Source organism: Papio anubis, chromosome 20, assembly GCF_008728515.1.
Source record: "Papio anubis isolate 15944 chromosome 20, Panubis1.0, whole genome shotgun sequence".
Classification (NCBI taxonomy): Eukaryota; Metazoa; Chordata; class Mammalia; order Primates; family Cercopithecidae; genus Papio; species Papio anubis.
In genome coordinates this window covers 32,372,476-32,488,266 of record NC_044995.1, presented here as the reverse complement: position 1 = coordinate 32,488,266, position 115,791 = coordinate 32,372,476, and the positions used below count along the sequence as shown (strand labels likewise).

At 53.3% G+C, this 115,791-nt stretch overlaps 4 protein-coding genes and 1 pseudogene across 21 annotated transcripts; all 5 read right to left on the bottom strand.

Annotated features, from left to right (window-relative positions):
* Positions 1–11,523: 11,523 nt before the first annotated feature.
* On the bottom strand, positions 11,524–68,710 carry PBX4 (PBX homeobox 4). Of its 9 annotated transcripts, none has more exons than XM_009193968.4 (8): positions 67,497–68,710; positions 47,855–47,928; positions 19,966–20,213; positions 19,489–19,679; positions 18,819–18,954; positions 14,646–14,802; positions 13,498–13,604; positions 11,524–11,923 (listed from the first exon to the last, which is right to left on the bottom strand). In XM_009193968.4, exons 1-8 carry the CDS (start codon positions 67,622–67,624, stop codon positions 11,831–11,833), a joined length of 1,134 nt encoding a protein of 377 aa, XP_009192232.1. In that variant the 5' UTR covers positions 67,625–68,710; the 3' UTR covers positions 11,524–11,830. The 9 variants fall into 9 exon arrangements, 7 of the variants coding, with proteins under 7 accessions (XP_009192232.1, XP_009192233.1, XP_009192237.1 ...); XM_009193969.4 differs by lacking the exon at positions 67,497–68,710 and adding an exon at positions 67,278–67,468; XM_009193973.4 differs by lacking the exon at positions 67,497–68,710 and adding an exon at positions 63,155–63,179.
* LOC103879995 lies at positions 36,223–37,757 on the bottom strand (annotated as a pseudogene). Its single transcript, XR_640831.4, has one exon. The product of XR_640831.4 is annotated as a PHD finger-like domain-containing protein 5A pseudogene (transcript).
* A 4,854-nt stretch (positions 68,711–73,564) lies between the features above and the next one.
* Positions 73,565–77,671, bottom strand: LPAR2 (lysophosphatidic acid receptor 2). The gene is given in 3 exon segments (XM_031659722.1): positions 73,565–74,468; positions 76,893–76,951; positions 76,953–77,671. Coding segments are annotated over 3 exon segments (1,062 nt in total). The 5' UTR covers positions 77,642–77,671; the 3' UTR covers positions 73,565–74,154.
* On the bottom strand, positions 73,565–94,558 carry GMIP (GEM interacting protein). 3 transcript variants are annotated; one of them, XM_003915232.5, is made up of 23 exons: positions 94,410–94,558; positions 93,439–93,523; positions 92,881–92,956; positions 92,715–92,772; positions 91,673–91,798; positions 91,523–91,587; positions 91,312–91,419; positions 89,632–89,712; positions 89,382–89,552; positions 89,143–89,280; positions 88,608–88,804; positions 88,159–88,271; positions 87,949–88,038; positions 86,335–86,412; positions 86,097–86,251; positions 85,711–85,899; positions 85,477–85,614; positions 85,192–85,388; positions 84,476–84,875; positions 80,800–80,866; positions 78,443–80,663; positions 76,893–78,320; positions 73,565–74,468 (listed from the first exon to the last, which is right to left on the bottom strand). In XM_003915232.5, exons 1-21 carry the CDS (start codon positions 94,426–94,428, stop codon positions 80,290–80,292), a joined length of 2,925 nt encoding a protein of 974 aa, XP_003915281.3. In that variant the 5' UTR covers positions 94,429–94,558; the 3' UTR covers positions 73,565–74,468; positions 76,893–78,320; positions 78,443–80,289. The 3 variants fall into 3 exon arrangements, with proteins under 3 accessions (XP_003915281.3, XP_003915282.3, XP_009192245.3); XM_003915233.5 differs by lacking the exon at positions 86,335–86,412; XM_009193981.4 differs by lacking the exon at positions 86,335–86,412 and having other exon boundaries at positions 87,949–88,029.
* Positions 94,559–95,803: 1,245 nt separating this feature from the next.
* Positions 95,804–114,042, bottom strand: ATP13A1 (ATPase 13A1). Of its 7 annotated transcripts, none has more exons than XM_021930938.2 (26): positions 113,237–114,042; positions 109,900–109,989; positions 109,603–109,826; positions 107,337–107,409; positions 106,991–107,146; positions 106,842–106,911; positions 106,655–106,761; positions 106,049–106,178; positions 105,873–105,928; positions 105,523–105,649; positions 105,311–105,448; positions 105,116–105,236; positions 104,543–104,700; positions 103,968–104,143; positions 103,784–103,894; positions 102,597–102,722; positions 101,686–101,794; positions 99,758–99,957; positions 99,585–99,681; positions 98,210–98,370; positions 98,025–98,139; positions 97,740–97,936; positions 96,811–96,953; positions 96,480–96,591; positions 96,253–96,396; positions 95,804–96,138 (listed from the first exon to the last, which is right to left on the bottom strand). In XM_021930938.2, the coding sequence occupies exons 1-26, from the start codon at positions 113,630–113,632 to the stop codon at positions 96,028–96,030; spliced, it is 3,648 nt and encodes a 1,215-aa protein (XP_021786630.1). In that variant the 5' UTR covers positions 113,633–114,042; the 3' UTR covers positions 95,804–96,027. The 7 variants fall into 7 exon arrangements, 6 of the variants coding, with proteins under 6 accessions (XP_021786630.1, XP_003915283.1, XP_021786628.1 ...); XM_003915234.4 differs by having other exon boundaries at positions 109,603–109,793; XM_021930936.2 differs by having other exon boundaries at positions 96,253–96,591.
* Between the last annotated feature and the right edge of the window lie 1,749 nt (positions 114,043–115,791).

Here is a 115,791-nt window from a genome sequence, read left to right as displayed (position 1 = left end):
TGGAAGTACATACATTTATCCAGAATTTACTGTCTCTACACCCCCAGCTGACAGGCTCAGAGGTGCAGGCCCCCTGCCCAAGGCAAACTAGGTTCCCAACCTGCCTGCCGCAGAGCCCTGCTCAGGGCTGCCTGGTGGGGTCCCGGGGAGGGGCAGGAATGGGGGTGCTCCCATTTGCCGCGGGCAAAGCTGGCTGCAGCTTCCAGGCAGAGGGTGATGAGGTGTCAGGCTCCACAGCCAAATACCTTTCATTGAGAAAGTGTTGGGGCCTCTGACGCTGCCAGGCTAGGGTGGCCAGCCAAGTGTGGGGCAGGCAGCTGGCCCAGACCTGTCCCCTTCCCTAGGGTGGGGCAGGGGTGGGTGGGCATCCTCCTGAAGTCCCCTCCCCAGCCGCCATGGCTGGGCCAGGAGGGGCATTTCAGGAGGAGGACATGGCTGAAGCAAAAACTGGGCAGGGCATGGGGGCTACAGTCCAGCTCTTTCCCATCCCTGCTGATAACTCTGCAAGAGGGCAGCGTTTGGCCACAATTTCCAGATGAGGAAACTGAGGCTCCAAGAGAAGGAAGCCATCGCCCTGAGTCAACAGCCATGTGCCTCTTGACGCTGCCTGTCTCCCCCAGCTGCAGCCCTCGAGCCAGGAATCCCACCCCCTCCCTCCTGGAACCTGGGCTACCGTTCGCCTCCTGGTAAATCCATTGTCCACCCCCCTCAACCGAACTGGGGTTGCCAGATCACACCCCCTCAGTCTGGGGGGAGTGGGGGGCAGGGGACCCCCCCAAAGAGACCCCCAGCTTCAGCCAACCTGGGTCAGCTCAGGCCACAAAGAGGCCCTTGGTCCCGCCCACGACATTTTAGACTTTTATAATTTTAGAACCAGGGGTTCTTAAAATTCCTAGCACCATGATGGGGAAAAAATCTTGGAACAGTAAAATGTTTAAAACAAGAGTCTTAAAACCACAGAATCCAAGAGGAGGGAGATAAAAATGAACACATACTGAGCACTGACTGAATGTAAGCCCTCCTAGCCAGCCCCTGCAAAGCCTAATTCACTTTAAGGGCATTTAGTGTAAATCTGTTGCCTTGGGATCCCCAAAATACGCTTTTAGAGAGGATGATACCCCTATTCCACAGCTGAAGGAATCTGCTCAGGGTCACACAGCAAATGGGGACACTGTGGGCTGGAGGAAGGGCAATGTTGCCTGGAAAAGGGGACATAAGCACTGGGTCTTGAAGGATGTGTAGGAGTTTGCTGGGTGGCCAAGGCAAGAAGGGCATTCCAGGGTGCTGGAAAGGTGAATGTGAAGGCTGGAGGAGGGAGACCCATGGAGGGCAGCAGTAGAAGGGAGACACAAAGGGAAGGTGAGGAGGGGCTCGAATGCTGAGCGAGGAGCCTGAGTTCTCTGGTGAGCAATAGGGAGCTATGGGAGGTGCTGAAGCAGGAGAGGGTTACACAATATCTCGTGACAAAGACTCCCCTGGAGCTGGTGCAGGACTCAGCTTTTTAAAACATGCTTCTTTCATGGAACTGGGATCTGCTCCCTCCCACTTGGGGGCCCCTCCAGGGTCCAAACCCTGCAGCCCAGCGCCCTCTCTCCCCCAGCTGCCTCCCATCCTGGCTGAACATCCCTGGCTCCTCCACTGGGGCCTCGTGGACCTGGCGTGGCAACCCACCACTTCCCCGGCCCCGTCTGTCTCTCTCATCAGCCCTCGGAGTTGGGTCTGACCCAGCCTTAGACCCCAAAGACTGGAGCCAGCCTGGCGGGGAGACCTGGCTTTGGTCAGGTGGGGGAAGCGCTTGTGCTTTAATGGTGGAAACGAAGGCAGGATGCCACAGGGTGAGAGCAGACCAGGCGAATGCCATGTCCCGATGCCTCAGGGCAGTAGCTGAGGCTAGACCCCTGGGCCTAGGGTGGAGGGGGTCAGGGCAGGCAGGAGGGAGGAGTCCCCAGCCGTCAGGGAATCAGCAGACCCTGATGTTTGGAAACAAACACTACCCGAGGCAGGGCGAGTGTCACACAGAACCAGACACGCCTGTCATCAGTCTCGAGGTCACACTGCCCTCATCACGCCCCATCCCTGTCCCCTGTAGTCAGGGGCATGACTCCTTCCTTCTCATACTTCCTAGCCATCTTCTTGTCACCTGATTGGTGACACTGTCACCCTCAGGACAGCAACATAGGCAGTTGCACTCGAAAAGAGCAGGAGGCCAGACACACCACACCCATGGGACACGCTGGACACTGTCCCCCCTCATCACCGCCACAAGGGCAGACAGATGCACCCTCAACACAGAGAAAGGCCCACCCTTCAGGGTCAGGTAGCGGTGCCTGCAGCTGCACCTGTGCATACCTGTGCGCACCTGTGCGCACCCACCCATCATCACCCCACACATCGGGACACACCTGACCCCCAGACTCCCAGCTGGCCCGAGTCAGGGCCAATCTCAACCCCCCACGACCCTCCACAGTTCAGCCCCACCGGGCACACGAAGCCATGCCGAGCGCAGGCAGCACCTCCCACTCTCTCGGGGCCCTGGGGAGTCGCTCGGCCCTGGGGCTGGGGACTTGGCGGGAGGCCTCAAGGTCCCAGCCACTTCTCCAGGGAAGTCCTGAATCCCTTCCTGCTGACTCAGCCCAGGGGGCTGGCTAGGCCAGGGGCTGCCAAACCTCAGGTATGTCCTTGACGGCTGCCTGGCGGGGCCGCTGAGGCGGGGGCGGGGGCTCCCACTCGGGACTCAGTCCTTCCCCGGGCCCCAGCCTCCCCCCTTGCCCCAGATGGAGCTGCAGCTTTAACTGTGGTGTTCAGGGCATGGGGCCAGCACGATGGAGCCTGAGGCCGGCTGCTCCCACCCCAGTTCCTCCCGGCTGAGGGTTGGTGGAAGCATAAGCTCCCAGCCGAGCCAGAGTATCCCAGCCTGACTGTGGCCTCATAAAGACAGCACTGTCTGGTGGGAGGTGGCCCTGGCTGCCCATCCTGAGGCCCGGCACAGGGACCCATGCACACACAGTGGGCACACACATGCACCTATGTGATGGCTACATGCAGACCTGTGGATACAGATGTGCATCATCAGACACAAACTCAGCCCCAGGACTGACCCCCACAGAGACCCAGTCAGAATGGGGAGGCAGCACTGGTCACAGATACCCCAGCCTGCAGGGTCAAGTTTGGCCCAGCCCAAAGGCCGGGCTGGGAAAATCCAGAGGAGGGCCTGGGGAAGGCTTTCTGGAGGAGAGGGCATTTTGACTTGGGCTTTGAAGGGTGAATAGGAGTTTACCAAACCAAGCTCAGATGTCCAAAAGTCTTGAATGCTGGTTTTGGAGTTTACCTTTTGCCTGTGAGGATGTTGAGCAGAGGAGGGAGACAGACAAACCCCAATTCACTACCTCCTTTTAAGGACCCAGCCTCTGCCCTCAGGGAGCTTCCAGTCAGATGGGGGAGGCAGCACTGACTCAGCCAGGAGAGATAGAAGATACCTCAGCTTTGTGAAGCACCTGTCATGTGTTGGGTTGGATCCTGTCAAAAACCCATAGGGCAAATTATATTATGATCCCCATTTTACAGCTGAGAAAACTGAGGGTGAGAGAGGGACACTTGCTCAGGGCCCACAGGGAAGCAGAGCTGTTCACACACAGCCCTGGTCACTGACGTGCAACTGTGGCTGCTGACCTGGTCCCAAACTGACTCGAAAGTTTGCAGGCCAGGATAGTGCAGCTCAAAGAAGTCTGCCTTGGCAAAAGTTGCATCTTTGCACCTGAAGTCCTGGCCAGGCCGGAAGGCCCCTCCTTCCGGGACTACAAGATCCCCCTGGGATTTTTCAGCAAGATCATCCCCTGTCCTTTGTTATCTGGCTGCTGAGTGGCTTTCATGGGGCGGGGGCTTCTAGGCAGAGGAATGCTGGAGTGAGCGCCTGGGGGTGCTTCGCCAGGCCTTCTGGGAGGCCTGGGTCCCCGGCCTCAGCCCCGCCTGCCATCTGGCCCAGCTGAACACAAACACTTGGAAATGGCCGACCCAACGGAATCTGGGTTGTGGTCAGGCCGTGGCTGAAGAAGCCACTGGAAAAACACGCAGCCCACGGGGCCAGGCCCAGCTTACGTTTCACCAGGCAGGAGTGGCCTGCTGGGCGCCCAGAGCCGAGGAATGTCCGTTCTCTAATGCTTTGGAACATGTTGTCTGACTGGGGAATCCAGCAGCTGGGCGGTGCCATCCTCAGTGCCCTCTGGTCAGGCTGTGACTTACCTCCTGCTGAGTCCTTGGAGAATCAGGCCTCTTGGCGTGGCCCCCTGGCCCAGTGCCTGGCCAGCCACTGCTGAAGACCCCTTGTCGACTTGCACACCCCTGAAGACGTAGGGCTCGCTCCCTTCCAGCTGTCATGCCAGGCAGCCGGAAGCCTGTAACTAGGCTGATTTTTTATGGGAAGTTCTGGCTTCCTTGGCCACACAGAGGGGAGGTCAGTGCAGCCTGGGCGCTCCCTCCTTTCCCCCGGGGTCCCACCTCCTTCTGGATCTCCAGATGTCCCCTCAGTCCCCTAGGATTCAGCATGTCCCAGATGGACCTGAGTATCTCACCCCAAAATGTGTTCCTCACCTTGTAGCCATGTCTCAGGGTTATCCATCTGTCCGTCTGCCCTGCGCCGCAGGCAGGGCTGGTGGCCCACACATCCACTGAGCGCCTGCTGGGTGCAGAGCACCTCACTTGCATCTCTTCACTGACCTCTCCCGGTCAGGCTAATCCCGTTAATGCCCCACTTTGCAGGGGGTGGGGAACAGAAGCTCAGGGGGTTTCTTTCACGTCCTGAAGATGTGGTGGCAGATTCTGGAAGTAGGAGCCAGTTCCCCACTGGCTTCAGGACAAGGGCCTGGGAAACCTCGTTTGTCAGGCGGGGACGACACCTGGTGGCCACAGGGAGAGCTGCAGCCTGGGCCATGGTGGGGCCTGCTGCAGTGTCCCTAGCTTAAGGCTGGCTTTGGTTACTTCCCTGCTCACACACCCTCCATGGCTCCTCGGAGGGCACAGGGATGCTAGATGAGGCCCTCCTGTGTCATTACAGAGACTCCTGACTGCAAAACCTAGTCTCTTGCGTCAGACCTAAGCCCTGTCCTCACTCAACCTCACAGCCTGTTTCCCAGCTGGGGAATAAACCAACAATGGCCTCTTCAGGGATTGGCGACTGCAAGGCTGGCATGGATTAGGTGCTCTGTAACTGCAATCGTCACCCTCAGTAACACACAGGAGAGGGGCAGGGACTTGAGCTGGGGTGTCCCAGGCAGCCTCAACTCCCCTCCCTCAGCAATCACTACCCGCCCCACCCAGGACAAGGCATCCGAATCAGGGCCTCAATTTCCTCCCCAGAGTGTGGGCGCCTCCAAACTTTATCAAAGGGCCTAGTCTGTTGAGTCTTGAAACGCCCCCCCTGGAGTCCTAGGGGAACAGAAACGTTCACGAGGGAGTGGGTATAGGGCTTTGCCAAGCACTGATGAAGGGACCCCAGAAACTTCCTTTTTTTTTTTTTTTTTTTGAGACAGACTCTGGCTCTGGTGCAATCTCGGCTCACTGCAACCTCCACCTCCCGGGTTCAAGTGATTCTTCTGCCTCAGCCTCTTGAGTAGCTGGGATTACAGGCAGGCACCACTATGTCCAGCTATTTTTTGTATTTTTAGTAGGGACAGGGCTTCACCATGATGGCCAGGCTGGTCTTGAACTCCTGACCTCAATTGATCTGCCCGCCTCGGCCTCCCAAAGTGCTGGGATTACAGGTGTGAGACACTGCACCCTGCCAAAACTTTCATCTTGAAACTATATGAGGGAGACCTTGAAACTGTATGTGGGGGACATTGAAACTGCATATGGGGGCCTTGAAGCGGCCATTGCACACCTCACTTGGCCTGAGCATACCTCCATGACCTGGGTTTGGGGCCCTCTAAATCTTCCCAATGCATGGTCCAGGGGATCTGGAAATGTCTACTAGGGTTCGGGTATGGAAAGTCTTTGAATGCCCATGTGAGGGGCCTCGGAACTCCTATTTTCTTTTTCCTTTTTTTCTCTTTTCTTTCTTCTTTCTTTTCTTTCTTTCTTTCTTTTTTTTTTTTTTGAGACACAGTCTTGCTCTGTCACCTAGACTGTAGAGCAATGGCACAATCTTGGCTCACTGCAACCTCCACCTCCCGGGTTCAAGCAATTCTCCTGCCTCAGCCTCCCAATTAGCTGGGATTACAGGTGCCTGACACCATGCCTGGCTAATTTTCGTATTTTTAGTAGAGGTGGGGTTTCACCGTGTTGCCCAAGCTGGTCTCGAACTCCTGACCTGCCTGGGTCTCCCAAAGTGCTGGGGCTACAGGGGTGAGCCACCACGCCCAGCCCTGAACTCCTATTTTCAAGGTCCTACGCTTCTTGGCGGCCCTGGGAGTGTGTGTGGTTGTGCCCATTCTTTGAGGTTGGAGGGGAACCTGAAAGGGTTTTGGAACTAAGCCCCACTGGCCCAGGGCCTGGGGAGGCGGTCTAGGGATTGGGGATAGCAGCCAATCCTCCCCCCAGGACCAGAACCCCAGTTTCTGACCCGCCCTCTGTCCCAGGTAACCCTGATGGCTTCCCTTGAGGTGGAGAAGGCTCAGAGCCAGAGCAGGGGGCTAGAGTGGAGGAGCGGGGCAGGGGAGGGGCCGCGGCGGGGGGTGGGGGGATGAGGGGGCAGGGCCAGGATACGTTGGGGCCAGAGCGCCAGTGGGATGTAGCCATATGCAGGGCAGGGCCAGAGTCAGGATCTAGAATCAAAGGATCTAGAATCAAAGGCAGAGGTCCCAGAGAAGGCGGGGACAGGTGAGGGGCGGAGTCCTGGTGGACCGAGGCCACTTGCCCGCCCAGTCGTCTGATTCTTCCCCTCTCCCAGGAGAGATCGGAAAGTAAACCGAACGCTGCAGGTTACTTCGACCTGTGACCCAAGTGGGGTGACTGATGCCAGAGACCTCCTCCCCACACACCATGCCTCTCCTCATCCCTCAACCGTCTTCGGGATCCGCTTCTGTCCAAAAACCCCCATGGGCCAGGCAGGCGCAAGGTTGCGGCCCAGGGAGGGGCAGCACCGTCCCTAGGGTCACACGGCCCAGGCCATTACCCCGTTACTTGGGGCAGGGGGCGATTCCGGGCCGAGGGTCGGCGCGACGGACCGAGAGTGACTGGAGCTACGCCCGCGGCTGCCTGAGTTGCCCACCTCTATCCCAGGAGAGGGAACCAGCGCCAGGAGGAAGACAAGCGCCCGCCCCTGCGGACGCCCCTAGCCCCTTGGCTGAGGTCGCAGGACGCCGGCTGGCGGTGAGGAGGGGCAGCTCAGGAAAAAGAAAGCTAGGGAGGGCTGGGAGGGGTTCGGGGGCTCTGAGGGGTCTTAGGGAGGGGTACAGCAGTTAGCCAGGAGGAGGGAATGCCAGTGCAGAGGCCCTCCCTGCGGTGGGAATGGGCTTATTCAGGGACAGTGAGGGGTCAGCGAAGAGGGAGATGCCCGGATCCTGTTCCGTTGTAAGATCGCCCCCTGGCGGCCCAGTAGAGAAGGGGCGGGGAGATGGGGCCGGTCCACCCTCCCGTCTACCCTCCAGCTCTCCCAGCCTGGCAGATGAGCGGCCCCCTTCTCCCAGCCTGGGTGTCCCCACAGACAAGAAGGAACAACAGAATCCCAGACCTTTCGAGAGTACCCCTGCATGGACACAGCCGTCAGCACCTTTCTGTGCTCATGGGATTGCCACCAAGCCCTTTGGGCAGGAACTCCCACTGTGCCCATTTTACAGAGGGGCAAATGGGCTCAGGGAGACAGGGCAGCACGCAGGGTGCAGAGGCAGGACTCCAACCCAGGACTTCTGCCTTGTCTGGGGCTCTGGCAGGTTGGGCTGGACCAGGTTGAGGGTGTCCGGTGGAAGCTGGAGGAGCCACTATGGGCCCGTGAGGGTCCCAGGTAGGTGGGCAAGGTGGGAGGCTGGGGAATCTACAATGCGGGGGCAGGGGACTGCACACATCACCAGGGTTCCCTCTCTGTGCCTCGGTTTCCCTAGCACTTAGTTGAGGAAGGTGAGGACATCACTGACTCCCTCCTCAAATGGTCCCCCACTGGTTTTGGGATCTGCTGGGGATTCTTGCTTGAATCCACATGCCCACGGGCCACCGGGAGTCCCTACAATGCTGCCAGTGGCCCCATTTAACATGCAGGTCCCAGGTCAGGCGTGGTGGCTCACACCTGTAATCCTAGCACTTTGGGAGGCTGAGGCAGGTACATCACCTGAGGTCAGGAGTTCAAGACCAGCCTGGCCAACATGGCAAAACCCCATCTCTACAAAAATACAAAAATTAGCTGGGCATGAGGGCAGGCGCCTGTAATCCCAGCTACTTGGGAGGCTGAGGTAGGAGAATCGCTTGAACCCAGGAGGGGGAGGTTGCGGTGCGTGTCTGTAGTCCCAGATACTCAGGAGGCTGAGGTGAGAGGATCGCTTAAGCTCAGGAGTTCAAGGCTGCAGTGAGGTATGTCACTGTACTCCTGCCTGGGTGACAGAGCAAGACCCTATGTCTAAATAAATAAGTAGGCCGGCATGGCGACTCAGTCCTGTAATCCTAGCACTTTGGGAGGCTGAGGCAGGCGGATCACTTGAGGTCAGGAGTTCAAGACCAGCCTGGCCAACATGGCAAAACTCCATCTCTACTAAAAATATAAAAATTAGCTGGCCCTGGTAGTGGGTGCCTGTATTCCCAGCTACTTAGGAGGCTGAGGCAGGATAATTGCTTGAACCTGGGTGGTGGAGGTTGCAGTGATCTGAGATTCACGCCACTGCACTCCAGACTGGGTGACAGAGCAAGCCTCCATCTCAAAAAATAATAATAAAAATAAATAGGCTGGGTGCAGTGGCTCATGCCTGTAATCCCAGTACTCTGGGAGGCTGAGGCGGGCAGATCACCTGAGGTCAGGAGTTTGAGATCAGCCTAGCCAACATGGTGAAACCCTGTCTGTACTAAAAATACAAAAATTAGCCAGGCATGGTGGTACATGCCTGTAATCCCAGCTGCTCAGGAGGCTGAGGCAGGAGAATCACTTGAACCTGGGAGGCAGAGGTTGCAGTGAGCTGAGATCGTAGCACTGTACTTCAGCCTGGGCAACAGAGCAAGACTCTGTCTCAAAATAAATAAATTAATTAAAATAAAATAAAAAGAAACACAAAAATTAGCCAAACTATATGCTTATAGTTCCAGCTACTCAGGAGGCTGAGGTGTAAGGATTGCTTGAGCCAAGGAGGTCAAGGCTGCAGTAAGCCATGATTACACCAATGCACTCCAGCCTGGGTGACAGAGCGAGACCTCATCTCAAAAAAAAAAAAAAAAAAAAAAAGCCGGGTGCAGTGTCTCATGCCTGTAATCCCAGCACTTTGAGAGGCCGAGGCGGGCGGATCACTTGAGGTCAGAAGTTCAAGACCAGCCTGGCCAACATGGCAAAACCTCATCTCTACTAAAAGTACAAAAATTAGCCAGGTGTGGTGCATGCCTGTAATCCCACCTACTTGGGAGGCTGAGGCACAAGAATCGCTTGAACCCAGGAAATGGAGGCTGCAGTGAGCCGAGATCGTGCCACTGCACTCCAGCCTGGGTGACAGAGCGAGACTCTGTCTTAAAAAAAATTGCATTCCAGCCTGGGTGACAGAGCGAGACTCTCTGCGCCCAGCTGGTTTCTGTTTTCAGTTGAAATGTCATTAAAGATGATAAACTTCCCGAGCGCTTTTCCTGCACGCTGTGCCTGATGTCCTGTTGGCCCACTGCTGTGCACGGCTTGGAGCTTGGCATCCCCCAATTCCTGTTTGGGTGCTGGGTGGCGCCAAGAACCAGGGCCCTGGGTTCTATGCAGCCTGGGGTGTTGTGGGGCCCAAGGCATGACTGGGTGGGAAAGAGCACCCAGGGACTGGAGGTCTGGAGTCGGGGTGCCTCTGCCCACACCCTGCTCATAACCAAGTTAGCCCTGACATGGGATTCCCTCCCCACAGTGGTGTGGCTGGGCTTTCTACCATCTGCAATCGGGAGATGAAAGCAACTCCCGTCCCTGCCCTAAGTTCCTGTTGTCACATCCAGTCTGCCTGCCTCATGGCCCCCTGCAGCCCAAGACTCACAGACAGAAAGCGTGTCCCTGCTCTTGTGAACTACGTTCCGGACAGAAGTTATCAGAAACACACGCAAAAGTTGTGGGGGGTGGGTTCAGGGCCAGTTTCCAAGAGAAGGTCTTTTTATCTTTTATCTTTTTTTTTTTTAAATCTTTTTTCTTTTAAATTGTGGTAAAATATACATAATATAAAGCTTACCCTTTAAAAAATTTTTTTGGCCGGGCGTGGTGGCTCACGCCTGTAATCCCAGCACTTTAGAAGGCTGAGGCGGGCGGATCACGAGGTCAGGAGATCGAGACCATCCTGGCTAACATGGTGAAACTCCATCTCTACTAAAAAATAGAAAAAATTAGCCAGGCATGGTGGTGGGCGCCTGTAGTCCCAGCTATTCCAGAGGCTGAGGCAGGAGAATGGCGTGAACCCGGAAGGCGGAGCTTGCAGTGAGCCGAGATTGTGCCACTGCACTCCAGCCTGGGCGACAGAGCAAAACTCTGTCTCAAAAAAACAAAACAAAACAAAACAAAACAAAAAACCCCAGCAAAACAGCAAATAGAACAAAACCCGAAAAAAGTGCAAAACTAATTCCCTGTAAAATTCTGAGTTCTGAACATATAAATAAATATGTATAATTGAGACAGGGTCTCATTCTGTTACCCAGGCTGGAGTGCAGTGGCATGATCTCAGCTCACTGCAGCCTCAACATTCCGAGCTCAAGTGATTCTCCTGCCTCAGCCTCTTGAGTAGCAGGGACTAGAGGCATGTGCCACCATGCTAATTAAAAAAATTTGGGGGCGGGGGTCGGGCGCGGTGGCTCACGCCTATAATCCCAGCACTTTGGGAGGCTGGGGCAGGCGGATCACTTGAGCTCAGGAGTTCGAGACCAGCCTGGCTAACATTGTGAAACCCTGTCTCTACCAAAAACACAAAAAATTAGCTGGGCATAGTGGCAGGCACCTGTAATCCCAGCTACTTGGGAGGCTGAGGCGGGAGAATTGCTTGAACCTGGGAGGCAGAGGTTGTGGTGAGCCAAGATGACACCACTGCACTCCAGCATGGGCGACAGCGAGAATCTGTCTCAAAAAAAAAAAAAAAAAAAAAATTCTGAAAGCAGAATTTTTTTTTGTAGAGACGAGGTCTCACTACGTTGCCCAGACTGGTCTCAAACTCCTGTGCCCAAGCATTCCTCCTACCTCGACCTCTCAAAGTGCTGGGATTACAGGCATGAGCCACTGCGCCCAGTCAGGACATTTTAAAATCAGAACAGAATGATACGATTCCACAGAAGATAGTGTTGGGAGTTGGTGCCTGAGCGGCGCAGATGAGTGACAGAATCACAGCACACATGACACTGCAGCTGTGACCGGTGTCAACTACCACCCAAAACAAATCTGGTGAACAGACATCGGAATTAAAATAAGTCAAAAATTTTAATGGGAAAATCTGTGCCAAGTCCTAGAACAGACAATTCATAGCGTTACCATAAAATTACTATCAAAAAAACAAACTGAGGTGGGAGAATGAGTAGCGTTTCAGGCCATCTCGAGTCCCAGCAGACACATGAGCCAGCGCCATGGGCCCGGCTGAGGAGGAGGGGCTCATGGGCACCACCACCCATCTGGGTTTTCTGAGGTCATTGGCGGCACGTTCAATAACAACGCAGGGGCTGGCTACACATGGCAGCTCACGCGGTGCTCTTTCCTGCTTATCCCCAAAACTTAATTAGACACACTGGAGTTGATGCTGCCAGGGTCTCCAGCAGGTGACGCAGTTGCAGGTCGGGGGGTGGCACCCCGCCAGCTACCCTGGGTCTGAAACGACAGAGATCAAGCATCAGAGGGGTGGCCATGAGGCTGGTGACTACCTGGCTCTCGTGCCGCAGGTGGAGCCTCCAGGGGTCCCTGGGGAAGCTTGGAAAAGATCCACAGATGACCTCCAACCCAGTGGAGGAGGGAAGGGATGGAGGGGTCAGCCCTGGGTCACAGCTGGCCTTGCCACCTGATATGGGACATGGACGAGCTTCCCTGGCAGGAAAACTGGCCTCTAGTGGCTTCCCTGGGGCTTGGGCAAAGGACTGACTGGCATCAGGTATAGCAAGGGCTCCTGCCCGGCAAGGGACAGGGAGACAATGTCAGGCCTGGAGCCCACGGCGACACCTGGAGTGTCATGGTGAGACTCGGTGGGAAAAAGGGGCTCTGAAACCTGGCCCAACACTGGTCTGACTGGGCAGCAAGGAGGACGGGAGGCATCCACTTGTCATGAGGGGTGGGGGCTCTGTCTGCAGTGCAGAGATGGCGTCAGGTCCAAGGGTGCTAAGACGTTTGTCCACAGGACCCACCCCCACTACAGTGGGCACCGTACAGGCTAAGGAAGTGGCTGGGACTGCTCTGCCCGTGAGTGTGGGAGCACCACCCGGGGGGCACTCTGCACTGGGGTGGACACTCTACACTCTGCTGGCGTGTAGTCAGGTCCCAGGGGTGCAAAGGGCAAGGTGAGGCCCCTCGCGTGTGTCCCTGGCTGGGGGCTGCATGGTGATGGGGGGCAGCTGCCACAGTAGGGCAGTGTGGGACATGAGCTTCCCAGGACCAGGCGGGACCCCACAGATGGCACAAGGGGCATCCATTCTCTGAGCCCCTGGGAGAGAGTGGTGAGTTGGGAGGGGCACCCGGCTCTGCAGGGCCCTGGCACACGCTGCACAGCCTTGCGCCTGTGCTGGGCATGTCACACCCGGGCCTCTGCAGTGTCTTCGAGACGGTCCCCACTTATGGCCTCCCCTGCCGCTGGGGTCAGGCCCCTGTGGCCACCAAGGGGGAGTGGGAGGCCATGGGGCCTGGGTGGGGTGGGTGTGTCAGCTGCCTCAGACCCCTGGCTCCTTTTCTTCACGGTCGCCAAAACAAATCCTCACTGTGGTCAAGCAGGGCGCCCTCAGTTCCCCATCAGAGCAGCAGGAGAGGAGGTGCTGGCACAAGACCTGCCTTCCCGGCCAAGCTGTGGCACTGAGGGCGCCAGGTCTGAGCCCAAGGGAAGGTCCTGTCTCTCCTCTGCTTGCTGCCTGCCCCTCCCTCTCGAGGGAAGGACACCATGTCCTTCCACACTCCTTTAGGAGGCGCCCGTCCCCTCCACAGCCACAGCCCTCATCTTGGGGCTCATTCCCACTGACTGTTCCCAGCGGCTGCAGTGGTGACAGGTGGAGGTGGGGGAGGGCGCAGTCATTACAGAGTGGGGCCCTGCAGAGCTGTGCCCTGGTGGTGGCCACACAGCATGGCCTGTGTGACTGCTGGGACCTTTGGGGGAGCTGCCCCAAGGCTGAGGGCTGACTGACAAGATGGCCTTTCTGAGGACCTGCCACCCATCTGGGTGCTGTGGGACGGTGCCTGAGACTCACCTGGGACTGCAGGCAGCCTCCCCCAGGAGGAGGCTGGAGAGAGGTCAGCGTCCGCAGGGTGAGGAAGGCCTCCCCAGCACTGGGCAGCGGGAAGGGTCCAGAGGAGCCTGGAAGAGGTGGGAGCTGGGGTGGGCACAGTCGTGGCACCTCCTGGGGTGGGACCCACCCAGCCCCTCAGCCGACAGGAGGCCTCGAATGTGGCTCCTGCTCCTCCTCAGCATCTGGCCTCTGCTCCTCAGCCCCCCATCCCAGGGAGGCCAGCAGGGTCCTCCCCACCACACTACTAATGTCCTTTCATGTCTTGTTTTTTTTTTTTTTTTGAGACAGTCTTGCTCTATCACTCAGACTGGAGTGCAATGGCATGATCTCGGCCCACTGCAACCTCTGCCTCCTGGGTTCAAGTGATTCTCCTGCCTCAGCCTCCCGAGCAGTTGGGACCACAGGCACTCGCCACCATGTCCTGCTAATTTTTTTTTTTTTTTTTGAGACGTTGTCTTGCTCTGTCACCCAGGCTTGAGTGCAGTGGCACAATCTTGGCTCACTGCAAGCTCTGCATCCCAGGTTCACGTCATTCTCCTGCTTCAGCCTCCCAAGTAGCTGGGACTATAGGTGCCCGCCACCACCATGCCCAGATAATTTTTTGTATTTTTATTGGAGACGGGGTTTCACCATGTTAGCCAGGATGATCTCGATCTCCTGACCTCGTGATCCGCCCGCCTCGGCCTCCCAAAGTGCTGGGATTACAGGCGTGAACCACTGCACCCAGCCCATGCCCGGCTAATTTTTTTTTGTATTTTCAGTAGAGACAGGGTTTCACCATGTTGGCCAGGCTGGTCTTAAACTCCTGACCTCAGGTGATCCACTCACCTCGGCCTCCCAAAGTGCTGGGATTACAGGCGTGAGCCACCGTGCCCAGCCCTTTCATGTCTTTTCTTATCAGTATCACCATTCTGTCCCCAAAGCACAGGTATCTGTTAGTTGGGATCATGGCCAAGAGGAACAGAACTCTCACAGTTGAAACAGAGCAGAGTTACACAGAGTTGACCACTGGGGGAAGGGCGATATCGTCCCACTGCGGCCTCCCCAGATGCAGCTCAGTGGCCGTCCACGTGGGTACAGATGACTGTCCCTGGGCCAGCCTCACTCACCGGAGCTGGGTGTTGACAGGCAGCTGGCATGGTTCCCTGGGACCCCAACTTCGGTGGTATCCGCAGCTGTTTTACCCATGTAAATGGTAGCTTCTTCTTGAAACTTCCCCATGTTCTTTTTATACCGGATTCTTTTGTTGCCAAACCAGTTGGAGACCTGTGGACACACAGGAGTCACTGGAGCAGCTGACCCGGCAACTTCTGAGACACAGTCTGTGGGTTCCCTGCGGTGCCCATTGCTCCCACTGCCTTACAAGACAACACTGCACCCTGGGGCTGTGAAAAGACCGGGACTGAGAAGGTGGCGCCCGCTGGACCACGGACCCAGGGAGATGTCCACGTGGGTTGAGGACACCCTGGAGCCGGCATGTCTTAGAACTCTGCTGCCTAAAACCTGGTGTTGCTGGAACTTGGACCTGGGATGGGGCTGGAAGGAAAACGAGACTGAGATGGGCGGGGAGGGACAGCGCCTCTGGCTGCCATTGCAGCAAGGCAGCAGGTTACTTTCCGTGTTCGCTTCAGGAAAAGTGAGAGCCAGGGAGACCTGGGGATCCAGTAACTGTGATCAAATCCCAAACTTATCAAATGAAAACAAGGTGAACTCTGAAGGGGTAGTTGGAATGTACCAGGTGCTAGGCTAAGCACTCCTCATATATTCATATATTTTTCTTAATTTTAATTAAAAAATTGTTTCTTGGCCAGGTGTGGTGGCTCACGCCTATAATCCCAGCACTTTGGGAGGCTGAGGTGGGGGGATTATCTGAGGTCAGGAGTTTGAGACCAGCCTGGACAACATGGAGAAACTCCGTCTCTACTAATAATACAAATATTAGCTGGACATGGTCATGCACACCTGTAATCCCAGCTACTCAGGAGGCTGAGGCAGGAGAATCCCTTGAACCTGGGAGGCAGAGGTTGCAGTGAGCCAAGATCGCATCACTGCAATCTAACCTGGGCAACAGAGCGAGACTGTCTCAAAAAAAAAAAAAAAAGAATTTTTTTTAGAGATAGGGTCTCGCTCTGTTGCCCAGGCTGGTCTCAAACTCCTGGGCTCTAGAGCTCCTCCCGCTCTGGCCTCCCAAAATGCTGGGATTCCAGGCCCAGCCTCATATATCGTTCTGCCTCATTCTCATGAGGACCTGGGAGGCAGCTGTTATCGTCCCTGTTGTATGAAAGCAGAGGCAGGAGAAAAAGGAGCTGGTCCACCACCAAGGTGGAATCAGCCCAACTCTGACTGCAAACTGGCACTGCAGTCCCCCAGGGAGGGGCTTGTCACCTTTGGAGGCACTGCTGATGTTTGGGGTCTATCTGCTCTGTGGGGGCCGTCCTGGGCACTGCAGCGTGCTGAGCGGCATCCCTGGCCTCCACCCACTGGGTGCCAGGAGCACTTCCCTCCTCCAGTTGTGACAACAAAAATGTCCCCTGGGTAGATTCACATGGGTGAGCACCCCAAGGCTAGCGCCTTCCTACAGGCATGGAGACATCCTCAGATGCCCACCCAGGGCCACATTTCAGTATCCCAAAGCAAGTAAAATAAACACATAGTGTAATAACAAACAGAAATGAAACAGCCAAGGGACAGAGAAGGATTGTGGATGACCTTTGCTACTTCAAACTTTTTTTTTTTTTTTTTGAGACGGAGTCTCGCTCTTTCGCTCAGGCTGGAGTGCAGCGGCGCGATCCCAGCTCACTGCAACCTCTGCCTCCCAGGTTCAAGTTTTGCCTCAGCCTCCCCAGTAGCTGGGACTACAGGCACGTGCTACCAAGCCTGGCTAATTTTTGTACTTTTTTTTTTTTTTTTTGGAGACAGAGTCTCACTCTGTTACCCAGGCTGGAGTGTGGAGTGCAGTGGCATGGTCTTAACTCACTGCAACCTCCGCCTCCCAGGTTCAAGTGATTCTCCTGCCTCAGCCTCCTCAGTAGCTGGGATTACAGGCATGTGCCACCAAGCCTGGCTAATTTTTGTATTTCCAGTAGGCACGGGGTTTCACCATGTTGGCCAGGCTGGTCTCGAACTCCTGACCTCAGGTGATTCGTCTGCCTTGGCCTCCAAAGTGCTGGGATTTCAGGCATGAGCCACCATGCCTGGCCAACATTTTTTTCTTTGGTGTACTTACATTATCCTTGCAATGTTAACTGTAAAAAGAAGGATCCCTGTCTGTGTGCTCTCTGTTCTAAAAATAGTGTCTGCCTACCCCTGGGGTGTGAGCAGCCTTCTCTGGATCCATATGGGAGGCCCCAGAGGCTCCATCCTGGTTGAAGCGGCCCTGGTTGTCCTCCAGACAATTGTTCCTTGGGGGCCAAATGTCTCACGCTTCTCCAAGGGCCTTGAAGACCCAGAGGTGCGGCCCCTTGTTCCAGCTCTGGCCTTTTTTCTGACACCACAGCAGATCCCGATGAGCAGAGTGAGATGTGACTATGACCTCAGGATGTTTTGCTGCCTGCGTGACCCCAAGGGGTTCCAATTGCTCTCTGTCACAGAGACTTGACTGGACTTAGCCTGAATTGGGGCAGAGCGTGATGGTGAAGGACTAGAAACTCAGCCCCTCCAACTACAAAGTAGGGAGGGCTGTGGTGACATGCAGCAAGCCATGCTGTGGGTCAGCGCCTGCCATTACTGCTGCCAGAGGCTGTGGGGCTGTGCCTGTCCGGGTGGGAGGGCGGCACCCAGGCTCTGTTCCATACACTCATGCTGCCGCGGCGGTATGGCCTGGACCTGGCTTGCTGCTGTAGGCTGTCTGGACTTACTGTTCCCATGCTAAAACCTTCAGAAATGTTTCTTAGCCTCTTGGTCTTAGTGTCTCCCTCCTTCATCCCCAGTTCCACAGAGGACACTGGTGGCTGCCTACCAGGCTATAGAGTCAGGGATTGTGAGCTCAGGGGGTTCATACTCCCTACCACATCACCTTAGGGACCTCACACTCCACAGCATCCCCCAGGGAACTCACACTCCACCTCAATCACCTCAGGGAGCTCACACTCCATCTGGATCCCTCAGGGAGCTCACACCCCCCTGTATCCCTCAGGGAGTTTACACTCCACCTCAATCACCTCAGGGAGCTCACACTCCATCTGTATCCCTCAGAGAGCTCACACTCTATCTGTATCCCTCAGGGAGCTCACATCCCATCTGTAACCCCCAGGGAGCTCACACTCCATCTGTATCCCTCAGAGAGCTCACACTCCATCTGTATCCCTCAGGGAGCTCACACCCCGTCTGTATCCCTCAGAGAGCTCACACTCCGTCTGTATCCCTCAGGGAGCTCACACTCCGTCTGTATCCCTCAGAGAGCTCACACTCCATCTGTAACCCCCAGGGAGCTCACACTCCATCTGTATAGTTCAGGGAGCTCACACTCCATCTGTATCACTCAGGGAGCTCACACTCCATCTGTATCCCTTAGGGAGCTCATACCCTGTCTGTATCCCTCAGAGAGCTCACACTCCATCTATATCCCTCAGGGAGCTCACACTCCATCTGTATCCCTCAGGGAGCTCACACTCCATCTGTAACCCCCAGGCAGCTCACACTCCATCTGTATCCCTCAGGGAGTTCACACTCTGTCTGTAACCCTCAGGGAGCTCACACTCCACAGCATCACCTCTGGGACCTCGCATTCCATCTGCATCCCTCAGGAAGTTCCCAGGTCTCTCTGTGGGTGCACTTGCACCCCTGCCTCACAGATGAAGGGGGAGAGTGCTAGAGTCCCACATTTGTAATGCAGAGCCTGAATCTGAGCCAGTCTGGCTGACTCACAGTAGGGAGACTTGGCTCCTGTTCCACACGTTTTTTGTTTTTCAGAGATAGGGTCTTACTCTGTCATCCAGGGTAGAATGTAGTGACGCCATCATAGCTCACGGCAGCCTCACCCTCCTGGGCTCAAGTGATCCCCTCACCTCAGCATCCCAAGTTGCTGAGACCATAGGTACACATCACCAAGCCCAGCTAATTTTTTAAATTTTTTGTAGAGACAGTGTCTCACTATGTTGCCCAGGCTGGTCTTGAACTCCTGGACTCAAGCAGCCCTCCTACCTCATCCTCCCAAAGCACTGGGATTCCAGCAGCCGTGCCTGGCCTCTGCACACATTTAGCGAACTTCCCTGGGTGTCCCCATGGGACCTAATCATCCACTCCTCCCAGGCGTGGGGAGGCATGGCAGGAGAGAACGTCACCTGGGAGACAGTGATGCCGCCCTTCCTGGCCAGCTCTTCTTTGGCTTCTTCGCTGGGGTAAGGGTTGTTCAAATGGGAGTAAAAATACTCATTCAGCACTTCCGTCGCCTGCTTGCTGAAATTCCGCCGCTTGCGCCTGCAAAAACAGCCAGCCTTCGTCGGCGTTAATATGCTAGGACTCTAGTACCACCCCCACCTCTAGTTCTGAGTATGATTTTCCAGTAGTTCTGAAAACAGCAATCACTTGAGGTTAGGAGTTCGAGACCAGTCTGGTCAATATAGTGAAACCCCCTCTACTAAAAACACAAAAATTAGCCGGGCATGGTGGCGGGTGCCTGTAATCCCAGCTACTTGGGAGGCTGAAGCAGGAGAATCGCTTGAACCCAAGAGGCAGAGCTTACAGTGAGCCGAGATCGCGCCACTGCACTCCAGCCTGGGCACCAGCATGAGACTCAGTCTCAAATAAATAAATAAATAAAACCAAAACAAAATAAAAATAAATAAAAATGAAAACAGCAATACTTCGGGCCTTCCTCCCAAGACGCTGTGTGAGGCCTCCAACCGTGACTGCGGACACAGCCTCCAGGGCTGTCTTCAACCCAAGCCAGCACTACTTCCCTCCAGTCCCTCAGAGCCAGCGCTTGAGGTCTCGGGTGCATGCGGCCCTGACCTGGCATCAAGCAGCCGCGAGCGCAGGGTCATCACCGCCTCACAGGTGCTCTGCTTCAATTGCATCTGGATGGCGCTGAACTTGCCGTGAATGGCGCCGACCATGCGCTCAATCTCCTTAGGGGAGACGGGCCTCATCCTGCTCTGCTCCTGGAGGAGGTTGGTGACGTGTGTGGTGAACTCACGGCATGCCTGGGGTGGGAGCACAGACACGCCGGCCTGTGACAAGGCAGCAGGGTGGCACGGGGCAGCAGGTTCCACAGCGGAGCGGCCGCCTGCCACCCCCTGTGGCTCACACACCGGCGGGTGACTGTTAAGTAAATGGAAAGGGCTTTCAGTAAAAATCGGCCACCTCTGCAGTGACCAACTGCATGGACTCCCTGTTCTGCACCACGAAAGAAAGGTGGTTAGCGTTCCGTGTTTCGCTTTGACAAATGCGCATTCACATGACAGAAACTCTTCCATGCAGAAAGATCACCTGTTCATATTTCTCTAGCTCAGAGTGGTAAATCTGTCGGATCTGGGACAGCTTGGCCCTGTAGTCAGAGTGCTCAATGCTATTGTCATTTGGACAGCCACCTGGTGTTGCTGTGCTGGCCCCGGCCACCGCTCCTCCTCTTTCTCTCTTCTCGGGCCTGCACACGCCCTCGGCCAGCAGCATGTTATCCAGCCTCAGGAGCTGGGCGTCAGGGGGATCTTCGTCCTGAATGCCACGGATGCTTACCACTAGATAAGAGAGACGGGGACAAATCACAATTCATTTTCTGGAGAGAAAACAAACCATGAGAACATGTGAGCACTGGCGTTATGTCTGAAGATTTTTGCATAGAACCCTTTGGGAGAAAGGAATACTCCACTTTATCACCAAATTAGATGATGGACACTGAGCACCCCGCTAAGACATGGGTCCAAGTGCCATCCTCAGAGCGCAGTCTGGGGAGGAATGGGGAGAGACAGGTCGCAGTTTGGCGTGGCCCATGAGGGCAAACCTTGGCCACAGCTGTGTGCACGCAGCAGGGCCAGGCAGGCGCCTGTTGCTGGGGACACCTGAACCCCTGAACCGAGTCTCCAGAAGTGCTGGGGAAGAGGGGGCACCCGAGATGCTGCACACTGATAAAGGTAAGTGGCAGGCTGGCACCGGCAGCGTGGCTGGCCTGGGCCCAGGACTGTGCAGTTGTAGGCCTGTTGTGGCTGGTGGGTGGGGGGGGTGTGTGTTGGGTGGGGGTGCTGTTATAAAGCTAGAGAGGAAAAGCCTGATGAAGAAAGTGCCAGAAAAGATAAAATAACCCACTGAAAGATTTTAAGCAGAGAAACAAGATAATTACTGGACCCTACAATTTGGAAAAGCCATTGCAGCTCTGCAGAGAGGGGACCTGCACAGGGGCAGGGCTGGACTGCAGGGGAAGCAGTCAAGGGGCAGCCACCATCAAGGTATACACAGCTATGGGGTCTGCAGGTCAGCTATGGGGCAGTCAGAGAACCCCCAGGATTCGAGCCCTGAGACACAGGTGTCAGAGAAGAGTCCAGGGTCATTCCCAGATTCTGCCATGGGCAGCACAGCCAATGGCGCCCCATTCTCCCAAGTAAAAAGCCTGGAGCTGCAGCTTGCGCAGGTGGGGCTGGGTGAAAAGGTGGCTTCAAGGCCAGGCACAGCGGCTCACGCCTGTAATCCTAGCACTTTGGGAGTTGAGGCGGGCAGATCACTTGAGGTCAGGAGTTTGAGACCAGCATGGCCAACATAGTGAAACCCTGTCTCTACTAAAAATACAAAAATTAGCCAGACGTGGTGATGTGCGTCTGTAATCCCAGCTACTCAAGAGACTGAGGCAGGATAATTGCTTGAACCCGGGAGGCAGAGGATGCAGTGAGCTGAGATCTTGCCACTGCACTCTGGCCTGGGGGACAGAGAGAGACCCGGTCCCCTCCCAAAAAAAAGAAAAAAAAAAAGGTTTATCTTAGAATCAGGCTTTTTTTTTTTTTTTTTTTTTTTTTTTGACATGGAATCTCACTCTGTCACCCAGGCTGGAGTGCAATGGTGTGATCTCCGCTCACTGCAACCTCCGCCTCCCAGGTTCAAGCGATTCTCCTGCCTCAGCCTCCTGAGTAGCTGGGACTACAGGTGCATGCTACCACGCCCGGCTAATTTTTGTATTTTTAGTAGAGACAAGGTTTCACTATGTTGGCCAGGCTGGTCTCGAACTCCTGACCTCATGATCCGCCTGCCTTGGCCTCCCAAAGTGCTGGGATTACAAGCGTGAGCCACTGCACCTGGCCTGTTTCTAAAATTTCTATCACCATGTCTATGAAAAATCATTACCAGGAATGAGGGCATCAGGATACATCCCCTTGGGAGGCTGAACTGTATCGGAGTGGATATTCCTCAAACTGCTTTTGTGAATATCACTCAAGCTTGGCTCTCTCTCTTCATAGACACCCTCCTCTGCCTCCACGTACTTATTTAAGCAGACACTTCAGGCTATACTTGGTGCTGGCTCCCTGCAGCCTGTGGCCACTGTGGCCCTTGGCCTCAGAGCTTCAGAAAATACCCCCTTCTCCCCGAGTGCCAGGCTGAACTGCAGGTTCCCGCCACCTCATACTCAAGGCCCCTCACCACCAGCTCACTCAGTCTCTTTGGGCTACACCGAGGCTCTTTCTGAAATGGCTAAAGGAAAAGTGTCCCTTTTATCGGCTGGCAGTCAGCCTTCCAGTTTGGAGGCCCAATTTCCGTCCCCCCCCCCCTTTTTTTTTTTTTAAGACAGAGTCGGCCGGGCGCGGTGGCTCAAGCCTGTAATCCCAGCACTTTGGGAGGCCGAGACAGGCGGATCACGAGGTCAGGAGATCAAGACCATCCTGGCTAACACGGTGAAACCCCGTCTCTACTAAAACATACAAAAAAACTAGCCAGGCGAGGTGGCGGGCGCCTGTAGTCCCAGCTACTCGGGAGGCTGAGGCAGGAGAATGGCGTAAACCCGGGAGGTGGAGCTTACAGTGAGCCGAGATCTGGCCACTGCACTCCAGCCTGGGCGACGGAGCGAGACTCCATCTCAACAAAAAAAAGACAGAGTCGCTCTCTGTTGCCCAGGCTCGGGGGCAGTGGTGCGATCTCAGCTCACTGCAGTCTCCACCTCCTGGGCTCAAGCAATTCTCCTACCGCAGCCTCCCAAGTAGCTGGGATTACAAGCATGCACCACCACACCTGGCTAATTTTTGGGTTTTTTTGTTTTTTCTTTCAAGAGAATTAAATCGTTTATTGATTACAACTTTTATATTTTTAGTAGAGATGGGATTTCACCATGTTGAACAGGCTGGTCTCGAACTCCTGACTTCAGGTGATCCGCCCACCTCGGCCTCCCAAAGTGCTGGGATTACAGGCGTGAGCCCCCACACCCAGCCTGGAGACCCAGTTTTCTTTCTTTTTTTTTTTTTTTGAGACGGAGTCTGGCTCTGTCGCCCAGGCTGGAGTGCAGTGGCCGGATCTCAGCTCACTGCAAGCTCCGCCTCCTGGGTTCACGCCATTCTCCCGCCTCAGCCTCCCGAGTAGCTGGGACCACAGGCGCCCGCCACCTCGCCCGGCTAATTTTTTGTATTTTTTAGTAGAGACGGGGTTTCACCGTGTTAGCCAGCATGGTCTTGATCTCCTGACCTCGTGATCCGCCCATCTCGGCCTCCCAAAGTGCTGGGATTACAGGCTTGAGCCACCGCGCCCGGCGAGACCCAGTTTTCTAACAATCTTACTTCATCTTCAAGAAGCTCCACCATCTTGGCTAACACGGTGAAACCCCATCTCTACCAAAAATACAAAAAAAAATTAGCCAGGCGTGGTGGCGGGCACCTGTAGTCCCAGCTACTTGGGAAGCTGAGGCAGGAGAATGGCGTGAACCCGGGAGTGGAGCTTACAGTGAGCCAAGATTGCGTCACTGCACTCCAGCCTGGGCGACAGAGCGAGACTGTCTCAAAAAAAAATAAAAAAGCTCCAGCTGTCTGTTTTAGTTCCTCCCACCGCCAGCACCCATGAGCAAGGACAGCCCACTTGAAATGATGCTCATGGGGTGCTGTGCCCACAATCTGGGTCTTACAGATATGGGTGACAGTCACAGTAAGTGGACACCCTCGGAGAGCCAGGTAAAGGCTGCTCCCAGAATTAGCCTGTGTTTGCCTATACCTTGTAATGACGCTCCCCTCTCCTCCTAATCTCTCCTGGCTCAAAACAGACAATGGCTGTCCTCTCGGTTTTCCCTTTGTTTTCAAATCCTATTGATTCCGCCTCAACAATCAACTTTCCACTTACCCCTCCCTGGGCCCCTACTATGCTAACCCTCTCCTGCCCTTTGTGACCTGTGGAGGAAAGTCTCTCCCCTCCCATCCCTCATGCACACCTGCAGGCCGACCCTCTTCAAACACATCATGCCGCTCTTTTGTTCAAAAGAAACCCAGTCTCTAACATTCTTCTGGACCTGCCTTTGGAACTGTTTCCTCGCGGAGCCTTGCACGGCCTCTGACAAGCACAGATGTCCCACATGCCCCTGAATCTTGTTCAGCAGCAACTTCCTGAGCACCCGTGGAGGTCCCGGCCAGGCGTCATTCGTGGGCGGAGGATACACAGGACCCAGTCCCTGCACACAGGAACCCCGGCATGCTCTGACAGCCGGGGCGAGGAAAGCCACCTCCACACCTTCCATTACAGGCCCAGTTGAAACAGGGAAAGGAGCACAGTCAATGTTGGCACATGCAGCTTAATGAGAGTGTGTGTTCATGTGGGTGTGAAATGCAGGGCTGCCGCAGAATATGTGGCATTCTTTCATTCATTCATTTATGTATTTAGGGGCCAGGCAAGGGGGCTTATGTCTATAATCCCAGCACTTTGGGAGGCTGAGGTGGTAGGATTGCTTGACCTCTGGAGTTTGAGACCAGCCTGGGCAACATGGTGAGATCCTGTCTCTAAAAAAATTTTTTTTTTTTCTTGAGACGAAGTCTCGCTCTGTTGCCAGGCTGGATGCCGTGGCACGATCTTGGCTCACTGCAACCTCTGACTCCCTGGTTCAAGTGATTCTCCTGCCTCAGCCTCACAAGTAGCTGGGATTACAGGCACGCGCCACCATGCCCAGCTAATTTTAGTATATTTAGTAGAGATGGGTTTTCACCACGTTGGCCAGGATGGTCTCGATCTCCTGACCTCGTGATCTGCGCACCTTGGCCTCCCAAAGTGCAGGCACCACACTAAATGTTGAGGATTTTTATTGTATTTATTATTTTGGGGGTCTGTCTTTGTTGCCTAGGGTGGAATATAGTAGCATCATCATAGCTTTCTGTAACCTCGACCTCCTGGGGTCAAGCAATCCCCTTGCCTCAGCTTCCTGAGTAGTTGGAACTATACACATGCCACCACACCTGGCTAATTTTTTATTTTTGTAGAGATGGGGTCTCACTATGTTACCCAGGCTGGTCTCAAACTCCTGGCCTCAAGCGAGCCTCCACCTTGGTCTCCCAAAGTGCTGGGATTATAGATGTGAGCCACCACAGCTGGCCTGAGGATTTTTAAAAAATATAACAAAACCCACAGGACTTACTGTCCTCCAGTTAAAACTCTCAAATTATAGTGAGAGGCTGAGGCGGGCGAATCACCTGAGGTCAAAAGTTCAAGACCAGCCTGGCCAACAGGGTGAAACCCCATCTCTACTAAAAATACAAAAATTAGCTGAGCATGGTGATACACGCCTGTAATCCCAGCTGCTCGGGAGACTGAGGTTGCAGTGGGCCAAGATCGCGCCACGACACTCCAACCTGGGCAACAGAGACTCTATGTTAAAGAACAAAAACAAGAACAAAAAAGCTCTCAAATTAAAGTGAGAACACCTGTGCCTTTCCAATTACTCTTCAAGGGGTATGCATTGTACAGCATTTCTGGAGAAGAGTTTTGAGATACTGGTTAACCTTGAAAAACTGCATAATCTTTAATCTCCAAATTCCCATTCTGTACCTAGAATTTATCCTATGGGGTACTGACACCTACAAAGATGTATTTACAGGAGGCACAGTGTTTGTAATCGTGGGGAACCAGAAGGGTGCAGATGTGCATGACTTTGGGCACAGACAGCATACCTGTCACCCTCGGGCCCTGTGATGTCACCTGTGAGTCTTTTGAGGGTGCCATTATGAGGCAATCAGATGTGATAAGGCTTTCTTTTTTTTTTTTTTTTTAGACAGAGTCTCACTCTGTCACCCAGGCTGAAGTGCAGTGGCGCAATCTCAGCTCACTGCAAGCTCCGCCTTCCGGGTTCACGCCATTCTCCTGCCTCAGCCTCCTGAGTAGCTGGGACTACAGGTACCTGCCACCACGCCCGGCAAAAACAAACAAACAAACAAAAAGATTATGCATTTTTGAGGCCAGGTGCGGTAGCTCACGCCTATAATTCCAGCACTTTGGGAGGCTGAGGCAGGCGCATCATTTGAGGCCAGGAGTTCGAGACTAGCCTGGCCAACACGGTGAAAACCCATCTCTACTAAAAAAAAAAAAAAAAAAAAAAAAATGCATTTTTGCTATATACGTATTATGAGCAGAAGCAAAACTTAAAAAGCTAAGTTACCAAGGAGAACCGCCGTGCCTTAGTCGCCACCATCAGTCTATGCTGGGGACATCTGCCCTGCCAGCTGCCACTTGGGTGGCGCCTACAACAGCTCCCTCAGCACCGTGCCTTTGTGCTCCCCGTACACTGCTGCTAGCCTAATTATGGTCATTAGACATGCGTTACCATCAATTACAGCAAGCTCAGTTCCGGTGACTGTTCCAGAGCTTCTCAGCTGTGCTCCTCAGCTCCCCCAGGGCCCTTCACTGGCAGGCAGGGAGGCTGGAGGTACCAGAAGCTCGGTTCAGGGATACCATCTGTTAGAGGCATTCACATGGGGAAACAGACCTGAAACAAAGGCATCCCCCTCCTCAAACTGCCAGGTTTCCTTCTGTTCCCAACTTACTGTGTGTGACAGAAACCCCAGTAAATCAAACAATGACATAAAATAAAATCGGGATTATGTTTTTCTAAGAAACAATATGGCAATGCTGTGAGCCGAATGTTTGTGTTACCTCCAAATTCACATGTTGAAGCCCTAAGTCTCAACATGACTATTTGGAGGTGGGGCTTTTAGGAGGTGATTAAGGTTAAATGAGGTCATAAGGATATAGCCCTGATCTGACAGGATTAATGTCCTGATGGGCAGAGACCCCAGAGAGCTCGCTTTCCCTCAGAGGTCATGTGAGCTCACAGCAAGATGGCGGCCGCCTACAAGCCAAGAGAAAAGGCCTCATAATGAACTTTACCTGGCCAGCACCTTCGTCTGGGACTTTCTAGGCCCCAGAACTGTGAGAAATAAGTTTCTACTTTGTAAATCACCCAGTCTGTGGCATTTTGTTAGGGCGGCCTGAGTAGATTAAGAAAGGAACATAACCCCACGTTGCTTTAATTTTTCTCCTCAGGAACAAAGATGTGAGGAAAAGCAGAAGGCTCAGAGGGGACCCTCCCTTGCCCTGACTTCCCCAAGCTGCTCACCTGCCCCCCTCACCCACTCAGCAGTGCTCTCACTTGGCAGCGGGCTATGCTCCTGCCTCCTTGCCACAGCAAGTGGGAACCATCTCTGGGACCCCAGCCCCCCAGGGAGAAGACTAACCCATGGATTAAATCAGGTGCCCTGACTGACCCCTTGGGTCTGCCACTTTTCAGTCATGTGGCTGTCAATGGTCACTGCTGGATGCAGGCCCCAGTTTTGAATGGAGCTGCTGCAGGCACCTGACTGGATGGAATTACATAGAACCACAGGCCCGGCACGGAGCGCATCAGGGTGTGGGACTAACCAAAACACTCACCTCACGCCCTCCCTGCTGTCTCAAATCAGCAAGAAGCTGGCCCCTCAAAAGCAGAGGCAGGGCCTCCTGTGCCAATCAATCGATCGTGGAGGCTGAGCCTCCTCCCCATCTCCCCCTACCATCCACAACCGGAATGAGCACTGGAGACGGATTAAACTGTGGAATCTGAAACAGAGGGTTGACGCCTGGTGAGAGGCAGCCAAACCTCTCTCTGAGGAGTCCTTTGGTGACAGAGAACCCAAGCCTAGTGTGCGACCTGAGTCGCAGTGGGCACCCATAGTCATAGCTTGCTCCGATCACACAGGCGCAGGCGCAGACACGCACATCCACCTGCCCTTGGGTCCACCCACCAAGTCTGGAAGTGACAGTGCCGGTGACTCTGCACAGGTGAAAACTGACATTAAGGAGAAAACATGGGGACTTCCTGCTTTCTAGAAACCTTTCGAGGCTTTTTCAGTCACTTCCTGAGCACCTACTGAGTGCTGGGCCTGAGCTTTGAGGATGACAAGTGGCTGCTGCTTGCCCTGGGGGGATAAGAACCAGGGTCTTGCTGCTGCTACCAGGATCTCCTACGCTACCGGCCTCCTGAGCAGTGGCCCTTGGAAAGAACGGGGCCACTGGCCACAGCTCTGCCAGTGGGATCCAGCGCGGTAACTGGGACCTGGGCTGAGGTTAACTTTCCTGTCCCGATTTTCAGAATGAGAGCTCAACTTCCATCAGCTCCAGCTTATCTTGTAGTCAAAGAGCCAAAGGTAATAAGGAAATAAGTTCTACAAGGAATTCTGGCAAGGAGTCACTCTCATGTTGTGAGGGTGCTTCCTCCCTAAACAAGGCCTCTGATATTGGAGGACAGGGATAGGGGAGGCAGGTGATAAATAACCTTCTGTACTTAGACCCCAACTGCTTAAAAGAGAAAACACCAGCTATTGGGAAGGTCACTCAGGCAGGAGTGCAGTGGCACAATCTCAGCTCACTGCAGCCTTGACTTCGTGGGCTCAAGTGATCCTCCCGGCTCAGCCTCCTGAGTAGCTGGGGCTACAGGCATGCGCCACCCTGCCCAGTTAATTTTTAAATTTTTTTGTGGAGATGAGGTTTTGCCATGTTGCCCAGGCTGGTCTTGAACTCCTGGATTCAAATGATCCTCCGGCCTTGGCCTCCCAAAGTGCTAGGATTACAGGCATAGACCACTACACCCAGCCGGATTTTACCTTGTTTAGGACTCCTAGAAAGGTGATCTGTCCTCTGGGCCAGCCCACACCGGTCACCTGTCTACAGCGAGGCCAGCATAGACACCAGCATCTGCACGTGGAAATGTATTGCAATTTGACAGAGTAATTTGACGTCTACTGAATTTAACACAACTTTTGGCCTTACTGACTTGTATGTCTGTTTTATTTTTCCTTTCTTTTCCCCAGTAGTTCATCTTGCTTCTGTTTTACATGGCCACCATGCTGGGGTGGCCAAAACCCTGCCTGAGGCTGGAGGGCCCTGAAGGCTGAGCCTGAGCGGCTGCTTGAAACTCCGATGAGCCTCTGAACCACCCCAGTCCCAGATCCAAACTCTCAGGGCCCATAAGAACTGGGGTGGAAGAGTCCAGAATTGAGAGTAAACCTATTTCCTCGCACACATCTGTAGGATGCCTGCTTCCCCTCTGCGTCATTACTGTCTTTCGGGTGGCAGTGGCATTGCCACCTGGAAAGAGCCAGAGTTCCGCGTTCCTGTGTCCAGGTGATGACACAGGGCAGAGCGCCTGCTCCAGCGCTTCCAGTGGAGAAAACGCCAGGACACCAAACAAGGAAGGGGAGACAAAGACCACGCTGCAGCAGGAGCGACCTACTCACTTTGGGAGACCTGTTCGGTGGGAAGCAGGCCTGTCTAACCCCAAGAATGCCAGCCCAGGGGTGTCAGGAAGGCTGTGGCAACCCAGGCCATGCAGTGCTGCCATTGGTTTTGGGAGCTGAGGGACTAGATGAGGTTACTGGCCAAGGAGAGTGTTCCTTGGCCCAGGAGAGTGCCCTGGGATGTGAAGAACATCATGGGGTAGCCCCAGCAGGAGGTTGGGGAGCCCAACACTGTGAAGGCAGAAGGCCAGCAGGACTCTTCCATGAGAACCCAAGGCCCCCTACCTTTGGGATCTGGCCTCATTTGCTCCTGGCACCTCCTCCCACCCCCCAAACCCTGCTGCTGCTGGCTCCTCTCACCTCTAAGCTCCAATCTAGCTTCCCAGTGATATGGGAGTGGGGCAGGGAAGTGCTGGGTAGAGAAGGGCGGGGTCCCTAGCAAGGGCTCCACCCTCGGACCTAAGTGAGAACAAGCATTTCTGTTCTCGTGGCCAAAAAGTTGCCTTTTGGCCTGCCACGCCCCCCATCTTGTGCCCAAATAAGCCTGAGACCTTAAGCAGACACACACAAGCAGCTGGACGTCGAGAGGAACACACTAGCAGAACACACCAATAGACGCTGGCGGGCCATTGAAGGCGGAACGATGTGGACGCCTCGGGAAGTCCAGGAGAGCCCAGTCGCTGAGCAGCCCAACTCCAGGGCAAGACCACCTTCCCAATCCAACCCCCTTTGGGCTCCCCATCCATCTGCTGAGAGCTACCTACACCACTCAACAAAACCTTGTACTCGTTCTCCAAGCCCACATGTGATCCGATTTTTCCAGTACACTAAGGCAAGAACCCCAGAATAGAGAAAGCCCTTTATCCTTGAGATAGGGCAGAGGGTCTAACTGAGCTGATTAACACAAGCCACCTGCGGACAGGGACAGCTAAGCTGAAAGAGCACACTGTAACGCACGCCCACTGGGGCTTTGGGAGCTGGAAACACAATGCTAAGCACTGAGCTGCTGCTATGGGGTTGGAGCTCACGCTTCCCCCACCTGCTCCCCCGCATGCTCCCCACTAGGGCTTTGAGCTGCCGGGCACCGAATAAGTGAGCCACACCCCTGTCGCACACCCCCTACAAGGGGGAGAAGGGAACACTCCTGTTTCACCAGGGCTCCAGGAACACCAAGCTCAGGCCCGAGTCATGAGCTCTTTCCCAGCAAGAAAGCGGAGGTGGACTGGGCACAGTAGCTCATGCCTGTAATCCCAGCACTTTAGGAGGCCGAAGCAGGTGGATCATGAGGTCAGGGGTTTGAGACCAGCCTGACCAACATGGTGAAACCCCTTCTCTACAAAAAATTAAAAAAAAAAAAAAGTTAGCCGGGCATGGTGGCGGGCACCTGTAGTCCCAGATACTCAGGAGGCTGAGGCAGGAGAATCGCTTGAACCCAGGAGGTGGAGATTGCAGTAAGCCGAGATCGTGCCATTGCATTCCAGGCTGGGTGAGAGTGAGACTCCGTCTCAAAAAAAAAGAAAGCAGATGTGTCCCATCAGTCAGGTCCTGGCTCACACATGTCCCCAGAAGCTGTCCCTCCCTTCTGCTGGCCCCATCTCTCTACTCTATGGCCCTGAGGGTGCATGGCTGTCTCTGCTACCTGAGTCTGGAACTGCCCTGCTCACCTGGAAACATCCCATGCCCGGCCTCACAGAATAATGCTCAGAAAACAGGAGCTTGTGCTAAGAAACCCTTCCCTGCCCACATATGAAGGACACTGGGCCATTTTATAGACAGGTGTTACCAGGCTCTCAAAGAAGGAAGGATCACTTTCTCCAACAAACTGCCTCAGAGAACAGAACTAGGAAAAGCCACCCAATCATTGTTTGGAGAACTTTGCTACCAACTTAAGACAGAGTTGAGGGAGAAAATCATAGTACAGTCTCGTTCATGTAATAGGACTGAAATGGCTAAACTGATGATCAAACTGAAGTCGGCCGCATCTGTGTATGTATAAATAAATCATATCCAAGAGGAATTATCTCTGCACACAGGTGCTTTCAAAGTCTACCAGTGTATATCATCAATGTAAATGAAAATGAATGTAAAGAAATGTACATGAAAATCAATGTAAATCACTGCAGTAAGTGAAAGGAGAAAAGCCATAGCTTCAAAGATACAGAAGGCTGGGCGTGGTGGCTCACGCCTGTAATCCCAGCATTTTGGGAGGCCAAGGCGGGTGGATCACGAAGTCAGGAGTTCGAGACCAGCCTGGCCAACATGGTGAAACCCCGTCTCTACTAAAAATAAAAAAATTAGCCAGGCATGGTGGTGGGCATCTGTAATGCCAGCTACTTGGGAGGCTTAGGCAGGAGAATTGCTTGAACCCGGGAGGCAGAGTTTGCAGTAAGCTGAGATCACGCTCCTGCACTCTAGCCTGGGCGACAGGGAGAGACTCTGTCTCAAAAAAAAAACAAAAAAACAAATCAAAACAAAAAAGCCAGGCGTGATGGCTCACGCCTGTAATCCCAACACTTTGGGAGGCTGAGGCAGGTGGATCACCTGAGGTCAGGAGTTGGAGACCAACCTGACCAACATGGTGAAACCCCATCTTTACTAAAAACAGAAAAATTAGCCGGGCGTGGTGGCGGGCGCCTGTGATCCCAGCTACTCGGGAGGCTGAGACATGAGAATAGCTTGAACCCGGAAGGTGGAGCTTGCAGTGAGCCGAGATCGCACCATTGCACTCCAGCCTGGGCAACATAGCAAGACTCCATCTCAAAAAAACAAAACCAAACCAAACAAAACAAAGATGCAGAAAGGCCAGGTGCAGTGGCTCACACCTGTAATCCCAGCATTTTGGGAGGCTGAGGTGGGAAGATCACTTCAGTTCAGGAGTTTGAGACCAACCTGGGCAACACAGCAAAATCCCATCTCTACAAAAAGTTTTTAAAAATGAGTCAGGTGTGGTGGCACACACCTGTAATCCCAGCTACTCAGGAAGCTGAGACAGGAAGATTGCTTGAGCCCTGGAGGTTGAAGCTGCAGTGAGCTGTGACTATGCCACTGTACTCCAGTCAGATCCACAAAGCAAGACCCCCTTCCCGGCCAATAAAAAGATACAGAAAATTAACAAAATCAATTAAAACCCTTGGGCAAACCTGGCCAGGCATGGTGGTTCATGCCCTAATCCCAGCACTTTAGGAGGCTGGGGTTGGGAGGGATCACCTGAGGTCAGGAGTTCCAGACCAGCCTGGCCAACATAGTGAAACCCCATCTCTACTAAAAATAGAAAAATTACCTGGGCGTGGTGGCTCACGCCTGTAAACCCACTACTTTGGAAGGTCAAGGCGGGCGGATCACCTCAGGTCAGGAGTTGGAGACCAGCCTGACCAACATGGAGAAACCCCATCTCTACTAAAAATACAAAATTAGCTGGGCGTGGTGGCACACGCCTGTAATCCCAGCTACTCGGGGGCCTGAGGCAGGAGAATCGCTTGAACCCAGGAGGTGGAGGTTGTGAGCCAAGATCATGGCATTGCACTACAACCTGGGCAACAAGAGTGAAACTTTGTCTCAAAAAAAAAAAAAGAAAGAAAAATTAGCTGGGTGTGGTGGCGCGCACCTGTAATCCCAGCTCCTCAGGAGGTAGAGGCTCGAGAATTGCTTGCACCCAAGAGGCGGAGGTTGCAGTGAGCCAAGATTGTGCCACTGCACTCCAGCCTGGGTGACAGAACGAGACTCTGATTCAAAAAAATAAAACCCTTAGGCAAATCAAAGAATAGAAAGAACCTTCCTTAACCTGATAATGGGCATGTCCTCAAACCCCACAGCAAACCCCAGTCTTCCTGGAGATATTTTAGAGCCACTGCTTCAAATCAGACACAGGTAGGCAGGGAGGTCCCTCCTTGGCTCAGACCAGCAGGGTCCAGTCAAGGAGACCAGAAACTCGGGAGTGGGACAGACCAGCAGGCAGCACGGCACCACGAAGATGTGACCCATTCATAGGCTGAAGGGTGTCCCTACAGCTGGAGCCACCCAGAGAGTCATGGATGTAACGGACAACTCCTCCTAACCTCCACACTGCCCCCAACAGACCTCAAGGTGTGGTCTGACACAACCAAGGGCTTTTTACTTTTTTTATTTTTGTTTTTTGTTTTTTTTTTTAGATGAAGTCTCACTCTGTTGCTCAAGCTGGAGTGCAGTGGCACAATCTCGGCTCACTGCAACCTCCACCTCCAGGGTTCAAGCAATTTTCCTGCCTCAGCCTCCCAAGTAGATGGGACTACAGGCATGCCCCACCATGCCTGGCTAATTTTTGTATTTTTAGTAGAGTTGGGGTTTCACTATGTTAGCCAGGCTGGTCTCGAGCTCCTAACCTCGCGAACCGCCCCCCTTGGCCTCCCAAAGGGCTGGGATTACAGGCGTGAGCCACCTTCGGGCCCAAGGGCTGTTTTATCTTATGGTTTCCTGGGCATCATGGGCACTGAGGTTACTCCTTAACTCTAAACAAAGAGACTTCTAGAACCCAGACTGTTTGTATTGAGAACTGCCTGGCTTTACCTTTTAGGCCACATCCCACAGGTTAGTTCATTTAAGTAACATTCTAGGACAGGCACTAGAACAGGCTTTGTTCTGTTCTCTGAGACAGACCAGTCCGGCCAACATGGTGAAACCCCATCTCTACTAAAAATATAAAATTAGCTGGGTGTGGTAGTGCACACCTGTAATCCCAGCTACTTGGGAGGCTAAGGCAGGAGAATCTCTTGAACCTGGGAGGCAGAGATTGAGGTGAGTCAAGATCACGCCACTATACTCCAGCCTGGGTGACAGAGCGAGACTCCATCTCAAAAAAAAAAAAAAAAAAAGTAACATTCTAGATAAATTCTTAAGTCATGGAAGTTTCTCAGATCCACAGGACTTTAAAAAGAATAACCCTTAACAAACACTCATCAGTTTCTGAAATAGTGACTGCCACACACTAGATATTCATCCAACTGAGGGATTATCACACTAGGCAAATCTCCATCATCTCTAATTAAAACATATCACAACCAGTCATAACTGAAGTGTCAGGCCTCTGAGCCCAAGTTAAGCCATCATATCCCTTGTGACCTGCACGTAAACATCCAGATGGCCTGAAGCCACTGAAGATCCACAAAAGAAAGGAAAATAGCCTTAACTGATGACATTCCACCATTGTCATTTGTTTCTTCCCCAACCTAATCAATGTACTTTGTCATCTCCTCCACGCTTAAGAAGGTTCTTTGTAATTCTCCCCACCCTTTAGAATGTACTTTGTGAGATCCACCCGCAGCCCATAAAACATTGCTCCTAACTCCGCTGCGTATCCCAAAACCTGTAAGAACTAATGATAATGCCATCACCCTTTGCTGACTCCTTTTTCGGACTCAGCCCACCTGCACCCAGGTGAAATAAACAGCCATGTTGCTCACACGAAGCCTGTTTGGTGATCTTTTCACACGGACACACGAGAAATGAAGATGCTGGAACCACAACCAAATATGCAAATTTTTTTTTTTTTTTTTTTTTTTTTGAGACGGAGTCTTGCTCTGTCGCCCCGGCTGGAGTGCAGTGGCCGGATCTCAGCTCACTGCAAGCTCCGCCTCCCGGGTTCAGGCCATTCTCCTGTCTCAGCCTCCTGAGTAGCTGGGACTACAGGCGCCCGCCACCTCAGCCGGCTAGTTTTTTGTATTTTTTAGTAGAGACGGGGTTTCACCGTGTTAGCCAGGATGGTCTCGATCTCCTGACCTAGTGAACCGCCCGTCTCGGCCTCCCAAAGTGCTGGGATTACAGGCTTGAGCCACTGCGCCCGGCCCAAATATGCAAATTAATTTCATTTCCATATGTTTACATGTTTGTTAATTAAAACCCTGCAGTTCTGCAATAAACTATTAGGTGATTTTTTTAAAAAGTTCCTACTGTTTTGTACATTTAAAAAATAAATAGGCCGAGCATGTGGTGGTTCATGCCTGTAATCCTAGCACTTTGAGGGACTGAGATGGGAGGATCACTTAAGCCCAGGAGTTCAAGACCAGCCTGGGCAACATAGCAAGACCCCCATCTATAAGAAATACAAAAATTTGCCAGACAAGGTGGCTTGTATCTGTAGTCTCAGCTATTTGAGAGGCTGAGGTGGGAGGATCACCTGAACCTGGGAAGTCAAGAATGCATTGAGCCATGATCACACCACTGTACTCCAGCCTGGGTGACAGAGCAAGACCCTATCTCACAAAATAAACAAACAAACAATTATATGAACTGCTGATGCTGAATAAAAATGATATGCGGTTTAGGCTTGTTTTTCTGTGCTACTGTCCTTGCATGTGGTAACAGGGCAAAAGGAAGACAGTAAAACATTGTAATATGTATTTTTTCAGATGTGCCAGGCAGCACATCTGGAAAAACAAGGCCCCTGTGAGGAGTTGCAAACATTTAAGGGCCACAGCTAAGAAAAACAGCACTTGGCCGGGCACAATGGCTCATGCCTGTAATCCCAGCACTTTGGGAGGCCGAAGTGGACGGATCACAAAGTCAGGAGATTGGGACCATCATGGTTAACACATTAAAACCCCGTCTCTACTAAAAATACAAAAAATTAGCCAGGCATGGTGGCACGTACCTGTAGTCCTGTCTACTCAGGAGGCTGAGGCAGGAGAATCGCTTGAACCCAGGAGGTGGAGGTTACAGTGAGCCGAGATGGCGCCACTGCACTCCAGCCTGGGTGGCAGAGTGAGACTCCACTAAAAAAAAAAAAAGAAAATAAAAAGAAAAACAGGCACCTGCCACCCCGCCCAGCTACATTTTGTTTTTTGACTACCAGAAAATAAACACCACCTTTATTAATATAATAGCAACAGAAAGAGTTTCCAATTTCTCAGAATGAAAATAACATGACACCAGCACAAGTGTTAAAACAGTAAGCCGGGAGTGGTGGCTCACGCCTGTAATACCAGCACTTTGGGAGGCTGAGGTAGGTGGATCACCTGAGGTCAGGATTTCGAGACCACCCTGGCCAACGTGGTGAAGCCCCATCTCTACTAAAAATACAAAAATTAGCCGGGCGTGGTGGTGGGTGCCTATAATCCCAGCTACTTGGGCAACTGAGGCAGGAGAATTGCTTGACCCCGGCAGGTGGAATTTTTGATGAGTCGAGATCAAGCCATTGTACTCCAGCCTGGGTGACAGAGCAAGACTCCGTCTCAAATTAAAAAAAAAAAAAAAAAGAGTAAATGCCATTTCTTGTTCTGATAAGTTCCCACCACACACTGAAGGTTCCTCAAGGACAGCTGCCACCAGAGTTGCTGCAAGAACATGTTTTTCACTGGGCGTAGTTTCACAGTCAACTACTCAAGCAGAAGGCTAAAATATTATTTCTTTTTAGAAGATCCTGGTTGAGGGAGAACATATCAATATGGAGAACAGATCTTTGCTTCTTGAATTCAAGAAAAACCATTAATTAATCTATCAATTTTTCTCTGATACAGTGTGCCAAAGTGCTCTGTGAAGAATCCTTTTCCATCCCTACTACATGTCTGGGTGAAGGGAGAGGAGGGGGTGGCAAGCCGCCAGTACACCAGCAGCCTGCTGGTGATGCTCTGGGCTCTGCTCCCTTTCTGCTGGTAATAGTAGGCATCTTTTCTGGCAGCTGCAGCAGCTTGATGTGGGGTGGCGGGGAGGAGGAGGCCACCCACCAATCACCCTGTTCTTGAAGCCATATTTTTTGTGTTCATAGAAGAGGTCTTAGAGCTCCCCAAATAGACAACTTTGGGCAGCCATCCCTATTCTTCTCCTGGATGGTGCACTCCTTACAATAATAGGCATCAGAGACCCCAGGGCCTCCACAGATCACACTACGCCCCTGGTAAGATCCATAGTTACACTCATCACATAGGCGCACCAGAGTGCAGGGACGCACATAGGAGTCACAAATCACACACTTGCCATCACATTTTTCACACAGTCTTCTGATAGCAACACCAGCCTGCTTGCGGCAAAAGATCAAATCAGGACAATGTTTAGCCATAGTTCCCAACTAAGGTGGCCACCATACAATTCTTGTATTTTTAGTAGAGATGGGGTTTCACCATGTTGGCCAGGCTGGTCTCGAACTCCTGACCTTGTGATCTACCCGCCTCAGCCTCCAAAAGTGCTGGGATTACAGGTGTGAGCCACCGTGTGACCCAATTTTTTCATCTGAAGAAATGCTCTAATTTCAAACAACAACTAATGAGATCCATGGGGGAAAGGTCTAGAAGCTTCAGGAGCTGGGCTACAATCACCATGAGGTATGGTGCCTCTTTGGCTGAGTTTCATACAGGGAGGTAACCAGCCTAGCAACATGCACACTAAACATGACCAACCAATTCCCAACCTGAAAGTCAAAGAGTTTTAGGCCATCCAGTGCCCTGACTACTCTAAAAGGAATTTCCCAAGGAACTGATCTATCAGTAAGTTCACCGGGGCTGGACCGGTTGGCTCATCCCTGTAATCCCAGCACTTTTAGAGGCTGAGAAGGGAGGACTGCTTGAGGACAAGAGTTTAAGACCAGCCTGGGCAACACAGCAAGATCTCATCTCCACAAAAAAATATCCAGGCATGGTGGTGCCCACTTATAGTCCAGCTACTCCAGAGGCTGAAGCGGGAGGATCGCTTGAGCTCGAGAATTCAAAGGAGCAGTGAGCTTTGATCACTCCAGTGCCTCCAGCCTGGGTGACAGAGCGAGATCTTGACTCAAAAAATAAATAAATAAATAAATAAAATGAAAAGAGGCTGGGCGTGGTGGCTCACACCTGCAATCCCAGCACTTTGGGAGGCCGAGGTGGGCAGATCATGAGGTCAGGAGATCCAGACCATCCTGGCTAACATGGTGAAATGCCGTCTCTACTAAAAATACCAAAAATTAGTGGTGTGTGATGGCGGGCGCCTGTAGTCCCAGCTACTCGGGAGGCAGAGGCAGGAGAATGGCGTGAACCCAGGAGGCAGAGTTTGCAGTGAGCCGAGATCACACCACTGCACTCCAGCCTGGGCGACCAAGTGAGACTCCGTCAAAGAAAAAAAAAAAAAAAAAAAAAAAAAAAAAAAAGACAAAGAAAAAGAAAGAAAGAAAAAAAAATTCCGGTCCAGCACAGTGGCTCATGCTTGCTCCTGCCTGTAATCCCAGCACTTTGGGAGGCTGAGGCAGGTGGATCACCTGAGGTCAGGAGTTTGAGACCAGCCTGGCCAACATGGTGAAATTCCGTCTCTACTAAAAATACAAAAATTAGCTGGGCGTGGTGGTGGGCACCTGTAATCCTAGCTACTTGGGAGGCTGAGGCAGGAGACTTGCTTGAACCCGGGAAGTGGATGTTGCAGTAAGCTGAGATTGTGCCATTGCACTCCAGCCTGGGCGACAGAGCGAGACTCCATCTCAAAAGAAAAAAAGAAAAAAGGAAAAAAGAAGTTCCCCAGTATCTCAGTATCTATGGTGTGCCAAGCCCACAACAGGGCAGAGAAGAACCACAGATCTGCCCTGCGCTTTCTTGATGCTGTTCTTCCAGGAGAGGAGTCAGAGGTCAGAAGACAAACCAGAAAACTGCAAGCACACAAGACAGTTTCCGTCAATGGTTAAGCTCTAAAAGGCAGCAAAAAAGTGCTAATTCATAAGAATGTGCGTGTGCACTAAGGCCTTAAGCTACAGGCACACTGTTTTAGATACTGCCCCTAGCAAAGACCCTCAGTCCTTGAGGTGAGCTTTATTGAGATATAATTAACATGCCATAAAATTCACCTGCTTCAAGTGAATAATTCAGTGGTTTTTAGTTTATTCCCAAGGTTGTGCGACCACCACCACTAGCTAACATTCTCATCCTCCCTAAAGATACCCTGTCTCTATGAGCAGTCACTCTCTACTCCCTCTCCCTAGCCCCGGGACAACCACGAGTCTTCCTGTCTCTATGGATTTGCCTGATCTGGACTCTTCATATGGATGGAATCACACAGCACGTGATGTGACATTTCGCATCTGGCTTGTCCTACCCAGCATCATGTTTTCGAGGTGCATCCACGTTGTAGCCTGTGCCAATACTTCATTCCTCTCTACGGCTGAATAATACTCCATTGGATGGATGGACCACGTTTTGTTTTCTTTCTTTTTCTTTGAGACAGAGTCTTGCTCTGTAGCCCAGGCTAGAGAGAATTGGCTCAATCTCAGCTCACTGCAACCTCCGCCTCCCAAGTGCAAGTGATTCTCATGCCTCAGCCTCCTGAATAGCTGGGATTACGGGTATATGCCACCACGCCTGGTTAATCTTTATATTTTTAGTAGAGACAGGGTTTCACCATGTTGGCCAGGCTGGTCTTGAACCCCTGACCTCAAGTGATCCACCCACCTCGGCCTCCCAAAGTACTGGAATTACAGGTATGAGCCACGGCGCCGGGACACACGTTTTGTTTTTCTAGTTATCATGGACATCAGGTTGTTTTCAGATTCCTTAATCTACATATTTATATATACTGATCCATTTTTCTGTCCAACAGACAGATACTTTGGCAATGATGGAATGTTCTAGATCTGTCTATTATAGGAGGCACCAGCCCTGTGTGGCTGCTGAGACTTGAAATGTCACTGGTGTGGCTGAGGAATGCACTGGTTAATTGCATTTGGTTTTAATTAATTCAAATGTAAACAGCCCTGCGGTGAGTGTCTGGAGCCACCTGGCTGATCAGACTCAGGGGCTCGATTCGTGAGTTACCCTGAGACTGAGGGGAGGAAAGGACACTCCAATCAACCTGGAGAATAAGTCCCCCAGCTCCTGGGGGTCTACTCCCAGAAGAACCCTAAAGAAATGTACATGGGACTCAGCCCCAGGGTACAGCTAATTAGAAAAAGGATCTCAGTTCCAGATAGGTGACTCGTGGGCCTTAGGGTGACTACTGGGACCAAGGAACCCCCATGAGCACCATGACACCCCAGCTTCCTGGCTGAACCTACAGAACCCCATTCTGTAATTGCAACAGACCTGAGAATGGCTTATGCCTGCCAACTACTAGCAAGGCCAATCATCAGTCAGGAAGACAAAAAGGCATTCCCTGATGTTATGCATTATTTACATTTGCTCCTCTGAACGGGGCTCTGTGCACTCCTATGGCACAGCAAGAGTTCCTGCAGCACAACAGGCCTGGCTGAGAGACTTCTCGTTTCCCAGAGACACAGTCACAGGGTAGAGAAGGCAAAGCAGGCCCCTTTTTGAGAACCGCCCAGGATGGGATGGCCGGGTGGGTCTGCAAGGGGCCTCTGGGGCTCAGTACGCCGTCTTGAAGCTGCCTGCCCACTCAAGATCTAAGATCCGAAGCTTTTCACACAAGCTGTCACTCATGCTCACGTGGAGGTAAAGCCTGAGCCATTCCAATGTGCCAGGCTGTCCCTGCTCTGGTGCCAAACACCACTGTGTGAATTCAGGCCACACCTGAGTCCTCACTGGGAACATCGATGTGACAAACTTTATTTTTTATTTTTTTTAGAGGCAGAGTCTCACTCTGTCACCCAGGCGGGGGTACAGTGGTGTCATCTCAGCTCACTGTAACCCTCACATCCTGGGTTCAAGTGATTCTTCTGCCTCAGCCTCCCATGTAGCTAGGATTACAGGCACCTGCCACCATGCCCGACTAGTTTTTGTATTTTCAGTAGAGATGGGTGGGTGAGGGAGGGGTGGGGGTGGTTCACCATATTGGCCAGGCTGGTCTCGGACTCCTGACCTCAGATGATCCGCCTGCCTCAGCCTCCCAAAGTGCTGGGATTACAGGCGTGAGCTACTGTACCTGGCCAACGTGACAAATCTTAAATCCAATGCTTTTGAATTCTGCAAGATACCTAGTCCCAGGGTCTCAGCAAAGGGACTGTGGCCAGTATCTGGTCCTCCCAGCTAAATTCAAAGCTCTGCAACTAATAAGGGTTGATTTTGTTCTCCTCAGAACAGCTCCTCCAGACACCGAGGAAGACAGCTGTTTCTGGGAAGGAGGGTTTGGGAGGAAATGCATACGCTGAGGATGTCCTTGGCCTTCAGAGACCACCTCAGGGCAGGAGCGCCCAGGCACTGTGGTGCGATGAAGCTGACCCGAGGAGATAAGCTTTGAGGCACCTGCCTGCATACCTCCGACAGGCCATTCCTCGGGTTCGCCAGGGAGTGCGGGCAGTGCATCTGGTGATGCCAGGTTTACATTGAGAACCACTTTCTTTTCAGGCTGCTGTGAGTGATAAGCCCTGTGTTCTAAGTCAGGCCCCCAGACACTGAATCTTCTGAACCTCATAAGGGGAACTGGATGAAAGGGATTTCAGTTAATATGTATCAGTCACCAACAACAGTTCTTCATTCAACAAAAACAAAGGCACCAGGACAGACCCTAAGAACATAGCGCATCCTGCACTGGCCAGGAATGGTCATTGTTCAGATGACACAGGTGGGTGTGTGGGGCCCATGAGCGCAGGCCATGAGAGACAGGCCCTGGGTCCCTTTCACAAGTGAGGACAGCATACAGGGGTGCAGCATGCAGCCTGGCTGCGGGTGACTGGTGTGCCCTGGGGAGGCCCCTGTCTCTTAGAGCTTCCCACTGCCCATCTGTAAAATAGGAGAAACAGGGTCTGCCCCAGGCTGTGCAGAGCTCTGGGGAACAATTCGAGGAAGGCCGGAGCTGCCTGCCCAGGCTCTATCAATACCCACCAGACTTAATGTGAGAACTGTGGGTTATATCCAGAAGCACGCCAAGACCTCGGCTCATGGGATTGCCCTTCGATAGGCGGCCCGTGGGTACCAGAGGGTGCAGGATCAGGACCATGAACGGTTTCCTCTGGCCTAAGGCTTGGCCATTCCTGGTCACGGGATGGGGACAGATGGAGCAGATTTGAGATCCTGTTTACTTTCCTGCCACTGGCTGTCTTGTCTCTGAGACTAGAAGGCTGAGGTGTTCCTCACATCAAGACCGGTGGCCCACAGGTAGGACCCACAGCACTCACTGACTGCACTTCTGATGTAAAAAGACATCTGAAAACACTCCAGGTGACACTCAGGAACAGGCAGCCCCCAGCTCCAGGCTTGTGCATTTCGGGGAGGAGCAGTTGCTGTCTCATCCCTGTCCTACTGCACCCCCCCAAAACATACCCCGTTCCCAGCCATTTGAGCCAGTCAGTGGGAAGAAACCATTAGTTTCCAAGGAAATGCCCAGGTGGCCCATGATCTGAGCCCTGCAGTGGCCTTGGGACTCAGCTTAGAGGAATCAAAAGTCCTGAGTGGCCAGGTGCAGTGGCGCATGCCTGTAACCCCACACCTTGGGAGGCTGAGGCAGGAGGATCACTTGAGCTCAGGAGTTCAAGGCCAACCTGGGCAACATACTAAGACCTCCTCCCCCGAAAAAAAGTCCTCAGTGACCCCTGGACATGGCGGTGTGTGCCTGTGATCCCAGCCACTGGGGAAGCTGTGGTGGGAGGATCACTTAAGCCCAGGAGTTTGAGGCCAGTCTGGGCAACACAGTGAGGCTCTGTATCTTAATTTAAATAAATAAATAAATTAATTAAAAATTAAAAATGTCACTGGGCGTGATGGCGCATGGCTGTAATCCCAGCGCTTTAGGAGGTTGAGGGGGCAGATCACCTGAGGTTGGGAGTTCGAGACCAGCCTGACCAACATGGTGAAACCCTCTCTCTACTAAATACAAACAGTTACCTGGGTATGGTGGCAGATGCCTGTAATCCCAGCTACTCGAGAGGCTGAGGTAGGAGAATTGCTTGAACCTGGGAGGCGGAGGTTGCAGTGAGCCGAGATCACGCCATTGCACTCCAGCCTGGGCAACAAGAGCGAAACTCTGTCTAAAAACATAAAATGTCCTCAGCATGGCCCTCAAAGCCTAGGAGGATGGGGGGGCAGGGCCATGCCAGGGGTTGAAATGTACAGACATCTCGGTTGCACTTGTTGGCAACAGTTGTCATCAACTCTTGTTTTCCCTCCTGAAACTGCTGAATTTGAGACTAACAGACTCATGCAGTAACATCCACACAGGGGCAGCTGGAATCATGAAGAGGCGTGCCCAGGTTGAACACTCACACTCTCAAAAACCAGTTTCTCATTCAGCCCCAGCAGCTCACAGGTAGGAAGAAGGTCAAGAATGACAGCTTCCCGACACTACAGTTGATTAAAGTACTTCTTTTTTTTTTTAGACAGGGTCTTACTCTGTTGCCCAGGCTGGAGTGCAGTGGCGCATGTTGTCTCACTGCAATCTTCGCCTCCTGGGTTCAAGCAACTCTCCTGCCTCAGCCTCCTGAGTAACTGGGATTATAGGCACATGCCACCACCTAGCTAATGTTTGCATTTTTAGTAGAGACGGGGTTTCGCTATGTTGGTCAGGCTGGTCTCGAACTCCCGATCTCAGGTGGTCCACCCGTCTTGGCCTCCCAAAGTGCTGGGATTATAGGCGTGAGTCATGGCACCCAGCCTTAAAAGTACTTTTTAAAATAGCTTTTTATTATTACTAAATTCCAGATGTTGCATTGCTAAATACCTGCTGTGGGCAATGGGGAGCCCCCAAAGGCTGCTTCCTGGGGTCAGGGTCAGGGGTGAGCAGGAGACAATTTGGGCTGCCTGTGCCTAGTGGTACACATGCCTCTGCAGGTGGTCCTGACACTGACTTATTTTTATTAGGTGAAAAGTGAAATGGGCCAACATTACACAATTCCACAATACTAAGGAACACGTGACCACAGCCAGTGTCTCCAGGGGGTGGATACACACTGGCCGTGTCCTCTCTGAGCAGTTCCCTCAGCCCACAGGACTTGGGGCTTGTTCGGGTGCAGGGTCCCCACTTGTCCAGCTCACCATACGAATGCTGAAGCACCAGCAGGGAGTGCTGCCAGGGAGCTGAGGGCAAATTTGCTTAAAACCAGTTCCCTGCTAACAAGAAACTTGTGTGTCTGGTTCCCCAGGAAAGCCTAACCATTGTGTTTCAATTTCCATAGCACCTGCTCCCCACAATTTAAATAAGGAACAGATCAGATAGGTCATCAAATATTCACACACCCCTGAGAGGCATCTGAGGTGGGCAGGAAGCCAGGGGCATCACAGCCCAGCAACTGGCCCCGGTGGGGAGGATGACCTGGCACTGGGTGTTGGAGACCAACAGGGGGCGGATCAAGTGGAGGCTGTCAGCAGCATCAGTCTGCTGGGGGGTGGGGACACAGAGGGGTCTGCTTGGCTGGGGGATTAAGTATACTTGGGGGTGAAGGTGGGAGATGGATTACACAAGCAAAAGTACTGAGGACAACAGGAGCAGGCTCTCACTGTTGGAGAAAGGAGTCACAAACCTGGAAAGAGAGAAAAATAGTGGGAACCCTGTGGTGAACTAGAATTAAAGATATTGGAATGGGCCAGGTGCAGTGGCTCACGCATGTAATCCCGGCCCTTTGGGAGGCCAAGGTGGGAGGATTGCTTGAGCCCAGAAGGTTGAGGCTGCAATGAGCTGTGACTTCACCATTGCATTCCAGCCTGGTGACAGCATGAGACCCTGTCTCAAAAATAAAAATAAGCTGGGCACGGTGGCTCACATCTGTAATCCCAGCACTTTGGGAGGATGAGGCGGGCGCGTCACTTGAGGTCAGGAGTTTGAGACGAGTCTGGCCAACATGATGAAACCCTGTCTCTACTAAAAATACAAAATTAGCCAGGCGTGGTAGTGCACACCATAATCCCAGCTACTCGGAGGCTGAGGCAGGAGAAATGCTTGAACCTGGGAGGCTGAGATTGCACCACTGCACTCCAGGCTGGGCAAGAGAGTGAGAATGAATGAATGAATGAATGAATGAATAAACAAAAATAAAGATATTGTAATGAACGCATGGTTTTTAACATATACAGACATACGAGAACAGATGTGAATGTGTGCGCACCTGTGTGTGTGTACACACACGTCTGTAATAACCCACAAATATTCCTTAGCTCTGTGTCCTAAGAGTGTCCAAGAGCAGCAACACCCCAACAGCAATGAGCACATCAAGGGCCAAGATTTACTCTGAAAGGAATCAGGGCTCCTTAGAGGATTGGGTGAAGCAGGCAGAGGCAGAACAGAATACAAGCCTGGTTGGGCACAGTGGCTCATGCACGTAATCCTGGCACTTTGGGAGGCCAGGAGTTTGAGACCAACCTGGGCAACATGACAAAATCCTCTCTCTACAAAAAATACAAAAATTAGCTGGGCAAGTTGGCTCGCACCTGTAGTCCCAGCTACTTGGGAGGATGGAGTGGGAGGATCACCCACCCAAGAGGCTGAAGTGGGCCGAGATTATGTCACTGCCCTCCAGCCTGGGTGACAGAGTGAGACCCTGTCTCCAAAAAAAAAACAAAAAAAACAAAAAAAAAAGCCCAGGTGTGGTGGCTCACGCCTGTAATCCCAGCACTTTGAGAGGCAGAGGCAGGTGGATCACCTGAGGTCAGGAGTTCAAGACCAGGCTGCTAACATGGTGAAACCCCATCTCTAATAAAAAATACAAAAAATTAGCTGGGTGTGGTGGCGGGCACCTGTAATCCCAGCTACTCGGGAGGCTGAGGCAGGAGAATCGCTTGAACCCAGGAGGTGGAGTTTGCAGTGAACCAAGATCGCGCCATTGCACTCCAGCCTGGGCAACAAGAGTGAAACTCCATCTCAAAAAAATAAAAATAAAAATAAATTCACACTGGTGAGGGTTAGGGACATCATGTCCTCATAGCATTTAGGTGAAACTTAAATGTAGATTTAAACTTGAATTTCTCCTTTAGTTACCACATCCCTTCTGACAGCTGGGCAGGAGACATGCTTACATATATGAATTCACACAGTCCTCAACAGTCCTCAGTAACCACGAGCTAAGTATTATTATTGCCCCCAAATCAGAGGAGGGCCAGGAACAGAGAAAGGTTCAGCCAAGGACCAGGGTCATGCAGCCAGAGGTGGAGGCAGGATCCAGACCCTCTTGCTGTTCTCTATCACTGTATATGTCAAGTACACATCAATCTTGCACCAAAACAGTGTTCAGAAAGAAACACACTTTTGTACAACATATACACTTTCCAGAAGCCTCTGCATATATGAAGTGCTATGCTCCAAAGTGACACACAAAATTCAAATAATTGACCTCAAGAGACCAACTCACTCAAAGAAATCAAGTGACCCTTTGTGCAGACGACCACTGATTTAAATACCTTATTTGGTGGCCCCACTTGTAAGCTATTTTCAAATTGTTATTAACCTTGACCAAGTGATCAAGGTCAATGGTAGCAGTGACAGGACATACTGACAGCATGTTTTCCCCGACACAATGTGCCGAGGACACACACACCACCTCTGTGGAACTCTGGCCACAAACTCACAACTTCGGTCCAATCTAGAGGAAACGTCAGACAAACCGCACTGACAGATGTTCTACAAAATGACTGAGCGCTTCTCCTTAAAATGGTCAACATCGTTCATGGATGACAAGGTCACAGATCACAGGGGACCAAAGAGACATGATGACTCAATACAATGTGGGATTCAGGGCAGAAAAGGGCATTAGGGCAAAAACTGGGGAACTCCAAATGAGGTCTGTAGTTCAGTTAAAGAGCTCTGTACTCAACGTAATTTCCTGGTTTCCATATTTGTACTATGGCTCTGAAGGCGTTGACGAGATAGGAAGCCCAAAGAAGGAGATATGAGAACTCTGTGCTATTTTTTCAACTTTTCTTTTCTTTCTTTTTTTTTTTTGAGACAGAGTCTTACTCTTGTTGCCCAGGCTGGAGTGCAATGGCGCGATCTCGGCTCACTGCAACCTCCGCCTCCTGGGTTCAGGATTCTCCTGAGGTGATTCTCCTGCCTCAGCCACCCAAGTAGCTGGGATTACAGGCATGTACCACCACACCCAGCTAATTTTGTATTTTTAGTAGAGACGCGGTTTCACCATCTTGGCCAGGCTGGTCTTGAACACCTGACTTCGTGATCCACCTGCCTCGGCCTCCCAAAGTGCTGGGATTACAGGTGTGAGCCATCGTGCCCAGCTGACAAAATTGTTCTTATTCAACTTCCCTAAGTCTGTCATTTTTACTTTTTCTATATAACTGAATGCTAAGCACCTCTTAGATCTTCAACCTAGAATGCAGCTGCTTGTTACTGATTTGCAACAGTATTTCTCAGTTATAAACTACAAAATAAATCAGTGTGCATACCAGAAACCAGGGCAAGGATAAGGCAGAAAGAAAACATCCTAGCGGTCTTCTGCAAGACAGAAGGGACGAGCAAAATTGCCCACCATGCACATCAGGGCTGAGACAAGACCAGAGGTATGTGTGGCTGCCGCAGCTCTAAACACACATAGGAAGTGGTTTTTTTTTTTGTAACAGAGTTTCACTGTTATTGCCCAGGCTGGAGTGCAGTGGCGTCATCTCGGCTCACTGTAACCTCCGCCTCCCAGGTTCAAGTGATTCTCCTGCCTTAGCCCCCCCAAGTAGCTGGGACTACAGGCATGTGTCACCACGCTTGGCTAATTTTTGTATTTTTAATAGAGACAGGGTTTCTCCATGTTGGTTAGGCTGGTCTCGAATCCAACCTCAGGTGATCTGCCCACCTCAGCCTCCGAAAGTGCTGGGATTACAGGCATGAGCCACTGTGCTCGGCCCGGAAGTGTCTTCTAAACAGCCTACCTGTCTTTTCCTTGATCTCACAGAGCACGCTGAACAGAGCAGGCTTCATCCGATGGCAATTCAGAGCATGCTTTCTGAAAGGGAGGTGACAGAGGAGGGTGTGAGAAAAGAACAGTCATCATTTTATCCCCAAGAGTAAAGATCTTCCATATTGAGAAATCAAACCAAACGAGGTCTACCATTCTGACTATAGATAAGCTGCCTTACGAAAATGCAGTACAGTCACATTTCATGAATTTGATTTGCACAAAATCAATATAAAGGCCAGGCGTGGTGGCTCATGCCTGTAATCCCAGCACTTTGGGAGGCTGAGGCAGGCAGATCACTTGAGGTCAGGAGTTTGAGACCAGCCTGGCCAACATGGTAAAACGCTGTCTCTATTAAAAATACAAAAATTGGCTGGGCACGGTGGCTCACGCCTATAATCCCAGAACTTTGGGAGGCCAAGGTGGGCGGATTGCCTGAGGTCAGGAGTTCGAGACCAGGCTGGCCATCATGGTGAAACCCTGTCTCTACTAAAAATACAAAAATTGGTCAGGCATGGTGGTGCACACCTGTAATTCCAGTTGCTCAGGAGGCTGAGGCAGGAGAACTGCTTGAACCCGGGAGGCAGAGGTTGCAGTGAGCCGAGATCATGCCATTGTACTCTAGCCTGAGTGACAGAGTGAGACTCCATCTCAAAAAAAAAAAAAAAAAAAAAGAAAAGAAAATTAGCTGGGCATGGTGTCATGTACCTGTAATCCCAGCTACTCAGGTGGGTGAGGAGAACTGCTTAAACCTGGGAGGCAGAGGTTGTAGTGAGCCAAGATTGTGCCACTGCACTCCAGCCTAGGCAATAGAGTAAGACTCTGTCTCAACAACAATAATAATAATATAAAATTATACACAAATATTAAAAACATTTCCCATTATATGTTAAAGATTAAGCAATGCAAATAACTCATCAAAAACTATTGCAAGGCATTAGTGGCTCATGTCTAATCCCAACAGTTTGGGAGGCCAAGGCAGGAGGATCACTTGAGCCCAGAAACTTAAGATCGGCCTGGGCAACATGGTGAGACCCACTCTCTTCAAAAATTTGAAAATTAGCTGGGCATGGTGGTATACCTGTAGTCCCAGTCCCTCGGGAGGCTGAGACAGGAGGATGGCTTGAGCCCATGAGTTAGCGGCTGTAGTGAGCTATGAACACGCCACTGTACTCCAGCCAGCGTAAGAGACCTTGTCATTAAGACGAAAGGAAAAAAAAAAAGGCCGGAGGCAGTGGCTCATGCCTGTAATCCCAGCACTTTGGGAGGCCTACGCAGACGGATTGCCTGAGGTCAGGAGTTTGAGACTAGCCTGGCCAACATGATGAAACCCCATCTCTACTAAAAATACAAAAAAGCTGGGCGTGTTGGTATACCCCTGTAATCCCAGCTACTCAGGAGGTTGAGACAGGAGAACTGCTTGAACCAGGGAAGCAGAGGTTGCAGTGAGCTGAGATCGCGCCACTGAACTCCAGCCTGGGCGACAGAGTGAGCCTCCGTCTCAAAAAAGAAAAGCAAAGAAAAAGAAAAGAACTATGAAATGTCAAGGTCCAATGACTTGAAATCTGTGTTCACGCTATGGTCCTGCAGTGGCCTATCCTGGTGCATAAGCAAAAGCACCAATCATCTTCTTCCAGTGTCACTTGGCAGGTGTTTACTGAGTACCTACTATGTGCCACACACCATTCTGACATCAGAGAACAGACAGTTGAGGTTTTTACACATGGGGCGGTTAAGATGGAGGGAGTGAGACACCAAAAATACACACCAACAAGAAACCCATCAGCCATGGCAGTTGCTTTGGGGCGACTGGGGTCACATGACAGTGATGGTTAGAAGGCTTTTTGGAATTTCCATGTCTCTGAGGTGACATCAAAGCTGAGATCAGAATGAGAAGGAGAAATCAACCAAGAAAAGGGCTGGAGAGAGGTATGGTTTAGGCAGAAGAAACAGCCAAGCACAAAGGCCCTGTGGGAACACACTGGGTTCAGTACTGGCTATTTGAGACCAGGGTGCTGAGCGTTAGGAGTGAGGGAGAGAGCTAGAGTGGCAAGTGGAGATTGACTCTAAGGGCCTTGAAAGTCATGGGGACAACTCTGGTTTTTGCTCACTTGGGATGGGAACTGTGGTTGGCAGAATAATGGCTCCCAAAAGGGTCCACATGCTAATCCTCAGAACCCTAAATATGGTACTTTACAAAACATGGGAAAAATAATTCTGCCAATGTAATTAAGGTTAAGGACCCTGAGATGGAGAGATTAACCTGGATTATCTGGGTGGGTCTACTGTCATCACATGACTCTTAAAAGTAGAGAACCCCTGTAATCCCAGCACTTTGGGAGGCCGAGACTGGTGGATCACGAGGTCAGGAGATTGAGACCATCCTGGCTAACATGGTGAAATCCCGTCTCCACTAAAAAATACAAAAAACTAGCTGGGCGAGGTGGCGGGCGCCTGTAGTCCCAGCTACTCGGGAGGCTGAGGCAGGAGAATGGCGTAAACCCAGCAGGCGGAACTTGCAGTGAGCCGAGATCCGGCCACTGCACTCCAGCCTAGGCAACAGAGCGAGACTCCGTCTCAAGAAAAAAAAAAGTAGAGAACCTTTCCCAGATGTGGGCAGAGAAAGTCTTGATGATGTAAGGGTTGGAGAGATGCTATGCTGCTGGCCTTTATCATGGAGGAGGGGACCATGAGCAAAGAATGCAGGTGGCCTCAACGGGCTGGAAAAGGCAAGGAACCAGTCCATGGGCTCAATGGGCAACACCTTGATTTTAGCCCAGAGTGCCCATGTTGGCTTTCTGACCTACAGAAACATAAAATCGGTGGCTCATGCCTATAATTGCAGCGCTTTGGGAGGCCGAGGCAGGCAGATGGCTGAGGTCAGGAGTTTGAGACCAGCCTGGGACAAGAGGTACACACCAACACGCCTGGCTACATTTTGTATTTGTTGTAGAGATGGGGTCTCATTATGTTGCCCAGACTGCGCTCGGCCAAGAGAAGAATTTCATGGAGAGAAGAGTAACCTGTGCGAAATGCTGCTGAGAGATCAAGCAGAATAAGAACGCAGAAGAGAATCTGAGGCTGGGCGCGGTAGCTCACACCTGTAATCCCAGCACTATGGGAGGCTGAGGCGGGAGGATCGCCTGAGCTCAGGAGTACAAGACCAGTCTGGGCAACATAGCAAGAACCTGTCTCTAAAAAATAAATGTATAAATGAATAACGAAAATTCAGATTTAGTAACATGAAGGTCATAGGGAGCTCAGCAGCGGGGAAACAAGGTTGGAAGAGAATGTGGAGGTGAAGAGGAAGCGGAAGCAGCAATCACAAAGTCTTTGATGTTTATCATAAGGGAGATCAAACAAACATAACAGGTGCCAAAAGACAGGGTGTGTGTTAATCATGCTTTCTTCTTTTTCTTTTTGAGACAGGGTCTTGCTCTGTTGCCCAGGCTGGACTGCAGTGGCCATGTTGTGCCCGAACACAACCAATCCTCCCGCCTCAGCCTCCTGAGTAGCTGGGACTACAAGTGGTGCTACCACGCCTGGCTAATTTTTAAGAAATGTTTTTGCAGAGCTGAAGTCTCACTATATTGCCCAGGCTGTTCTTGAACTCCTAGACTCAAGAGATCCTCCCGCCTTGGCCCCTCAAAATATTGGGATTATAGGCATGAGCCTGGACTATTAATTATGTTTTTTTTTTTATCTTGCTTTGACATTCTGGGGCTTGGAGAGACTGCCCTTCCCAGGACTAGCTTATTACTACAGACAGCAAACAGTTTGCCAAAGAACATGCCATTCATATGCAAATCAACCAATCAAAAGCCCACATTCCCAATCATCTTCTTCATTTAATGCCGACACACAAAGCCAATAATTTCCCAGCCGTAAATCACCCCAGGGCCAGGTACTGACCAACTAGAGACCACTCTAGCGCAGAGCCTGCCAAAATTATTTCAACTATCTAACTTAAGCTTGCTCAAACTTGCCTGCCATGCCATGCCCGTTCCTTCCTAAGGAAATCACTATAAAAGTTCTGGGCCGTGTTTTCCCTCCCTCCACTGTCGCCCACTGACCCAGGTGCTTCCCCATGTGGCCCTGCATGGCACGGTGTGCCCCCTCCTCTGGAGCTGTAAGTAATAAACTTCCCTTTCAACAGAGCAGTTGTCTCCATGCTTGTCATCTTACCATACCTCATTAAAACAAATCCCGGGTACAAAGCAAGGTCAAGCGGTAAGTCAAAGGAGGTTTTTTTCCTTTTTTCTTTTCTTTCTTTTTTTTTTTTTAAGACAGACTTTTACTCTATCGCTCAGGCTGGAGTGCAGTGGTGCAATCATGGCTCACTGCAACCTCCACCTCGTGGCTTCAGGTGATTCCCCCGCCTCGACCTCCAGAGCAGCTGGGATTACAGGTGCCTGCTACCACACACAACTAATTTTTGTATTTTTAGTAGAGACGGGGTTTTGGCATGTTGGCCAGGCTGGTCTTGAATTCCTGGCTTCAAATGATATACCGGCCTCAGCCTCCCAAAGTGCCGGGATTATAGATGTAAGCCACTATGCCCAGCCTGATGTCTTTGACTGTTCTTAAAGATAGGAGGTACTGGCACATGCTTATATGCCAAAAAGCCAGTCTAGAGAGAGAATTTCATAATGCAAGGATAGGGTAACTGGCCAGGCACAGTGGCTCATGCCTGTAATCCCAGCACTTTGAGAGACTGATGTGGGCAGATCACTTGAAATCAGGAGTTCAAGACCAGCCTGGCCAACATAGTGAGACAATATCTCTGCTAAAAATACAAAAATTAGCCGGGTGTGATGGAGTGTGCCTGTAATCCCAGCTACTCAGGAGGATGAGGCAGGATAATTTGCTTGAACCCAGGGGGTGGAGGTTGCAGAGAGCTGAGATCACGCCACTGCATCCCAGCGAGTGAGACTCAGTCTCAAGAGGAAAAAAAAAAAAAAAGAATAGGGTAACTGGTATGTGCGTGTAGCAGAACTTCTGTGAACAACTTTGATGAGTACTATGCTATTAACATTTACTATTATGATGATTTTAAATCCTGTAACTCTGTCATTCAAGCATCCATTATGAAAAGATCCATTATTAAAAGCCACAGCTGAATAATGTATCTGAAAATCAATAACTTCACAACAGAAATCAGATTTGATTAACACCATGAGAGGCCGGCATGATGGCTCATGCCTGTAATCTCAGCACTTTAGCAGGCCAAGATGGATGGATCACTTGAGCTCAGGAGTTTGAGACCAGCCTGGCCAACATGGCAAAATCCTGTCTCTCCTAAAAATGCAAAAACTTAGATGGGCATGGTGGTGTACACCTGTAATCCTAGCTACTTGCTGAGGCACAAGAATTGCTTAAACCCAGGAGGTGGAGGCTGCAGTGAGCCAAGATCACATCACTGCACTCCAGCCTGGGCAACAGAGCAAGATTCCAAAAAAAAAAAAAAAAAAAAAGGAATACAACTGGGGTGCAAAACTAAAATCTTTGTCTCTGAACTTCAAATATAAAATGATTATGGGGGATGAGATGAGATATGAACTTCCAAAAATCTTAAACCTGAACGTTAGTCTTTCTTATTTATTTTTATTTTTTGAGACGGAGTGGCCCTCGCTCTGTGGCCCAGGCTGGAGCACAGTAGCGCAGTCTTGGCTCATTGCAACCTCCGCCTCCTAGGTTCAAGTGATTCTCCTGTCTCAGCCTCCTGAGTAGCTGGAACAACAGGTGCGTGCCACCACACCCGGCTACCTTTTTGTATTTTTAGTAGAGACGGGGTTTCACTGTGTTAGCCAGGATGGTCTCGATCTCCTGACCTTGTGATCCACCTGCCTCGGCCTCCCAAAGTGCTAGGATTACAGGTGTGAGCCACCATGCCCGGCCATGTTAGTCTTTCTTATAAGGTATACAGTCATTGATCACATGAGATATTCAGCTTAAAATATTAAACATTTTCTTTCCACAGTATCGGTATTAACATTAATTAAAATGGACTCTGGTTATAGCTCATCTTCTGGAAATTTAACTTTTTCTCTTTAAAAAAATATTTAATATAAAAATAGAAGAAACCTGGGGAACATGGTGAAACCCCATCTCTATAAGAAACACAAAAAATTGTCGGGCACAGTGGCTCACGACTGTAATCCCAGCACTTTGGGAGGCTGAGGCGGGCGGATCATGAGGCCAAAAGATTGAGACCATCCTGGCCAACGTGGTGAAACCCCGTCTCTACTAAAAATACAAAATTCAGCTGGGCATGGTGGCGCACACCTGTAGTCCCAGCTACTCAGGAGGCTGATGTAGGAGAATCACTTGAGCCTGGGAGGAGGAGGTTGCAGTGAGCTGAGATCGCGTCACTGCACTCCAGCCTGGTGACAGAACAAGGCTCTGTTTCAAATAATAATAATAATACAAAAAATAAATTATCTGGGTGTGGTGGCATGTGCCTGTAGTCCCAGCTGCTAGGGAGGCTGAGGTGGGAGGATCGCTTGAACTCAGGAAGTCAAGGCTACAGTGAGCTGTGATCACACCACTATATTCCAGCCTGGGTGACAGAGTGAGACCCTGTCTCATAAATAAATAAATAAATAAATAAATAAATAAATAAAACAGAGATGGGTTCTCCCTATGTTGTCCAGACTGGTCTCAAACTCTTGGGCTCAAGAAATCCTCCCACTGTGGCCTCACAAAGTGTTAGGATTAAAGGCATGAGCCCCTGTCTGGCCTGGAAACTTAATTTTATTTTATTTTTATTTTTATTTTTATTTTTTTTGAGATGGAGTCTCGCTCTGTCGCCCAGGCTGGAGTGCAGTGGCCGGATCTCAGCTCACTGCAAGCTCCACCTCCTGGGTTTACGTCATTCTCCTGCCTCAGCCTCCCGAGTAGCTGGGACTACAGGCGTCCGCCACCTCGCCCGGCTAGTTTTTTTTTGTTTTGTTTTGTTTTTGTATTTTTTAGTAGAGACGGGGTTTCACCGTGTTAGCCAGGATGGTCTTAATCTTCTGACCTCGTGATCCGCCCGTCTCGGCCTCCCAAAGTGCTGGGATTACAGGCTTGAGCCACCGCGCCCGGCCTGGAAACTTAATTTTAACAATAAGAGGAAAGAAAATGAAGTTGGCTCTTCTGCTTCTGCAAAGGCTCTAAGTTTTTTGTTTTTGTTTTTGTTTTACCAGTTTTCTCCTTATAAAATATTTTACTTTAGATACAGTAGAAAGCACTTTTTAACGCATACAAAGTCATTTCATAGTTTCTGTGGCTTATTAGGAAAAGAAAACAAGTTCCCAAGCTTTGAGCATGTGCTTGAGCTAGCAGCGATCAAGCAGCTGCTGCAAATCAATGAGGTAAAGAGGACTGACTAGTGAGAACTTCCCCAAGGGGATGAAATCACTTACTTGGTAGACATACCCTAAGGAAACCCCCAATGAGTCATGTCCTTGTATAATCCTTTTTCCTTGAGTTCAGGAAGTACCTGTGACTTGCAATGTGCCAAAGGTGATGGTATCATCTCTGCCATGGTTAAGTTGTTATCTAAGACTCCACCTTAGACGACTAGGGAGTCACCCACTGGCACCAGCTGCCATATCATGAGAGCTGGTGGCAGCAACCGCAGGCAGCCTCTAGAGCTGAGAGCAGCCTCAACTGACAGCCAGGAAGAAAGCAGGGACCTTTGTACTTCAACTGCAGGAAGTGAATTCTTCCATCAACCATGCCACACTGGGAGAGAACCCCACGCTCTGGATAGGAACGTAGCCCAGCCAACACCTTGACTGCAGCCCTATGAGACCCTGAGCAGAGGACCTAGCTAAGCTGTGCCCAGAATCCTGACCCAAGGAAACTGTGAGATAATAAATATCTGCTGTTTTAAGCTGCCAGGCTTGCAGTGATTTGTTATAAAGCAATAGAGAGCTGATAATGAGATAGACTGGAAGCCAGAGAATGGGGACTGTGGGGAGAAAAATGGGGTTGGTGCTGGTATGTCTAACAAGTATATGACACATTATGGCCGGGTGCAGGGGCTCATGCCTGTAATCCCACACTTAGGGAGGCTGAAGCAGGTAGATCACCTGAGGTCAGGAGTTCAAAACCAGCCTGGCCACCAGCCTGGCCATCATGGTGAAACCCCGTCTCTACTAAAAATACAAAAATTAGCCAGGCATGGTGGCACACGCTTGTAATCCCACCTGGGAGGCTGAGGCATGACAATCGCTTGAAATCGGGAGGTGGAGGTTTCAGTGAGCCAAGATCGTGCCACTAAACTCCAGCCTGGGCGACATAGCAAGACTCTGTCTCAAAATAAACGAACAAACAAACAAACAAAAACACAAAAAACACAAGTATATGACATATTCTACCAAATCCACATATCTGAATTTTTTTGTTTGTTTTTGAGACAGTCTTGCTCTGTTGCTCAGGCTGGAGTGCAGTGGCATGATCACAGTTCACTGCAACCTCTGTCTCCCAGCTTCAAGTGATTCTCGTGCCTCAGCCTCCCGAGTAGCGGTGATTACAGGTATACGCCACCACGCGTGGCTAATTTTTCTATTTTTAGTAGAGGCGGGGTTTCATCATGTTGGCCAGACTGGCCTGACTTCAAGCGATCCACCCACCTCAGCCTCCCAAAGTACTGGGATTATAGGCGTCAGCCACTGCGCCCGGCCACATATCTGAGTTTTTAAAAATGCTAATATTGAGATAAAATTCCAAAAAAAGGAAGAACAGTAAATCTTTTCAGTTGACTTCCAAAGAGTCTTCTAACCTAAACAAAAACCAGAAAAGCCCAAAACCAAAATTCTGAATATCATTTTTAAACCAATATTCAAAATCTGTAGCAAAACAATTGAGAGTCATATAGAAAATGCCAGAAAGTGAAAGCAAAGAGCTTGATCCCACTTCAACTTCATTTATTCAGTATTTATGGGACAGACATTTATTGTGGAAGAGAACCATATGCTGGTCCTTGTATAAGGGCTAAGGAACATGAAAATGAATAAAAACATAATCCACATTCTGGTATCTACCAACAGGATGTTTTAGCTGATAATTATAGCTGTAATTTACTTTCCCAAATTATGGAACAGTCTGCTTTCCTCAGCAAGGTATCATTTTAAATTACTTGGGAATTTGATTTAAAGATATATTCAGAGATTTCAGTCCCCATGGAATAGAATACTACTTGAAAAAGCCTTCCCGAGAGCAACAATGACTCTAACACCTTAACCAAAGATTGACTAGATTATCCTTGATTATTCTCAGTTCTAGAAGGATTATTTTAGCTGACAAAAGCAGTCAGCAATATTGTACGTCTCCTGGAGACAGATCTAGGTACAAACAAAAATCTAGAAGATATGTTTCCTGCTCTCAAGAAATAAAACTGCGGACCGGGCTCAGTGGCTCATGCCTGTAATCCCAGCACTTTGGGAGGCCGAGGCGGGCGGATCACTTGAGGTCAGGAGATTGAGACCAGCCTGACCAATATGGTGAAACCTCGTCTCTACTAAAAATACAAAAATGAGCCAGGCTGTGGTGGCGAGTGCCTGTAATCCCAGCTACTCAGGAAGATGAGGCAGGAGAATCGCTTGAGCCTGGGAGGCAGAGGTTGCGGTGAGCTAAGATCGTGCCACTGTACTCCTGTCTGGGCAAGTGAGACCCTGCCTCAAAAAAAAAAAAAAAAAAAGAGAGAAAGAAAACTGAACTCCAGCCTGGGCAACAGAGTGAGACTCTGTCTCAAAAACAAAACAAAACAAACCAGTACAAATACCTTAGAAAGGTCAGAATACTTTGCAAAGTACAAAGTACTTACGCTGTACAAGTCTGGAACAAACCGCACTCTTACTCCTCACCTGGCAAGGAGTTCAAAGCCATGCTTGGTAGGACAGCAGCTGAGGCAGGCAGTCACCCCCGAGTCTCCCTTCCAAGGTCACACCCACCACTCATGCCTGATGGAACCGCAATGCATGCCTTCATGCTCCACACCTGCCTTGCATACATGCTTGCACCAAGCCTACAATGCCACACCCACTTTCTTTGCCTAGGCAAAGCCTCAAGTCCAGATCTTGGCCGTCTCCTCAAGGCTCCTTGTCTCCCGCCTGACTTCAGTTAGACTCCGGAGTCATGCACTCTGATTGCCCATGCTCTACAAGCTCTAGTCTTGCTGAAGGGCTAACTCCTCATTGCCCTCTCTGGTCCCCTTGTCACCGCACTCTCCGATGTCTGCCTCTCCAAAAAATGAATCTCTTTTCAGGACTCACTGCTGCATTTCCACGCCCAGCACCAGACCTGGCACAAAATACATGTTTATTGAATAGATGATATTTAATTTGTGATAATGTACTTTTAAAAGTGTCCTGTAAAGCCCGAGTCTGACTGTCTGATCTCCCACGGCACCCAATCAGCTGGGCTCTTCTGAGCAGGAAGCAAGTCAGATTTCAGTGAGTTTTGTAGGATGCCTGGGAAAAGGAGAGGCAGGTGGCAGGCAGTATAGCCCCAGAGTTCAACAGAGCATGCCCAAATCTCCATCCAGCTATGCTCCAGTTATCTGGCCACTTGATTGCTTATTGAGAAACACAGTGAAGAGCCAGGTGCGGTAGCTCACACCTGTAATCCCAGCACTTTGGGAGGCTGAAGTGGGTGGATCACCTGAGGTTGGGGGTTCGACACTAGCCTGAACAACATGAAGAAACCCTGTCTCTACTAAAAATACAAAATTAGCCGGGCGTGGTGGCGCGTGCCTGGATTCCCAGGTACTCGGGAGGCTGAGGCAGAATTGCTTGAACCTGGGAGGTGGAGGTGCGGGGTGAGCAGAGATTGCGCCATTGCACTCCAGCCTGGGTAACAAGAGAGAAACTCCGTCTCAAAATAAATAAATAAATAAATAAATAAAATAAAAAAAATAAAACCAACACAATTCAAGCCAGGCAAAGTGGCTCACACTTGTAATCTCAGCACTTTGGGGAACCCAAGGCAGGATGATCATTTGAGGTCAGGAGTTCGAGACCAGCCTGCCCAACATGGTGAAACCTCGTCTCAACTAAAAATATGAAAATTAGCCAGGTGTGGTGGCACACGCTTGTAATCCTAGCTAATCGGGAGGCTGAGGCATGAGAATCACTTGAACTTGGGAGGTGGAGGTTGCAGTGAGCCAAGATTACACCACTGCACTCCAGCCTGGGTGACAGAGCAAGACTCCGTGTCAAACAACAACAAAAGCCAACACAATTCAACTCTTAGGAAAAGTACACCAAAGACAGCAAGACTCCTCTGGCACTAGACCAAGTCAAGCTAAGCATGTTAACCTAAGAGCATAACTAAAGCCTGCAAACAAGGTAAGAAGAAAGCCTACAAGGCACGAAGTCAACTGGCATCTAATTAACCTCCTTAGGGATAGTGAAAAAGAAAATTTCAAATATGAAATCCTGCTTCCCAGGTTTGGACTGATAGATCCTCTCATGCTAATGCTATCTGGCTCTGGGAAATTCCACATCATAAATTCCCTCTAGAGCCTTTGCATTCTTTGAGTGGGTGTGCAGAAGGCTGCATGCTCACTGACATTCTTTATAACTATGTATGAATATAAGGTTAGAACATACATAAGTATACATACTTTATAAGTATACATGTTCTGACCTTATATTCCTTATTACAAAAGTACCAAGCCTAGGGGAACACATTTCAGGTATCAGTTCATGCCTTGCCTCTTCAGTAAGTTTAAAGGATAGTCAAAATCACTTCATTATCTCCCCTTCATAATAGGAATTTAATCCATATCTCAGCAAAGTCAATCTGCAGAAATATTGGAGGGACTAAGAAAGTTATGCAAATCTCTACTAGTCGAGGTCATATTAGTAAAAATCAAATCAAAAAGAGAAGGCCGGGCACGGTGGCTTGCACCTGTAATCCCAGCACTTTGGGAGGCCGAGGCAGGCAGATCATGAGGTCAGGAGTTGAAGACCAGCCTGGCCAACATGGTGAAACCCCGTCTCTACTGAAAATACAAAAAATAGCCAGGTGTAGTGGCAGGCGCCTATAATCCCAGCTACTCGGGAGGCCGAGGCAGGAGAATCACTTGAACCCAGGGGGCGGAGGCTGCAGTGAGCCGAGATCACGCCACTGCATTCTGGCTCGGGTGACAGAGATTCTGTCTCAAAAAAAAAAAAAGAGAGAAAAGTTCAGAGATATGTTTTCTTCCTAAGAAAAGCTATGCAGGCACTGTTGGGTTGCCTAAAACCAACTTCTAAATACATTTTTGGTTTTAGCTATGCCATCTCACACACCACACTGCTTGCTCCTAAAACATGTATAACAGTAAGCATTCAGAATGGGTGGGATGGCTCATGACTGTAGTCCCAGCATTTTGGGAAGCTGAGGCGGGAGGATAGCTTGAGCCCAGGAGTTCAAGACCAGCCTGGGCAACATAGTGAGACTCTGCATCTACAAAAAAATTTTAAGGCCGGGCACAGTGGCTCATGTCTGTAATCCCTGCACTTTGGGAGGCTGAGGTGCAGGCAGATTACCTGAGGCCAGGAGTTCTAGACCAGCCTGGCCAACATGGTGAAACCATGTCTCTACTAAAAATACAAAAATTAGCCGGGCATGGTGGTGCATACCTGTACGCGCCTGTAATCCCAACTACTCGGGAGGCGAGGGTTGCAGTGAGCTGAGATTGCACCACTGTACCCCAGCGAGGGCGACAGAGCGAGACTGTCTCAAGAAAAAGCAAAACAAAACAAAACAAAACAAAACGCCCAGGTTTGAAGAGACAGCTATATTTTCCTTCTGTAAATAAATGTATGGCAACAAAACATGTTGAGAGGGCCTCATGTCTGAGATGAAAAATTCCTTCTTGCTAAACAGTTGAGTTCAACTGACTGCTGGGGTGATGAAAGGGGTGACTGGCACATTGAGAGTGGGGAGGATCAGAAAGATTTGCAAAAGCCTCACAGGATCAGTTGATCAGAAGAGACAATCTGCTTCCCAGCCCAGGCTGGTAATCTACCAGGCTGCAGGGTTTACTGTGAGGAGCCGCATTTCCTCCAGAGCGGGGGAAGTGGCCCATGTGAGGATGGAAGATTGTTGTCTGGACTTGAGTGAACTTTAAGGCTTTGAGTTCATCTAAAGGCTAGGTCCAAAGAAATGAGGGAGATTTGAAGCTTCCAAATTCTCAAAATAAAAGCCCCAGGGGTCATCCTAACTCAGAAAGAGGCCAGAAACCAGGAACCAGTTACCTAACACCTGTGTTATCAAGCATGAATAATGCCCCCCACCACACTATTTAGTTTCTTTTTTTTTCTCTATCGTTCAGGCTGGAGTGCAGTGGAACGATCTCAGCTCACTGCAACCTCCGTCTCTCGGGTTCAAGTGATTCTCCTGCCTCAGCCTCCCCAGTAGTTGGCACATACTACAGGCGGGTATCACCACACCCAGCTAATTTTTGTATTTTTAGTAGAGACAGGGTTTCTCCATGTTGCCCAGGCTGGTCTCGAACTCCTGAGCTCAGGTGATCCTCCTGCCTCAGCCTCCCAAAGTGCTGGGATTATAGGCGTGAGCCACTGCACCCAGCCTAATTTCTTAGCCTTAAATCAAAAAGAGCTGTCTTTGAAAATGGTAAAGAAGTAACTGGCTGGCCAGGCGCGGTGGCTCATGCCTGTAATCCCAGCACTTTGGGAGGCCGGGGCAGGTGGATCACCTGAGGTCAGGAGTTTGAGACCAGCCTGGCCAACATGGGGAAACCCCGTCTCTACTAAAAAAAATACAAAAATTAGCCGGGTGAAACCCCGTCTCTACTAAAAAAAACACAAAAAGTAGCCAGGTGTGGTGGTGGGTGCCTGTAATCTTAGCTACTCAGGAGGCTGAGGCAGGAGAATCTCTCGAACCCAGGAGGCGGAAGTTGTAGTGAGCTGAGATCGCGCCACTGCACTCCAGCCTGGGTGACAGAGGGAGACTTCATCTGAAAAAAAAAAAAAAAAAAAAAAAAAGGAAGTAACTGGCTGCATTCCATTCTAAATCTAAAGCCTATCTAGGGAAACTAGAATCTCAGGAGATTGCTACAAGGAAAATACAGCAGCCTTGAGGCTGTGCTGGGCCTGAGGAAGGCCACATCTGAGCAGAGTTCACCCCTTAAGCAGTAATATCCCAGTCTGGAAAGTACAAAAGTAGCTTCCAGGACACACCCAAAGCTCTGCCTCTGTGGTGACATTCCTGGGTGTGTCAAATTCATCTTCCCCCTTTCCCAACTCCTACTAATCCCTCTAGAATCTCCTCAGTGTCATGAAACTGTCCTGAATGCAAAGTGCTAGGCATTGATCCTGGCTCTGGGAACACAAAGTATAATGAAGCCACTGCTCTCCGACTAGCCTAACAGACAGGGCACCACGGAAGGCACCCTCTCCGGGCACAGCTCTTCTGTGCGAGCAATTACCTCTACACAGCACATTCCTGTTATAACAATTATTTACAAATTGGTCTCCCACACACCCTACTTCTCAATGAGCGCCAAGAAGGCAGAGAACATCTTAGCCATCTTGTTTCTCTAGCACCTGGTACAATGCTCCAAAAAGAATAAAAATACTGGTTCACATCTGTCATTCCAGCACTTTGGGAGGCCGAGGTGGGTGGATCACTTGAGCTCAGGAGTTCAAGACCAGCCTGGACAACATGGTGAAAACTCATCTCTACAAAAAATACAAAAATTAGCCAGCCATTGGTGGTTTGAGGCTGTAGTCCCAGCAACTTGGGAGACTGAGGCTGGAGAATCACTTGAACCTGGGAAGCAGAGGTTTCAGCAAGCTAAGATCGCACCACAGCACTCCAGCCTAGGTGACAGAATAAGACCCTGTCTCAAAAGAAAAAAAAAAAAAAAAAAAAACCACGGCTGGGCGCAGTGGCTCATGCCTGTAATCCCAGCACTTTGAGAGGCCAAAGCAGGCAGATCATCTGAGGTAGGGAGTTCGACACCAGCCTGGCCAATACGGTGAAACCCCATCTCTACTTAAAACACGAAAAATTAGCCGGGTGTGGCGGTGCACACCTATAATCCCAGCTACTCGGGAAACTCAGACGGGAGAATCACTTGAACCCAGGAGGCAGAGGTTGCTCACTAGCCAAGATCGTGCCACTGCACTCCAGCCTGGACAACAGAGTGAGAGACTCTGTTTCAAAAAAAAAAACCAACAAAACACACACACAAAAACAGCCAAACAAACAAAAACAAACAAACAAAAAACCACAATGAAAACAGTTGGAGGGGCCAGGCGCAGCGACTCACGTCTGAAATCCTCGACCTTTGGGAGGTTGAGGTGGGAAGATTTCTTAAACTCAGGAGTTTGAGACCAGCCTGGCCAACATAGGGAGACCTAAAAAAATAGAAAGATTAGTCCAGGCATGGTGGCTCATGACTGTAATCCCAGCACTTTGGGAGGCCGAGGTTGGTGGATCATTTGAGGTCAGGAGTTCAAGACCACCCTGGCCAACATGGTGAAACTCCGTCTCTACTAAAAATACAAAAAAAAATTAGCTGGGCGGTAGTGGCACATGCCTGTAATCCCAGCTACTCAGGAGGCTGAGGCAGGAGAATTGCTTGAGCCTGGGAGGCAGAGGTTGCAGTGAGCTGAGATTGCACCACTGCACTCCAGTCTGGGTGACAGACTGAGATCCCGTCTCAAAAAAAACAGAAAAATTAGCCAGGCGTGGTGGCACAGGCCTGTGGTCGCAGCTACTCAAGAAGCTGAGGTGTGAAGATTGCTTGGGCCCAGAAGGTTGAGGCTGCAGTGAGCCATGATCGCACTATTGCACTCTAGCCTGGGTGACAGAGCGCGACCTTGTATCACACACACACACACACAAAGAAAGCCAAATAGTTGTATGGTGACAAGGACTCTAACTTCTCAAATAGAGCATCCGAAACTACAAAAAGAGTCAACATTCCCCGAGAAGCAAAGGAAAGAAAGTTTGAAGAACAAATTTACTTTCTATCCCCAAACCATGAACTTGAGAGCAGGGAGAACTTGAGAGTTCTGTCAGAACCGAGTTCAATACCCAGATATTGTTTTGTTTTGTTTTTTTTTTTTTGAGACGGAGTCTCGCTCTGTCGCCCAGGCTGGAGTGCAGTGGCCAGATCTCAGCTCACTGCAAACTCCGCCTCTCGGGTTCACGCCATTCTCCTGCCTCAGCCTCCCGAGTAGCTGAGACTACAGGCGCCCGCCACCTCGCCTGGCTAGTTTTTTGTATTTTTTTAATAGAGACGGGGTTTCACCATGTTAGCCAGGATGGTCTCAATCTCCTGACCTCACCATTCGCCCGTCTCGGCCTCCCAAAGTGCTGGGATTACAGGCTTGAGCCACCGCGCCCGGCTCAGTACCCAGATATTGTAAAGGTCCGATAAATATTGGCCAAATTTGTTAAAAATTCACTGAAGAACAGGCCAGGCACAGTAGTTCACGCCTGTAATCCCAGCACTTTGGGAGGCTGAGACGGGCAGATCACCTAAGGTAGGAATTTGTGACCAGCCTGGCCAACTTGGTGATATCCCGTCTCTACTAAAAATACAAAATTAGCGGGGCGCGGTGGCTCACGCCTGTAATCTCAGCACTTTGGGAGGCCGAGGCGAGCGGATCATGAGGTCAGGAGATTGAGACCATCCTGGCTGACACGGTGAAACCCCGTCTCTAATTTAAAAAAAAAAAATACAAAAAATTAGCCGGGCGTGATGGCAGGCACCTGTAGTCCCAGCTACTCGGGAGGCTGAGGCAGGAGAATGGCGTGAACCTGGGAGGCGGAGCTTGCAGTGAGCCGAGACAGCACCACCGCACTCCAGCCTGGGCTACAAAGCAAGACTCCGTCTCAAAAAAAAAAAAAAAAAAAAAAATTAGCCAGGCATGGGGGCACGTGCCTGTAATCCCAGCTACTCAGGAAGCTGAGGGAGGAGAATTGCTTGAACCCAGGAGGCAGAGGTTGCAGTGAGCCAAGATCGCGCCACTGCACTCCAGCCTGGGCAATAGTGTGAGAGTCCGTCACACACACACACAAAATTCATTGAAGAACAAATGCAAGCATTATCCACCTTTTACTCTACCTCTTCCTTCCTAGTACTGCTCTTTACTTGGCTTTGTAACCCCTCCCCACTACAGGGCTCTAGTGGGTACACAGTCCACACCACCAGACCCTAGTCCCATACTCAGAGACCGTCCTTCACCTTACAACAGTCCCCATTCAACAAGGCCTCATCCTCCAAAAGGACTTCAGTCCTTTCCTTTCTTTTTCTCTAATAATCACTGCAGGACCCAGACACGGTGGGCTGCCCTGTGAAGCAGATTCTACAGATTCTGGCTGGCTGACAAGTGGTGAGTGGAGGTAAACGGGATGGGAGGTCTTAAAACGCCATTATTTTTCCCCATTGCAACTGGAATAAATAGTCCAAACTCTCTACTGATTGTTACCCAGATAACAAAAACAAAACTCTTTTTTTATTGAGACAGAGTCTCACTCTGTCGCCTAGGTTGGAGTGCAGGGGCACTTGAACCCAGGCGCCTCCTGGGTTCAAATGATTCTCCTGCCTCAGCTTCCCAAGTAGCTGGGACCATAGACATGCACCATCATGTCTGACAAATTTTCATATTTTTAGTAGAGACGAGGTTTTGCCATGTTGGCCAGGCTGGTCTCGAACTCTTGACCTCAGGTGATCTGCCTACCTTGGCCTCCCAAAGTGCAAGGATTACAGGCATCAGTCACTGTGCCTGGCTGAAAAAACAAAACTCTTTACTGAGACTCGTAGGCCCCATGTAATTGGGTTCTAGCCTCCCTTTATTATCACTATTTTTTTGTTGTTGTTCAGATAGAATCCTGTTCTGTCACCCAGGCTGGAGTGCAGTGGTGTGATCTCGGCTCACTGCAACCTCCTCCTCCCAGGCTCAAGTGATTCTCCTGCCTCAGCCTCCCAGGTAGTTGGGATTATAGGCGTGCACCACTATACCCGGCTAATTTTTGTATTTTTAGTAGAGACTGGGTTTCACCATGTTGGTCAGGTTGGTCTTGAACTCCTGACCTCGTGATCCACCCGCCTCGGCCTCTCAAAGTGTTGGGATTACAGGCGTGAGCCACCGTACCTGGCCTCCCTTTAAGCTCAACTCTTTCCCTCCCTGGCTAGGAACTTTCTCTTCCAAGCCAGGCTCCGCTTTTTACATCCTCTTTCCTACCTCAGGGCCTCTGAAGCTGCTATCCTCTCCACAGATGTTCTTCTCCACCTGGCTTCCTACAGCATGCAACCTCTATCCCTACAGCTTTTATTGCCATTTATTTTATTTTTTTCTTTTCTCAGATTGGTGCAGGGAGGTCTCACTATGTTGCCCAGGCTGGTCTCAAACTCCTGGACTCAAGTGATCCTCCCACTGGTAGGCAGCTGGGATTACCTACCCATGCCTGGCTTATACTTTTTTGCTTTTGTTTGAGATATTGTCTAGCTCTGTCACCCAGGCTGGAGTGCAATGGCTTGATTCGGCTCACTGCTGCCTCAGCCTCCTAAGTAGCTGGGACTACAGGCTTGTGTCACACCTAACTAATTTTTTAGTTTTATTTTTGTAGAGACGAGGTCTTACTACATGGTTCAGGTTGGTCTCGAACTCCTGAGCTCAAGCAATCCTCCTGCCTCAGCCTCCTAAAGTGCTGTGATTACAGATGTGAGCCAATCCACCCAGTCCGTATTTTTTGCTATTTACTTTCCCTCCCCTAAATCATGAACTCGAGAGCAGGGACTGTAAACACCCGGTTCCCTATGCAGTTACTGTAGGGATTCAATAAAAATTTGCTGAATTCATTAAAAAGAAAATAGGTCTTCCATCTCCACCCACTCCACTAACCCTTTTCCCAAAAGTTCTGGATTGTTCCCACACCAAGTTACCCCAATTCAATTCTTCAGTCTCCTGCAGAGACATTCCTGAGTCCCATTCCCCACCACTCACTCTCCATCATCTGTCCTGGAAACTTCCCACCCACAAGCCGGGCTCGGTGGCTGGGGCCTGTAATCCCAGCACTTTGGGAGGCCGAGGCGGAATAACTGCTTGAGCCCAGGAGTTCAAGCAACTATAGTGAGACCCCCTGTCTCTACAAAATATACAAAAAAATTAGTCGGGCGTGGTGGCACGTGCACCTGTGGTCCCAGCTACTCAGGAGGCTGAGGCAGGAGGATCAACTGAGCCGGGGAGGTGGAGGCTGCAGTGAGCCATGATCACGCCACTGCACTCTAGCCTGGGCGACAGAGCGAGACGGTGTCAAACAACAACAAAAAACTTCTCACCTGCAGAAGTCCCATTAACGTACTCATTTAGTCATTCACTCGTCAAAAGTACCCTACGTGCCCATTTCTCAGCCCTACTCCCTAAACTCAACATTCTCACCCCAAGATGAACTGCTTAAAATCCTTCACGCCACTGCTCAGCCCCATAAGGCCCGTCCAGCCCGTTCCCTTTGAACCCCATATATCCCTTCGTCCTCGGGACCCCCCTCCAGCCCTCCTCAAGCGTCTCTCGTCAGTCTGCCCTCCCCGCTCTGTCCCCTCTGTCCGCCAGCCTCACTGCCACGACCCTGCGTGGCCCCGCCGCCCCCGCGGGCAGCACCTGGCCTGCGCCTCGTCCAGGCTTTGGTCGGTGACGGCCATGATCTGCTGCAGGACGTCGCTCGTGTCGGGCCGCCGCGGGCGGCGCGGGGCGGGGGGCGATGGCGCGGGGCGCTGCGTGGCGGCCATGAGCGGCAGGGCCAGGCGGGCGCTGTGAAGGAGCCGTTGAGCCTGGAGCACTAGCACGCGAGCCGCAGCCAACCGCCGCTGCCTGAGCTCCACCCCAGCCAGCGCTCGCGCCTAAGCCACGCCCACCGCCGCTGCCGCCAGCCAACCCGTGTATTGCACTGCCTACAGACACGCCCCTTCATCGCCGTCAGCCAACCGGCGCCACGCACCGCCCCGGGAGACGCCCCGAACTTCCCTCACCCCGAGCTTGGACTCGGTTAGCGGTTGCCGAGGCAACGGCACTTCTCACAAGCGCCCTCCTCCAGCCTGAGACAGGGCAGCGCTGGCTCCGCTCCAGCCAGAGGCCCCCATCCCTCACAACTCCCGCGGTGCACGCCTCCTTCAGCCCCACTCATCTCCTCAGAGTTCCTGCTCCTCGTCAGAGCCCCCTGCTCCTCCTCAAAGCCCTCGGTCCTCAGAGACCCTCACTCCCCAGAGCACCCCAACTCTTCCTTCAAGCCACCCTCTCCTCCTCAGAACCCCACACCTCTTATAGCTTGATCGACAGCCCCCATTCATTTCCAGAAGCCCCAAGCCCCAGACCCCTGCTCAGTCCCTCTAATGCTCCCTGCAGCCTCAGCCCCATCAGGTGGGCCACTGGGGCCCCTGGCTCTTCCTCTAGAGCTTTCCACGCCCCCTTCACCCGGCCAAGGGGGAGCACAGGTGTGCGTGGTTGATGGCAACAAGAAGGTCAGAACGCAGCGCTTTTCTTCACTGAAGAAATCAATTCCAGTCACCTTTCAAGGTCCAGCTAAAGAGTGACCTCGCTTGTTTACGCAGTCTACAGTTCTGGGCATAGAAAATGCTACCACGTGGTTACCGAATGAAGGAAGGAGGTTTACTGAGAGCCTCCCCTGCAGTGCGCCCCAAATCAGAGCGAATCCTCACATCTTTGTTTCTAGCCCTTAGGACACAGCATCAGAGGTTCCTAGTGCACAAGAAAAGGAACTGGGCGGTGGCTCACGCCTGTAATCTAGCACTTTGGATGGCGGAGGCGGGAGGATCACTTGAGCATGGGAGTTTGAGATCAGTTTGGGCAACATAGTGAGACCCTGTGGTGGTGCACGCCTGTGGTCCCAGCTACTTGGGACTTGAGAGGCTGCAGTGAAAGGATCACTTGGGCCCGCGAATTTGAGGCTGCAGTGAGCCATGATTGTACCACTGCACTCCAGCCTGGTTGACAGAGACCAGGTCTCAAAAAAAAAAAAAAAAAAAAAAAAAAAAAGGAATGGACTGGACATGAATCGCTTCTCCAAAGTCACAGAACCTCCCGGAGCCTATTTGCTATGAGGACAGGCTCCAGATGTGGGCTCAGTAAAAGGTCCTTAGCCTGCTGGCTGGGAACCCTTCCAGGGCGGGGCCCATGTTCTCTCCATTGCTGCTGGGGAGGAAATTCAAACACCATCTGGAATGGCTGGATTGGAGAGCGTCCGGAGACTCCAAAGGGGACGGTAGGGAGTGAAAATGAAAGACATGGACTGAGTGTCTGGACAATAGGGAAAGCTCTGTGATGAAGGAAACCACCGACACTTGGCTGCAATGACAGGAAGTAATAGATTGCATGGGAGCCATGGAGACCAGTGCCTGTTCAAAAGGTCACCCGCAAGCACAGCACTGCCCAGGAGGCCTGAACAGTAGTGGCCTTCAGGCTGGGTGCAGTGGCTAACACCCATGACCCCAACACTTTGGGAGTCTGAGGTGGGAGATTACTTGAGCCCAGGAGTTCGAGACCAGTCTGGGGAACATAGTGAGACCCCATCTCTACAAAAATAAAAATTAAAAAATTAGCTAAATTAGCTGGTCATGGTCCCAGCTACTTGGGAGGCTGAGGCGGGAGGATAAGTTGGGCCCAGGAGGTTAAGGCTACAGTGAGCTATGTTTATGCCACTGCACTCCAGCCTGGATGAGAGAGCAAAACCCTGCCCCCAACCCCAACAAGGTAGTACCTTCAGAGAACTTGGAGGGCTGTGGGCACTGGAAGCTTCAGGAACCAGCAGAGGCACAAATTTGAAGCCGGCCAGGTGCTGTGGCTCAAGCCTGTAATCCCAGCACTTTGGGAGGCCGAGACGAGCGGATCACGAGGCCAGGAGATCGAGACCATCCTGGCTAACACGGTGAAACCCTGTCTCTACTAAAAAAACACAAAAAACTAGCCGGGCGAGGGGGCGGGCGCCTGTAGTCCCAGCTACTTGGGAGGCTGAGGCAGGAGAATGGCGTGAACCCAGGAGGCGGAGCTTGCAGTGAGCTGAGATCCGGCCACTGCACTCCAGCCTGGGCGACAGAGCGAGACTCTGTCTCCAAAAAAAAAACAAAAACAAAAACAAAAAGAAAATTTGAAGCCACTTGGTAGAGAGGGGAGATCGACAAGAGGAAATGGTACAAGGTCTTGAAGGAGACCCACGGGGTGCAGGTTAAAACCTGGAGGAGCTGATGTGAACAGCCAGCTCAGAGAGCCTGAGATAGAGTTGCCTTTTTTTTCTTTCTTTCTTTTTTTTTTTTTTTTGTTGAGACAGAAGTCTTACTCTGTCGCCTAGGCTGGAGTGCAGTGGACCTCCGCCTCCCGGGTTCAAGCAATTCTCCTGCCTCAGCCTCCTGAGTAGCTTACAGGCACCCGCCACCACGCCTGGCTAATTTTTGTATTTTTAGTAGAAATGAGGTTTCACCATGTTGGCCAGGCTAGTTTCAAACTTCTGACCTCAGGTGATCAGCCTGCCGCGGCTTCCCAAAGTGCTGGGATTACAGGCATGAGCCACCTTGCCCGTCCCATAGTTGCCTTTTGGAGGTCATCAGGGGTTTCTACTGCATAGAAATTAGTTGGCAGCCTTGGTACTCAAAGTGCCCGGCCAGGCCCAGTTAATAGAGAAGGACCTGGGAGTTTTGGGTTCTTTGACAATGCGTATTTTAGTGGTTTAAGAATTTGGTACAGGTGGCCGGGTGCGGTGGCTCATGTGTGAGTGACCTGGGTTCAAATTCTAGCTGTTATTCAGCATGGGACTCAAAAGTAGGGACATAACCCCACCTCCTCACTGGTGAGGTGGGAGCAGAGAATGAGATCCTGGCACACACTGTGCCTTGGAGGGGGCTTCCCTGAGCATCTCAGAGGGGGATGCATCACGGGTCTGGCACTCATGGGTTGGGTGCTATGGGGTGAGGTAGAGAAAGCCCAGCTGAGCTTGGGACCAACTCTGGGCTTTGTGGGAATCTGAAGTCCCTTTCCCAGGGGCCTCTCTGGTCCCTCGGGGAATGTATATGCCCTCTCCAAGCTGTGTTAACCATGGGCCAGAACACAACATGTCTGAGTCAGTGTTCTCACATAAAAATCAATAAGACTGGCCAGGCATGGTGACTCACACCTGTAATCCCAGCACTTTGGGAGGCCAAAGCGGGCAGATCACGAGGTCAGGGGTTCAAGACCAGCCTGGCCAATATGGTGAAATCCCATCTCTACTAAAATACAAAAAATTAGCCAGGCATGGTGGTGCATGCCTGTAGTCCCAGGTATTTGGGAGGCTGAGACAGGAGAATCGCTCGAACCTCGGGTGGGCGGAGGTTGCAGTGAGCTGAGATCATGCAAGACTCTGTCTCAAAAAAAAAAAAAAAAAGGCCAGGCACGGTGGCTCATGCCTATAATCCCAGCACTTTGGGAGGTTGAGGTGGGCGAACCACCTGAGGTCAGGAGTTTGAGACCAGCCTGGCCAACATGGTGAAACCCCATCTCTACAAAAGTACAAAAAATTAGCCAGGCATGATGGTGGGTGCCTGTAATCCCGGCTACTTGGGAGGCTAAGGTGGAAGAATCACTTGAACCTGGGAGGTGGAGGTTGCAGTGAGCCTAGATCGTGTCATTGCACTCCAGCTTGGGCGAGGGAGAACAAGACTCTGTCTCCAAAAAAAAAAAAAAAAAGCCTGGTGCGGTGGCTCACACTTGTAATCCCAGCACTTTGGGAGGCTAAGGCCAGTGGATCACGCGGTCAGGAGGCCTGGCCAATATGGTGAAACACCATCTCTACTAAAAATACAAAAATTAGCCCGGGGCATGGTGGTGCGCACCTGTAGTCCCAGCTACTCTGGAGGCTGAGGCAGAAGAATTGCTTGAACCCAGGAGGTGGAGGTTGCAGTGGGCCAAGATAGGGCCATAAGATGCAGGTGATTAAATAATAAGGAATCTAAGGCTGGGCATGGTGGCTCACAGCTGTAATCCCAGCACTTTGGGAGGCTGAGGTGGCAGATTACCTGAGGTCAGGAGTTCAAGACCAGCCTGGCCAACATGGTGAAACCGTGAAACCCCATCTCTACTAAAAATAAAAATTAGCTGGGTGTGGTGGGCGCCTGTAATCCCAGCTACTCGGGAGGCTGATGCAGGAGAATCACTTGAACCTGGAAGGCAGAGGTTGCAGTGAGCCGAGATTGCGCCATTGCACTCCAGCCTGGGCAACAGAGCAAGACTCTGCCTCAAAAAAAAAAAAAAAAAAAAATGCCCAGCACAGTGGCTCATGCTTGTAATCCCAGCACTTTGAGAGGCCGAGGAGGGTGGATCACGAGGTCGGGAGTTCAAGACCAGCCTGGCCAAGACAGTGAAACCCCGTCTCTACCAAAAATACAAAAATTAGCCAGGCACAGTGGCAGGCACCTGTAATCCCAGCTACTCAGGAGGCTGAGGCAGGAGAATCGCTTGAACCTGGGGGGCAGAGGTTGCAGTGAGCCGAGATCGCACACTGCACTCCAGCCTGGAGGACAGAGTCACACTCCGTCTCAAAAAAAATTTTTTTAAATCACCTAAAGTGCTTACCAGTGTGCCAGGCACATCAGAGGAGCTTGAGAAATGGTAATGCTCAAATCCTGCATCCCACTACCTGAACCCTACAACCTGTGGCTGGAAGTGTGAATGCAGGTCATGGGCAATGGGATAGAAATGGCTGGGCACATGACCTTGAACCATCAGGGCTCAAACAAAAGGGCAGTGGGGAGGGAGGGGGCTCATAGGGTCCAGACACTACCCTGAGCTGCAGAGAAAGACAGGTAGACAGGCAGTGAGATGGAGGCAGAGCAACAGACAGGGGAAACAAAGAACAGAGGTAGAGGGGAACAGATGCAAGACCCCAATAAGAGAGAGGGGCTGGGCATGGTGGCTCATGCCTATAATCCCAGCACTTTGGGCGGCCAAGGTGAATGGGTGGATCTCTTGAGATCAAGAGTTCGAGACCAGCCTGACCAACATGGTGGGATCCCACCTCTATTAAAAATATAAACATTAGCCAGGCATGCGGTGGCTCACACCTGTAATCCCAGCACTTTGGGAGGCTGAGGTGGGTGGATCATTCAAGGTCAGGAGTTCAAGACCAGCCTGGCCAACATGGTGAAACACCATCTCTACTATAATACAAAAATTAGCCGAGTGTGGTGGCAGATGCCTGTAACCCAGCTACTTGGGAAGCTGAGGCAGGAGAATCGCTTGAACCCAGGAGGCAGAAGTTGCAGTGAGCCGAGATCAAGCCACTGCACTCCAGCCTGGGCGACAGAGTGAGGCTCCCTCTCAAAAACAAACAAACAAACAAATAAATAATAATAAAAATACAAATACAGAGATTAGCTGGATGTGGTGGCATGTACCTGTAATCCCAGCTTCCCCTGAAGCACGAGAATCTGGAACCTGGGAGGTGGAGGTTGCAGTGAGCCGAGATTGTGCTATTGCTCTCCAGCCTGGGCTACAAAGTGAGACTCTGTCTAAAAAAAAAAAAAGAGAGATGGAATAACAGCCAGCCAGACTGAAGAAGAGGGAGCACAGGGCCAAGGAGATACCATGTTGAAGGATCCTTGCTGGACCTGGGCCAAGGTAGACAATTCCGGGACACATGGAGAGATACACTGTCTGAATTGATAACAACAAATGTTTTGGAGACCTCAGAGTGAAAAGAAAGGTTTACTCCTTGTATCATCCCCTCCCAGTGGACTGCTTCAATTCTAACAGAGACAGACCAGCCCCTGGAGGCTGCAAGGAGCCACAAACCTTTCCCAGCTCACACTCTGCATCCCTTAGTCTCTGCTGCTAAAGAATCAGCCTCAGGTGGATGGGACATCCACAAGTCTGTCCTCATTACCCAGTCACACTGGGTAGCATGGCCCAAGAGAGCCCTCATCTCTCCCCACCTTAAAACCCTCAGCATCACACAGCAGGAACAGTCCACAGGGCTTACCAAGGATACGCAGTGAAAACAGAAAAATGTCTGTTACAAACCCCCTAAACCTGAGATGGCTGAAGAGCCAGATTCCTGTGCCCCATCTGACTCCTCCAGGCAGTGGGAGATGACCCCAAGCCCCCATTCCCTGGGCAGAGTGGTGTGCCTGGGGAGGGCTGGCAGTGGTGCTGTGCCATGCCAGACCCTGGCCTGACAGTCAGTCAGTCCCGCTGGTTGGGTTGAGCCAGGAGCACCCACAAGTCATCAGGGGCTGTGGATTTGTTGCTTGCTGCATACCGCTGAAGTTCAAGGTAGCTAAAGGGTGGAGTCCATCAGTGGGTGGCCGTTCTCGGGAAGCATGATGCGAGTGCTGGCACCTCCCTGGGCAGAGGATGTATAGTGGGCAGACTCGCGGGTGGACCGGCGGAGGCACGCACAGCAGAGGAGGCGGCGGAAGGTGCGGCGCATCTCAGCATCTCGGCAAGAGTACACGGCAGCATTGACCAGTGAGTTGGCCTCGGCCAACAGTAGGAAGTACTTTTCTACAGCCAGGACATTGCAGGACTTGCAGCCCAAACCATCTAGGAGCAGTACCACCTGGCCTGGTGTCCAGCAGACCACGAAAGCCCCTGTGGGACAGAGGCGGAAGTGAGCTGGGCAAGCTGTCAGAGGCGCGGCACCTACAGCTCTCAGTTTGGGGTTGGAGAGGTCTCCAGAGCTCAAACAATAACCGTGCAGTTTGCAGTGCAAGAGTTGCCTGTTTTGCTGATTCTGCAGTGTGACAGGAAGACCCGCTAAGATGGGCCATCTTTGCTAATTGGTACACAGTGGCCAAGGCACTGGACATTTTGTGTGTGTGTGCGCGTGTGTGTGTGTGTGTGTGTGTGTGTTTGAGATGGAGTCTTGCTCTGTCGCCAGGCTAGAGTGCAGTGGTGCAATCTTGGCTCACTGCAACCTCTGCCTCCCAGGTTCAAGAGATTCCCCTGCCTCAGCCTCCAGAGTAGCTGGGACTACAGGTGCCCGCCACCATGCCCAGCTGCTTTTTTTTTTTTAATTTTAGTAGAGATGGGGTTTCACCACGTTGGCCAGGATGGTCTCGATCTCCTGACCTCATGATCCGCCTGCCTCGGCCTCCCAAAGTGTTGGGATTACAGGCATGAGCCACTGCGCCTGGCCTGTGTGTGTTTTTTTGAGACAGGGTCTCCTTCTATCACCTAGGCTGGAGTACAGTGGCATGATCATACCTCACTGAAGCATTTGACAGGCTGAGGCAGGATAATCGCTTGAGGCCAGGAGTTTCAGACCAGCCTGGGCAATATAGTGAGACCTCATCTCTACAAAAAATAAAAAATTAGCCAGGTGTGGTGGCACATGCCTGTAGTCCCAGTTACTCAGGAAGCTGAGGCGGGAGGATTGCCTGAGCCCTGAAGGTCGAGGCTGCAGTGAGCTACGATGGAGCCACTATAGTCCAGCCTGGGCAAGAGTAAGACCCTGTCTCTAAAAAAAAAAAAAATTTCAGGCTGGGCGCGGTGGCTCAAGCCTGTAATCCCAGCATCTTTGGGAGGCCGAGACGGGCGGGATCAATGCAGGTCAGAAGATCGAGACCATCCTGGCTAACACGGTGAAACCCTCTGGTCTCTACTAAAAAATACAAAAACTACTGGTGAGGTGGCAGGCGCCTGTAGTCCCACCTACTTGGGAGGCTGAGGCAGGAGAATGGCATGAAACCGGGAGGCGAGCCAGTGAGCTGAGATCCTAGCCACTGCACTCCAGCTCCTGGGGCAGACACAGCTGGCATCATTCCAAAAAAAAAAAAAAAAAAAATTTCCAGCCCTAAGTGCGCTGGTGCGGTGGCTCATGCTTGTAATACCAGCACTTTGGGGAGGCCAAGGCGGGCGGATGACAAGGTCAAGAGATCGAGATCCACAACATACAGGAAACCCCATCTCTACCAAAAATACAAAAAATTAGCCAGGCTGTGAGGGCATGCACCTGTAGTCCCAGCTACTCAGGAGGCTGGAAGCAGGAGAATCACTGAACTGGGAGGCGAGGTTGCAGGAGCCGAGATTGTGCCACTGCACTCCAGCCTGTTGTGACAGAGATGGAGACTCGGGTCTCAAAATAATAATAATAATAATAATAATTTAAAAATACATAGATTAAAAATAATTTTTTTTTTTTTTTTTTGACGGAGTCTCGCTCTGTCGCCCAGGCTGGAGTGCAGGGCCGGATCTCAGCTCACTGCAAGCCCGGCCCCGGTTCACGCTTCATTCTCCTGCCTCAGCCTCCCCGAGAAGCTGGACTACAGAGGCTCGGCCACCGGGCCTCGCTAGTTTTTTAGGCCTTGGCTGAGACGGGTTTCACCTTGTTAGCCAGGGATGGTCTCTCATCTCCTGACCTCGCGGGATCCGCCTGCCTCGGCCTCCCAAAGTGCTGGGATACAGGCTTGAGCCACCGCTACCGCCGACAAAAAAAAAATAATTAAAGGCTTTTTGTTAAACCAGGCTTAGCACTGCTAAAAACTTTTTTTTTTTTTTGAGACGGAGTTTCAAAAACTCCACCTCACCTGGCTAATTTTGTATTTTAGTAGAATGCCTCCCATGTTGTCAAGCTGGTTGCCAACTCCTAACCTCAGTTGATCGGCCCGCCTCAGCCTCCCAAAGTGCTGGGATTACAGGCGTGAGCCACCACACCCGGCCAGCACTGCTAAAAACTCTCAAGGGCTTCCCACGAAACTCAAAATATGACTCCTGTCTGTGCCCCTTAAGGCCTTGCTGAACTCTCCTCCTCACAAGCCCACTTTCCTCTTTAGAGGCTCTGGCCTGGTACTGCCTTTAGGTTTTTCCTTCGTTTCCTCTGCCTGGAACTCTCTCTGTTCCTATCCTCAGCATTCAGGCCTCTGCTCATATATCACCTCCCTGGAGAACATTCCCCACCTAAGTCTTCCCCCCATCACCCTCTATCAGGTAGCTTGTTTTGTTAATTGCTTCGAAGTGTCTTGTGGGAGACAGGGGGAAGCAGGGTGCCTGTTGCCCCCTGAGGGCCCCACTCACCCAGGATGATGACGGCCACAGTCTTGGAATTGTGGCTGAGAGCGTGGTCTCGGTAGCTGGTGGCAGCTGACGTGCCTGCCATGCGATTTCGCACCAACAAGACGTAGAATAGTAAAAATGCGGGTGTAGACAGCCACCATGAGAAGGAAGACAAGCAGGCTCGACAGAGCCCAGACAGCCAAATAGGAGCGGCTGAGCAGGGGTGCCATGCGCGAGCAGCGGTCCAGGGCACAGAGGCAGTGCCAGGAGTGGGCGGGCAGCAGCCCCAGGCCCAGGGCAGCCACCCACACGCCCACAATGAGCATGACCACGCGGCCACGGGGCAGACGGCTGTGCAGCTGCACAGCCATCACACTGCGGTGCCGCTCCACAGCGATGGCCAGCAGTGTGGCCACCGACGCAGTGAGGCTTGTGTCCAGCAAGCCCTGCCGCAGGAACCAGCCCTCAAGTGAAAGTCGGGCTGTGCGGGGACCAGTGTGGAACATGAGGAAGAGGTAGGCCACGCCCGCGAAGAGGTCAGCGGCGGCCAGGTTGCCTAGCAGGTAGTAGATGGGCTGGTGGAAGCGGCGGTTGGAGGCGATGGCTGCTATGACCAGGAGATTGGTGAGCAGCACCAGTACGCTGACGGTCAGCCCCAGTGCCACCACGACCACATCCTTGGGCCGCCAGTGAGAGCTGAGCTCCTTGCCACTGTTGTTATAGAAGAAGCCAATGGTCTCGTTGTAGTAGCAATGGCCCATGGTGACCATCTGGGGACACAAGAGATCAGTGCATGTGGCGCTTCTTGGAAGGACACAGAGAGGGGCGGCAGCTACAGAGGACAAGGAAGGACAAGGGTCTTGAATTCAGATGCTTCAGAGCAAAGTGGCAGTGGTGAGGACCACGGTAGCCTGGAAAAAGCAAGCTCCATGGGGCTGGGGTGGGGGTGGAGGAGCTGCTGTTTCTTACCTACTAATAAGACCTGTGTCAAGACATAACCCAAGTCAACAGGGTTTTGAACCAGAAGAAGTGAAACAAAACCCATCTATGGTCGAATCCCAGCCCACCTGCCGCCAATGTGTGACCCGGTTTGGGTTGTAGGGAGAGGAGGGTCAGGGCAAGACAAAGGGGTGTGAGCTGCGGGACGAGATGAGGGAGGGTCACTTAAGTGCTGGAGTCAGTGTGGGGAGCAGAGACCCGGGAGCATGTGCCCACAAGAGTGAGGTCACTTGCTAGGACCCTGCGAGGGAGCGGTGCCGAGGCGTGGAGGTGATCGGAGTGGACAGAGAGTCGGTCCCAGAAGTTGGTCTGCCGGATTTGGGCGCGAGTGCTTCCCAAGCGGGTGGGGCAATAGGCTGTTCCGGGTGGGACGGAGGACACTGGCGGTCTCCGGGACAAAGACAGCGGTTGGGGAAGGGACAGCTGGCCGGGCCTCCAGGCGTCTCCAGACTGGGGAAGGGGTAGGGGGTTAAGGGATCAGGGGGCTGCGTCCTGGCCCCGCAGGCACGTGCCGCGCCCTTCCCCCGGGCCCAGGCCCGCACCCGCCCGCCTCCCGTCCGTGCCGGCCTCACCTGGGCCTCCCGTCACGCCGCAGATAAGGCGGGCTCGCGGGGGTTCGGGGCGGGCTCGAGGCCCATGGCCCGGCGACCGCGGCGGGAGCGGTGGAGCGTCCGGGTGCGCCCTGCGTGGGCTGCTGAGAGGGCGCGGGAGGCGGGGTCTCCCCGGCGCCCCGCCCCTGCCACCTGGGGGAGTCCCGCCCCGCCACCTGGGGGAGCCCCGCCTCCGCGGCCGCGTCGGGGGCGGTGTCGCCCGGAACCGCAGCCCCCCTATTTCCTCCCCGCCTCGCGGCCCCTCGGTCGCCTCTATTTCCGGCGCGGGACCCCCACCCCGGTCCCTGCACACCTCACACGCCCGCAGTTTCGAGCCTGCGGGGCTGAGTCACCCGGCGACCCCAAAATTCCCGCCGCGACTCCGCGCAGCCCGGGCGGAGCTCCAGGTGGTCTTGGGTCGGCGCCCCTTCTCCGGACCCCCAACCCTCCCAGCCCCACCCCGCTCTTCTTCGTGTCCAATGGGCCGCCGAGTTACAAGCCACTCCCTGATCCGACTTGGCTCCCACCGCCCGGACCCCCGCCCATCCTCGGCTTTCCCAGCTCGCAGCTACAGCGCGCCGCGGCCTCCTGTGCGAGGCCCACGCCTGCGGCCCCAGCTGATCATCGGGCGCAAGCTAGGGTTTTGCAATCCCGCCCCCGTACCACTCACCCTGGGACAGCGCTGCCCCCTGCAAAGCCCGGCCCTGCCCTGCCCTGTGGCTTCCTCCCTCCGCCTCCCTGCGGCGGCCCCGGGCTCCCACGGTCCGGAGCACACAGCCCCATTGTCCCGGTTATCTGCACTTTGTTATACTGTATTTGATTATGCAGGACCAGATCGGGACGCAGAGCTCCGGGAGGGCCGGGCTGGCGTGACTCAGCCGGGTGCTGCGGCCCAGCCCCAACTGCCTTTAGGTAGATGCTGCAGGGTGTTTGATGATGCAAGAAGGAGGCCTTGAGGCCAGGCGCAGTGGCTCACACCTGTAATCCCAGCATTTTGGGAGGCCGATGCGGGCGGATCACGAGATCAGGAGATCGAAACCATACTGGCCAACATGGTGAAATCCCGTCTCTACTAAAAATACAAAAAAATTAGCTGGGCGTGGTGGCGTGCGCCTGTAGTCCCAGCTACTCGGGAGGCTGAGGCAAGAGAATCGCTTGAACGCGGGCGGCAGAGGTTGCAGTGAGCCGAGATTGCACCACTGTACTCCAGCCTGGGCGACAGAGAAAGACTCTGTCTCAAAAAAAAAAAAAAAAAGAGGTCTTGATTCCCGTGATCGTTAAAACGGGGGAAAGGAGTGCTGCCCGTGCTGGCCTCTCCCCTAGCAGAGATGCACCCAAGGGCATACAGGACAGAGTTTATTAGAGGCCATCAGACCCCAGGCACCACCAGGATGTGGAGTCTGAGCTGCCCACCTCCTCCAGGAAGGTCACTTCGAGTCCACGAAGGGGGCAGGCAGGTGTGGGGGAGTGATCACAACCAAAGTAGCAAAAGCACCCCTGTCCCAGGGGTGGGAGACTAGGGTGAACCCCCAGGATCTCATAACCTGTATTGACCCTGAGTATTGACCCTGAGTGACCTCTGAGCCTGAGTGGCCCTGATGCTTGGCAGTGACCTGTGTCCAGTTAGGGGATTCCAGGACATTGCCCCCGAAAGGGTTTTAGGCCTCCCATAGGCCATGTATTAAATAGTTTTTCCTTATAGGAACCCTCTGGACCTCTCCCAGTATTGAACTCCTGGCAGGCTGTTTGGCCACCAGGTGGTGGGAGGTAGGGAGATTGCGTCCGTCTTCACAATCTGGGCTTCTTCCTTATTTAGCGTGCCAGGGTGGTCAGAGATGGTCCTCGGCTTCCTCAGGCTGGACGTCCGGGCAGCAGGTGGCCCTGGGCACAGCCTCGCTGTCCAGTTTAGAGAGTAGCCGGGCTGTCTCCTGGGTGATCTCAAAATGCTTGGGCAGCGGGGTGCGGCGCAGGGGGCTGCCCTCAGGGGAGGCAGCTGCAGGGCTAGGCCCCCGCCCCCGCAAACTCCCTCTGGGCACTGATGTGATGGGGGTCTCCTCGCACAGCTTGGAAGCCACCAGGGCCAGACTGGACAGCTGGTGGGTTACAGGCCTCACACCGCCCCGGGGATACTTCACTGGCTGGCGGCTGAAGTGGCCACGAGACTGTGTCCCCAGGAGTGAGTCCTCTGGGCCTTGGCTGGACACTGTGTGTGGGGTGGGTGGTCAGTGCAGAGTACCCCCAAGTTCTCTGGATATCCCCCCCAGGAGTCATCTTTTAGCCAAGTCACCCTGGGGCCAAGGCACCCCCAGAACTCCTGAGCCTCTCCCTAACATACTCACCTTCCCCTCCCCCATCTTTGGTGCCTTCAGCCACGTCCTCTCTCTGGTCACTCTGTGGAGTTGGGATCTGCAGGGAGAAACCGACCCCAACACTAAAATCTCAGTTCTTTGAGATTCCTAGAGAGCTGAGGGTTTGTTCCTGCACATGCAAAGGGAATAGCCAGTGCAAAGGCCCTGAGGTAGGAGCGTGCCTGGTGTGTTCGGACGCAGCCCCACCCTGTAATGAATGAGGGAAGGGTGGTAGGAAGTAAGACCAAAGAGGAGTGGGCTCAGGTGGCTCTGCCAGCCACCCCTGACTTCGCACCTACTATGCACTGGGTATGGACCACCACTGAACTCCTCCTATGCACAGGGCATGGACCAGCACTGAATGTGCGCCTGTCATCCTTTGCAGTTTTGGTGTTTGGGGATAGACGATGCCCTTATAAGCGTACTGCTTGGCCAGGCATAGTGGTGCATGCCTGTAATCCCAACACTGGTGGATTATCTGAGGTCAGGAGTTCGATATCAGCCTGGCCAACATGGTGAAACCCCGTCTCTACTAGAAATACAAAATTTAGCCGGGTGTGGTGGTGCATGCCTGTAATCCCAGCTACTAGGGAGGCTGAGGCAGGAGAATCACTTGGACCTGGGAGGTGGAGATTGCAGTGAGCTCAGATCATGCCCCTGCACTCCAGTCTAGGCAACAGAATGAGACTCCGTCTCAAAAATAATAATAAGTGTACTGCTTGCCCTTCCAGCACAGAGCAGTGTCATTCACTGAGTCTGGACCGTGGGCTCCATGAGGGTGGGAAAATCGTTTTTTAGCAAACAGCCAGCCCAGGGAGTGGCTCAGCCCTCTCCACATTAGGACCAGATAGCACCTCTGAACTACCATCCTGGGCTGCTCTCTGCAACCTTACCAACCTTACTGTTCCATCCTTAGCTAAATGGTTGGCAGTGTCTACGCATCAGACACTGTCCCGAGCACTTCATGAGCCATTCCAGCTCTCAGACACCCACAGTTCACCAGCAGCTGCTTCCCAGCTCCAGGCTGCTGCAGGATAGATCCTTGCTCTCAGGAATGGTGGATGCAGCAAGATACCAGCAGCACAGGCCTTGGGCATGGACTGTTCTAGCAATCCAGAGCAGCGGGTGCTGCTGTCTTCCTGGTTCACAGCTGAGCTCTGGATCCAGACTGGTGACCTTTATTAAAGATTCCAGGCCGGGCATGGTGGCTCATGCCTGTAATCCCAGCACTTTGGGAGGCCGAGGTGGGCGGATCACCTGAGGTGAGGAGTTTGAGACCAGCCTGACCAACATGGAAAAACCTCGTCTCTACTAAAAATACAAAGCTGGGCGCGGTGGCTCAAGCCTGTAATCCCAGCACTTTGGGAGGCCGAGATGGGCGGATCACGAGGTCAGGAGATCAAGACCATCCTGGCTAACATGGTGAAACCCCGTCTCTACTAAAAAAAGAAAAATACAAAAAACTAGCTGGGCGTGGTGGCGGGTGCCTGTAGTCCCAGCTACTCGGGAGGCTGAAGCGGGAGAATGGCGTAAACTCGAGAGGCGGAGCTTGCAGTGAGCCGAGATTGCGCCACTGCACTCCAGCCTGGGCGACAGAGCGAGACGCCGTCTCAAAAAAAATAAATAAATAAAAATAAAAATAAAAATACAAAAAAAATTAGCCGGGTGTAGTGGTGCATGCCTGTAATCCCAGCTACTCAGTAGGCTGAGGCAAGAGAATCGCTTGAACCCAGGAGGCGGAGGTGCCATTGCACTCCAACTTGGGCAACAAGAATGAAACTCTGTCTAAAAAAATAAAGGATTCCAACTGCGGCCCGGTGCGGTGGCTCATGCCTATAATCGCAGCACTTTAGGAGGCTGAGGTGGGTGGATTACTTGAGGTCAGGAGTTTGAAACCAGCCTGGCTAACATGGCAAAACCTTGTCTCTGAGGCATGAGAATCGCTCGAACCCAGGAGGCGGAGGTTGTGGTGAGCCGAGATCGCACCACCGCACTCCAGTTGGGCGACACAGTGAGATTCTGTCTCCAAAAAAAAAAAAAAAAAAAAAAAGATTCCAACTGCTTACAGTCCCCTTTTAGGGTCATTAACTGCTCAGAGCCTTCGTTGTTTCATCTGTAAAGGATTTTCACTAATACTATCTACCTCTCAGGACTGTGGAGAGGACAACAGGAAGTCTCTATAGTGTCCCCTGCATAGCAGGTGCGCATTCAGTGGTGGTCTGTGCCCTATGCATAGGAGGTGCTCTGTGGTGGTCCACATCCTGTGAATAGCAGATGCAAGGTCGGGGTAGCTGGCAGAGCCACCTGGGCCCACTCCTCTTTGGTATCACTTCATACCACCTTCCCCTCATTCATTACAGGGTGGGGCTGCGCCCTAAGACACCAGGCACGCTCCTACCTCGGGGCCTTTGCACTGGCTGTTCCCTTTGCCTGGAACACCCTTCATCTGAGCTCCATGTGGCCAGCTCACTCCTTCACGTCCTTCCAGTCTTTGCTCAAGTCCATCTGCTCTCTAAGACCTGCCCCCACCATCCTACTTAGTGCTACAAACTGCCCTCCACCTCCCACTGTGCTGCTCCCTGGTGTCATGTGTCTTACCCCACTTTTTTTTTTATTTTTTTGAGGCAGTCTTGTTCTGTTGCCCAGGCTAGAGTGCAGTGGCGTGGTCTCGGCTCACTACAACCTCTGCTTCATGGGCTCAAGCGATTCTCCTGCCTCAGCCTCCTGAGTGGCTGGGATTACAGGTACACACCACCACACCTGGCTAATTTTTGTATTTTTAGTAGAGACAGATTTCTCTTTGTTGGTCGGGCTAGTCTTGAAATCCTGACCTCAGGTGATCCGCCTGCCTCAGCCTCCCAAAGTGCTGGGATTACAGGCGTGAACCACCACGCCCGGCCATTACTCCACCTTTGCATGATCCATTACCCTTATCATCATCACCTCATCACATTTCAGATAACTGACTGTGTCATGTTTATGGTTTGTCTTTCCCCACTGAAACACAGGCACTGAGAGGGCAGGGTCTTTGGATATTTAGCTCATGGATGTATCTGCAGTGCCTATGACAATGCTTGACCCATAGTATGTGTTCAATAAATATTCTGGGGCTGGGCACGGTGGCTCACTCCTGTAATCCCAGCACTTTGGGAGGCCGAGGCGGGCAGATCATGAGGTCAGGAGATCGAGACCATCCTGGCTAACACGGTGAAACCCCGTCTCTACTAAAAATACAAAAAAATTAGCCGGGTGCAGTGGCAGGCACCTGTAGTCCCAGCTACTTGGGAGGGTGAGGCAGGAGAATGGCGTGAACCTGGGAGGCAGAGCTTGCGGTGAGCTGAAATCGTGCCACTGCACTCCAGCCTGGGTGACAGAGCGAGACTCCATCTCAAAAAAATAAATAAATTAAAAATAAATAAATATTCTGTTGGAGGAATGAATGATCACCCATGTTAGTACCTGTGCAGGGCTGTTCCCTCTTGTTACATCATCACTGCCCACTGCTCATTCCTCACTATTCCTTCCAGAATGAACACAAGTTAAATGAGCAAGGGAGGAAGAGAATGAAGGAAATTTTTAAAGGAAAGGAAGGAAGATGAAAGAGAAGGTAAGAGAATTGAACAGAGATAAGGCCCTCTCCATGGCTGTGGGCCCAGTGGGTTCCTACCTCGGTGGGTGTGGCTGTGGGATGCTGCTCCAGGGCACTGTGGGGCTGGGGGTCTGGGCCGGGGTCCAGGCCAGGGTCCGAGGCTAGGACTGGGGGCTGGGAGTCCGGGTCAAGGTCCAGGGGTGGCGGTTGGGAGCTGGCTGTGAGGGGCCCAGGGGCTGGGCTGGAGTCTTGGGGCGGGGGCTCAGTGGCCTGGGGGAGCTCATCCATCCCAAAGATCTGCTCGTAGTGCACAATGAGGAACTCCACAAGCTGGGCCTGATGCCCAGAGTCCAGCAGGCAGGTGACAGGGATGGCACCGGCTGCCCGTGGGCTGTCCGGCGGCCGCAGCAGTGTTGGCCCAAACACAATGCCCAGGTTGTTGGCAGACATCTTGTTTTCCATAAACCGTGCAGCCACCCTGGGGATGGTGTGAAGAGAAAGGTCAGGGTACAGGGTGCAAGGTCATTGGTCTGAGGGTAAGGGTGGGACCCACAGGCCAGCCTAGTGGTGACTTGCCCATGTCACAGGTGTAGGTCGTCTGAGACCAGCAACCACATATCCAGAGCTGGAGGTCAGGGATTAGTACCCAAGGTTATGAATCATGGATTATGGTTCAGAGTTCAGAAAACACAGGTCAAAGGCCAGAGGTCAGTGTCAGGGGTTAGCCAAGGTAGTCAGTAGTCGCATGTCCAGGGAAGAGGGTCGTGTTTCAAGGCTCAGGGACCCATGCACACCTGAACAGATGGGCCACCAGGTGCCGCAGGGTGTTGTAGTTAGAGTCAGGCAGCTGTACCAAGAGGGTCTTCAGCGAGCAGATAACCTCAGGGCTGGGGCTGGGGGTCCCAGGGTCGTCCCCAGGGTCTGCATGCAAGGTCTTAGCCAGAGAGATGAAGGCGTCGTAGAGGTGGAAGGGGATCACGGGGTCGGTGAGCTGGGGGTGGAACGGAGGGCGCAACACGAGTGTAGGTGGGCTGTGGAGGGCCCCTGCCCACGTTCCCCTCAGTGTCCTGAGCACCCACCTCCTGAAGAAATCGCTTGAGGACACTCGAGACATCATGAGGCGAGTTCCCCGACAGCTCCACCAACGCTCGGCCATTCTCGAAAGCCTGGCACAGCCGCTCCACGCGGACCCGGGACCCGCTGACCCGGTAAATGCCCTGCAGGGTGAGGGTGAGAAACAGACGCCCGGTTCGTGATCAGGCCATTGATTCAGTCAGGTCACTTCTGGGGATAATAAAGGGTCAGGGCAGCACCTGCACATCCAGGGCACGGTGTTCTATCTCAGCCGTGCACTTCGTGACCACAAAGGGTACCTCCTCTGGGAAGTCCCTGGGTAGCTGCAGGAAGTCGACCCCAAAGAGGGGTGTCCGTGCTGGTAGCCGCCTGTGTCCACAGAGGATCAGGAGAGTCTCCAGGCAGCGCTTGTGGCAGGTCAGAAAGCACTGCAGGGAAGGTCACAGGGACAGGGAGGTCATTAGGGACCAGTAGGGGAAGAGAAGGTTACAGGGATCCTCAAGGAATGGGGGCTCATGGGAGACATCAGGTTAGGGTCCCGGGGGCAGAAAGGCTGTAGGAAGCTCAGGTCAGGGAGATGATCAGGGATCAGCAAAGGTCATTTGGTCATTAGCCCGGGCCACACCTCCTCACACTCCGTCCCGCTGACCATGAAGGCTTCGCATTCACGGCACTTGGCCGGGCCCCGCAGTCGCCGCAGCCGGTGGGTCTGAGCCGCGCTGGACAGCGTCCACTTCCTGAAGGGGCTGCCCAGCCCATTCTCCAGCCCATCTCCCAGGTCTGCAGGGAGACAGGGTCAGGGGTGCCTGGTCCACCTCCTGCCCTGCCCTGTCCCATCTTGCCCTACCCTGCTTCAGCCTCACCAGGGTCTCGCTCCTCAAAGTCATCTGAGGACTCAGTGCCTGTGGACGAAGCCTTCACCAGCTGCCTCGTGCCAGCGCCTGGGGTCAGAGGAATCATGGGAGATTCCTGGGCTGTGGAGGCACTCTTAGTTTTTAGGGCTTCCAGAACTACCCACTAATTCCTAAGGGGTCAGAGGTCAGGAGGGGGATTGGACAGGTCAGTGGTTAAGGGTTGGAGAATTGGGTCAGCAGCCTGGGGTGTGGTTCATAAGCTGGATCAAGAGGTTGAGGAAATAGGCCGGACGCGGTGGCTCACGCCTGTAATCCCAGCACTTTGGGAAGCCGAGGCAGGAGGATCACATGAGGCAAGGAGTTTGAGACCAGCCTGGCCAACATGGCAAAACCTTGTCTCTACTAAAAATACAAAAATTAACCAGGCATGGGGGCAGGCACCTGTAGTCCCAGCTACTCGGGAGGCTGAGGCACAAGAATCGCTGGAACCTGGGAGGCGGAGGTTGCAGTGAGCCAGACTGCACTCACTGCACTCCAGCCTGCGCCAGAGCAAGACTCTGTCTCAAAAAAAAAAAGAAGGCCGGGCGCCGTGGCTCGCCTGTAATCCCAGCACTTTGGGAGGCTGATGCATGGATCACGCAGGTCAGGAGATCAAGACCATCCTGGCTAACACGTGTCCCCGCCTCCTTACCAAAAAATACAAAATATGCCGGGCGTGGTGGCGGCGCCTGTAGTCCCAGCTACCGAGGCTGAGGGAGGAGAATGGCGTGAACTCCGAGTCGGGAGCTGCAGTGAGCTGAGATCCAGCCACTGCACTCCAGCCTGGCGACAGGAGCTGACTCGCCTCAAAAAGTGGCCGGGCATGGTGGCTCACGCCTGTAATCCCAGCACTTTGGGAGGCCGAGATCGGTGGATCACGAGGTCAGGAGATCAAGACCATCCTGGCTTAACACGGGGAAACCCCGCCTCTACTAAAAAATGCAAAAACTAGCCGGGCGCAGGATGGCGGCTTCGTAGTCCCAGCTACTCGAGAGGCTGAGGCAGGAGAATGGCTATGGAACCTCGGGAGGTGGAGCTTGCAGTGAGCTGAGATCCCGCCACTGCACTCCAGCTCAAGGGCAGAGCCGAGACCTCGGCTCCCCAAAAAAAAAAAAAAAAAAAAAAAAAGAAAAGAAAGAAAAGGCCGGGCGAGTGGCACACACCTGTAATCCCTGCACTTTGAAGACCTGCAGTGATCACCTGGAGGCCTTCCAGGAGTGCCCGAGCCTGGCCAACATGGTGAAACCCCATCTCTACTAAAAATACAAAATTAGCCAGTGTGGTGGTACACACCTATAATCCCAGCTACTCCAGAGGCTGAGACAGGAGAATCGCTTGAATCTGGGAGGTGGAGGTTGCAGTGAGATCATGCCACTGCACTCCAGGCTGGGCGACAGAATGAGACTCTGTCTCAAATAAACAAATAAATAATTTTTAAAAAGATAAAAAAAGAGGTTGAGGAAATAGGTCAGGGGTATCAAGTAGGTCAGAGGTGAAATGATAAAGATTGAGGGTCAGAGCTTGACCAGGGGCTGGAGGATGGTCACAGGTGGAGTGTGGGTCAGGACCAGGTCCTATCCCTACCTGGGCTGGAAGTGGGAGAGTCCAGGGACCGAGACTCGCTGCCGCCACCCACGCTGTCCACATCACTGCCCGGAATGGGGCCTGGAGTCCCTAGGTGGGACAGGTCAATAAGGATGGTCCCTTGCTCCCAAACCCCACTCCTGTAGCCCACCTATGTGTAGGTAGAATGAACTCCTGGCACCACTCCCACCCGGCCCTCATTGCACTCACCTTGCCAGCGCCAGCCTGTGCCCGGATCCTCCCAAGGGCCTGGCTCAGCTGAATTCTCATCTAGCCTTGGAGGTAGAGGCCCAGAGAGCTTCTTTCTGATGTCCAGAGGGGAGCTGAGAAAACAGAGGTTTGAAGGTTTGAATCCCAGGAAACTGGCCTGTGGTGATGGCACCCAGGCATCGTGTCTAGGTACCAACTCCAAGCACTTGGGTCTGCAGGCCCTGACACCCATGGGTATTGTGGCCCCTGCAGTACAGTAGCCCCAAACTCCTGCCCCTGCCCCTAGGACTGGGACAACCCATTCAGCCTCCTAAGACCCCCGAGAGCCTGGAGTACTAAATTCCACTAAGGCTTTGCATTCTCTGACCTCAAGTACCCAGCCTGCGGTGCCAACAGCCTGGCATCGCGATTCCAGGGCTCGTTCCCAACTCCCTGCTCCAGTGACCCACCTGTTCACGGAGGGAACGAACTCCTGGAAAGAGAAGGCGGGCGGAGGGGGCGGCGGGGGCTCGGGCCGCAGCGCCCTTACGAACTCCTGGTAGCGCTGGCCGGGCTCAAACGGCACACAACACTCGGCCAGGGCCGCGAAGGTACGGGGGCCTTGCTCCGCCTGCGCGCCGCGCAGCCCAAAGAGACCCAGGGTCACCTGCCGGGTAGAGACACCAGGTTGCGGAGGGGCGGGGCCTGGGAGCCTGGGGGCAGGGCCAGAGCTGGGGCGGGGTCAGGGTTTGGGACGCACCTGGGCGGCTTAGGAACTAGGGCAGTCGGCCAGGGGACCCAGGCGTGGTCAGAGCAGGGGCTGGTCATCCAGGGGACAGGATCTCATGGGGTGGAGCGGAGACAATGGGTCTGGGGGCGGGAACTGGCTGTCGAGGGAAATGGCCTAGTCCTGGTGTTCCCAGGGTGGCTTAGGGGCGAGGAGTGGGGCACTCAGTCGGGGCCCCAACGGGGTGAGGGGGGAATGGCCTTGGAGATGGGCCTCACCCGCCTCAGCACTTCATCCCCCTGAAACACCAGCTTGCGCACGTGCGACACGATTCGCTGCTTGGCGATCTCCAGGTCCTGCTGCCGCGCGTTGGCCTCGCGGACACAGGCCTGGTACAGCGTCTCGGCCTCCAGCGCCTGGGGAAACCGGAGGCCAGGGGCGGGGTGGGACGCGTGTGGGCGACAGCAGAGGGCAGGGGGAGCCAAAGCGCTACACAGGCTCGGGGCCGGGTGCCCACCTTGGCCTGGGCCTCCTCCCGCGAGCGCCGCCGCCGCTCCTGCTGCTTGCTAGGTCCCGGCGAGGCCTGGGGGGACGGGTCCTCAGGGGACCCCTGGGAGCGCGCCCGCAGGTCCTCACTGCGTTGCACATACTGCAGCTGGGCGCGCCGCAGTGCCTGCACCGCCTCATTCTGGGGGATCATCGATGAGGAGAACGTCAGCGTCCAGGCCTCTCTCTTAGCCTACCCCTCCACCCATTCCAAGCCTCACCATCCGCTTCTGTTCCTTCATCCACTGCTCCTTGAACTCCTTCCGCCACTTCTCAATCTCAGTCCGTTTGGCGGCGAGGGGCTGGCAAGGGTTGGGGATGGGGATGGAGACGCTGCCTTAGGGCGACCCCAGAAGCAGCCACCCAGTCCTTCCATTCCTGCACCATGTGCTTTGCCGCCTCTGGACTCTTTTTTTTTTTTTTTTTTTTTTTTGAGACAGAGTTTTGCTCTTGTTGCCCAGGCTGGAGTGCAAGTGGGCAATCACGGCTCACTGCAGCACTGAACTTGAACTCTTGAGTTCAAGCAATCCTCCTGCCTCAGCCTCTCAGTTAGTTAGGACTACAGGCATGTGCACTAGGCCTAGTTAATTCAAAAAACAATTTCTTTTTTTTTTTTTGGTTAGCCAGGTGTGTTCATTCATGCCTTTAATCCCAGCATTTGGGAGGCCAAAGTGGGCAGATCACCTGAGGTCAGGAGTTGAGTTCGAGACCAGTCTGACCAACATGGTGAAACCCCGTCTCTACAAAAACACAAAAATTATACAGATGTGATGGCACACTCCTGTGGTCCCAGCTACTTGGGAGGCTGAGGCAGGAGAATCGCTTGAACCCGGGAGGTGGAGGTTGCAGTGAGCTGAGATCATGCCACTGCACTCTAGCCTGGATGATAAAGTGAGACTCTGTCTCAAAAAATAAAACAAAATAAAATAAAATAAAATAAATAAAATTTTTTTGGTAGATAAAGACAGGGATCTCACTGTGTTGCCCAGGTTAGTTGAACTCCTGGCCTCAAGCAATCCTCCAGCCTCAGCCTCCTAGTAGCTAGCACTACAGACATGTGTACCAGGCCCAGCTAATTAAAAAACTTTTTTTTTTTTTTGTAGAGATGGGAGTGGGGGGTCTCACTGTGTTGCCCAGGTTGGTCTCAAACTCCTGGGCTCAAGCAATCCTCCCTCCTTGGCCTCTAGAAGTGCTGGGATTACAGGCGTGAGCCACTGTGCCTGGCTGGACCCTTTTCTGAGTCAGTATTCTCCTCCTGGGGTCTCCTCCAGACCTGCTCTCCCTAACCCCTGTGTCCAGAAGTCTCAAGTCACCCCATCCTTTCTGCTTGGAAGCAGAGACACCAAGGCTTTCCTCCTGAGAATACTCAGCACCTCGTGCCCCTCCCCACAAACAAAAACGAAGTTTTTGGCTGGGCGTGGTGGCTCACACCCGTAATCCCACCACTTTGGGAGGCCAAGGTAGGTGGATTACCTGAGGTCAGGAGTTGGAGACCAGCCTGACCAACATGGTGAAACCCCATCTCTGCTAAAAATACAAAAATTAGCCGGGTGTGGTGGCAGGCGCCTGTAATCCCAGCTACTCAGGAGGCTGAGGCAGGTGAATTGCTTGAATCCAGGAAGCGGAGGTTGCAGTGAGCTGAGATCGCACCATTGCACCCCAGCCTGGGCAAAAGAGCAAGAGACTGTGTCTCAAGAAGAAAAGTAAAGTGAAGTTTTGCAATTACACAGGAAGCCCAGCTTGAATCTTTGCTGGGTAACCTTGGGCAAGTTCCCGAGCATCCCTGGGCCTCAGCTTCCTCATCAGTGAAATGGCAATGTTGGTAGTAGTGCCTTCCTCCCAGCTTGCTGGGAGGAAGGACAGCAGGGTACCCTCTGTAACATTCCGTCCCGCCCCTTCACCTGGTAGTAGTCTCTTTTCTGCTGGGCCACTGTCTCCATGGCCAGGGTTCCCAGGCTGAGATCATGCTCCAGAAACAGGGTGTAGATGTACTGCAGAGGCATGTGGCTCTGGGGGAGACAGAGTGGTGTAGGAGGATACTGAAGATCTGTAGGGGGCAAGGGTGAGGTTCTAGTGGGGGTTGGGCTCTCTGGGGGGTCTAGTGATGACTACCTGCTGTTGAATGGACACCTTGCCAGCTTCGGCGATCTTCATGGTGCTCTTAGCAAACTCCAGCTCTGGGGGAAGAGAGAGCAGGGCTCTGGGTCTAGCTGGGGTCTGGGGACTGCCTGGTGCCTGGGGCTGGGTGGAAGGGGTCCTCACCATAGCTGGCTCTCTTTTCAGTCCAGGCAAGCAGTTCCTTGGCATAGCGGCTCCAGGTCTTGGCATATTCCAGGGCTGCGTCCACACCCCCCTTGGTTCGAATGAGCCGCAAGTCCAGTTCCTCCCCTGGGGAAAATGGATGGACCTCTGACCTTTGCACCCTAGTCTGCTATGGATGTCTTCCCTAAGCCCCCAGACCAGACCAGTGGCCCCTGTCCTACAGCCTCACAGCTCCCCAAATGCTGCTTTGGGATCACTTGTCCTGGTTGCAATTTTACAGATTCACTGTTTTTTGGTTTTGATTTTTGATTTTATTTATTTATTTTTTTGAGACAGTGTTTTGCTCTTGTTGCCCAGGCTAGAGTGCAATGGCGTGATTTCGGCTCACCACAACCTCCGCCTCCCAGGTTCAAGCGATTCTCCTGCCTCAGCCTCCTGAATAGCTGGGATTACAGGCATGCACCACTACGCCTGGCTAATTTTCTGTAATTTTAGTAGAGACGAGCTCTCTCCATGATGGTCAGTGTGGTCTCGAACTCCCAATCTCAGGTGATCTGCCCGCCTCAGCCTCCCAAAGTGTGGGGATTACAGGCGTGAGCCACTGTACCCAGCCTGTGTTTGATTTTTTTGGACAGGGTCTTGCTCTGTCATCCAGGCTGCAGTGCAGTGGCACGATCATATCTCACTGCAGCCTCAAAGTCCTAGGCTTAATCAGTCCTCCAGCCTCAGCTTCCAAAGTAGCTGGGACTACAGGCACACACTACCACATCCAGCTAATTAAAACATTTTTTTTTTCTTTTGGTAGGGATGGTGTCTCACTGTTGCCCAGCATGGTCACGAATTCCTGGCTTCAAGTGAACCTCCTACCTCAGCCTCCACCCTGCCTGGGGTCTCCCTGAGGGCTGGGACTGAGATCTGTTGTGTGTACTACCATGTTCCCAAAACCTAAACGATGCCTCGCATGGAAGAAGGGGTCAGTGGTGATTTGTTGAAGGAAAGACTGCTTTCTGTCCCCACTGTCCTGGCCTCCAGACCCCCCTACCTGTGAGGGGTACGGGACCCTCTGGGGAGGGGCCGCTCCAACAGCTGGCTTCGTTGGTCTGTGGGGGAGGGAGACAGTATTCAGAAGCAAACAGGGCAGGGACCTGGCCTTCCTAAGGCCCCCTCTGCCTGAGGCCTTCCTCCCTATTCCCCTACTCCCCACTCACAGCAGTGGCTGTGGGGGTCTTGTCAGGTTCTGGGTCTTCTGAGAGTGGAGGGTCTCCAGCCAGCATCTCAAGGGTCCTGGGGGATAAAGATGTGTCAGGATGCCACCTTACACCCAGTCTGTCCTGCCAAGGGGTGCTGGGGACCTTAGGGTTGTTTGTGGCAAACATCACCTCTGTGGCATCTCTCGTATCTAGGAGGTCTGAAGAATGATGTTTTGGGGGAATCAGGTGAGTTTTTTTAAAATGGGACTTGAAAAAGGGTCTGAAGGGCCCCTGGTAACTTTGGGGTTCATAGAGTGGGATTATAGGGATTGCAAATGTATTAAGGGGTTACAAGAATATGTAGGGTTCTAGGACCACTTTGGGGATTTCCAGTCTATTGAGGGGGACACTTTTGGGATACCCAGGCATTTTGGAGGCTCCCATCCTAGATTTCTCTGGTTATTAGGTATGTAGGTCCAGATGTTACAGGTTCCAAATGGGACTTCAGGGCACCTAAATGGTTAGGGGCTTGGGGCATCTTGGCAGGATTTGGGGGCGATCCAGGCTCAGACTCACACGTTCCCCAGTGAGATTTCGAGGTTGTCCAGGCTCCGGAAGATGTCACTGTACCTCTTCCTGCCCTCAGGAGCCGGGGGGAGCCCTGGGGGAGGGGAGTGTAATACATGGGCTAACCACTGCCTCCCTCCACCCACGGCACCTCAACCAGTCTCATTTGGAGGGGGTGGAAGAGAAAGGGAAAGAGAGAGAGAAAGAGAGGAGTAGGAGGGCTTGGTTGGGGCCAACTTGAGGCAGGCAGATGGACTCACACACCACCAGAGACCAGAGACAGCTGCTCAGAGAACAGAGACACCCACACCCTGGGTCTGCCTGCACCCAGAAGCAAACCAACAAAACAGATGCCCCAGATGCAACCAGGCTGTTCCGAGAAGAGAGCCGGCCTCACAATGGAACCACATGGACCCAGGCGAGACAGATGGAAATACACAAGGGACAGCCAGGCAGAGCCTGAGGCAGAAACACACATGGAGAGACTGAAGCCATGAGGGACATAAAGACCGAATGACACTCCACATACACAACACAGACACAAAGACGGCCGGAAACACCAAGTCGGACCCTGCCACATTTCTGCCGCTGCCCCCCTGCCCCCTCTCCTAGGGGGCCCAGACCAGCACTGCCGGCTCCCCAGGGCTATAGAGGAGCTCTGTGGGGATCCTACCGCGTTGCCCTCTCCCTCAGCACCCTGCCCCCATCACAAAAATCAGAAGCAGAAGCAGCCACTTCCCCTTCCTGGGCCCCCTCCCCCAGGCGTCTGGGGTAAGGGATCAAAAGCGGGAGGGGGAATCAAGGGCTGGCGTCCCGAACCCCTCCAGGTATAGGGCTCCCCACAATGGAGGATCCCTGGGTCCTTCCCATTCAGGAACTCCTCTCCTGGCTTTCGGGACGGAGCGGGACAAGCGTGTCCCCTCAATGTAGGAAGCAGGGGATGGTTGGGGGAGACCCCTCCCGGATCCCCAACCCCCTACCCGGCTCTGCTGCGTCCATGTCTGGGCCCGGGGATCGCTCTGCGGGGACCGGGATGGGGATGGGGTCGCGCGCCGGCGGGGCCGGGCCCCGATTTCCTGCCGCCGCAGCTGCCGCCACCCGGGTTCCGCGTCGCCCCGCCCAGCAGAGACCACGCCCCCATACCGGACCACGCCCCCGTAGCCCGGAAGCCTTGATAGTGACCTCCTCTACCTGAGCCGCCTGAAACTGGGTCCGGCCAGGGCCCCCTAAGCGACCACTGGAGGCTGCAGTGCCCCTGAACTGGGCATCCTAAGACTTCATCTAGGCCATAGTTTCCCTCCCAGATATTTGTGCTACCCCGAATCCCACGGAGCCCCAGCCCCCTCCTCCCTGAATGGTTGCAGAATCCACCCGTCCCGGAGAGCCCCTCTCAGGGGCTCCCACAACCCGCGACCCCGCTGATTCCCTTGCCGAGATTGTCTCTCAGAGCCCTGAAACCACCTGGGCCCCGCTGGAGCCATGGCGCCCCCTAGTGGAGGCCTGACATTCTGTCCGATTCCAACCAAAATTCTAATACTCTGGGGCTGGCGAACCAGAGGCCAGGGGCCTGGGGGATGCTCCCTCCATGACCCTCAAAGCTGGATCAGGCTCAAGGCCCCAATTCCAGCACACCAGGGAGCAGCCCTTTTAGGTAAGGGGTGGAGGTTTGTCCAGAAGCACCAGCTCTGGGGTTGCCAAAAGCTGCTTGTCAGTTATAAAAATGTTCCCACACCCAGCACAGTGGAATTTTGGGGCTGGAAAGAGACTTTAAAGTATGTTTATAACTTTGCGTCCTAAAGGCTTTGGCTGTTAAGGAGGCAAAGATTCTCTGACTGGCTCCGCGCTGCCTACTCTGCAATTCTTGAGTTGTGATGAGTGAGTCCACTGAAAGGAACAACACTATCAACCTAAGAGCCAAGCCAGGTTTCCAGGTCACATCCTGGCTGATGCTCAGCCAGCGCTCCCTGACTGTGACAGGAGATGGTAGAGCAGCGCACGACCCCAAAGAGCGTGACAGAGTCAGGACTTGTAATGATGCACATCATATTCCTCAAGTCTCAGACACCACCCGAGAGGAAGGCATGCTGTTACGTATCGCGGGAAAGAAAAAAATAACCACACATCCTAAGGCTTCTCTCAGCACCTGAGTTGTTAAAATGTGAAACAGACCACAGAAATGTGGGGGTTCTTGTTAAACTAGAAAATATGCACTGAATTCTCTGGGCAGGGACAAGTCCATGTTCAAGTGCTGAAAGTGCTTGAGGGATTCACCAACAACATCACAAGGCCTGTGGGGAGGGTGACCTTCTCAGTGACCCTCTGTCCCCGAGCCCCCAGCAAACACAGTGTGGCACAGACGAAGTGGAGGCAGGGCTTTTTAAAATCTCAGATGCTGCTTTATTTACCAAAGGTGCTGGCTCGGGGCTGGTTCTGCTGGCCAAGCCAGCCGATGGCTCTGGGGGTCCCAGCTCAGTCTTCCAAGGGCAAGACTGTACAGCCTTGCTGTGGGGGGTTGGGGGCAGGGTTCCCTCCCGGGGCCCTGGTGGGGTTCCCGCCCAGCGGCAGCCAGGGTGGGCAGTGGGTACCAGCACTGCCGTTTCAGGAAGGCACTTTCAGCTTCGGGGTCCCCAGGAAGAACTGCAGGACACGGTCAGCCAGGAGCGCCAGGCAGAAGTCCAGGAGCAGGACCTGGGCGATGACCAGCTTGAACTGTCGGGGCAGGGAGGGATGGTGAACTGGAGACCTGCAGCCCAGCCCAGGGTCACTGCCACAGGAGGGACTCATCAAGCTGAGCCCCAGGGTCACCTCCACAGGGCCACTGACCTCCACAGGGATGTCCACGAGGCCAAACTGGCTGTTGAAGTCGGGCGAGGAGCCGAGAAGCAGGCCGACGATGGCCAGGAGTGAAACTGCCAGACTCCACACCAGGGGCTTGTTCTCCGGCAGGCTCTCCATGAAGGGCGGGCCCTGTGGGGATGAGGGACAGATGGCTTCATGGGGTGGGGCTGGGTGGGCACACACGGAGTGTTTGGGTGGGGCCCAGGCCTTACTTTGTAGTTGATGGCGAAGGTGGCCATCTGCATGGCCATGGCCATGATGTAGACAGTGCTGTTGACCAGGCTTGGCTCAAACTCCTTGTACAAGTCCACGAACTGCTCCTGCCTACAAGGATACACGGGAGTCAGGGTCCCCTCTCCTGCTCCGGCTCACACACACTCTGTGGCTTCCTGCTACTCTGGCACAGAGCTAGTGATCTGCCTGGCCTAGTGCCCCTCCCTGGACTCCCTGGACAACCCCCAGGCTCTCCTGCTGATGTCTGTAGAGTCATCCTCCTGCTACTCTCAGCTGCAGGGACATCACCTCCTCCAAGGCAGCACTTACTTCTCGGGGCTCCGGGCCTGGGCCTCACGGTACAGGTAGACGAGGCTCAGGAAGTGCACAAAGAACTGGAGCATGACGGTGAGGATGGTGTACAGGTTGAAGATGTTAGGCAGGGGCCGTTCTCGGGAGAGGGTCTTGAGGGGCTGCAGCAGCAAGGCAGGTGGGGGAGTCAGGACCTGGCTCACTTAGGGCCACCCGGCCCACTCAGCAGGCAATAACCTTCCGGGAGAGCTTGTGTCTCTACCTCTCGGGAGAGCTTGTGTAGAGCCGCCACCAAATCCTGGGGGATTCCATGGGTCGGCACCAGTCCCCGGAGCCCTGCCTGCCTCTCACCCGAGCCCAGGGCTGCCTCCCTAGCCCTGGCTCCGCCATCCAGGCTCCCCGTGGCAGCCACAGGGGCCTGAGAATCATGAAGCAGATCCTGCCCTCCCTGGAGCCCATGGGACAGGCACAGTCCCGCCCAGCCAATCTCCTACCCCCTCCAGCCACCGGCGTCAGCCCATGCCTGTTTGGAGCCTGTATGTCCAGTTCCTGGCGGCTGGCCCCCCTGGTTCTTTACACCTCAGCCTGAGTGCCGGCGTCACACAGGCCTCCCCAGCTGTCCACCAGCCTGTCCTGTGTAGCCTGTGACCCGCTTTGTTGTTTTTTTACCTTCTTGATGATTGTTCATTGCTGGTGGGGCTCTGTGGGGCCCACCCCTGGGACCCCTGCCTGTGGACAGGTGTGGGACCCCAAGCTGTGCCACCTGGAGGGGTCTGGGTGCTTCAGTCCGCACCTGCCCTGCTGGCATTTCCTGAGCCATCCGAGGTATAGCCCCCACCTCTGGGGCCCCGAGTCCTGTAACTTGGGGATGACAATTCCCGTGCCTATAACAGCCTGGCCCTGGCTGGCCCATGCATCCCTGGCCTTCCAGCACCTCTGGGGCCCACCTTGGAACGGGAGATGAAGAGGAAGCAGCCGGCCAGCAGCAGCCCCTGTAGAGTGGCCTGGAAGTCACTGAACTTGACCCCTTCCAGGTAGAGGACGCTCTGGCTGTAGGCCAGGATGAGGGCATTGAGCGCCAGGATCTTGAACATCTGTAGCGTGGTCACCAGTGTGCAGCGGCCCTGCTTGATCACGTGGCAGACTGCAGGGTGGTAGGGAGGCAGGTGTGAGTGTGGGTATGGGTACCAAGGGGGGAACGAAGGGAGGGGGAGCGGGGGCAAGCAACTCACTGCACTGGATGGATGAGAGCTTGGAGGTGAAGGGTGCTGCGATGCTGGCATCCCCCAATTTCACAATGGGCGTGCTCTCGTCCTCGAGGTCTCGCAGCACCTGGCTCAGGCGGTCCTGTAGGGTAGGCAGTAGGCTGTCAGCCCTGGCCAGGATGGGGTGCAGCGCTTCCCGTCTTGGGACTCACCCTCTGGGAGGTTGGCTGCTCCTCGGAGGGAGGGAGCCCCGACCGCTGCTTGGCTGTCCTGGAGGTCGCTCTGATGCCACTGTTGCTCAGGGTTGGGCTGTCCCGGGGCCGCCGTCGCCGCTCGACAACCCGCTCAGGGGCGTTGGCCAAGAGCGCCACACCTGGGGGCAGGAGGGCGTCAGACGCAGAAGAGCAGGCTCCACGGAGGAGCAGATTGGTGGCTTCAGAGCCACTGCTCCTGAAGCCCCCCCCGCTGGCTCCCATGAGGACAGTTCCCAGACTTCCCATTTCACCTGACACCCTAAGGAGACCTCAGAGACCACCCATGTTGCTTTCTACAAACTACTTTAAGAAAACAAACCACCAACAACAAACGCCCACAAAAAATGCAATGAAAATACACACAACACTAGATGGCGCATCACCTGAGGTCAGGAGTCCGAGACCAGCCTGGCCAACATGGTGAAATCCCGTCTCTACTAAAAATACAAAAGTTGGATGGGCGTGGTGGCTGGCGCCTGTAATCCTAGCTACTTGGGAGGCTGAGGCAGGAGAATTGCTTGAACCTGGGAAGTAGAGGTTGCAGTGAGCTGAGACTGTACTATTGTACTCCAGCCTGGGCAACAAGCAAGAAACTGTCTAAAAAAAAAAAAAAAAAAAAAATAGGGTTGGGTGGGATGCAGTGGTTCACACCTGTAATTCTAGTGCTTTGGGAGGCCAAGGTGGGTGGATCACTTGAGGTCAGGAGTTGGAGACCAGCCTGACTGACATGGTGAAACTCCATCTCTACTAAAAATACAAAAATTAGCCAGGCGTGGAACCCGGGAGGTGGAGGTTGCAGTGAGCCGAGATTGTGCCATTGTACTCCAGCCTGGGCGACAGAGCAAGGCTCCGTCAAAAAAAAAAAAAAAAAAAAAAAAAGGACAGGGTCTTGCACTGTCACTTAGGTTAGAGTGGATCACACCACTGCCTTGAACTCCCAGACTCAAGTGATCCTCTCACCTCAGCCTCCCAAAGCACTATGATTCCAGGCAGGAACCACAGTACTCAGCCACGTGTGTGCTTTTGACAGACATCTGGGACTATGAACCATCTTTACGGCTTCAGCTCTGGGTTTTCTGAGTCACTCTCCCAACTTGTTGCCTCTCTCCTGGCCTCTGGCCTCCACCCTGCTCTGGTCCTGGGATACTCGAATCCCTTCCTGCCCTCAAAGCCCCTGACCTTGCCACCCCCTCCCATCCCCTGCACTGCTTCCTCATAGGAATTAGCGCCCCCATGGCTGTCACCAAGGGCCGGGTCTGTTTTTCTAGCTCAGTGACATGTCCTCAACACCTGGCCCACAAAGGAAGGAACCACCCAAGCCCACAGCACTCACCCACATCAGCGTGCTTCAGGGCGCCCACGTCGTTGGTGCCATCCCCACACATGAGGGTCACGTAGCCCAGCTCCTTCAGGCTGGTGATGACAAACTCCTGTGTTGGCGGAAACAGGCTGAGCAGGGGCTGCGTGCCCACCTCTGTGCCCCGACCCCTAGGGCTGGGCACATACCTTCTGCTTGGGGGCCACGCGGGCGAACACCTGCACGTGGGGGATGAGGCGGAGCAGCTGCTGGGGGTCGGTGGCCTGCAGGTGGGCCAAGCCGTCGCCTGTGAGGCACAGTGCATGCTCCAGGGCCAGTGCCCTTGGGGAGCCCCGGGCCAGGGGCAGCACGATGCTGCCGTCAATGGAGCGCCACTCGCACTGCCGGCCTGCGGGCAGCATCTAGGGTTAGGGCTGGGGGCTTGGCTTCCCTGGGCTCAGAAGCGCCCTCCCTCCACTCGGACCCCAGCACTGGCTAGTCTCTCTTCTCCGGAGCCCCCACCTCCCTAACCACGCAGGTGACCCCCAGCCCTGCTCTGGGCACTCCACGAAGAACGTCCCTCAGGTGTGCAGGGTGGAACTAAGAGCCTGGGGCCTGAGCTACTTGCCTGAGAGCATGGGACAGAGCCAGATTAGAACCCAGGCAGCCTGACCCCAGCTAAGCCATGCGCCCACCTCATGCAAGGCCCCCCAACCTGAAACACACAGAACGGGGCTATGGCGCTCTCCTTGGGAAACCCCACACCAGGCCCTCACCTCATTTATCCCTGCGCCCGTGGCCTCTCTGAAATCCTGTTTTCTCGGGGCTGGGCCCCCTCCCCACTCTGACAGGGCCCCCGAGTTCTCAACGTCCTCTTGCTCCACTTCCCCTTTCTTGACGGCTGGCCCTGGCTTGGATGCTGGGCACTGCGATGGCCGAGGGCGGCCCACCAGCCCTCCCGGCACTGGCCTGCTCACCCTGGACCGTCTCACCCTGAAGGGCAGCACACCTCCACCGGGGGGGCTGGTGCTGCAGCTGTTGCTAGACCAGCTTCACTTTTCAATCAACAATCCTGCTCATCCGCTCCAGGCCACCTGCCCACAATCCCCAGGCCCTGGAAGACCCCGGTAGCTGGGCCTGGGACCAACAGAACAGAGGGAGGGCAGGAACAGAGTCCTCTGAGAGGTGGCCTGGAGGTTCTGGAAGCCGCTCTGGCCCAGCCCTGTGGCAACCCCGCGCCATGTGGTTCTCCTTAGGGCCCTCTGTCAACACTCATGCAGGCCCTGGACTGTGTGCGCCCAGGGGGCTACACCTCTAGCCCTGGGGCAGGTATCCGGTAAGCCCCATACCTCTAGCTGGGAGGGGCTGGATCTGTATGTCTGCCTCTTCATCAGTCTGAATCCAGGGCATTGCTCAAAGAGGTTACCAGGGACAGGTTGGAGCCATGAGCTCTGGAGTCAGACTGTCTGGGTTCCAATCGTTAGCCATGGGGACATCAAGTGACCTGGGCAAGTGGGTTCACTTCTGAGCTTCTGTCCCTTCTCTACAAAGCAGGGGCCCTGAGAGCTGACCCAGCCAGCTTCCTCCTCTGTGGCGTGGGGAAGGCAAGCCACCCCGTGTGGTGCAGGGTGGGGTGGAGGGACCAACGTAGTAACACGCACGGAGTGCTCTGCCTGGGGTCTGGTCAGGCTGAACACTGGGCAAACTGTGCCATCAACTGCGGCTGAGGATGCCAGCAGTCCCTGTGCTTGGGAAGGGAGCACTCGGTACATGGGCAGCTTGCTGGGCCAAAAAGGGTGTGAGATGAGGATGATGCTGAGGATAGGGAGTAAGCGTAGTAGGAGCAGTATCTGCCCATGAGTGCACAGGAAACCTGAGCTGGCAGTCAGACTGTCGCCTCATTATGGTAAATAAACACCTACACTCCACACTTCTCGGGACCTGTGACCCAGTGAACACTCGCATGCTGTCCGAGGTGCCCAGTGGGCCAGGGCTGTGATTAGTGGTGCCACCGTGGTGCCAGGCATTTGAAGACACTGTGCTGCTGAGGCCTGGCACACAGGTGGGCTGCTGCGATGGGCGCTGTTCTTGGACTCAGGGTCCCCCTTCCCCACTGTGGGCCAGGCTAGGGCCTCACCTTTCTCAGAGGGAGGCTGCAGGATCAGCGTGTGATCCTTTTCAATGAAGTGCAGCTCCTGGGCCACATGGCATGCAGTGAGCGGGTTGTCTCCTGTGATCATGACCACCTTGGGGAGAGAGGGGCAGAAGCTCAGCAGGGCAGCCTAGGGCCAAGCTCTAGGCCAGAGACAAGGCTGCCAAGTCTCCTTCTAAGGCAGGCCACAGTGGGAGATCCTGGGCCTCTAACCGAGACCCTGAATGGGCTTCCAAGGGCCACAATCCACCCCCACCCAGGTCATTTTACACAAATGACACGTGTATGTGTCCTTCTGAAGACACCCTTAGCTTGGATTTCCAATACAAATGAACAACCTGCCCTTGAGGTGGGCCCTCTTTGCTTGGTAGCTGCCTATGGGGGTAATATTTCAGTGAACAGGAGGATGGGACCATGACCTCTGGGCCTGGTGGGGACTAACCACATCACCCATCTGACCCAGAGTCATCATCCTTTGAGACAGCTCACTCGCCCCTTGTCTTTTAGCAAAAGACACCCTAAGTCCCAAAATAGAAAACACAAGCCACCAGAAGTCACCAGGACAGGCAGACACTGCCCCCTACCCCTCAACTCCCCAGCCTCAGCTGCCTTCTCTCCAGGATGGTAGTGGATCAGGGAAGTGGAGAGAAGCGCCCCCAGCTTTCCATGACGTGGGGGATGAGGGGAGTGGTCTGTGGAGGTAAGAGGAGCCAGCATAGGCGGGTCCCAGAGTGTCCCTGGGCCAGGAGCAACGTTAGCACCTGAGCTATCATCTTGCTCAGCCAAAATGTGCAGCCTGTGAGACCTGGGTGCCCACCCCCACCATGAAGCTGTAATTGTCATCTCCTCGCCTCTACTTCCCATGCAGAGGGTGGAGCCAAGCCCTGTCCCCATACCCGGTGGGACGCGTTCTGGATCTCCCGGATCACGGCCTTGGAGTCAGCCTTGAGCGGGCAGGAGACCACGATGAAGCCAACGAACTTGAGGCTGCACTCCAGGGCCTCCCGCTTGACTTCCCGGGCCTGTGGACAGACGGGGTACCCTCACCATCTGTCCCTCCCTCTACCCACAGTCTGCATTTCCTGAGCTCTGACCATGCGCTAAGAACCAGGGGGATGATGGAAGGCCCTGTTCCCGTAGCGGGGACATGCGAGGGTTGGGAGGGGAGAAATGCCAGGAGGGTACCAGGCACGCTCGGGGGGTGGGATCTGGCAGTGACTGAGGAGTCTGGGTCCCCCGAATGTGGCTCTATGTCCTGGTTGTGGACATGGGCACACCACAGAGTCCCTTGTGGCTCAGCTTCCGAGTCAATGAAGTAGGGACTCTCCCAATAATGTTGGAATTTAGCCATGAACTCTTACTCCCCGGGGCTCCACCATATACCAGTGACTGGGCAGAGACTCCTGGCCTTAGGGAGCTCACACTGCACCAGGGGAGATGCATGATCAAGAAGGTCACAGAAATCAGAGTACTGAGTGCCACGAGAGAGGAGGTGGGAATGGAATCCAGAGGGGTGTGGAAAGGCCTCAGAAGTGCCCACTCTGAAGGCGATGACGACCTGGGCCACTGGGAAGGGGGCTCCAGGTGCAGGAATGGGGTAGAGCATGCAGGCTGTGAGCCGTGGCCTGGGCTCTGCACACAGCACTGCAACCTAAGGCTAAATTCTGGAAGGATCTGCAACTGTAGGATGCAAGCAGAACGAACAGGAGCCAGGAAGAAGCCAGGCCGCAGATGTGCCGGTGGTGGAGGCACAGGGTGGGATGTGTGGAGGATGGATGGTGAGAGGGCTGATGCCAACAAGCCCTGCCCAAGACCAGCGCAGAAGAGTAGAGCCAGGGACACACCAGGACTGGGGCGGGTGAGGCCTGCATGTGCTCTGCATGAGCCAGGACCGGGTGGTTCCCCACAGCAGGAGACAGACTGAGTGCCATTTGGGGTCTCCAAAGGTAGAAGCTAGAGGTGGGGCAAGGAGGACAAAATCGCGACCATTCAACTTGGCACTGTAGGGCACAGGAAGTGACTCAGGGAGGAGCTGACGGGCCAGGCACATGGTGAAGGCGGGTGGGGGAGCCTGGGCCCGTACCTGCTGGTGAGTGAGGTGTCCCAGCTCCTTGTACCCCAGCGCCAGGACGCGGGCTCCTTCCCGGGAGATCTCGGTGTGGATGTAGTGGTAGTCAGGCGGGCACTGGGAGAACTGCAGGGAACGCAGGGGGATGTCACGGGCTGCCCCGCGCCCCACCCCTTGCCCCAGGCTGAGGCCAGCTCACCATGGAGTGCAGGGTTTCGGGGGCCCCCTTCACGGCCGCGATGTAGCAGAGGTCAGTGGAGCCCAGCTTCTCATACGAGGCAAGCACGGACATTCGCTTCAGGGCACTGGCAAAATGAAAGCGCTGGTGAATTTTCAGCCCCTGAGTTTTAATACTTCGGGGGAATACTTTCTCATCTGGAAACAAATAAGTACGAGTCCTGAGGGGCTTTGCTCCAAAGAGGCAGCCAAGCCCCTATCTCTCCCCCCGGCCTTCCCCACCTCCCTCCTGCCACCCCCAGGGCCTGATCAGGGGCTGTGGGCTAGAGCAGAGGTTGGTCCAGAGCTGGGAGACCTGGGCTCGGAGGACCCTGGTACTGTGGCTTCCGCCAGGACAGGGCAGATTACAACCCAGAGGAACACCCAAGGATGTGGCCTGTCCTGGGTCTAAGATGAACCTCTGGCCATCCACCTCGGGGAGCATCAGAGCTGTAGGTCTGCCTGTCCCCAAGATCCTCTGAAGGGTGCAGCCCACCTGCCTAGGGCTGTGAGAGCCAGTGGCTCCCCCTTGCTGGGCCTGAGGCCCCAGCCCCTCACCTTTGGTCAGCGTCCAGTCCACGGCCGTCAGCATGGCCTTCTCTAGGGGGTCACCCACGAGGGTGCCGTCGTCCAGCTGCATGAGCGAGTGGCATGAGGCCAGGGCCCGGTGTGTTTCTACAGGGATGTTGGACACAGGAGTCACCTCCTTCCCGTCTCTGCAAGGACAGGGAACAGCTGGTTACAGGGTGCAGGCGGGTAGGGCGAAGCTACATCTCCATCAGCAGAAGAACCCATTGACATTCATTCTGTGCCAGTCACTGGGGGCCTTGGGCGCCAACTGTGTCTTTGAGACCCGCACCTGCTTCACAGATGCCCCCAGAAGCCAGGCATCGTGCATGCAGGTACTGCGGTCGCATGGCTGGCGTGGGATGTTCCAGGCCTGAGCTAAGCCCCCATGCCGCTGCCACGGCTCACACCCAGGACTTTGTGGGGAGCCCCTGGAAATGAACCCCTGAGGCAGGGCCTCTGACGGGCCCTCACTGCAACAGCTTGGGGTGGATGGGCCACCTGTCTCTCAACTTCCCAGAAACTCCATCTGGGTGACCTTTGGCCCAGGCCCCCGACACTCACCTCAGCCCGGCAACACCGCGCACCACCAGGCTGTCACTGGTCAAGGTCCCCGTCTTGTCAAAGCAGCACACCTCGACCTTGCCAGCAAAGGGGATCCGGAAGGGCTCTGTGCAGTACATGTCTAGGGGTGGGAGTGAGGTCAGGGGTCCTGCTTGGCCCCAGCCCACTCGGCCCCACCCCATTTGACACACTCACAGAGCTTGGCCAGGGCAATGAGGGAGGTGTTCACGGCCAGGGACAGCTCGATGGGCAGCTCAGGAGGCACAACCGAGGTGAGGATCAGGGTGCACTCCAGAAACAGCTTGTAGCGGTTCCGGCTGGGGTCCTTGGTACCTGTGGAGACAGGGCCTGCCAGCCTGGGGCCTCGGAGGGCGGGAGTAGGGGACCGCAGAGGCCGTGGCGCTTACCTTCAATCCATACGTAGGCGGCTGCAGCAATGGCAAACACCAGGAGGAAGAGGATGAAGATGAAGGTCTCCAGGTTGTTCGCAGTCACCCTCTTGACCCCGAAGAGGATGGTGCGCAGCAGTTTGCCCTGGAGGGATGGAGGGACAGTCTTTCTGCTGTCTGGGCTCCCTCCAGCACCTCAGGCCTGGGAGAGGGGGCCTGGTCTCGGGGTGGCCTCTGTACCCTGGCCCAGGTCCAGGGCTGTGCTGCCAGAGTCAGCCCATGGGGTAGATGTTCTGAGGTCTGAAAGGGTTGATGCCTTGGCTGTCCAACTGCCCTGGGGTCCACCCTCCCCAGACCTGGCCCTGCACCTGGGATGTGTTGAATCCGGTTCGCAAGACGTAGGCCACACACCCGTTGTCTACCGCTGGGGAGAGAAGCAGAGTCACCATCATGCCTGTCTCCTCGTCCTGACTCTCTCATGATCAAGCAAACGGGCAAAGTGGGTGGGAGCCCAGATACCCCTAGATGCTTGTGAGGCACCTACGCTTCAGGCCCGTGGTGGCTTTCTGTGGGGGAATGTGCTGCACCACCTTGGTGCCCCCGAAGATGACATGTAGCCGGGAGTCGGCCTGGAGGTCCAGCACCCTGTCTGGGCTGAGGTCTTCGATGGGTTCCTGGGGAGGAAGATCATGAATCTGGATGACCAGGCCCACCTTGGTTCCTTTTCCATCTGAGTTCCTGGACAGCTGGACCTTGAGGCTGGAATGAGCCAGGGGGCTCCCCACCCAACCAGCACATTCCACCCAGCTCCTGGGTCCTCACCCTCACCCCGTCCTGTCTTTCCCCACTGCACTCACAGTACCCGTTCCCTGGGGCCTGCACCTAGCCTCGTCCGGGACTCACCCGCTCCAGGCTGCTCCCAGCCCACCTTGGTCTGACATCCCAGGGCACCAATGTACCCTGGATGCCCTTGGCTCTCTCACCTCCTTCCTCGCCCCCACCACCCAGCTCCCCAGTACACAGAGCTCATCCATGCTCACCCTGCCTCCTCCGCCTGTGCCTGGGGGGGATCCCTGCCACCCCCTGGGCCTCCACCTCCTGGCCTGTTTCCTCCTGAGTAGTTTGAGGATCCCCATCCCCCACCAAGCACCTTCATCTGTGGCACGGACTCCCCCGTGAGCATGGCCTCGTCCACGATGCAGCGGCCTCGCAGCAGAAGCACGTCACACGGCACCAGGTTCTCCTGTGGGGAGCGGCCTGCAGGGCAGAGGTAGGAGGGTTGGCCAGAGGCCCTGAGGCTGGGGGTCCCACTGGGACTGAGCAGAACCCGGCCTCACCGATGGAGACGATGTCCCCTGGTACGATCTCATCACTGGCAATGGGCCTCCACTTGCGGCTTCGGTAGACCTGGGTGGGACACGCGTGTGTCAGCACAGAAGCCGCATCTGTGCCGCGCCCCCTACCTGGGTCTCCCCAGCAGCTGCACCTGGATCATGTGGGGCTTGTTGCCCATCTTCCGGATCTCCGACATGTTCCGCATCTGCTGCTGCACCAGCGAGGCCTCGAACGCCACCAGCATGGATAGCGTGAAAACGCTGTAGTACCAGTACTCATCCAGGCACCAGAGCCCCACACAGAACACCTGTGGGACGCCAGCCCGTCTGTTCTTGCTCTACCTGCCCTGTTCCCATGAGCCCCTTCTTTCTGCCCACCGGCTCTGACATGTGAGGACGGGGAGAAGCTTCCAGGTTTGGAAGTGGTGGGCAGGCTTGCTCCAGCCAGGAAAGCCCCAAAGGAGGAAATGGGGAGATGGGCCAGAGCTGCTGCCTTACCTGAAATACAAAGAAGGGGGCTGTGGCTCTCTCCTTGAAAAGCTCCGAGAAGTCAGGCACCACCATCTCAGCCCTGCAAGAGACCAGGCCCCATCCTGTTCCCAGGGCAAGGCCTCTGGGGTGTGGAGCCTCCACCCTGACCCCTCCAACCTGAGCATGGCAGGCCCCTCTCAAGAAACCAAGAGCCACATGTGGGTGTCAGGAGCCCTGGCGAGCTTCCAGATGGGAGGATCCATTTGACTGTGGCTCTCCCTCATTCTGGCTGTGCCTGGGGTAGACACGCTGCCCGCCCACAGCCCTCGGCTCTGCATAAACCAGATGAAGCTCCTGAATCTGCAATATGCTCTTCCCGGCAGCCTGGGGCTGGCGTCAGACGAGAGCCCATCATCTGGTCGAATGACGCAGCAAGTAGAGAAGGAACCTCTGATTGAAGGATGGAGGCCCTGAAGCTACAGACAGCAGAAGACACTGAGACCCAGCCCCACCAAAGCTGAGATCTTCTACGATTCCTGAATTAAAGCCCCAGAATGGGTCAAGTAGGGTGGTTCATGCCTGTAATCCCAGCACTTTGGGAGGCCGAGGCAGGAGGAGTGCTTGAGCCCAGGAGTTGGAGACTAGCCTGGGCAACACCACGAGACCTTCTCTTTACAAAAATTTAAAAATTAGCTGGGGGTGGTGGTGCGTGCCTGTGGTCCCAGCTGTTTGGGAGGCTGAGGCAGGACGAATGCTTGAGCCCAGGAGTTCAAGGCTGCAGTGAGCCATGATCACACCACTGCACTCCAGCCTGGGTAACAGAGTTAGACCCTGTCTCCAAAAAAAAAAAAAACCACAAAACAAACAAACAAAAACGAAACGCTCAAGAATGCAACAACTCGGGCCTAAGGGTGTGTTCTGCAGCACTCTGTGCTAGGGCCCAATCTGATCAGGGCGCCAGTCATGTCAACGAGGGTCATTCTCGCTCTGCCCTTTAACTGGATGGACGTCTTATGTATGGGATGTGAGAAGAGGAAACCAAAGAGCAACCCCTTTGCTATCAAACAATAAGCCCTTCCCTTGTATCTTGCTGGGTACCTTTGCGTGAGTAAGAAGAGCATGAAAGGGAATGTAGTTGCCACAGGTCATTAATGTGACTGGCCAACCTTGGGGTAGGGGAAGTCGCTAAATGTTTCTTATAAATCCTTGTATTAGATTGATAGTTGTAGTCAACGTAATTGTAATCTCTGAACAGTGATTAAATCAGGAAAGAGCTCCCTAGGTGTTCTGTGGGTTTCCAGGTTGAGGACCATTGTCACAAGGCCATGATGGGGTCTGGAGCCCAGTTCTCAGCTCCCAGCCACGTGTCAGCATTTGCAGTTTTGGTGAAGATGAAGGGATAGGGTGTGCATCACACATTGGCCATTGTATTCAGTACAAAAGACCAGACCTGGTCACTGTCTTCATCACCATTCCTGAAGCGCTGAGACGCGCAGACACGAAACAGTGAGGATTAAAATGTTCAGGTTGGGTGCAGTGACTCACGCCTGTAATCCCAGCACTTTGGGAGGCTGACTTAAGAGGATCGCTTGAGGCCAGGAGTTTGAGACAAGCCTGGGCAACATGGCGAGACCCCATCTCTACAGAAATAAACACATTTTTAAAGAATTTAAAATGAAGCAGTTGCTGAGGAGGGGCCACAGGCCAGACTCCTGTGGAGAACCTTATACTCTGGGTCTCACACCTCAGAGCACGGGCTTCCAGCTGCAGGCCCTCTGGGGTTCCTGCCAACAGGCAAGTTCAGGGGAGACTGGACTTAGAGCATGTTGCTCAAACGGCGTCACATTCACCTGGGATGTTTGGCTAAAAGGGCAGATTTGGCCAGGTGCAGTGGCTCACGCCTGTAATGCCAGCACTTTGGAAGGCCAACATGGGAGGATCACCTGAGGTCAGGAGTTCGAGACCAGCCTGGCCAACATGGTGAAACCCTTGTCCCTACTAAAAATACAAAAATTAGCCAGGGGTGGTGGGGGGGGCCTGTATTCCCAGCTACTTGGCAGGCTGAAGCAGGAGAATTGCTTGAACTAGGAAGGCGGAGGTTGTGGTGAGCTGAGATTGCGTCACTGCACTCCAGCCTAGGTGACAGAGCGAGACTCAGTCTCAAAAAAAATAATATTAATAATAAATAAATAAATAAAAGGGCAGATGCCTCTGTCCCGTTTCCTAGGCATCCTGAATCAGGAGAGGAGCAGGACAGAAAGGCAAAGGTGCTACAAGCAAATCAAGGACTCACTTGTTGCTCCCAAATTTCTTCTCAGCTGCTCGGATCTCTGAGTCTTCCTGGAAGCCTCTGTTGCTCTGATAGTATGAGAAGGCGTTTCCCACAGGAAAGGCCACGGGGACAAACTGCTTCTTCTCCAGGGCATCGTAGGAATACTTGATCTTCTGGAATTCGAAGGACAGCACCTCGAGCCCGTCTTCACCCTGTGGCAGAAGATGTGTTCGCCACAGAGGCCCCTGACCTTGGGGTGTCAGCGCCTGAGAATCCCACTCAAGCCCCTCCTCCAGGAGCCCAGCAGGCAGTCCCTACCTCATTGCGGTGCAGGGCCACAAGCTCTGTGGAGCCATTGTTGGGGGTTGGCACCACCTTCACAAACGTCGCTTTGCTGGGGTCATACTCCTGACAGAGACAAAGAAAGCACTGTGGCTCAGCTCTTCTCAACCTACAGTTCTAAGACCTCCCCTGGGGAGGTTTTGGATGCAGCAGCTCTATGGGCATATTCTGAAACATGCCACTGGGCTCTGGTGCTGCCTCTGTCACTCCTTCGTCTATCATCAGGACAAAGGAGACCACCTTGCTGTGCCTCTGGTGCCATACTTAAAGCTGAGAGCACAAGGCTGTACGCGGTGACTCACACCTGTAATCCCAGCACTTTGGGAGGCCAAGCTGGGTGGATTACTTGAGGTCAGGAGTTCGAGATTACCCTGGCCAAAGTGGCGAAACCCTGTCTCAACTAAAAATACAAAAATGAGACGGACATGGTGGTGCACACCTATAATCTCAGCTACTTGAACCTGGGAGGCGGAGGTTGCAGTGAACCAAGATTGCATCACTACACTCCAGGCTGGGTGATAGAGTGAGACCCCATCTCAATTAAAAAAACAACAACAACAAAACAGCCAGGCACAGTGGCTCACGCCTGTAATCCCAGCACTTTGGGAGGCCAAGGCAGGCAGATCACGACGTCAGGAGATTGAGACCATCCTGGCTAACACGGTGAAACTCCATCTCCACTAAAAATACAAAAAATTAGCCGGGTGTGGTGGCAGGTGCCTGCAGTCCCAGCTACTTGGCAGGTTGAGGCAGGAGAATGGCGTGAACCTGGGAGGCAGAGCTTGCAGTAAGCCAAGATCGCGCCACCACACTCCAGCCTGGGTGACAGAGAGAAACTCCGTCTCAAAATAAAAAGGTCGGGCGCAGTGGCTCACGCCTGTAATCCCAGCACTTTGGGAGGCCGGGGCAGTGGGGCGGGGGTGGGGGCAAATCACGAGGTCAGGAGTTCGAGGCCTGGCCAATATGGTGAAACCCCGTCTCTACTAAAAATACAAAAAAAAAAAAAAAAAAAAACAGTTGGGCATGGTGGCAGTCACCTCTAGTCTCAGCTACTTGGGAGGCTGAGGCAGAAGAATCACTTGAACCCGGGAGGCGGAGGTTGCAGTAAGCCGAGGTTGTGCCACTGCACTCCAGCCTGGGCTACAAAGCCAGACTCCGTCTCACAAACAAACAAAAACCTCCAAAAAACAAAATAAAAACAAAAACAACAAAAACAAAAAAGCTGGGAAGCTGGGTGCACAGACAGCACCGAATGTCCAGGACTCTGCTCTGCTGATGGTGACATGAACTCAAATAGGAAGAAGGCTGCCAGGCACCCACCCAGTATGCCCTCAATTCACATGAGCCAAGCCCCCGCCCCCATCACAGGCCCCCTGGCCTTCTGCTCAGCTCTGCCTCTTCCACCAACCCTGCTCACTACACTCCACAGCTCCACATGCACATGGGGCTCCACCGCGCTTCAGCCTCAGCAAAGGGCCTTCCAACGTGTTTTCTCTGCCCGGAATACACATTCACACAGCTCCTTTGCTGCCTCAGGCTTTTGCTGAAACATCACCTTCCCAGGAGCCCCTCCCTGGCTGCCCCATCTAAAGTTCCCGGCAATGTTCCATCCTGTCCTGATGTTAGATGTCATCTCTCTTTAGCATCAACTGCTGACTATGAGTTCTCCCTCCCAGTAACACCACAAAGGCAGGGGGATTTGTCTGTTTTGTTCACTGCTGTTTCCCCAGTACCAAGGACACAGAAATGTTGAATGGAGCTCGTTCAGTGCTCCCTGGATCCCGTGAACCGCATCCATCCCTCTGCGGCTCTGCTAGACGGAGCCGCGTGGAGACCCGGGAGCACAATGACGATCCGCAGAAACAAAGCACCATCCCACGGGTGGTTCATGGGCCTCCAAACCAGGCAGCAAATAATAACAATCACATAACTACAAATGTGACGTCATGGAAGAAAGGTACAAGAGGCTATACGCCATGCTGGCCCCAGGGAGGGCACTTTGCAGATATCATCTCCGTTCTCATGATGGCACCCAGAGGTAGGTGTTACGGTTCTCAGTTTACAGAACGGGGAAACTGAAACTCAGAAGGCAGAAGCGGCCCTTTCTGAGCTCTGAATCAAACCCAGACCCGCCTCTCCTGGCTGATGGCTGTTCAGCTCCTCCCACTTCTCCAGCCCTGGAGAGGAAGTTAAGAGCTAAGCTGTTTAGCTGCAGGTCAAAAGGCAGCTGAAGTCTGAGCGGTGCCACAGTCCCCTTAACCTCTATTTTGTCCCTCATTGGCATCTTTCACTGTACTACCTCAAAAGCCACCAAGTTGAGCTCCTCCCCTGGGATAAATCTCTTTGAAGGACAGAACAGGTTCAGTCTCTCAGGAGAGAAGAATGAGGATTCTACCCACATTCAGAGCCAGAGAGGGTAGGGGGCTTCTGTCTTTCTGTGGCCCTTGATGCTGTTCCCTTTTCCTCTTCTTGAGGCAAACACACTCCTGGGATCAGAGGGGAAGCGTCCTGATATACCTCAGTGTCCATGGCTGCAAACCTGCTGGTGTCACCTGAGGCAGGCCCAGAGAGATGGCACAGTCACTGCTTCAGGCCCAGGGCAGCTCACATTCACCAACTCCTCCGACGACACTTGGTCATTCAGAACTATAGGTCAGGAGCGCGACCTTGCTTGCTGTTGTATCCTGAGCAGAACTATCACCACCCTCATTTTGCGAAAAGACATCATGTTAGTGACTCGCTCATAAACACTTCTGCCTCTCTTCAACATTGTAATTAACTGCATTTCATGCTCCCTTCCATCACAGTATGGAAGACCACTGAGCACTGGACAGCAAGACTTGGTTCAGTCTACGAACAAATTAAGCTTCATAGATGGGGGAAACCTATCCCAGTGGTCTCGCCTTACACTTTGAAAACCAAGGTAGGAGACAAACGAGAAGGAAGATAGGCCCGTTTCCAAAACAACAAGAGTAGTCGCTAATATGGGAACTAGCATTAACAAGTCCTACCTGACCTGGGCGACGTACGCTGGGCCCTGCGCTAAGCCTTTTACAAGTATTACATTATTGAATCTAAATGACCATACCAGGGAGGACTTCAGAGAAAGGAAATAACCCGCACCAGGGTTGCACAGCAAGTCAGCAGCGGGGTCATGATTAAGCCTGCGCCGAAGTGTAGAGGGTGCCCCTGGGGACCCAGGCCCAGCAGATGGGTGGCCCAGGTCGGGATGGTGACCGACAGGAAGGCCGCAGCTGGGACCTACGGCGAGGCCCGACCGTGCTGGGGGTCGGGCTCGCGCGTACACACTTACCGGGGTGCAGGTGAGCGCGCAATGCGCGTGCACAGACCAATGCCCCGAGAGGACAGTGAGCGCGTGCGCGAGGCAGATGGTGGCAAGCACGAGCAGCGCGGCTTCGGGGATCTGCACCCAACTGCTGCCCCAGCCCCAGCAGCCAGCGGCTGCGGCACCCAACCAGGCCGGATAGAGCAGCCCGGCGAATGGCAGCACTGTGAGGCGCCGCAGCAGCGCCAACCGCCGATACGGCCACACGGCAGCGACCAGCTCGTCACCGTTCGCTATGAGCGCCGGCCCGGCGGCAAGGAGCGCGCGCGGCTGCGGCCCGGGCTTGGGCTGCCCGTCAGGCCGGGCCCCGCAAGGCCGGACCCCGCAGGGCACCGCGTTGCCCACCGCCGCCGCTGCCGCCATCTTTCCTAGGGCCCGCGCTCACTTCCGGACAGAGGAACGCCTCACTTCCGAAGTTTTACTTCCGGTAAGCCCTGAGCGCCGCCATGGCGGCCTGGACTATGAAGAGCCGGGGCAACAGAGCAGGCGGGCCCCGGCAGGGACTACTGCGGATGCCGCCATGACAGGCTGTGGCCGGAAGAAGAGGCACGGCGTCGCCATGACAGAGAGGGACTGAAAGACCTAACGCTGCCTGCCTTCGCTGCCACGCCGGACCGAGACCGGAAAAGAAGAGGCCGGCAAGGCGGGCTGGGCGCCACCATGACAGCCTGAATCAAAAAAAGCGAGCCCTCCTCCGTGACTACACCAGCACCATCTGTCACGAGGGGCGGAGCCTGCACCCTGCAGAGGCGGGGTCGGGAACTCCGGCGTTCCGGAGGCGGGGCCTGTTGCGAGGGCGGGAGGGGCTTGTGAGGGGCGGGGTCGGGGACCGCCCCGGAACACAAACACACCGGACCAGATGGGAATTATAAAGAAACCCAGCCAGTCGGGCCGGGCGCGGTGGCTCAAGCCTGTAATCCCCAGCACTTTGGGAGGCCGAGACAGGCGAGATCACAAGGTCAAGGAGATCAAAGAGACCGTCCTAGCTAACACGGTGAAACCCATCTCTACTAAAAATACAAGAGAAAATTAGCCGGGCGAGGTGGCGGGCGCCTGTAGTCCCAGCTACTGGGGAGGCTAGAGGCAGGAGAATAGCCCATAAAACTCTCAAAACAAAGCACAATGGCTCAAATCACCTCCTTAAAGGCAGCTCAAACCCGTCTCAAAAAAAACCAGTCGGTGGCTCCACCTGTAATCCAACACTTTAGGAGGCCGAGGTGGGGATTGCTTGAGGTCAGGGCTCAGGACCAGCCTGGCCAACATGGTGGAGCCAGGTCTTGAAATTGCAGGGTTGGTACGGGTGAGCATGTATTGATCACATTTAGCAGGATGAGGTGCTGGCTAGGACGGGTGAGGGTGGGATTCGCGAAAAGCCATTTGGCTAACAGAGCAAAACTGTCTCAAAAAAAATGAAACCACATCTCTACTAAAAATACAAAAATTAGCCGGGCGTGGTGGCACATGCCTGTAATCCTAGCTACTCGGGAGAATGAGGCAGGAGAATTGCTTGAGCCTGGGAGACGGAGGTTGCAGTGAGCCAAGATTGCTCAGCCTTGCCAACAGAGCAAGACTGTCTCCGAAAAAAAGAAAAATGAATTACAAAAAGTTACTACTTTAACATAAAAAATGAAAATTTGGTGTTTACTTGAAATTACATGGTTCTATATTATTAACTGTACTGTTGCATAAACGCAATTTGAACAAAACCACATTAGGACTACTTACCAGTACCAATCAGTAGGATTAAACAATTAGTATGTGTGACAAATAGTAACAATATTTTATGTTTCTTTTTGTCCTCTGATACGGCAAATTTATTTAAACTTAAAATTTATTGGCTATTTAAATTTTGTAGCTTATATTGTTGCATATTCTTTTTTTAATTTTTTTTTTTTTTTTTTTGAGATGGAGTCTCGCTCTGTCACCCGGGCTGAAGTGCAGTGGCCGGATCTCAGCTCACTGCAAGCTCCGCCTCCCCGGTTCACGCCATTCTCCTGCCTCAGCCTCCCGAGTAGCTGGGACTACAGGCGCCCGCCAACTCACCCGGCTAGTTTTTTGTATTTTTTAGTAGAGACGGGGTTTCACTGTGTTAGCCAGGATGGTCTCGATCTCCTGACCTCGTGATCCACCCGTCTCGGCCTCCCAAAGTGCTGGGATTACAGGCTTGAGCCACCGCGCCCGGCCTTTTTAATTTTTTTGAGATGAAGTCTCACTCCGTGGCCCAGGCTGGAGTGCAGTGGCGCGATCTCGGCTCACTGCAAACTCCGCCTTCCCAGTTCAATCGATTCTCCCATTTCAGCCTCCCAAGTAACTGGGATTACAGGCGCATGCCACTGCACCAGCTAATTTTTGTACTTTTTTTTTTTAGATGGAGTCTCACTCTCGCCCAGGCTGGAGTGCAGTGGCACGATCTCAGCTCACTGCTACCTAAGCTTCCCGGGTTCCAGCGATTCTCCTGCCTCAGGCTCCCAAGTAGTTGGCTACAGGCGCGGGCCACTACGCCCGGTTAATTTTTTGTATTT

Bases quoted from the DNA above. Each gene is read 5' to 3' on its own strand.
- GMIP (XM_003915232.5), bottom strand. The intron at 89,553-89,631 runs GTGAGGCTTGGA...ATGATCCCCCAG, and splicing joins TGAAGGAACAGAAGCGGATG to AATGAGGCGGTGCAGGCACT. The intron at 85,389-85,476 runs GTGGGTGCTCAG...TTCCACCCCCAG, and splicing joins TCAAGCGATTTCTTCAGGAG to CTCACCGACCCCGTGATCCC.
- PBX4 (XM_009193968.4), bottom strand. From the start codon at position 67,624: ATGGCCGCCACGCAGCGCCCCGCGCCATCGCCCCCCGCCCCGCGCCGC. The intron at 18,955-19,488 runs GTCAGGGCCGCA...CTGTTTTTGCAG, and splicing joins TCGCGGCTGCTTGATGCCAG to GCGCAAGCGGCGGAATTTCA. The intron at 13,605-14,645 runs GTGAGTGAGGCT...CACCTCTTCCAG, and splicing joins CCTGTCAACACCCAGCTCCG to GCTCCTCTGGACCCTTCCCG.
- ATP13A1 (XM_021930936.2), bottom strand. From the start codon at position 113,632: ATGGCGGCAGCGGCGGCGGTGGGCAACGCGGTGCCCTGCGGGGTCCGG. The intron at 109,990-113,236 runs GTAAGTGTGTAC...TGTCTCTGTCAG, and splicing joins GCGCGCTCACCTGCACCCCG to GAGTATGACCCCAGCAAAGC. The intron at 109,827-109,899 runs GTAGGGACTGCC...CCCCAAGGTCAG, and splicing joins TGGCCCTGCACCGCAATGAG to GGGCCTCTGTGGCGAACACA.